The sequence below is a fragment of the Engystomops pustulosus genome, chromosome 6, assembly GCF_040894005.1.
Source record: "Engystomops pustulosus chromosome 6, aEngPut4.maternal, whole genome shotgun sequence".
In the NCBI taxonomy this organism is placed as follows: domain Eukaryota; kingdom Metazoa; phylum Chordata; class Amphibia; order Anura; family Leptodactylidae; genus Engystomops; species Engystomops pustulosus.
Genome location: NC_092416.1, coordinates 152,642,477 through 152,784,606, shown reverse-complemented (window position 1 = coordinate 152,784,606; position 142,130 = coordinate 152,642,477). Strand labels below are relative to the sequence as shown.

General features: G+C 43.8%; 4 protein-coding genes across 4 annotated transcripts; all 4 read left to right on the top strand.

Annotated features, from left to right (window-relative positions):
• The first annotated feature begins 41,392 nt into the window (after nucleotides 1-41,392).
• On the top strand, nucleotides 41,393-42,130 carry LOC140065983 (olfactory receptor 6C3-like). The gene has a single exon (XM_072113546.1). It carries the CDS (start codon nucleotides 41,393-41,395, stop codon nucleotides 42,128-42,130), a length of 738 nt encoding a protein of 245 aa, XP_071969647.1.
• A 24,571-nt stretch (nucleotides 42,131-66,701) lies between these two features.
• LOC140065982 (olfactory receptor 10A7-like) lies at nucleotides 66,702-78,467 on the top strand. Its single transcript, XM_072113545.1, has 2 exons — nucleotides 66,702-66,739; nucleotides 77,513-78,467. Exons 1-2 carry the CDS (start codon nucleotides 66,702-66,704, stop codon nucleotides 78,465-78,467), a joined length of 993 nt encoding a protein of 330 aa, XP_071969646.1.
• An 8,208-nt stretch (nucleotides 78,468-86,675) lies between these two features.
• LOC140065981 (olfactory receptor 6C3-like) lies at nucleotides 86,676-131,854 on the top strand. Its single transcript, XM_072113543.1, has 6 exons — nucleotides 86,676-86,715; nucleotides 86,925-87,217; nucleotides 104,191-104,315; nucleotides 105,046-105,165; nucleotides 130,063-130,117; nucleotides 130,898-131,854. The coding sequence occupies exons 1-6, from the start codon at nucleotides 86,676-86,678 to the stop codon at nucleotides 131,852-131,854; spliced, it is 1,590 nt and encodes a 529-aa protein (XP_071969644.1).
• Nucleotides 131,855-140,370: 8,516 nt separating this feature from the next.
• On the top strand, nucleotides 140,371-141,312 carry LOC140065980 (olfactory receptor 8I2-like; the record flags this gene model as incomplete). The annotated part of the gene is made up of 1 exon (XM_072113542.1): nucleotides 140,371-141,312. A coding segment is annotated over one exon (942 nt), but the record flags the coding sequence as incomplete, so codon positions are not given.
• Between the last annotated feature and the right edge of the window lie 818 nt (nucleotides 141,313-142,130).

The window sequence follows — 142,130 nt, the reverse complement described above, 5'->3', positions numbered from 1 at the left end:
CGGCGAATATATCTTAAACTCTATATTTTAAACAGGAAAGTAGGGGGGGTCGTCTTATATACCAGGTCGTCTTATACGCCGGAATATACGGTATATATATTTATATTACATACATATACATAATACACAATGTACAATAAAAACAATTAAAAAAGGTGAAAAAACTCAATATAATATTAAACCTAGGGACAGCACAACATGTGATAGTGAGTGCTTCCCTAGTACACCAGCTCTCCTTCCTGCCAATTGACCTCAATTGCATTGAAAGATCACAAAAAATATAATATATGATCTGAGGTTATAATAGTGATACAATAGCAGTTTAATAAATGCTCATAAAGAGAGCAAAGTACAAAAACATTAATACTAGAATAGCAGCAAGCCCCAAATTCAATACTTCAATATTCTAATTATATATTGTCTATATACTAACCATTCCGTGAATTTATATTATATATATACACATGTACTTGTTTACTATTTGGGCATATTTATGATTTAAGTATATTTGGGGTTTGCTGCTATTCTAGTATTAATGGAGACACAGGTGTAGAAAATAATAATGGAGACCTCGAAGCAGACACAACAAAAAAAAATTAAATGCTCACCTCTTCTGATACCTTCATTACACTGGACTCCTTTTATCCTTGTTCCACTCGTTAGCAGGAGAGGACCCGTGAGCCGTGAGTACAACTCTGGTCTGGTTCCTGACACTAGCACAAACTTCCGGCATCAGGATCTGATAGCAGTGAGTACTTATCAGTAGTGTTGAGCGGACCCAAACCACATCCAAGAGGACCCATTCAGTACCAGGAAATGTGTTGTCAGATACTCTTCCACCATGTGAGTCACATTCTGCCTCCTGGTACAATGTGCCATATCCCATGGTGGTGGATGTTGAGGTGAAATGAACATGATGTTCCACTCTGGGACCATGCAAACTCTTGCTCTTGCCCCTACTGTGTCGGCAACTTCTCATCCTTGTGCTGTCACTGAGCCCTTAATGTCATATAAAAACTTCACCAGTGTTGCCTCCACCAGTGCCCTTGTACTGACCCATTTTACTCTCATGTTCTAGAGGTGGAATGAAGGACACCAGCAGGCATTAATCGGCACTGCTGATGTTCTGGCCAACTTCCTTGTGCAGGCAATAGACCATATAATGGCTCTTGTGACTCAGGCTGCCCAGAGGCAGGGAAAAGCTGTCCTCTGTGGTAGGTGTCTCCTCTTCGACATCCCTCCAGCCATGAGCTTTGCTGGTTGTCATGCAGCTGTGAAGAGAAATCCTCTTCCTCCAAAACTGTCCCCTGTCAAGAGTCAAGAAAAGACCATGATCGAGCTTGAAAATCCGGTTTCTGTATAGAAATTAGAACATTTTACATAATGTACATGGCACATTTTGAATCATTATCACCCAATTTCAACAAAAAAAAATAATACAAACTTTTTAAACTAATATTTACCAGTAAAAAGAAAAAAAAAGTTAGAGCACAGTACAATACCAAAAACTACAAGAAAAGCCAAATACGGCCTTCTGAGAATAGCTAATACAGACCGCAAACCAAGTAGTAAAGAATAATGCAGACCCCTGACCAGCCAACAAATACTGTCCCCAAAGGGCTCAAAGACCCCAGAAAAGTCAACAATAATGGAGTCCCTTCTGGATCAGACAATAATAATGAAAACCACTTTGAATAATAATAATTTAGACCCCCAGAGCAGACAATAATAATGGAGACCCTAAAGCAGAGTACTTGTCAGATGTATTAACGATTCCCCGGCTCCTGCATCAAGTGCAGGGCCGGATTATAGGCGGGGCTCCCGGGGCTCGAGCCCCGGGGCCCCCACCATCTTGCCCCCCCTAGGGGCCCCCACCAGATCGCACCTCCCGTGCCCCCCCTCATGAGCCGAACGCCGCCCTCCGCCTCCGGGCATAGGTGAGCGCCTCCCCGGCGATCCAGCCCCTGCATAAACTGCCCGCCCACTCATCCTGCTGCATGGGGAGCCGCCCCCCGTCACTCCACCCCCCCCCTCCGGCACAGGTGACAAACAACCCCGCTCGCTCCCCGCTCCGCTCAATCCCGGCTTAATACCGACCCCGGCTCACCGCCCCCTGCTCCGCTCCGCTCAATCCCGGCTTAACGTCACCTCCGGCTCCCCGCCCCGCTCGCACCCCGCTCAACACCGCTTCCCCTTACCATCGCTCCTCTCGCTCACCCCCCCCGCTCCGCTCGCTCACCACCCCCCACTCCGCTCGCTCGCCACCCCTCCCGCTCCCCGCTCCTCTCGCTCACCACCCCCCGCTCCCTGCTCCACTCGCTCACCACCCCACCCCCCGTCCCCCGCACGAGACATGCGACCGCCAACCCCCCCTTCCCGGCCGAATAAGCGACCGACCGACTCCAAGCACTGGCAAGAACCCCCCGCCCGCCCGAACAAACAGGCACCCGGTCAACCCTAACAGGTAAGTATATACATATGTGTTTTTCTGTGTGTATATATGTATATACAGTGTATATGTGTATATACAGTGTATTTATGCATCTACTGTGTATTTATGCATCTACTGTGTATATATGTATATACTGTATATACATTCATCTACTGTGTAAATGTGTATATATGTATATGCTGTGCATATATGCATCTACTGTGTATATGTGTATATATATGTATATACTGTGTATATATGCATCTACTGTGTATATATGTATATACTGTGTATATATGCATCTAATATATATATATATATATATATATATATATTGTGGGGAATTGCTCTGGTAGTTGACAGGTAGCAGTGCAAGAAGCAGTGACACACGCAGGTTTAAAAGTCCAACTTAAGTGTTTATTCACACTTGCAAAACAGAACACAAATTCAGCCTTGGCTTAGGCACATGCAAAAACATTATAAAAGTAATTCCTGCCCGGCTAGGCGCTGTCTAATACATTTTGAGGACCCTAGCTATCCGGGTACCAGGCTGCCTGGCACACGCTCTTGGCCAGCAGCAAGACAGGAGACCCTCAGTTACCTTTGCTGTGAGAATGCAATCTCGCTTTCAGCTCTCCAGGTAGGGCCTCCCCTACTGCTTCTGGCCTGCAGACTAAATCAGACCCTAACGAGGCCTGTGACCTGCACCTGTGGGCTATACAAAAGCCCAGGACCAAAGCCCGGGTGGAGTAGGAGTCCCACTACCAGCCTACCCCTACTCCATAATAAGCAGGCCCAGTACGGACATTACAAATGTGTCTGTGTTAGCTAGGCCAACACAGACAAAACAGACTATTCCTGCTTATCATGTCTGCATTAACCCTTGGGTTACTGCAGACAAACCCAGGGCTTTTACCACCAGCATTTCATCTGCCTGTAAGACAGATAGCGGTTTTCCCACACAACACCTCTCACTTTCTCACATAATATATATATATATATATATATATATATATATATATATATATATATACTGTGTATATATGCATCTACTGTGTATATATGTATATACTGTGTATTTATGCATCTACTGTGTATATATGTATATACTGTGTATTTATGCATCTACTGTGTATATATGTATATATATATATATACTGTGTATATATGCATCTACTGTGTATATATGTATATACTGTGTATTTATGCATCTACTGTGTAAATTTGTATATACTGTGTATTTATGCATCTACTGTGTATATATGTATATACTGTGTATTTATGCATATACTGTGTATAGATGCATATACTGTGTTTATACACGCATATATTTATATAAGCATATATGTGTGTACATTTATATATATATGTGAATGATGTGGTTTTTGTATATACTGTGTATATGGAATGTATGTATATACTATATATATATATATATATATATATATATATATATATATATATATATATATATGTACATATATATATGTTTCGTGCTGTCGCCGCTGTATGTAGCTGTGTTACTGGGGATGAGGCGGCTGTATGTAGCTGTGTTACTGGGGGTGAGGCGGCTGTATGTAGCTGTGTTACTGGGGTGAGGCGGCTGTATGCAGCTGTGTTACTGGGGGCGAGCCGGCTGTATGTAGCTGTGTTACTGGGGATGAGACGGCTGTATGTAGCGGTGTTACTGGGGGCGAGGCGGCTGTATGTACAGGTGTTGCTGGGGGCGGGGCGGCTGTATGTAGCGGTGTTACTGGGGATGAAGCGGCTGTATGTAGCGGTGTTACTGGGGATGAGGCGGCTGTATGTAGCAGTGTTGCTGGGGGTGAGGCGGCTGTATGTAGCGGTGTTACTGGGGGTGAGGTGGCTGTATGTAGCGGTGTTACTGGGGATGAGGCGGCTGTATGTAGCTGTGTTACTGGGGGCGAGGCGGCTGTATGTAGCTGTGTTATTGGGGATGAGGCGGCTGTATGTAGCGGTGTTATTGGGGATGAGGCGGCTGTATGTAACTGTGTTACTGGGGATGAGGCGGCTGTATGTAGCTTAGTTACTCGGGGGCGAGGCGGCTGTATGTAGCGGTGTTACTGGGGGGGAGGCGGCTGTATGTAGCTGTGTTACTGGGGGGGAGGCGGCTGTATGTAGCTGTGTTACTGGTGATGAGGCGGCTGTGTGTAGCTGTGTTACTGGGGGGGAGGCGGCTGTATGTAGCTGTTTTACTGGGGGTGAGGCGGCTGTATGTAGCGGTGTTATTGGGGATGAGGCGGCTGTATGCAGCAGTGTTATTGGGGATGAGGCGGCTGTATGTAACTGTGTTACTGGGGATGAGGCGGCTGTATGTAGCTTAGTTACTGGGGGGGAGGCGGCTGTATGTAGCTGTGTTACTGGGGTGAGGGGGCTGTATGTAGCTGTGTTACTGGGGGGGAGGCGGCTGTATGTAGCTGTGTTACTGGTGATGAGGCGGCTGTGTGTAGCTGTGTTACTGGGGGGGAGGCGGCTGTATGTAGCTGTGTTACTGGGGGTGAGGCGGCTGTATGTAGCTGTGTTACTGGGGTGAGGGGGCTGTATGTAGCTGTGTTACTGGGGTGAGGCGGCTGTGTGTAGCTGTGTTACTGGGGGGGAGGCGGCTGTATGTAGCTGTGTTACTGGGGATGAAGCGGCTGTATGTAGCTTTGTTACTGGGGTGAGGCGGCTGTATGTAGCGGTGTTACTGGGGATGAGGCGGCTGTATGTAGCGGTGTTACTGGGGACGAGGCGGCTGTATGTAGCTGTGTTACTGGGGTGAGGCGGCTGTATGTAGCTGTGTTACTTTGGATGAGACGGCTGTATGTAGCTGTGTTACTGGGGACGAGGCGGCTGTATGTAGCTGTGTTACTGGGGTGAGGCAGCTGTATGTAGCTGTGTTACTGGGGTGAGGCGGCTGTATGTAGCTGTGTTACTACTGGGATAGTGGAAAGGAAGCAGGAGGACGTGTGTGTACGCTACAGTTAGTGGGGGCCTCCATCAGGTTTTGCGCCCAAGGGCCTCCACCAACCTTAATCCGGCCCTGATCAAGTGCTCAATTGCCCAGCAAGAGGGTAAGGTCTGCAACTTATGGCTTTGCGCGCTGCAGGTTGTGCACACCTGTTTTAAAGTCTTAATGCCTTTAAGACAATGCCTTTTAACAATAATGTAGTCACGGAAGTAGTAAGTCCAAGCCATCATTCACACAAATATTGTGCATTAGAACTCAGGTATAGTTTTTACCACCTTTCTGGGTTTTCAAGGTGTTTTTTGGAAGTAGCAAGAAAAGATACTGACACAACTTTAATGGGTATTCCAGGAATAAGCACTGAGTCCTTAACCCCTTAACGATTTGGCCTTTTTTAGTTTTTTCACTTCCATTTTTCACTCACCAACTTCAAAAATCTATAACTTTTTTATTTTTCCACATAAAGAGCTGTGTTATGGCTTATTTTCTGTGTAACAAATTGCACTTCATAGTGATGGCATTTAATATTCCATGGCGTGTACTGGGAAGCGGGAAAAAAATTCCAAATGCAGTGAAAATGGTGAAAAAACTTTTTCTTGTGGGTTTGGATTTTACAGCTTTCAATCTGCGTCCCAAATGACATGTCTACTTTATTCTTTGGGTCGGTACGATCACGTGGATACCATATTTGTATAGGTTTTATAATGTTTTCATACATTTAAAAAAATTAAAACCTCCTGTACAAAATATATTTTTTTTATTTTGCCATCTTCTGGCTCCAATAACTTTTTCGTACTTTGATGTACGGAATTGTGGGCAGTGTAATTTTTTGCGAATTTTGATGGTGTTTTCATTGCTATATCTTTTGGGACTGTGTGACCTTTTGATCACTTTTTATGAATTTTTTAATATTTCTCAAAATGACAAAAAAATGCCATTTTCGACTTTGGACGCTATTTTCTATTACGGGGTTAAACGCAGTGAATATTTTGATAGATCGGACATGCGGCGGTACCTAATGTGTTTATGATTTTTACTGTTTATTTATATTTATATCAGTTCTAGGGAAAGGGGGGGGGGATTTAGGTTTTTTTATTATAATTTTTTTTTTTAAACTTTTTTTTATTTTTACTTTTACTATTTTTCAGACTCCCTAGGGTACTCTAACCCTAGGTAGTCTGATTCATCCTATCATATACTGCCATACTACTGTATGTCAGTATATGTGGATTTTACTCCCCATTCACTACAATGTGCAATTAGCACATTGTAATGCATAGGTTAACACGAAGTAGCCTAGGGTATTCGGAACACCCGAGGGTACCATGGCGATGGATCTCCGCTCCCCGTGACGTCATCGGGGAGCGACAATCTGCGACAAGATGGCGGCGCCCATGCGCCGCAATCCTTTTGAAGCCGTCCGCAAAACACCCGCGATCGGTGCTAGCAATATGCAGCAAAGACTTACCGGCTATGGAGAGAGCTCGGCCCGCGAACCCTCTCCATGCACCGGAACCCGGCGCGCGTCGTACTAGTAAGATAATGTGCAATTAGTTGTTATTGAAAATGTTGCTCCCCTTAGCAGAAAAATACTGTTGACATACACTAATGAAAAATTATAATGCTACTGTCCCTTTAATCAGTCCGTTGATTTCCTCCACGTGAAGCAGACACAGGACAGAAGATGGCCGCTTTTCACATTCCACATTACATGTCCTGCACCTGCCACTTCGTTTGGTTGTAGTCGGTTGGTTGCAGTGTCTCTAGTGTTGTGTTGAGACCCATCTCAGTGGAGCAATGTTCAGTGATGGCAGTTACATACATCACTACTATGGTAACAGAGCAAGAAAGTCAGTTAAATCATCACTGGGAGAAGAGGATAAGAGGAAGGAGCTTTTACTGAGGACTAAAGGATCATGGGATTGGTAGTTTCCAGTGGCGGCCATCTTGGTGATAACTGCGCCTACTTTAGAAAGCCCATAACATTTTGTGAATCATGAAATCAAACGATTTAAGCTCTGTTTTGTAATTAATGACATTGAGTTTTGTTATATTCGTTTATTTATAGCATGATGGGTTTTTGTGTCAGACGTTCATATTCCCAGAATGCCCCCTTAAGCCATGTAGAGTGATATAATGGGGAGATCGCTGGTGTATTTTGGCGACTTGCACCCATATACAAGGAATCATTTAAAGGAGTGAACCTTCACAATATATATTATTCAATAGCAAAACTCCTGTGCTTACCCTTAAAGGCAACTATAGGAATTAGACATTCGGTTATCAAAAGGGTATTTCAGTTTAAAAATCTATATCACAAATGGACTTATAACAATAGTTAGGCAACAACCAATACATTGGGCCATAAGTCAATCAGAAATGGTATAATCACATAAACAGGGCTAGTTAAAACTTTCAAATAGCTTGGATATGTCGATCTGATCTACTAGGAAGCTATAACAGCTTTAATGTGTTGTGATTGTATTTGTGAATAAATACCTGGTAGCTTAGATAGTGTTATCATGTGTTGTATAACAAACTTCCTTCTTATAGTCTTTTAAGTTTTCTGGAAAGTAGGTATCCACTTAGAAGGTAGGTATCTTCATTCCCCAGTCAGCAGACCAGAATTGTAACAAAAAAGCTGATAGTAGAAGTCTTTACATGTGAAGCATGCCCGGCCGCCAGCAAGCGTTTCATGCACAATCCAAGGAACGGTTCCATATGGTGACATCACCACAATACAGTAATTGGTGAAAGACAAACACGTTTCAAAAACTTAGATGTGTTCTTCCTCTCTTCCTCAGGGAATCAGATCTCCCTGGTTGCGGTGTGATATGTAAATACTACCGGGATAGAGTTACCGTATACACACGAGTATAAGCCGACCCGAGTATAAGCCGAGACCCCTAATTTTACCACCAAAAACTGGGAAAACCTATTGACTTGAGTATAAGCTGAGGGTGTAGTATACAGCCAGCCCCCTGTAGTATACAGCCAGCCCCATATAGTATATAGCCAGCCAGCCCCCTGTATGCCAAGCACATAAAAAAAAAAAATAAACAATACTCACCCTCAGGCGATACTCACTCACCCCTGATGCTCTGCGCGGCTCCTGATCCTCGGCGCGGCTCATCTTCTTTCTTCTCTTTGCTGTAATAGCCGGCAGAGTCGCGTCCATGTGGTCATCAGTGACGACACTGCAGCATCATAGTGTGCTCCATCCGGCAGATCGCATGGACGCGACTCTGCCAGCTAGAGAAGAAATAGAGAAGAAAGAAGAGAGAAGAGGAGGCGCTGGGAGCCGCACCAAGGATCCGGGCGCCGGAGGGTGAGTATTAAGTTTATTTTTTTAATTGACTAGTGTATAAGCCGAGGTGAGGTTTTTCAGCACATTTTTTGTGCTGAAAAACTCGGCTTATACACAAGAATATATACGGTAAGTCCAAATGGGCCAGAGAATTGTGGTGGAATATCCACCTACTCTCTGCCCTTGACATTTGTGCAATATAACTTCCTCCTCTCCAGCTTCGCCGTATTTTCCCTATTGCAAACACTTTTGAGCCTTCAAAATTTCCTTGATGTTGTAATTTGTAATGTTTAGATAGCGGGTGATTACGTTTTCCCTATCCCCCACAACCGCTCAAGTGTGATCTGTTAGGAATCGTAGCGTGGAGGAGTAGAAGGAGTAGCGTGGAGGAGTAGTAGGAGTAGCGTGAAGGGGTAGGCGTAGCGTAAAGGGGTAGGCGTAGCATGAAGGGGTAGGCGTAGCGTGAAGGGGTAGGCGTAGCGTGAAGGGGCAGACGTTCTGTGGTGGAGCAGGCATTGTGTGAAGGTGCAGGCTTTGTGTGAAGGCGCAGCCGTTATGTGGAGGCGATGGTTGGAGGAGCGGGCATTTTATTTGTGCACTTCGCCCCCGAGAAGGCGTTTTTGTAGTAATGCTGAAGTGCCTGGGACTTCTGAAGTGCCTAGGTATAAGGACAAGAGAGAGGTTATATCCTGATTCTTGGGATGTTTGTCTCCCTTGGCAGGAGATGGGCACAAGATGACATAATGGATATTTTGTACTATGCACTATCCATTATGCATCATCCTTGGGGTCCACCTGTGGGGTTAAAATGCTCACTACACCCCTAGATTAATTCATGGAGGGATGTGTAGGGACCTCTAATTCTCAGAGGTTTCTACTGTACTGATCCCTAAGGGCATCTACAAATGTTTTATGGTGCCAAAAAAAAGGTAAATGTCGGTACTCCAAATGCCACTCTCTCCATCTTGTAGATTATTGCCACATACTCAGGAGAACCTGCTTGATGATTTTTGGGGTGTTTGTCTCCAGTAGCATGAATTGGGCAAAATACTTTTGACACTACAATGACAAATAAAGAGAAATTGCAAAGCATTCGACACCATTCAATTTGCGTTACATTTGAGCCAGAATCTTATGGGTTAAAATGCTCATACAACCCTAAATAAATTCTATGATGGTTGCCCTTTCCTAAAATGCGGTCACTACTCGGGGGTTTCTATTGTACTGGTACCTCAGGGGCACCCCAACACCTTCTCAAGCCTGCCACGTCCCCAGCATGTAGTCTGTTGCTACACATGGGGCATTGTATACCTGTAGTAACCCACAGAATGATTTTTGGGGTGTTGATCCACAGTGGCATGAGTTGGGCTGAATACATTTCTTCCTACTTTGGCACATTTGAGAAAACAATGCAATTTTTACACTGCCCACTTCATTTTGTATTACATTTGTCCCAGCATCTCAGGGGTTAAAATGTTCATACAACCCTAGATAAATTCGAGGGGTGCTCTTTCCTAAAATGGGGTCACTACTCGGGGGGGTTTCTATTGTACTGGTACCTCAGGGGCACCCCAACACCAGTCTAGTGACAAGGGTGCTCCAAAAGCAACATTTCGCTCCTTCCCTTCTCAGCCCTGCCGTGTCCCTAGCCTGTCAATTATTGGCGCATGTGTGATATTGCCGTACTCGGGACAACCCACAGAATACTTTTAGGGGTGTTTGTATAATTCTTCTTTGAGGGGTCTAGTTTCAGAAATGGTATAATTTCTCGGGGGTCCTCACGGGTCATGCAAACAGGACATGGCACTCCAAATCCAAATGTGTGAAAACTGTGCTTCAAAAGCGAAATTTTGCTCCTTCCCTTGTCAGCCCTGCCGTGTCCCCAGCCTGCCAATTATTGGCACATGTATGGTATTGCCGTACTCGGGACAACCCGCAGAATGATTTTTGGGGTGTTTGTCTAAAGTGACATGGGTGGAACTAAAATGGCACTAAAATGAAATTTCTGAGATAAAAACACATTTTTTTCTCTGCACCATTTACTTTGCATTAGATTTTGGTCAGCATGTTGGGGGTTAAATTTTTTGAGGGGTCTAGTTTCCCAAATGGTGACATCTTTGGGAGTTTTCTATTGTACTGTTACTTCAGGGGCTCTTCAAGTACACTGTGGCACCACAAAATATTTGCAGCCAAATTGGCCTTCCAAAAACCCAATGGTACAAACTCTGTTCTGGACATTACTGTGCGACTAAAGAGCAGTTGACATCCACAGGTCTGGTATTGCCGTACTCGTAAGAAGCAGGGCAGAAATTTTAGGATGTATATTTACCTAAAATTCCTTCTGAATGTGTCAATTTTAGGGCTAAATGAAAATAATCTTATTCAAAAATTGAAATTTCAAAATTTCCAATCCATCTTTGTTTGCTTCCAGAGAAAGATTTAAAGGGTTAACAGACTTCCCAAATGCTGAATTGAATAGTTTGAGATGTTGGGTTCATAAAATGGTGTTACTTATGGGGGTATATAGCACTTAAGCCTTTGTAGGGCACTTCCAAACTGAATTGGTCACTAAAAATGTAGGATTTTTCAAATCTCTTGAAAATCTGAGAAGTTGCTACTAAAACTTGAAACCTTCTCAGATCCTTAAAAAAAATGGAAACGTAAAACAAATTATAGAAATAAAAAGAAGACCAATGGCAAAAGGTTTCTACATAAAAAAAAAAATTGTGGTTTGACTGTGGTTTTAAAATTTTTCCTAAATTATTGAATTTTTACCCCCCAAAAAGAAACTGATCACCGAAATGATAATACTAACATAAACTACAATGCCTCACGAGAAAACAATCTGTTAGGAAAACTTACGTCTGGAATACTGTACACCAAACTACCACACAGTCTGAGTGCAGGCTGACAGAACAGAGCAAGAGGGCAAACTAACCCTGCGCTGATCTACCAACTAGACCATACCAAAGCAGAAACCCCCTTGAAGGTAGGGAGCCTCTGCCGCAGGAACCTCCTAACTACCCTGCAAGACCCTGGTAGGTGAGAGGACCGGGGGCGGAGCCAGCGCAGAGACGCACAGAAACTCGGGGAGGACCGCTAGCATTGTCAGCATGGAGGCTGGAAGGACCAGCACACGCGGTGTCCCTTCCAGCGGATCTGACACAATGGGGGTCATTTACTAAGGGCCCGATTCGCGTTTTCCCGCCGTGTTACCCGAATATTTCCGATATCCGCCGATTGTACCTGAATTGCCCCGGGATTTTGGCGCACGCGATCGGATTGTGGCGCATCGGCGCTGGCATGCACGCGACGGAAATCGGGGGGCGTGGCCGAACGAAAACCTGACGTATTCGGAAAAAACGCCGCATTTAATAACCGAAAATGTGTCGCTTGGGAAGAGCTTACCTTCACCTGGTCCGGCTCGGTGTATTCCGGCGCGATCAGATGTATTTCAGCGCAGCAGCGCCACCTGGTGGACGGCGGAGGAACTGCCATCATAAATCCCGTCCGGACCCGAATCCTGTTCAGAGAACGCGCCGCTGGATCGCGAATGGACCGGGTAAGTAAATCTGCCCCAATCAATCTCAAAATCACAAGGATATCTTAGGCCCCTTCCACACTAGCGTTGCATTTCACGTCAGGGTGCAATGCGTGAAAAACTGACGTTTTTGGCTGCGTTTTTGTTCCATTGTCCTTTGAGTCATTAGCGTTTTTGCGTTTTTCACGCGTGTTGTTCGCGGTTTTTGCGTTTTCGGTGCGTTTTTCACGCGCGTTTTTTAAGTCAATGGGACTTTTTCAAAGGGACCATGGTTCGGGAATAAAATGTTTTATTTAATTGAAAAAGAATGTCTTCTTCTAAGTTAGCAGATGTATGCAAACATCTGCAATCTATTCTTCACTGTTCCGCGTGCGTATATTATCTCCCGACAAGTTAGCAGATGTGAAGAACAGTGAAGAATAGAATAAAAATAGTGAACACAGTGAACACAGGATCATTTAAGAGAAAAACACAGTGCAGAACACAGTGCAGAATAGATTACAGATGTTCGGCACATCTGCTTACTTGTCGGGAGATACGCGCGGAACGGTGCGAACAAAATAGCATGTGAAGAACACTATATATGTGTGAAGAAGACATTGCAGATGTATGGAAACATCTGCAATGTGTTCTTCACACATATATATTGTTCTTCACATAGTATTTTGTTCGCACCGTTCCGCGCGTATCTCCCGACAAGTAAGCAGATGTGCCGAACATCTGTAATCTATTCTTCACTGTGTTCTTTACTGTGTTTTTCACTTAAATGATCCTGTGTTCACTGTGTTCACTATTTTTATTCTATTCTTCATGGTTCTTCACTGTGTTTTTTTAATTAAATGCTCGATCTCGAGCAGGGGAATTATTCATGTCACCTAGCAACCCATCCATTTAAAACGCATTGCACTCGCATTGCACTTGCAATGCTTGCGAGTGCAATGCATTTTTGATGCGTCTCCATAGACTTGAATGGGGCGGGAAAAACGCAAGCATGCGCGTGAAAAACAACGCAAATGAGGAAAGACCCATTGGAAACAATGGGACAGAGTGCAATGCAAGTTCTGCGCGGCAAAAGCACGCGCAGAACTCGCGCGTGAAAAACGCTAGTGTGGAAGGGGCCTAAAAGTGTTGAAAAGTTATTACCACAGGAAGAGACACTGGTCAAATTTAAAAAAAAAAGGTCTGAGCATTAACTTAAAAAAAGGCTGCATCATTAAGGAGTTAAGAAATACTTTTAAATCACCTTCCTTTTTCATACTGAAATAATTTTGGGGAAAAAAACACTTTTTCTCTCAACAACTATGGAAACCTATAGGAAAATACAGGATTAACAAAAATAGAGGTACCCATCGTTACTCAATACACACAAGAAAACGCATCATTCATCGTCATTGGAATATCCTGACTCAGGATAAAATAATTGGACCACATCTGTCAAAGAAACCTAAATTTATTTTTAAAAAAGTCCGAAATATCGGCATGTTGGTAGCTCCTACCATTAAAAATAATAAAACTATAACACCCCGCCGAAAAAACTTTCTACAAGTAGATGGTTTCTTTCCATGCACCCGTTGTGCTGCATGCAGAATTACACAGATGAAAAAAGCAGCGAGAACATTTGGACCCCAGTCATGTATGGATAAATGCAAAATTTATTTATTTTTTTTAAATCGCTTTATTGGCACAGAAATGAAACGGTGCAACATCACAAAACAAGGATCATTAGCTGAGGTACATCAGATATAACAACATATATCTTTACACAATCATTTGTCATGTGTGATAACATCTGTACAAAAACAGCGATCCAGTAAACCCCTCCCCAACCCATACATAGAACAGTAACCAACCTGGTCGAGAGGTGTCAAGAGATAAATGGAGTTAAAGAAAAGGTAGTAACAATGGTTAGGCAACAAGGTAACCCACCACCCTATTTCTGGAGAGCAAGGAATCCCTCCTGTTGACAGTGCACAAAGGAGTGCAGGAAGGGTGCCCAACTGTAATATGTAAAATTATAATAATATGACCTCCATCGAGTATTGCATTCACTGAAAAGGGACAAGAGACTCTCTCAGACTGCGAACATTAAAAAGAGTATCTGGGGAAGAGCACCAAGAGCCCCACACCTTTCGGAACTTATCCGGGCAGCCGCGGTGTTTGTACACTATATTCTCATAAGGCAGAGTCAGATTAACTAGTTTCTTCCACTGAGAGACAGTAGGAGAGCGATCAGCCATCCAGCGTATGGCAATGGCCTTACGGGCCAAAAACAGAGCTTCCTTCAAGAAAATAGCTTCATAATGGGACCAGTCATCCTCCCGGGTAATTCCCAACAGGCATAGGGCCGGCGAGGTAGGGACCGGTTTATTCAGGATAGCAGACAGCAGAGAAACTACTTCTGTCCAGAATACGGCTATGTAATCGCAAGTCCATATTAGGTGGATGAAATCTGCCCTGTCCACATGACATCTGTGACATCTAGAGTTCGGCAATCTATGCATATGAAACAGTCTGACTGGAGTGATATAGCATTGATGGATGATGAACAACTGAATTAGTTTATTATTGGCTGCCGGTGATACCGAGGTGTGAGGCTCCTGGGCCGCCCCCCAGTCTTCATCCGATAGTGAGGGAATGAGAGCCTCCCATCGGGCTCTGACTGGTAGTGGGGGACCCTCCAACAGCTCAGAAAGGAGGTGGGTATAGATAACAGATACCAGGCCTCTAGGACCCTGAGAGCGTAGAATTCCAATCAGTGGGAATGAGGAGAAAGCAGTCTCTGTCGGAGGGAACTGAGCCAGAAAAGCGTGCCTTAGCTGTAGGCAATGATAGACATCAAAAGCGGATCTAATTGCCTCCACAGAGAGAGCCTCCCCATCCTCCCCAAGAAGTTGAGCAATGTTCACTAGACCCCTGGCGGTCCAGTATGAACCATCTTGCAAATCTGAGAGATGGAGCAAACCTGGGTGGGACCAGAGGGGAACATGAACAAGGGTGCCCAGTGCAGCTGATAGTTTCTTGGCATGAGACAAAACCTGTCTGGCCAGCCTATGCAAAGGAAGAAGGTGGTTAGGCTTATAATCAACAGGCTCCAATACTGGCCACAGGGAGCGTAGGTGGAGGAACCGGGCAAGGTGACTTTCAGCGTCAGGCATCTGCCCAGGTGACACCCAACTACGGAGATAGCGAAGCTCACCCGCCAGGTAATACAAGAAGGGATCCGGCGACGCAAAGTGGACAGACGGAGTTTAGCACGCCCACTCCCCCAGATGAATGAGGTGAACAAAGAGTCCAGCTGCGCAAAAAAACGTCTGGGCACTGGGATATCCGCATGCTCTAGGGTGTACAACAATTTAGGCAATGCAATCATTTTAAGTAAATTTATGCGTCCAGCCACAGACACAGGCAGGAGCCTCCAAGTATTTACCTTATCTTTTAGATAAGTCACCAAAGGGGCTATATTTAGAGAGAAGGAACGGGAGATGTCCCGTACAATATGTACACCCAGGAAATGAAATCCCTCCACTATTTGAAGGCCGCAGAACTCAGGACCCCAACCATAACCCTCCCTACGTAGTGGCATAAGAAAGGACTTATCCCAGTTAATGAGGAGGCCTGAGAAGTCACCAAACCTATTTATAATTGAGATGGCCCTGGGAAGAGTGGCAGCAGGGTTAGCCATATACAACGCTACATCATCGGCATAAAGGCTAATTCTATTTTCCCGTGCCCCCACTCGTACCCCCCGAAGAGCGGCATCACGGCGAATCCGGATGGCTAGGGGCTCCATTGCAATTGCAAACAGGAGCGGTGAAAGGGGACAACCCTGCCTGGTACCTCTGTGGAGGCAAAAGGAGGAGGAAAGTAAACCATTCACCAGCACCTTGGCAGTAGGGGAGCTGTACAGTATAGACACCCACTTGAGAAACCTAGGCCCGAACCCGAATCTTTCCAGTACTGCCAACAGGTACGGCCATTCTACTGAATCGAATGCCTTGGCCGCGTCTAGCGAGGCCAAGGCCCAATCTTGTTGTTCCCACCACCCCATTTGGGAAATAACCTGGGCCAGACGAATATTATCGGACGTGCACCTGCCAGGAATAAAGCCTGCTTGATCCGGATGTATAATTTCCGTTATTACTCTTCTTAAGCGATTGGCCAGGATTTTAGTTAATATTTTATAGTCATTATTAAGGAGTGAGATTGGCCTATATGAGCCACACTCCTCTGGGTCCTTTCCCGGCTTCAATAACACCACAATAGTGGCATCGTTGAGGGTGGATGGGAGGCAACCCCTATCAAATGCTGCTCGGTACATGGCCGATAGGTGTGGAGTGAGAGATGTTGCGTATTGTAAGTAGACCTCTAAAGGGAGACCATCAGGGCCCGATGCCTTACCCTTTGCCATAGATTGGAGCGTTTTAGTGATCTCATCTTCGGATATAGGGGCCTCCAACAACTCAACGCTCTCGGGAGAAAGGCCGGGAAATGTAAGTTCATCTAAATATTCAGCTAGTTCAGTAGTTGTGTGTGAGTATTTGGATGTGTAAAGCTCCCTATAGAAAGTAGCAAATTCAGAAAGAATGTCATCTGAAGATGATACTGTTGGGCCTGCTGTGGATTTAATGCGTAATACTGGGGGGGAGGAAGATGCCCTCTTTGCCAACCAAGCTAACAGCTTACCTGATTGATTGCCTGCTTCAAAATACGACTGTCTATTGAAAAAGAGCCTTCTAGCTGCCTTTTCCTTTACCACCGTAAGATAATCCCTGCCCAATGATAGCCAGCGCTCCCTGTTTGCCTCGTCTGGGTTCCTACCAAAGGCCAACTCCGCCTCTCTACAGGCCCTGGCCAGTTCCTCCTCTTGCAGTGCCGAGGCCTTTTTAACAAAAGAGATAGATGAGCGCAGGCAACCTCGAAGATAGGACTTCAGGGTATCCCATGTTAGTAAGTCATCTAGATCAGCATTGTGCATCTCAAAGAACTGTGATAGTTGGTCTGGAATTCTATCTATAGACTTAATAAGAGTGAGCCAGAAGGGATGAATCCTATTACTCAGCATCCTCCCCTCCATTCCCCATGATAAGCTAAGAATAATAGGGCTGTGGTCTGACAGGCAGCGGGGCAGATGGGAAATGTCAGCCGTATTTGCATGGATACCAGGGGTGCCAAACATATAATCTATTCTAGACAAAGCATGAAATCTAGCTGTGTGGCAGGTGAACTCTTGTAATGACGGGTGAAAAGACCTCCACAGATCGATCCAGCCAAGTTCTGACATGAGCAGGGCAAGTTGTGAGGAACCTGGAGAATGGCAAGAGCCGGAGCCTGCAGAGAAGCGATCTATATGAGGGTGCATTACTAGGTTCAAATCCCCCATTAATAGAATTTCAGCCCCTGGGTACTGGGTTGCAAACGTAACTGCGTCCTGCAGGATTTGGAGGGAACCAGGGGGAGGGTTGTATATACCCATCAGGATTGTTGGCCTGGAGAATAGTAGAGCATAAACAAATACATATCGACCCTCAGGGTCTATTTGCACTCTTTGAGGGTCCCACCGCACGGAAGAGTGGATCAATAGGGAAACACCACGGGAATAAGAAGTATGGCATGAACTCTTGGCCCATTGTACCCAAGGCTTGTTTAGATAATGTGTTGTTTCAGGGATCATATGGGTCTCCTGAAGGCATAAAATATGAGGCTGATAGCGCCTAACATGAGAAAAGACTGCACCTCTCTTGCCAGGAGTCCCCAGGCCCCTCACATTCCACGATATAATGTTACACCCCGCCATTGAAATTGGACATTAATACAGGGTCCGCAGTATATATGCCCCACACTAATAAGAGAGACCATACAGATAAGGCAGTGTCAGAACATAGCAGAAGTAACCCTGTTGCCTCAAATTTACTCCCCTCCCTCCCCCTCGACCATTTACAAAAAACATTTCCAACAAGAAAAAAAACAAACCAGCTCAGTTGAGCCATGTGATAAAAGTGGCTAAAGAAATAATTATGGGGGAAAGACCCACAAAGCAGCTGGGATTTGCTGTGGGTCAATTCACAAACAAACCTGCCGATACATCAGCCACTCGCTCAAGTAAAGGAAAATCTGTCCCTCTGGATAAGCACCACAGGATAACTTTGTAAAGAATTCTACATCTCACCAAACCCGTAATGTCCCGAGTCAGCATAGAACCAAGTCCCTGAAAGAGAAAAGAGAAGATCACCGGATATTAACGCCTGGGCGAGCGGCGGTTACGAGCCAGCCACTCATCCGCCTCCGCAGGAGTAGAGAAGAAGATCGACCGGTCACCATCTATGACTCAAAGTCTAGCTGGATAGGCCATGGAGTAAACGATATTCCTTTCTCTCAGCTTCCGCTTGACTTGCACGAAGGACGCTCTCTGTCGCTGCAATTCTGGAGAGAAGTCAGGAAATATCGAGACTGAAGTATTCTCGAACCAAAGCTCTCCTGCTCGTCTAGCGTACTGCAAAGTAGTGTCCCGATCCTTACAATTCAGCATTCGGGCTAAAAGAGGCCGTGGTGGGGCACCAGGTGGTGGAGCTTTAGCAGGAACTCTATGAGCACGTTCCACTGCATATGCCGAGGAGTATGGGGCATCCGGGAGGAGCTCCCTGAGCCATCGCTCCACAAATTCACCTGGTCTTTGACCTTCAGCCCTCTCAGGGAGGCCCACAATGCGCAGATTATTACGTCGGGACCTGTTCTCCAGGTCATCGGCCTTTTGGCGCCAGAACTCAACCTTGCGCGACAGTTCTCTAAGATTATCAGGGACATCTGCGGTTCTGTCGTCCAGGTCAGAAATGCGGGTTTCAGCATGGGACACCCTCTCTCGAAGGCTTTGGAGATCCTGACGGAGCAGACCAACATCTACCCTCACTTCATCAATCTTAGTGGTCAGAGAGGTTTTGGTTTCCAGCATCGCTGTCAGGAGTTGTTGTGACACTTCCTTCAGAGTAGGGGCTTCATCTGAAGGGGTCTCAGAAGAGGAGGCTGATGCAGGAGATCGGTCGGAGTTGGACCCTGCACGAGCGCCATGCTGATTAGAGCCACGGGCAAATTCTTTCAGCTTATCCGCAGCAGACGATGCCTTAGAGGGACCCATACTGCGTTTGGGAGTGTTACCACCCTTTTTTCTCAAATGGTACGGAATTTTGTAAAAATCCAGGGGGACACAAGGTAGATTGCAGGATAATGGCGAGTAGCTGAGGAGGTGCTGTCGCTCACATTAATGAATAATCACACGCCCTCTGGTGCATGGAGGTAGTAAATTACAGACAAGCCGTTCGCCAGCACAACTGACCTGATGTTGGAGTATCAGAGTGTGGTATTCAGCTGCCAGCAGGGGAACCAGGCAAAGGGTGCACACAATGGGGAGGAACACCACAGCAATCCGTCCTGATGGATGCGTATCGGACGCCGGGAGGATGACCCTATGCCTGGAAGAGCAGTATACAGACTTATCCCCTTAACAGAAGATATAGTAGAGTCCAGGAACAATAACTCTTGGTCCAGGGGCCCTTGCTGACCGTGATCCTGGGTACCAAATAGTGGGATCCACAGTGTAGTCCCTGGGGAAGGCTCCTGATCACCTCCCCAGATGCAGAGCCCTAAGGTCGGGCAGCAGATTTACTGGGCTTCTGAGGCCCAGTAGGCCTCACTGAACTTGTGGGCTTCAGAGCCTGCAGGGTGCTGGGATCGGGCTGCAGAGGCTCCCACAGAGATCTGGAGGTCAGATGGGGCTGCAGGCAAAGCTGGGCTGTTGTAGGAGCCAGCAGTGAGTGTCCGACTTCCGGTCCGGGTGAGGGTGCACATGCGCCGGGTGCCGCCGCTAGGCGAGGCCGGGGCTTCTGAGGCCTAGTAGGCCTCACTGAACTTGTGGGCCTCAGAGCCTGCTGGGTGCTGGGAACGGGCTGCAGAGGCTCCCACAGGGATCCGGAGGCCAGATGGGGCTTCAGGCAGGGCTGGGCTAATGTAGGAGCCAGCGGTGAGCCTCCGACTTCCGGTCCGGGTGAGGGCGCACGTGAGCCGCTACCAGGCGAGGCCGGGGATTCGGGCCACAGGTAGGCCGCAAGTAGGCCGCAGCTAGTAAAGGCCCCCCCACAGTCACAGAAGCCCACCTTATGCTCCGGTGGGGCAGCGATGGGGAGCGGCAGCCACAGGCCTTGTTGTTATTAAGCCAGAAGGCCTCTGGCAGTGGATGAGGCCCGGGAGTCTGTGGGGGCCACTCGGCAGCAAAGTGCCCCGGACAAAGGCACTTGTATGGGACCCTATATGCCCCCTGGAGATAGAGGTCACTTTCTCTGGGGTGTCAGACCCCCTTTAAGGGCAGGATGGCTGGGGATACTTTACTGGGCAGAGGAGCTTGCACACAGTGCGTCCATCTCCTACGGCAGTTGGCCACGCCCCGGATAAATGCAAAATTACAAACCACGTAAATTGTTATACAAAAGGAGAAATATATTGTATTAAGTGTCGGATTAGCGAACATAGAAGAAACATCGGGAAAGATTTAGAGGAGCATCCTTTGTACAAAAATTATAAAAAATTCCACCAAGGACGTTTTTCTGGATCACAATTTTTTGCAATAGAAAAGATCCATCACAGTTGGAGAGGTGGTAACTACATTGCTCAGATGTCACGTGCAGAGAGCAAGTGGATATTTTTACTTGACACATTGGCCCCAATGGGCCTCAATCAAGAAATAGAACTGTTTGGTTTTATGTAATGGAAATAGAGATGAGCGAGCACTAAAATGTTCGGGTACTCGTTATTCGAGACGAACTTTTCCCGATGCTCGAGTGCTCGTCTCGAATAACGAGCCCCATTGAAGTCAATGGGAGACTCGAGCATTTTTCAAGGGGACCAAGGCTCTGCACAGGGAAGCTAGGCCAAACACCTGGGAACCTCAGAAAAGGATGGAAACACCATGCAAATGGACAGGAAACAACAGGGGCAGCATGCATGGATGCCTCTGAGGCTGCTTAATCGCACCATTATGCCAAAATTATGGGCAACAGCATGGCCATGACAGATTGACCGAATGAGGCTAGATAGCATCTAAAACATGCAATAATTGACCCTGACACTATAGGGGACGGCATGGAGAGGCAGCGGCAGCAGTGGCAGGCTAGAGAATGTCATGGCGACATGGACTCAGGCTTCACCAAAGGAGGTGAGCAAGAAGCGCTGAAATGATTTCCTATGTGAACAAAAGGTTGACGGTATATTTAGTCGATAACACAGCATGGTGGCGACATAGTGATCAAGTTCCATAACGTATCTGGTGAAACACCCGAAAAATTAGCCTGACACAGCTCTTTTGATAAGGGGACGACATGTGGAGGCAGCCATGGAGACGACTTCCATGATTAAAAGCGACAGTATGGGGCATTCATATTGCGCTGCTATGATTGCAACTTCAGGTCTCCAGCATGGCGGCGACAGATGGGCCGAGTTCCACTATGTATCACCTAAATATTCTGCCTGACACAGCTCGTTTGATAAGGGGATGATGTGCTGCATATCCTCTCGTGCTCCAGCGTCTGGGGTATAGAGAGTTGAAAGTTGCGCATGGAGACATTGGTGGACGCTGTGGAGGATCGTGGAGGCTAAATGGACAGGAAATAGCAGGGGCAGCATGCATGGGTGCCTCTGAGGCTGCCTAATCTTGGGATGGAGCTAGTGGTCCACTGCCAGGCGAGCTTTCGCCTGTCCAAGCCCCTGTCTCTCGGCTCCTCCCCACCCAAAATGGGCCTGGGGGCCAGAAGCGTTTACTTTGAAAACATTATAATTTTCAAAGCAGGCCGGGTCGTTTGAATATTTCACCTAGGAATAATGGAATAGCATAATGGTTCTATTTTTAATTGTTTTTTCGGAAATGGTTCAATGATTAAGAGCGACAGTATGGGGCATGCATATTGCGCTGCTATGATTGCAACTTCAGGTCTCCAGCATGGCGGCGACAGATGGGCCGAGTTCCACTATGTATCTGGTGAAACACCTGAAAATTCTGCCTGACACAGCTCGTTTGATAAGGGGACCATGTATGGAGGCAGTGAACTAGTAGTAGATTAAAGGTGCTGCAGTTAAAACTATGTTAGTTGGATCTTGAGATAGAGCTGGCGCTCCGCTGCCAGACGAGCTTTCGCCAATCCAAGCCCCTGTCTCTAGGCTACTCCCCAAACAGCACTTCTAAGAACCTTTTGTATAAGATCAAGTGTAGTAGCGTTCTTATAAGTTTGGGTTATGGCAGGTGAGGGGAATGTAAACAGATGCGCAAGAAGCGCTGAAATAATATCGGTAAATGATAAAAGTTTGCCAGTATATTTTGTGGATTACACAGCAGGGTGGCGACAAAGTTAACAAGTTTGATGTGGAATCCATGAAAACAACCCAAAATTCTGCCTGACACAGCTCATTTGATAAGGGGACGATGTATGGAGGCAGTGAACTAGTAGTAGATTAAAGGTACTGCAGTTAAAACTATGTTAGTTGGATCTTGAGATGGAGCTGGCGCTCCGCTGCCAGGCGAGCTTTCGCCAATCCAAGCCCCTGTCTCTAGGCTACTCCGCAAACAGCACTTCTAAGAACCTTTTGTATAAGATCAAGTGTAGTAGCGTTCTTATAAGTTTGGGATATGGCGGGTGAGGGGAATGTAAACAGATGCGCAAGAAGCGCTGAAATAATATCGGTAAATGATAAAAGTTTGCCAGTATATTTTGTGGATTACACAGCAGGGTGGCGACAAAGTTAACAAGTTTGATGTGGAATCCATGAAAACAACCCAAAATTCTGCCTGACACAGTTCGTTTGATAAGGAGACCATGTATGGAGGCAGCTATATGGACGACTTTTGGAGGCAGCTATGGTGATGACGTGTGGAGATAGCAATGGAGACAACGTGTGGAGCCAGCTAAAAAGACGACATGTGGAGGCTGCTATGGAGACAATTTAATTTGGATAGTGCCTGTATGTGGCAGTCCAAAAAAATTTTCAAACCAGAGGAGCAGGTAGGTAGTCCTCCAGAAAAATTTAATAAATTGAGTGCCTGTATGTGGCAGGCCAAAAAAGTTTTCAAACCAGAGGAGCAGGTAGGTGGTCCTCCAGAAAAATTAAATAGATTGAGTGCCTGTATGTGGCACTCCCAAAAATTGCTTAAAACAGAGGACCGGGTAGGTGGCCCTCCTGAAAAATTAAATACATAGAGTTTTATAGCTAGAGCCAGTTGGCCCTGGCAAAAAATAGCCAGTTTCCTCTGCTTTAGTGTACAAAGAGGAGGAGAAGGAGGACAATGAGGAGGAGGAGTGCATACATTATTCAGGTTGAGCTTCTTTCACCTGGTGGAGAATGAAAATTCGGAGAAATCCAGGCTTTATTCATCTTGATAAGCGTCAGCCTGTCAGCGCTGTCAGTCGACAGGCGTGTACGCTTATCGGTGATGATGGCACCAGCTGCACTGAAAACCCGCTCGGACAACACGCTAGCGGCAGGGCAGGCAAGAACCTCCAAGGCGTACAGCGCCAGTTCGTGCCACATGTCCAGCTTTGAAACCCAGTAGTTGTAGGGAGCTGTGTGATCATTTAGGACGATGGTATGGTCAGCTACGTACTCCCTCACCATCTTTCTGTAAAGATCAGCCCTACTCTGCCGAGACTGGGGACAGGTGACAGTGTCTTGCTGGGGTGACATAAAACTGGCAAAGGCCTTGTAAAGCGTACCCCTGCCAGTGCTGGAAAAGCTGCCTGCTCGCCTACTCTCCCTCGCTACTTGTCCCGCAGAAGTACGCCCTCTGCCACTAGCGCTGTCAGAAGGGAAATACTGTTTCAGCTTGTGCACCAGGGCCTGCTGGTATTCATGCATTCTCACACTCCTTTCCTCTCCAGGGATGAGAGTGGAAAGATTTAGCTTGTACCGTGGGTCCAGGAGAGTGAATACCCAGTAATCGGTGCTGGAATAAATTCTTTGAAGGCGAGGGTCACGGGATAGGCAGCCTAGCATGAAATCTGCCATATGCATCAGAGTCCCAACGCGCAAGAATTCATTCCCCTCAATGGCCTGACTGCCCATTTCCTCCTCCTCCAACTCCTCCAACTCCTCTTCTTCTGCCCATACACGCTGAACAGTGAAGGACTGAACAATGGTCCCCTCTTCTGTCTCGCCAACATTCTCCTCCTCTTCCTCCTCATCCTCCTCCACCTCCTCCGATATGCGCTGAGAAACAGACCTAAGGGTGCTTTGGCTATCAACAAGGGAATCTTCTTTCCCCTGACTCTTGTGACGAGCGCAAAGCTTCCGACTTCATGCTGACCAGAGAGTCAGGCCAAGCAGCGGGATGGTGAGGCTGATGATGGCGGCATCGCCACTGACCATCTGTGTTGACTCCTCAAAGTTACTCAGCACCTGACAGATATCAAACATCCACGTCCACTCCTCATTGTAGACTTGAGGAAACTGACTGACCTGACTACCAGTTCTGGTGGAAGTTGACATCTGGCAGTCTACAATTGCTCTGTGCTGCTGGTAAACTCCGGATAACATGGTTAATGTTGAATTCCACCTTGTGGGCACGTCGCACAACAGTCGGTGAGTGGGCAGTTGGAGGCGGCGCTGCGCTGCCCTGAGAGTGGCAGCATCTGTGCTGGACTTCCTGAAATGCACACAGATGTGGCGCACCTTCGTGAGCAAATCAGACAGATTGGGGTATGTCTTGAGGAAACGCTGAACTATGAGATTTAACACATGGGCCAGGCATGGCACATGTGTCAGTCTGCCGAGTTGCAGAGCCGCCACCAGGTTACGGCCGTTGTCACACACAACCATGCCTGGCTTCAGGTTCAGCGGTGCCAGCCACAGATCAGTCTGCGCCGTGATGCCCTGTAATAGCTCTTGGGCGGTGTGCCTTTTATCGCCTAGGCTCAGCAGTTTGAGCACCGCCTGCTGTCGCTTAGCGACTGCACTGCTGCTGTGCCTAGAGCTACCGACTGATGGCGCCATGCCCACGGATGGTAATTCGGAGGAGGAGGAGGTTTAGGAGGGGTGGGAGGAGGTGGAGGCATAGTAGGCCTTTGAGACCTGGACCGAGGTAGGCCCCGTAATCCTCGGCGTCGGCAGTATATGACCAGCCCCAGGGTCAGACTCGGTCCCAGCCTCCTCCAAGTTAACCCAATGTGCCGTCAGCGATATATAGTGGCCCTGCCCGGCAGCACTCGTCCACGTGTCCGTGGTCAGGTGGACCTTGTCAGAAACGGCGTTGGTCAGGGCACGGATGATGTTCTCTGACACGTGCTTGTGCAGGGCTGGGACGGCACATCGGGAAAAGTAGTGGCGGCTGGGGATCGAATACCGAGGGCCGCCATGAGGTTTCGAAAGGCCACGGTCTCTACCAGCCTATAGGGCAGCATCTCCAGGCTAAGCAACTTGGAGATGTGGACATTGAGGGCATGGACGTGTGGGTGGGTTGCGCTATACTTCCTTTTGCGCTCCAGCGTCTGGGGTATGGAGAGCTGAACGCTGGTGGATGCTGTGGAGGATCGTGGAGGCGAAGATGGGGTTTTCGCACGGGAGGTGTTTGGGCCGGGGTCCTGGCTTGGTGCCATTGAGTGGGGTGTTTAGCATTCATATGCCTGCGCATACTGGTGGTAGTTAAGCTAGTAGTTGTGGAACCCCTGCTGATCCTGGTTTGGCACAGGTTGCACACCACAGTCCATCGGTCATCCGGTGTTTCTTTGAAGAACCTCCAGACTTCTGAAAATCTTGCCCTCGCCACGGGAGCTTGACTACGGGAAACATTTGGCGCTGATGCACCAGCTCTGGCCCTGCCTCTCCGTCTGGCCCCACCACTGCCTCTTCCAACCTGTTCTGGTCGAGGACTCGCCTCCGTCTCAGAAGCACTGTGTTCACCCGGCCTATCAACCCAGCTTGGGTCTGTCACCTCATCATCCTCCGATCCCTCAGTCTGCTCCCCCCTCGGACTTCCTGCCCTGACAACAACTTCACCACTGTCTGACAACCGTGTCTCCTCATCGTCCGACACCTCTTTACACACTTCTTCCACTACGTCAATAATGTCATCATCACCCACAAACCTGGGCATCGGAAAATAGCTCAGCAGCAACCGGACAAGTGGTTTGTGACTGTGGGAAGGGTTCAGAAAACAGTTCCTCAGAGTATGCCGGTTCAAATGCCAAATTTTGCTGGGAGGGGGCAGACTGGGGGGAAGGAGGCTGAGGTGGAGGAGCTGGAGGAGTGCTGATTTCGGTGACATGGGTGGACTTCGTGGAAGACTGACTGGTGGACAAATGGCTAGAAGCATTGTCCGCAATCCACGACATCACCTCTTCGCACTGTTCTGGCCTCAACAGTGCTCTACCACGAGTCCCAGTAACTTGAGACATGATGAACCTAGGGAGTGTAGCTCTGCGGCGTTCCCCTGCTCCCTCATCAGCAGGTGGTGTCTCACCCCGCCCAGGACCACGGCTTCTGGCCCTAGCAGTAGTTGGACGCCCACTTCCACGCCCTCGTCCTTTACCCCTAGCCCTCGGGTTAAACATTTTCCAAATTAAAGTGTAAACTTTAAATTTTTTTTTGTGTTTATTTTTTTTTATGTATTTATTTTTTTTAAACAAAACGATGCTATCCTATTGCTATGGCTAGTTTCTAACCTGCACTGACAGCACACAACTGGATTTTGTGCTGTGCCTGATGACTTTGAATTATAAAAAGAAATAAAGGTAAAAAAAATAAATCAGCAGACTCTGCCTAATTCTAATCAAACCCCTAATAAATTGTCCCACTTCGGTGTTTAAGGTGGATATGTGTGTCACTAAGAGCTAAACACAACGGTAGCAAGTCTCCCTGCAAATTCCTCACAATATGGTACTAGCTGCACTACTAATGCCAGCAAGCCCAGCCACAAGCAAACAAAAAAAAGGAAAATATAACGCTATTGTAGGCCTAAATAAGCCATTGGGGTTCTCCTATGGCTATTTTCTAGCCTACACTGAAAGCACACTGCTTTGCAAGATGACTTTGAGCTATAAAAAGAAATAAAGGTAAAAAAAAATAAATCAGCAGACTCTGCCTAATTCTAATCAAACCCCTAATAAATTGTCCCACTTCGGTGTTTAAGGTGGATATGTGTGTCACTAAGAGCTAAACACAACGGTAGCAAGTCTCCCTGCAAATTACTCACAATATGGTACTAGCTGCACTACTAATGGCAGCAAGCCCAGCCACAGGCAAACCAAAAAAAAGTAAAATAAAACGTTATTGTAGCCCTAAGAAGGGCTGTTGGGTTCTTGTAGAATCTCTCCTGCCTAACACTATTCTAATAGAACACCCTAACGCTTTCCCTGACCAGCAGCAGCTCTCTCCCTAGTGGCATCCAGACAGAGAATGATACGAGCAGCGCGGGCAGGGACTAGTCTATTCCAGGGTCACCTGATCAGGCCAGCCAACCACTGCTATCGACGTGTAAGGGTACCACGTCATGCTGGGTGGAGTGCAGAGTCTCCTGGCTTGTGATTGGCTCTGTTTCTGGCCGCCAAAAATCACAACGGCGGGAGATGCCATTTTCTCGAGCGGGCAAAGTATTCGTCCGAGCAACGAGCAGTTTCGAGTACGCTTATGCTCAAACCAGCATTAAGCTCGGACAAGTATGTTCGCTCATCTCTAGTAGTAGTCACTGGAATTGACATAAGATAGCGGTAGGTCTCCACCAGCCTGAATAGGAGTATTTCAAAGGTCAGCAATTTTGAAATGCTTCCATTCAGGACCAGAGCTCATGGGTCAGAAGGGCCAAACTTCCACTTTGTCTCCATTGTTTGGGGGATAGAAAGCTAAGCACTTCCCTGGGATAGTGTGGACTGCTTTGGTGGTGTTGCTGCTGCTGGCATTGGTGGTGTCACATCCTCCCTTTTGCAGAGAGCAGGTGGCCTGGTCATACAGCAGGGTAACATGTCCAGCCTGGCCAATCACAGCCATGCCCAAACTATGTATGGCTGTGGATGTGACTCAGCATCAGCTTTTCTGGATTACTCTGAACTTCTGGGTGAATTTCTGGCTCAAGTCTGTAGATCTGAACCCGCCAAGATTGGCACAGACCAAAACTTTGGGATTCAGGTGCACTTAGCAGTACTTATCAGATGTACTCCTCACTACCTGGGCCCCTGTAGCAATGATTCCATCAATGATTTCTGCCTGGCAGAGTGTGAGAGTCATAACTTGAGGCTTTGTGGACGGCAACTGCTCTAAGTCTTAAGACCTCTAGTTGTATGCCTCTTAACAGTAGTCATGGAAATAGTTAGGCCTCATTGATTCGGCCTTATGGTCATCTGGACATGATCCGTAGCATACAGCCAGGTGGAGAAAGGAGGTAGAGTGAGCTCTCTTTACCCCTTCCCTCTCCATTGAAAGTCAAGCCGCCAAGTTCACTCACGGTAATGTAAGGCGCTGTGTGCTCAATGCACTGCGATCTGGTGCCATAGATCTCTATGGGGGATGTGATCTGGCTGCAAATTGTGCAGGTGGATCATGGACCCCTAACAGTCGTGTGCTTATGGCCTAAGTGTGAATCCTCACGGTCATGAACAGGGTCGCATGACTGCCCGAATCCTCAACAATGTATTTGGTGCCGGGCTCCCCGGGCCGCGGGCCAAATCCCGCCGATGTGTCTGCCTTAAGTCTATGACAGAGCGAGGGAACAATAAGTTATTATAGGGGGATTATATATAGTTATTATAGGGGGTTTGTATAGAGTTGTTATAGGGTACTGTATATAGGGGGATTGTATATAGTTATAGGGGTGTATAGATATTATAGGTGGACTGTGAATAGTTATTATAGGGGGACTGTATATAGTGATTGCTGGCAAAGCTGTATATAGTGATTGCTGGGGGAGCTGTATATAGTGATTGCTGGGGGAGCTGTATATAGTGATTGCTGGCAGAGCTGTATATAGTGATTGCTGGCAAAGCTGTATGTAGTGATTGCTGGTGAAGCTGTATATAGTGATTACTGGCGAAGCTGTATATAGTGATTGCTGGGGAGCTGTATATAGTGATTGCTGGGGGAGCTGTATGTAGTGATTGCTGGCGGAGCTGTATATAGTGATTGCTGGGGGAGCTGTACACAGTGATTGCTGGGGGAGCTGTATATAGTGATTGCTGGGGGAGCTGTATGTAGTGATTGCTGGCGGAGCTGTATATATTGATTGCTGGCTAAGCTGTATATAGTGATTGCTGGGGGAGCTGTATATAGTGATTGCTGGGGGAGCAGTATATAGTGATTGCTGGGGGAGCTGTATATAGTGATTGCTTGGGGAGCTGTATATAGTGATTGCTGGCTAAGCTGTATATAGTGATTGCTGGCTAAGCTGTATATAGTGATTGCTGGGGGAGCTGTATATAGTGATTGCTGGGGGAGCTGTATGTAGTGATTGCTGGCGGAGCTGTATATAGTGATTGCTGGCTAAGCTGTATATAGTGATTGCTGGGGGAGCTGTATATAGTGATTGCTGGCGGAGCTGTATATAGTGATTGCTGGCGAAGCTGTATATAGTGATTGCTTGGGGAGCTGTATATAGTGATTGCTGGGGGAGCTGTATATAGTGATTGCTGGGGGAGCTGTATGCAGTGATTGCTGGCGGAGCTGTATATAGTGATTGCTGGCTAAGCTGTATATAGTGATTGCTGGGGGAGCTGTATATAGTGATTGCTGTCAGTGCTGTATGTAATGATTGCTGGCGAAGCTGTATGTAGTGATTGCTGGCGAAGCTGTATGTAGTGATTGCTGGCGAAGCTGTATATAGTGATTGCTGGCGAAGCTGTATATAGTGATTGCTGGGGGAGCTGTATATAGTGATTGCTGGGGGAGCTGTATATAGTGATTGCTGGGGGAGCTGTATATAGTGATTGCTGGGGGAGCTGCATACAGTGATTGCTGGGGGAGCTGCATACAGTGATTGCTGGGGGAGCTGCATACAGTGATTGCTGGGGGAGCTGCATACAGTGATTGCTTGGTAAGCTGCATACAGTGATTGCTGGGGGAGCTGCATACAGTGATTGCTGGGGGAGCTGCATACAGTGATTGCTTGGTAAGCTGCATACAGTGATTGCTGGGGGAGCTGCATACAGTGATTTCTGGGTAAGTTGTATACAGTGATTGCTGGGTAAGCTGCATGCAGTGATTGCTGGGTAAGCTGTATACAGTGATTATTGGGAGCTGTATATAGTGATTGCTGCGGGAGCTGTATATAGTGGTTGCTGGGGGAGGTAATATGTCATAAAATACATACACAGATGTAGAATGTACCGTATAAGGGACCCAAACATATGATGAACAGTGATGAACGACAATGGGTGTAAAGTAATAATGAGGTAGAGCCCTTATGTAGCTGACAGGTATACTGTAATAATAACAGGGGTCACGGACGCCAATTGATACACATGGATAAACACATACAAATAGTGCAAAATGAGTGGAAGCTAGTGTGACCAAGAGGAGGACATGGTATTACCTGGCGTGTGCCCCGACGCGCGTTTCAATCGCAGCAGGTCTTTGTCAAGGGATCCCTTGCTGCGATTGAAACGCGCGTCGGGGCGCACGCCAGGTAATACCATGTCCTCCTCTTGGTCACACTAGCTTCCACTCATTTTGCACTATTTGTATGTGTTTATCCATGTGTATCAATTGGCGTCCGTGACCCCTGTTATTATTACAGTATACCTGTCAGCTACATAAGGGCTCTACCTCATTATTACTTTACACCCATTGTCGTTCATCACTGTTCATCATATGTTTGGGTCCCTTATACGGTACATTCTACATCTGTGTATGTATTTTATGACATATTACCTGGCGTGCTTTTTTGCTTTTTTGTATCTGTTCTGAGATGCTTCTCAGTCTATTTTATGCATTCCTATTGTTGTTTATCAAATAAAGATTTTCCCTTTTATGTTGTTACATTGAAGCCTTGTCCTTTCCTCTTGTTTTCATTTATTTGGTATTTTGGAGCTGTATATAGTGGTTACTGGGGGAGCTGTATACAGTGATTGCTGGGTTAGCTGCATACAGTGATTGCTGGGTTAGCAGTATACAGTGATTGCTGGGTTAGCTGTATACAGTGATTACTGGGAGCTGTATATATTGATTGTTGGGGGAGCTGTATATAGTGATTGTTTGGGGATCTGTATATAGTGATTGCTGGGGGAGCTGTATATAGTGATTACTTGGGAGGCTGTATATAGTGATTGCTGTTCCCTCTCTGGACTACATTCAATGGGGCCTCCACCATATTTTGCGCCCAGGGGCCCCCACCAACCTTAATCCGGCCCTGGTCATGAACATTGTTTTCACCCAAGTGCCAATTGTTGATGTAACAACAGTTGTGCATGAAATATTGTAGAGTTTTTACCACCTTCCTGAATTTTCAAGGTGCTCTATACTGACTTTTGTTGTTATAGCCCAATCCTCTTATCCTAATACTATTCTTTCCTGGTATATTGGTTGAGGATACTATGCAGTGCTTGAACATCCCAATAGTGGGTCTAGCACTCTAAAAGGCACAATATACATCACTATGCCCACATGTACATCCAGTTGGGCAACAAATTCACAGGCAAAGACACACATGACAAAATACTATTTAAATTGTGGTAAATGTGACATTTTCCGTGTCATTGGATGTTTAAAATCCATAAATATTTATTAAAGTTTCCTGCATTGTGTTATTTAAATGAAAATTTTAACTTTTGAAGTTTGATTAAAGTTTCCAGGAAAGTTATAGTGTGATGAGAATAGAAATTCTCCTGAGATATTCAGCCTTATACTGAGGATATAAAAGGTGATATCATTTATAATGTGCTGCTGCTGCCTGCAGTCTCATGGTAAGTACTGGAGATCAGTGATTTCTTACGTATATTTATTCATTTCATGTTTTACTAGCAGACCTGCCATTGTTTTCTTTTTTTTTTTTTTTTAAAGGATAAGAACACTTTTGCAGCATTTTTAGTGACTATATTCCAGGACAACATCATAGTTGCCATTTTTTAACTGACAGCAAAGACTTACCGACTATAGAGAGGACTCACCTCGTGAGCCCTCTCCATGCAGCGGGACCCGGCCACCGCCATGAATAGACGGCGGGCGGTTGTGAACCAGTTAAAATCAATTTGTTGCTCTTTTGTCATCTTCAGTCTGTTATATGTTATAGTATGTATAGAATGACCAAATAGTAATATCTTTAAAGGAAATCTACCATTGATTTTTATGCATTGTGAACCAAACATACTTTGAGAATGCTTTAGCTACACTGATGCAGACACATATCTTGTTTAATCCCTGAATTGAGTGGTTTTGCTGAAAAAACAATAATAAAATTTTGATAATGAGGCTCTTATACTCCTCTGGCTTCCCACGCGCTTTTTCTCTTACCCTAATTATGCACTGCTTCAGCTTTGTCCCACCTAGCATAAGCCGAGAATACGTTATCACTTTGTTGTCCCTGACAGGCAGAAGTAATCAATTGCTGCCCCATTCCCCAGGTGCTGTACATGAGTCATCCAGCTCAGGTTGATTAGTCCTGTCTGGACAGTTCAGGAAGCTCTGTGTAATGTGTTTATGAACGGAAGCCAGCATGCAACCCAGCTTTCCCAAGGTCCTGAATTTTATAATTGTTTGTTGAGCAAAACCACTCAGCTCTGGAATTAAACAAGATAGGTGCCTACATCAGTGTAGCTACAGCATTCTCAAGGTAATTTTGGTTCACAATGCAGGTAAACAAATTGTAGATTTTCTTTAACTATTTAAGTGCACAGTTATGAGAAAATAAGAAAACATGCTTGCTACTCCAGAGTCTTTTAAATGTCAATGCCATGCTTTATTGGCCAATAGAACCGAAAGGTCTGAAATGCGTCGGATTTATCTGTACTAATTTTCTATTGCTGCTTGTGTCATTTGTCCAATAAAACAAGAAGCTGACATTTTAAGGAATCAGGAGTGCCGACTGTTTTCCCTTGCTTTGAGGACTATCTTTGCATATGGGCCGTGCACCTGAAACGTGAATATTTTTCTACCTATCATTAACCCCTTATCGACCTGGCCTTTTTTGTTTTTTCACTTCCCAACTTCAAAACTTTATAACTTTTTTTATTTTTACACCTAAACAGCTCTGTGACAGCTTGTTTTCTGTGTAACAAATTAGACTTCATAGTGATCATATTTAATATTCCATGCTTCGTATGGGAAGCAGTAAAAAAAATTCCAAATGCAGTGAAAATGGTGAAAAAACCCATTTGCGCCATTTTCTTGTGGTTTTGGATTTTACAGCTTTCACTGTGTGCCCCAAATGACGTCTACTTTATTCTTTGGGTCGGTGCGATCATGGAGATAATAAATTTGTATAGATTTCATAATGTTTTCATACATTTACAAAAATTAAAACCTACAATTTTTTTTTTATTTTGCCATCTTCTGGCGCTAATAACTTTTGATGACTTTTTCAATGTTACCATTTTCAGGACTGTACAACCTTTTGCTCACTTTTCATAGAATGTTTTATATTTTTCAAAATGGCAAAAAAAGTACCATTTTTGACTTTGGGCGCTATTTTCCGATACGGGGCTAAACACAGTAAAAGCATTTTATCATATTTTGATAGATCGGGCATTTTCAGACATGGTGATACCTAATGTGTTTATGATTTTAACTGTTTATTTATATTTAGAAGACTTCTAGGGAAAGGGGGGTGATTTGAATTTTAAGGTTTTTTTACCATAATTTTATTTTAACTTGTTTTATTTTTACTTTTACTATTTTTCATACCCCCTAGGGTACTTTAACCCTAGGTTGTCTGATTGATCCTACCATATACTTCCATACTACGGTATGGCAGTATATGGGGATTTTCCTCCTCATATACAATGTGCAAATCGAAGGAGCTACGATCTTCACCAAGATAGCGGCGCCCATGCGTCAACATCTTTTTGAAGCTGCCGGCAGCTTTGCCGGCGGCGATCCATGTGATAACACCCGCGATCGGTGCTAGCACAGATTGTGGATGTTACCAGTAAGTGTTTGCTGCAATATGCAGCAAAGACTTACCGGCTTTGGAGAGTGCTCAGCCCCTGAGCCCTCTCCATGTACCATCAACTTACGCGCCCTGTACTTATGGCACATGTCGGGAAGGGATTAAAGGACATCTACCACCAGGATGAAGGTTTGTAAACCAAGCACACTTGCATACTGGTATGTGCCCCTTCTGGCAAGATCCAATCTTCTTTTAGAGTGGACCTTGTTTTTACAAAAAAAAGTTTTTAAAAGTGATGCAAATGAGCCTGAGCCCACTTAGGTTAATTTGCATAATGTATAAAACCTTTTTTTTTCGTAAAAATAGGTTTTCCTTATTTTCTAATTTAAGAATGATTTGTGTGTTTCTTTTTATGGCTTTTTCTTACTCTTTAGCATCGTATTTGATTTTGTAGAGTATTATGCCAGGTCCTACCTAGGGGTCATTGTTAGACCTCTGAGTTACATGGCAATTCAGTAATCATGCTGCGGGGGGGAAAGGTTGGGGACACTATTGGGGAACAGAGGTAGCCTTCACTGCTGTCATACCACTTAAAGCTAAAGTGATTTTACCAAATTATTATATGTGATTCCCTCTTTAAAAACAAACAGAATGATGCCCATATTGTGCTGCTCATCCTTTTCTTTCCAAAGTTATGGCATTTTCTGTTCTGAAAGTCTTTGACAAAAATCTTTCTCACTAGAAGTGAAGTGGGCAGAGACTAATATCTGTCAGTCTATGCTTTCAGGTTGAGGCCAGTTAGCTTGCCCACAGATCCCATGATGCCTTGTGTTCTCTCTCAAAGTAATTTAGCAGTAGATCCATTTAGTTTGACACATGTAAATCCAGTGAACACTGCACAGGGTACATACAGGATGTATATGGAGACAGCCTGGCAGCTTCCATCACATGGAGGAGCAGGGAACATGTAAGAAGTGATAGAAATCATAAATACACCACTTACATGCAGTCTAAAGCCTGTGCTGTGTGAGCACTAAGGGTTAATGGCTTATCTGCACAGAGCTGATACTGCTGATGACAAGGTGGGGGAAGGGAGCAGCATGAGGTACAGAGAGAGATAGAGACAGAGAAAGTTCTTTAGAACCACAGACTGGGATGTAGGGACTGATAGGGAGCGGGGAGATCTTGTACCACAATATTCTGTGCAGGAGACATCTGCATTCACTGTCTTGTACATATCCAGCTCTGCTACATACACAGAGAGCTCTGTCACATGACCTTCTCCTCTGTGAGCAGGAAGCAGCAGCTCCTCCCCTCCCAGAAACAAAGTGTAAACAAAGTACGGATTCACAGCACTGAGGAAATATGAGGGAGATTGCAAGGAAACTGCTGCATATAGGTAACAAAAATGTTTTACATCCCAAGAGTAATTGATTTCTGGAAAAAAAACCTTTACAGTTACTCTTTAAACACTGGGAAAGCATTTTATGTGGCATCAAAGAGGTTCAATGGAAAGGATCAAGTTTAGCTTTGATGTGTAGTGTTCTAGCAGATGCCCAGCTGCATAGAACTTCAGTGTCTTACTGCATATACAAGCTGCATTCATATGAAGTTATTAAGCTTTATTTCTCTATTTGACTCATATGTTTTCCTAGTTGTTTTTCTGGTGAAAATTTAACTATTGGCAGGCCCGTAGAGTCTGATCCTACAAAAACTTTTAGCTTCAGTTTTGACTAATTTTTGTGTCCATTTTTTGTGACACAGACAAAATAGTGTAATTTACCTTATTTCTGCATCCCCCAAATAAAATGGGTCAAATGATAATGTAGGGATGATACATCCACTTCTGTCTATTTTTCACAGTAAAAATATTATTGGTTGGGAGAGAAAAAGTGATTCAAATTCAAGTCATTTTTGCCTGTTATACCCCAAGTACTACTCAGTGAGACACAGTAAACCAATTAGCTCTTTCCAGGTCAATGTGTGGTCTGAGGAAGTGGAGTGTGAATTACAGTCATGCTTTTTAACAACGGACTGGGACTTGTTCTTTAGTGAGTCTGGAGGGGACATTAACATGTGTGTGGACATGGTGACTGATTACATTAACTTTTGTGTAGGTTCTATAGTGCCAGTCAAGACTATTAGGAAATACCCTAATTCTAAACCATGGGTTACTAAAGAGCTTCAAGTTCTTCTGATGCAGAAACATAAAGCATTCCGGGTAAAGGATGGGGACCTGTATAGGGACTCACTGAAGCAGGTTAAAACTATGATTCGTGAATGTAAAAATAGATATAAAGAGAAACTGGAAGGCAAATTGGCTGCCAACCAGGTCAGTGAGGTCTGGAAGGGTATGAAATTAATAACAGGGATGCAAGCAAAGATGGGTGGCTTTTCAGGGGATAGAGATAATGCGAATGCCTTGAACTCCTTTTTTAATCGGTTTAGTACAGGGGAAGGGAACCCATGTACCGATTGTGATGGGGACACTGACGAGGAGGATGCTAGATTGGGAAGTATGGCCAATAAAGATGTTGGTTTCTCAATTTTGGCAGAGGATGTAATATGTGAACTAAATAAACTAAAGGTTAGAAAGTCGTCAGGTCCGGACTGCGTAAGCGCGAAGATCCTTCGAATGTGCTCTGGGGAACTTGGCCCTGTTTTCTGTGAACTGTTTAATCGTAGTATTTCAGCTGCTGTGGTTCCTACGTTATGGAAGACGTCGTGTATTATTCCGGTACAAAAGGTCAGGGCTCCGAGAGAACCAAATGACTACCGCCCGATAGCGTTAACACCGATAATTATGAAGGTTTTTGAGCGTTTTATTTTGAGACGTCTTGCTGAAGTAGTTGGACCGTATCTTGACCCTCTACAATTCGCATACCAACCACGTCTGGGTGTGGAGGATGCGATTCTTTATTTGCTCCACAGGGTATACATGCATCTGGACGGACGAGCTGGGGTCTGAGATCAGGATAATGTTCTTCGATTTTGGGAGTGCTTTTAATAGGATTATCCCGAAACGTCTATGTCAGAAATTGGGTAAAATGGGGGTTGGTTCTGGCCTAATTCAGTGGATCTTTAATTATCTGATATTAAGACTGCAGAAGGTGAAAATTGGAAACACGGTGTCGGATGTGGTTGTGAGTAACATTGGAGCCCCACAGGGGACTGTTCTTGCCCGTTTTTATTCACCATCTACACTGCAGACTTTCAAAAAAATAAAAGTCAGTGTTTCTTGCAGAAGTATTCGGATGACACTGCGATAATAGGGTACATAAAAGAGGGAGACCTGTCTGAATATTGGTCGACCATTGACTTGTTCTTGGAGTGGTGCAACACAAATGGCTTGGAATTTAATCTATCTAAGACCAAGGAAATGGTAATCAGTTTCCGAAAAGAACGTGATACTGATGGTGAGCCTACGAAGATTAGGGGTGTCGCAGTAGAACGCGTCACCAACTACAAGTATCTGGGCGTCTATCTGGATGATAAGTTATTGTGGCATATAAATTCAGAGAAATTGTATAAAAAGGCGTCGGGGAGACTGTACTTTTTAAGATCACTTAGGTCTTTTGATGTGGACCGTAGGATGTTGTTGTCCTTTTACCAGTCTGTAATTGGAAGTGTTCTATTTTATGCGGTGGTATGTTGGGGAAACAATGCTCGCACGACTGACTTAAACAAATTTAAGAAATTGGTTAGGAAGGTGAACTCAATTGTTGGCACTAAGACAGAGGATTGGGAGTCAATCTTGTGTGCACGTATGCTCTCCAAATTTAAGTCCATTGTATGTAATGAGAAAAACCCATTACATAACACACTGATGGGTCAACGTAGTACATTTAGTGATCGGTTTCTGCATATGAAATGTAGAACGAATCGTTTTAAAAACTCCTTTATACCTAGGGCAATTGCATTAGTTAACATGGGCAAGTAATTAATATTTGTAACCATGGTGTTTTTTCTTTTTTTTACTTTTTACTGTTTTTTAAAATAACTTTTATTATCTATATTATATGTATGTTGTATTTTACTTGTTTGTATATGTATAATTGTGATCATGAATGGAGGTGTTGTTGTTGTCGTTGTGACAAAGTCAATTTCCCCTATGGGGACAATAAAGCATTCTATTCTATTCTATTCTATGTTGGTTGGAGGGAGTAGACAAAACAGAATAGAAGCAGGTCTGGAGTTGTTTTTTGTGTCGTATTATATATTTTTAACACAACTGTATAAAAGAGTTGTATAACATACAATTACAATTGTTTGTGCCGGGCTGTTTTACTGCTGTATAGTATATCACCATTCACACAAGACAGGCAATCAACACTATAATCTGAACCATCCAAAATGAAGCCTATGTGGTGCAAGCTCCTACTGTAACCATAAACTGTGTATGCAACACAACCATCAGTAAACTGTTAAAGGCAAGGTAGTCCTTGTTTATAAACACCACTGCAATGTTTTAGCAGTGTCAGAGAGACAGACAGAGAGAGACAGAGAAAGAGACAAAAACATAGATAGATATAAACTTCTTTTTTAAACCCATTTTATCTTTGTTACAGCTGAGAGCAGTCATAATGCATCATAATCCCTGCAAGTATCTATGTACCGTATTTCGTATTTTCATTGGTGATATATATACTCGAGTATAAGCCTAGTTTTTCAGCACAAAAAATGTGCTGAAAACCCAAGCTCGGCTTACACTTGAGTAAAAAAATATAGGTTTTACCAGGTTTTTGTGTAAAATTAGGGGCCTTGGCTTATACTTGGGTCGGCTTATGCTCGAGTATATACGATATGTGTTTGCTACAGACAGACAAAGAGTAACAGACAGAGAGACAGAGAGGGACAGACACAGAGAGACAAACAGACAGAGAGACAGATACAGAGAAATAGATAGACAGACAGACAGACAGACAGAGAGACAGACATAGAGAGAGACAGAGAAACAGATAGAGACAGACTGAGACAGACAGAGAGAAACAGACTGAAAGACAGACAGAAAGACACAGAAAAAAGAGGCAGAGAGAGATAGAAAGAGACAGACAGAGAGAGAAACATAGATGTATATAAAATACTTTTTTGTTAACCCATTCTATTTTCATTATAGCTCACAGCAGTTTACTATCCTGGGCAATGCCAGGGGTTACAGCTAGTAATTTGTATATGTATCATATTCAGATATCCATGTATTTTGTATATATTCATTCAGGGCTGGCGCCAGCATCCGGTAAACCTGGACAAGTGCTGGGGACCACAGCTGCTGGGAGGGTCCACTCAGGGTCACATCTCCGTCCCCAGCAGCCTGGTCGTGCCGGGTGTTGGCTGCATATAATGAAGGGGCCCCATATAATAAATGGGAGTGAGGAGGGGGGGGGGCACATATAATTAACATGGATTAGAAAGGGGCTGCATATAATGAATAGGGGTGAGGAGGGGGCCCCATATAATAAACGGGAGCGAGGAGGGGGGGAAGCATATAATGAATAGGGGTGAGGAACGGGCTGCATATAATAAAAAGGGCTAGGGGGGGGGTGCATATAATGAATAGGGGTGAGGAGGGGGCCACATATAATGAATAGGGGTGAGGGGGCTGCATATAATCCATGGGGGGAGGGGGGCTGCATATATTGGGCAGTAAGGGGGATGCATATAATCCATGTGAGGGAGGGGGGCTGCATATAATTAATCTATGGGTGGTGAAGGGGGCTCGGGCTGTATATTATTAATCCATGGGGGAATGGAGGCTGCTTATAATCCATGGGGGGGGGGGGTGAGGAGGCTGTATATATAAAGAATCCATGCCACTAAGTGAGTTTACTGCAAAAGGGCCCACTGAAACCTGGAGCCGGCCCTGTATTCATTGGTGGGATATATTGATGTGTTTGCTACATTCATTGCAGGTACCTATTTATTTGAGTGGTATATGCATATCAGTTATATATTTATATGGGGTATACAAGTATTTCAGGTATACTGTATATTTATGTGCAGTATTATGGAGGTACATACATACTGCTGGTACTCCTTATTGTAAATTATACCAAAGCAGTTGGCCTATTAGCCCTGATAATGACTGTCTTTTATAGCTATAGTTCAATGACATGAGAATAACAGAAACATGATACAAAGTGATTAATTCTAGGTCTTGTAGAGTGGCAAACCTTCAGTTTTATTATGACAATAAGTACTGGGCCATGTCACGGGTGTCCCTGCGATCCATGTCTCGGATCGCAAGCACACCCGTGCCCCTCTCCGTGGCGCTGCCCGTTCCGGCCCTCACTTACCTCTCCACGCTCCTGCTCCTGTCCCAGCTAGGCTCTCATAGATTTAAAGGGCCAGCGCACCTCTGATTGGCGCTGGTACTTCCGGGTTTCCTATTTAAGCCTGCTGCTCCTAGCATTCCCTGCTGGATCTTTGAGCTCACCGTCTTAGAGAAAGCTTCCATTGCATTCCCTATTCCTGTTCCTGTCTCCATTCCCGTTCCCACTTCTGAGTTGATCTCCTGTTGTGACCCCAGACCTGACCCAGACGTTGCTCCTGTTCTGCCAGCCTTGACCTCCTGCTCCGTCTCCTGACTCTGCACCTCGACCTCCTGCCCGGACCATCTGCCTAATACCGACCACGACACTGCCTGCTGTACCACTACGCAGCAAGACCATCCCGCTTTGCGGTGGGCTCTGATGAAGAGCGGGTGCCACTTAGATTCCAGTCCCAGGTGTCAGCTAGTGTCATCTCCCTCGGTGGTCCAGGGGGTTCACTACCCCGAGCCCTGCAGGTCAATTTATTTTAGATGTCACAGTGTTTTAGGATGTATATGTACCACAAAAAAATTACTCCAGGTAGAAGCGGAGGAATATTTGATGGGTTACCTAGGACAGTTTTGTGGTATAATTAATGTTAAATATGTTTGGATATGAAGGCCATGATCCTTAGCATGCCCCTCACCCACCAATTTATTGACTTTTTTGCAAGCCTTAGAGTTCCCAAAAAACTAAATAAGCTGTTTTGCTGCAGAATTTTTTTTAATAAATGGATTTCACTTTTTTTTTGTTTCTGACTATAGGTTTGATAATTTAGAGTCTACAATGAACCAAACAAGATTGAGAGAATTCATTCTATTGGGTTTCGGAAACCTCCACAGCTTCAGTATTTTACTTTTCATTATTTTATTGATCATCTTTCTTTTTACAGTTATAGGAAACCTTCTGATCATCATCCTAGTCTCCACCAATGTCCGGCTACAGACTCCCATGTATTACTTCCTTTGTCATCTTTCCTTCTGTGATCTTGTACTTTCTACAAACATTGTCCCAAACATGCTCAGTGCCATTCTTCTAGGAGGGAAAATGTATTTTTTTTTTGAATGCATCACCCAATTATACTTCTATAGTGGTACAATCATTACTGAATGTTTTCTTCTGTCGGTGATGTCCTATGATCGATACTTGGCCATCTGTTATCCTCTAAGATACTCTAGTATCATGGATATGAAGCACCAGATATATCTTTCCCTAGGGCCATGGTTGGTGGGTTTTACAGCCAATTTTCTAGGAGTTTTACCTATAGCAAACTTTGATTTCTGTCATGACAATATCATTGACCATTACTACTGTGATTTCTTTCCTCTCCAGAAGCTTTCCTGCTCAGACACTTCTGTTTTAGAACTGGAAGCAATTTTCCTAGGTTTGCCAATATTTATTTTTCCCAGTGGTTTTATCATTGTAACCTATGTGTATATATTCCGCACTATAATGAAGATTCCATCTACAACCGGCAAACACAAAGCCTTTTCTACCTGCAGTTCTCACTGTTGCTACTTGTAGTGCTACCTTTGTATTTTGTACTCTGCTTATATATATATATATATATTGTGTGTACTGTTTGTCTAGTGTGCCCTTAAGGCACTGAAATATAATATTTAACCTGTGTTGCTCTTTTATCGTGATCCACAAACCCCACGACCATGTCTCGTTTATATACATGCTCCCGGGCTGGTTCCTCACCCTATATAATCCCGTTATGTACCAGGCTTATATTAAACGAGAACTGGTGGCAGCTTAATTGGGTTGATAAGGTTCTGTTTCACTGGGGAAAGTGAAAGGGGTCTTTTAGCCATTCAGAGTTGTGATTTATTGTTGTGCCATATCCCAAAGTTGTGTGGACAACTTTAAATCACTTCCTGCGCCTCTCATAGCCCGTGCGTTCTGGGAGTGTCTAAAAAGGATAAGTAAGTGACCTTGCACACTCTTCAGGGTCCAAAACATCACGGTTTCCTTTACACCATCCACCAATACCCTTAAGTATTTTTCAGCTCCAGTTTTACCAAGTAATTGACGGTATAGAACATAATTGCACCTTTTGTTTCCATTGCCCAAGTGCATAACTTTACATTTATCTACATTAAACCTCATCAACCATTTCTTCGCCCACTGCTCAAGCTTATACAAATCCCTCTGTAATGCTATACTATTGGCCTCAGTATTTATTACTTTACACAGCTTAGTATCATCTACAAATATTGAAACTTGACTGTGTAAACCAATGGTCATTAATAAAACTATTAAAAAGAAGTGGCCCCAATACTGACCCCTGTGGCACTCCACTAGTAATTACACACCAAAAAAGAAGAAAAAGGGGTGGGAATTGGGACCATTTTTTCTTTCAGGTAGAGGGAGCTCCTATGGGGGCTAAATTTTCTCCCTCATTTGCTAACATCTACATGATTCAATGGGAGGAGAGATTCGTGTTCTCGGTCGACAACCCGCACCGGGCATCTATTAGGTGGTTGGGGAGGTATATAGATGACCTGGTGTGGGTGTGGACCGAGAGCGAGTCTCTCTTCCAGGAGTTTGCCCTCTACCTGAATGTAAATGACATGAATTTGGTTTTCACTTATCATTTTGGGGGGGAATGTGTCCCCTTTTTGGATGTAGTTTTGAGGGGGGTCCAAGAACGAGTATGTGTGGCCCCATATCACAAGGAAATTGCTGGAAACTCAATTTTACTAGCCTCCTCATGTCATCCCTTGCATGTTAAGAATAACATTCCATATGGGGAGCTAATTAGAACTAAGAGAAACTGTTCGGAGGATGAGTGTCTTAAACAGGAAACATTTTCCCTCTCTAACAGGTTACAGGAGAGAGGTTACCAACCTGATATCATTAAACAGGCAGAATATCGGGTAGGGGCGGTCAGTAGACACGAATTACTGTATGGTGACAATAGAAAGAAGAATCAGAGGGGGATACAGGCTAATAACACCCTTACGTTTAGCACCCCATTCAGCAGACAATTTAATGCCATTAAGGGCATCGTCAAGAAAAACCTCCCTATTCTGGAACCAAATCCGGAATTGTATAATATAATCAAAGATGGCATCAAATTCATTCCGAAAAGGGCCCCCACTCTAGGAAACCAACTATCTCCAAGCTTATACCAAAATAGAACAGGTGTAACCCCGACGTGGCTTGCATACCCAGGCAACCATAAATGTGGGCACCGGGTGTGTAAAATGTGTTCTTACATCACACAGGGTAATCAAGTCTCCTCCTACTCCACGGGTAAACGGTATACAGTGAAATCTTATGTTAACTGCAACACCACACATGTCGTTTATGTTATTTCGTGCACTTTGTGCAGGATTCAATATGTGGGTTGTACCACCGGTCCGTTAAAAATTAGACTACGCCGACATATGTCCGATGTTACTGACAATTCACTTAATATATCTGCTGTTTCACGGCATTTTAGGAATACACATAACAAGGATTGCACAGGTTTCACGTGGCAGGCAATTGAAAGGGTTAACCGCCCCGAGAGAGGTGGAGACCATCAGAGGAAGCTATTGAACAGGGAGTCTTTTTGGATTTTTTCGCTAGAGACCAGGACACCCAAAGGCCTTAATGCCAGACAGGATATTATTCTATGCTATTGAATATCGATTCCACAGAGGCCCTACAATTGATTTAAATGAGTATTAATAAATATATAGTCCACACTTACCCACTAGTTCATTCCAGGTTTTGTCCATCCCTGCCGTTTTGCATAGCTCTTCAGTCTTCCTGACTTATATGATATATCTAGTGCCCTGCTCCAGACGAGTTAAGATACATGCTTATTGAGTAATATTGTGCTATGTTGCATAAAACATCTGTATCCTTCTCCATTTTGTTATCTCGCCAAACATGCTATAAGTTTTTTAATATAATATGATGTTTTATTATACTTATGTAGACTCCGGCCCAATTAGCTCCGATCACGTGACAAGCTTCATAGCGGCGTGGGGCGGAGCTTCTTGGACGCGGTTTCTTCAAATAGTAAGTCCATATGTGTTTGTGTTAGACCTTAATAAAGACACTGTTGTGTCGAAACGCGTCGGTCTGTGACGCCATCTGTGATGTCCTTTATGGAAGATTTTAATCATTGAAAAATAAAAGGAAGTTATTTTACCTCTTCACAATCTCGTGCTGGACTCATATGCTTCTGTTTGCGGAATTGGGACCATACACCACCCCCTTAAATCAGAATAAAAAAACCCATAAGAAAAAATTGAGAGTAATATACAATGGAGTATAAAATGGTAGAAACTTTATTAAATACAAGTTATAATAACAATCATAAAAAATAGACAAGCAAGTGAAGTAACAAACAGACAAGAGAATAAAGGGACCGGGTGTAACCATAGTAAAAAACATGTAGAAACACTCCTGTAAACAACTAAAATGCTTAATAGATAAGACCAAGATCGGTCAGCATTAAACAGGTTAAACAGGGAAAATTAGTATAAATATACATACAGACCACGGACCCAAAATAAAGACACAGCCCCGACACGTGTTTTGCCACAAAATGGCACGTGTTTGTTACTTCACTTGCTTGTCTATTTTTTATGATTGTTATTATAACTTGTATTTAATAAAGTTTCTACCATTTTATACTCCATTGTATATTACTCTCAATTTTTTCTTATGGGTTTTTTTACTCCACTAGTAATGTCAACCCAATCTGAGAATGTGCCATTAATGACGACCCTCTGATTTCTATAACTAAGTCAATTACTTACCCAAACACACAGATTATCCCCTAGTCCCAGCAGTCTCATTTTATGTACCAACCTTTTAAGCGGCACTGTGTCAAATACCAGATATATAACATCTAATGCCTCCCCCAGATCCAGTCTGGAACTTACTTCCTCATAGAAGCCATTCAGATTAGTCTGACAGTACCGATCTCTCATAAACCCATGCTGATGCTGAGTTATAAGGTTGTGCACAGTGAGATTCTCCAGGATAGCATCTCTAACAAACCCCTGAAATATTTTCCCCACAACAGACATTAGATTCACCAGTCTGTAGTTTCCAGGATCGCTTTTTGATACTTCTTTGTATATTGGTACCACATTTGCTATGTGCCAGTCCTGAGGAACATAACCAGTCCTCAGAGAATCTTTAAATATTAAAAATAATGGTCTGTCTATCACGGTATGCCATCTTGTCCCGGTGATTTGTCTATCTTAGTGGTTGTGAGGCGGCATTATTTCTCATCATGTCTTCCCCCAGGGGATTTGCCTGGGTAAAGACAGTCGAGAAGGCAACATTCAGGCCCTATCCTCATCACCTTCCACCATGACCCTTGGTTTATTCCTCAGAGGGACCACACTCACCGTTTTTTTTTTTTTTTTATTGAATTTTACAAAATGTACAAATAACATACTTGATAGTATTACATTATTCATATTTTTCATCACACCACACTAAATCCAATTATCATACCATTTTCATCCCGAAGCCCCCCCCATTATACATTTATATATTATTATTTATAAAAATCACAACACCCTCCCCTTAAGACCCTGCTGGAGCTGAAAGAAGAGAGGGGAAAAAAAAAAAAAAACCCTAGAAAATTTTATTGGCTTTTTTTCAAACTCCAATTGATCCCACAACTGCTTAAGTTTTCTACTGCCTCTATATCTTCTTTCGTATGCACATTCATATGACTTAGTACGCTCCACTATACTTTGCCATTCTCCCATCCCCGGAGCGATACTGTCTTTCCAGTGTTTAATCAACACCCATCTTGCTAAACACAGAACCTTCAAGATCAGATCACACTTGGATCTTGAGCCTATGGTAGGAGGAATTAAGCCTAAAAGGCCAAGGGTAGCATTTCGCGCCAGGGAGCAACCTACCCGTCCTTCAATGGTCTTAAATATCTCCAACCAATACTTCTCGATCGTGGGACAATCCCATAGAATATGGAGGATGTCAGCATTGGGTCTATTACACCTCGTGCAATTAGAGTTATCCTTTAAACCAACCCTATACAGTAGCTGTGGAGAAAAATAAATCCTATACAATATATTTAATTGTGTACATCTGTGATTTAAATTTATTGAGCTTCTAACCACGTTTTTATATATCTCCCCCCATTGTGCTTCAGTCATAACCCCAACTTGATTGCTCCACTTAACTTGACTGGAGTGACTCAGATCCTGGTCTAAGTCTTTATGTAAAAACCGATACAACTTATAATTTAGATAATTTATAAAAAGATAATTTAATAAAGGTCACTCCTGCTTCTAATAATTTTGTGAATTCCCCACTCCTTTCAGTCTTAAAACCAACCTTATTTTTTTTCGTGTCTATAAGCATGTGATAATTTTCTATACCTGAATAAATCTACATTTTTAAGAAAACCCGTATAAACCCAGTGTTGAAATGACGGTAATTCCCCATTTACCCCCAATTGCTCTAGTGAAATAATTCCCCTTTTCTTCCAAAATTCGACGTCCTCCATTTTAAGAAATTCTGGCATGTTACAGTTATCCCACAGGGGTGTAAATATAAATCCACCCTCGATCCTTAATAACTTCTTCACTTCTCTCCAAGTATTTGACAAAAGACTGACCAAAGGGATGTTTTTAATATCCCGTGACCTCAGATGTCCCGACTCTAATAAAACGAACATAGAATCAAATCGTCTTCCGACCATGCTAGATAATGCCAAGAAGAGGGTACTTTCCTTATTTTCTATAAGAAGTTGGATTTGGGCCACTAGAAAATAATGAAAAAAGGAAGGGAGAGAAAGACCCCCCCTCTTCTTATCTCTCATTAGAATTTCCTGCTTAATGCGTACTTTTTTCCTCCCCCATAGAAGTTTATTAATAATGGAACGAATAAGTCCAAACCATTTTTTATCAATCCAGCATGGGCAATTTCACAATACGTAGAGAATTTGGGGCAGTAATATGGTCTTAACCAGAACAACCCTCTCCGCTCGATTTAACGGGAGAGAGCTCCAAGTGTTCACCTTATGTTTTAGTTTCGCCAGTAGGGGAACCAAATTCAAAATGATGTAATCGCTAACCCTGGAGCTGACCGTTAGGCCCAAATACTCCAGAGATTGGGAAACCCTTAGCTCTAAAAGTTCTAAATTAACCAGCGAATCCTCCTCTAAGGGTACCAAAACAGATTTCTTTACATTAATCTCAAATCCTGAATACCTTCCGAATTCATTAATCTTGCTAAGCACTGTCGGAACTGACGTTCCTGAATCTTTAAGGCAGAGAAGATCTGATCTCTTCTCAAGCCCTAATCTTTATTGCCAGAGGCTCGATAAACAAAGCAAAGAGCAGGGGAGATAAGGGACAGCCCTGTCTCGTGCCTCGTGTCAGGGAAAAAAAGGAAGAAAAATCACCATTTACCTTGATCCGTGCTTTAGGATCGATATAAAACAATCGAACCATTTGCACAAACCTCTTGCCCAGTCCAAATCTGTCCAGTACCTCTCATAGGAAGTCCCACTCCACCCTGTCGAAGGCCTTAGAGGCATCCAACGACAGGATGGAGCGAGACCCCCCTCCACCCAACTGTATAATTGAATACAACCGCCGGATATTCGTGCCAAAGTGACGGCCTCCCACAAAGCCACATTGATCTTTATGAACCAAGGCAGAGACCATTAACTTTAATCTATTAGTCAGCAATTTGGCCATCAGCTTGGCATCAGCATTCAGAAGAGAAATAGGTCGATATGATTCCCCCTCCGCTGGATCTTTGTTTTTTTTCCTAATTAAAGCTATACCTGCCTCATACCATGAGTCAGGAAGTCTACCCACTACCTGCGATTCATTCCATACCTCAATCATAAGAGGAAGGAGCAGGGAGCCGAATCTATCATAAATCTCCAAGGGCAGCCAGTCCAATCCAGGGGACACATTACGTCTGGAGGAGGACAACGTCTCTTCTAACTCCTTGACCGTGATTGAGTGGGAAAGCTGCATTCTCTCTTCTTCAGAGAGTTTAGGAATGCTGATGCCATCTAAGTATTGTTTAATATTCTCTTCGGTGGCATCAAGATCTGAAGAATAAATGCCTTGAAAAAGCTGTAAAAATACCTCTTTAATCTCATTCTGGCTATGTACAATTTCCACAAAATTATTTTTGATTGCCTGAATTCTATTCAGCTCCTGTTGTTTCTTTACTTTTTGTAGAAGCTTAATAGAGGACAGACCACTTTCACAATGCGCTGACTGATCAAGAAAAAATAATTTTTGTGTTGCTTTATGAGCCATATATTTATTATACATCTCTTGAGATTGAATATATCTCTCCAAAGTGATTTGTGATCTGTTCTCCTGCAGCTCCTTTTCTCTATGTTTCACTGCCTCTCTTAACTGTTTTTCCCATTTGTTAAATTGCATTCGTAGGTATATCACTTCAGAATTCAATGCTCCTCGTAGGAAGGATTTTACTGAATCCCATAGCAACCCGTGATTATCAATAGATCTATTAGTGGAAATAAAATAGAAGAGCTCTTTCTTAATCTTATCTTCACTCGTTATCAAGGAGAGCCAGTGAGAGTTTAGTTTCCAAAATCTACATACCGGAGCGACAGCATCGAAAAGCTCCAGGACCAGCGGAGAATGGTCTGAGATTGACCTATTGTCATATCTCATTTTTTTGATCCATCTTATCGCTGGGGCATTAGCCAGTGCGAGGTCTATCCTTGATAAGGAATTATGAGAGCGATTAAAGCATGAGTATACCGGCTTATCTCCATATCTCACCGTTTTTAGCTTCTTATCTTTTATATACCGTATATACTCGAGTATAAGCCGACCCGTGTATAAGCCGAGGCCACTAATTTTACCACAAAATACTGGGAAAACCTATTGACTTGAGTATAAGCCGAGGGTGGGAAATACATTGGTCATAGCCTCCCCAGTATATAGCCAGCCAGGCTCTGCCCCAGTGTATATAGCCAGCCAGCCCCTGCCCCAGTGTATATAGCCAGCCAGCCCCTGCCCCAGTGTATATAGCCTGCCAGACCCTGCCCCAGAGTATATAGCCTGCCAGACCCTGCCCCAGTGTATATAGCCTGCCACACCCTGCCCCAGTGTATATAGCCTGCCAGACACTGCCCCAGTGTATATAGCCTGCCAGACCCTGCCCCAGTGTATATAGCCTGCCACCACTGCCGGACAGATCGCACAGAAGATATACAGGGGTCACCGGAAAGGTGAGTTTAGATATATTTATTTTTTTGACTCAAGTATAAGCCGAGTTTGGGTTTTTCAGCACAATTTTTGTGCTGAAAAACTAGGCTTATACTCTAGTATATAAGGTAATTGAAAACTTATTTGGTATTATTTTTGCTCTACTTGGCAATATTTCACTCCCTCTCTATTTTTGCGGCCTTTATCTGCTTTTTACAGGATTTATTTTTCTGCTTCATTGCTACCTTTGTGTTTTAGCACCTTAAACACCTTATCTTTCATGCTTATTGTCTTTTGTTGTTGACAAAAACCTGCTACCTTTGAAGGATCTGCAGGTTTCTGCCCCCCAGTCAATATTAGGGTAATTAAAGTCCCCCCATGATCAGTGCTTCACCATGCTTTAAAGCCTCATCCATTTGCCTTATCAGCAGTTCTCCTGTTTCCTTCATTATATTTGGAGCCTTATAACAAACCTCTAGTAATATTTTATTATTCTTTTCCCTCCCCTTCCCTCCACCCTTAGGGACTCCACATTTTCATTTGCGTCTCCGATGTCATCCTGCAGGATGGGCTTGAGGCAAGAATTCATATATAAACAAACCCCTCCCCCTTTTTTATTTATACGATCATTTCTAAAAAGACTGTAACCATCTATAGTAACAGCCCAGTCATAGCTATTGGCCAGCCATGTCTCACTGATACCCACTATATCATATTTGCCCTCCAACATTAAAAGTTCCAGTTCCTACATTTTGTTTTTGAAAAGTTTCATTAACTTAAATATTTTTGTGTATTAGAAATATATTTGTTTTTCTTTGTTGATATTGTTTAATTAAACTTGTGTGTTGTGTGCACTACATCCTCTGTTCCCCATGTGGAGCATTTATTAAGCTATATTATATATTGTATTGTATTCTGCTTATTAGATGATATTATTTGTTATGGTAAGAACTCAATGAATAAACAATGATCTCATGAATAGCTTTGTACATCGTCAAAGATATTTTTTCTTAACTAATTATTAAGTCTATGAAGAAAACATCCCATGAGCTGACATATTATAAAACGGTATAAAATGGGCTTTAGATGTTTACTGTTTTCATAACACCAAGGTCCTGGGCTATAGGAAAATAGGCAGGAATCAACACCATCGCATTTACAATCATGAAATTTCGCTTCCTGCTCCCTGAGACCTGGGAAACATCATAGACTTTGTTTTGGATGGAAATTTTTACCCCACCCTTTCAAATTATTTTCCAAAAACTATGCTTTGAGAGAGACATGGCTGTGTGTGACTCACGTTAAAAAACTCCTGAGGGAGGGGGAAATGAGGAAGCTGAGAGACATTGCCTGTGTGTGACTCGCTGAAGAGAAATTGATTCCCCCCTCACTTATACTGTAGGAGTGGCTGTGGAAGAGACTTAATAAGCTGCACTGAGGAGGACGCTGACTCACACAGGGTGATTTGCATACATGTCCATATAACTTTGTGGGCAGAATATCAAAATCTATAAACATGAGATGGGATAATTTGAAACGCTATTCCAACAAAGACAAGATTCTAAAATATACTCAGGATAACGAAATAACACATTCTGTAAGTAAATGTTATTAACAAAAATTCAGCATTTCACAGATATAATTCCAACCTGTCTATTTGGTTATCCCTGGATACAACCGTAAATATTCTAACTATGGTCAGGCAGGGCAGATTCTTCTTATGAATAGCTTCTCCTGTCTGCAGGATGCAGTACTCTCTGCAACGCCCCTCCCCACACATAGGCATTTCCTGCCAGCAAGGCAAGAATTATACAGAGTTTACTCTACAAGCTACAGTTAAAGAGGACCTGTCACCTATAAAAAAAAAGCTCTAGGAGCTGCTAAGCAGCTCCTAGTGCTATCTCAGATGCAGCAGTGTTACACTGCTAGCTTTATTTGGAACCCCCCGATAATGCTAGCAGACACTGCTGTGAAGTACAATAGGAATGCGGGACCATGCTCAAAGTGGTCCGGCATATTCATGAGGGGGCGGGGCTTGGAGGCAGGCCTATGGAGTGGACAGGGTGGTCCGGGAAGGAGGCAGGGCCCCCCCCTTCCCGTGTATACTAATTCTGTGGGGCTTTATTGTTATATATATATCAAAAACAATAAAGTCCAATTCTATTTTGTTATAATTAAGAGCAGGTATTTATTATCCTGGGCAATGCCAGGTACTACAGTACGGCTGGTATATATACAAATGCCAAATGGTGAAAATGACAAGAAACCATTTTCTAGCTAGCTTTGCTTTTGCTACTTTAAAGGTGTTGAAGATCTTTATCTAGGGGTCAAACAGCCCTATTACAATTGTAAAGCGATTGCCAAATTTCTGGATCTTTGTCCCCATCGCTGGGATAACGGGCACAGAATAGACACAGACACTTGGTCATAAGCTGCACTTCATTTACATCAAAGCATGCAGAAAAAACCTTGCAGGGGATGTGAAAAGGTGATAAAATGCTATGAATTCTATAGGTCAGCTTCAATCTACCAAAACCTCCCCTTTAACACATTTTTCCTTGCTCTCATATAGACAGAATGTTTATATTATCCCAGCTACAAAATGTACTGACAATGGCTTCGAAGGCTCTTTGGTAACCAAAATAAGATAAGGAGAAGAAAACAGGCTGAAGGACAACAAGAGTCAAGGAGAAGCAGGCAGACAAGCAAACCGATTACACAAAATGACGTTTGAATCATGACATGGCTGAAGAGTGGACATCATGAGCCCCAGCTAAGACAAGATGGTGGCTGGGTGAACAAATATGGTGTCTGGAGAGAAATTTGATGTCTCTCACAAAGGGGTTGTCCAATTTTGATAAAAACTCTAGAGGCGGGCTGGGGGTCGGGGATGTTAAAAAATAAAGCTGTACTTAGCTGTCCCAGTCTCCCAAGAAACCCTCTCGAGCTGCCGTGCACCTGTTTGTTTAGAGGGGCATGACACTTCTGCTTCCAGCCGCCCAGTATACCCACTCGTCCCCTGTCCCACTGCCTGATTGCCTGATACAACGCTGTGACAGGGGACAGACGAGTGGAAGCTGTCATAGGGGACGTGTCGTGCCCCTGTAAACAAACAGATGCAAGTCACCAAGGGGCCGTGGGTGCAGGAGACTGGAAGAACCAGAGGAGTTAAGTGCAGCTTTATTTTTTTTAACAGCCGCACCATCCCCCTGGTTCAGCTCCACGTTTATCTATCTATCATCTATTGTAGTATGTCTTAATACATTTTATTTTTTCATTAAGTATTTTTATTTATACCAAACACAAATTTTACCTTACATATTACATAGACCACTTGTCCAAACATAGGATAATCGTTTTACAGAAATTACAAGAACAGTCAACTTCACCCTTTAAAGTTACCTTGAAATTTTTTTTAAAACTTAACAAAAAAAATATTTTCCTCCCCATATAGATTACTTTTTCATACATTGGCACACAGAGTTATGGATGGCATAATTTTTTGTGGGACAAGCTGATATATTAATTGATACTATTTAAGATCTGCATAACCTTTTGATTTTTTTTAAACATTCCTTTATTAAAAATATAAATGACTATACATTGACAATAGAATAAGATATCTTCTTCTGTTTGCACGCAGACGGAGAGATAGTTTCATGACAGTGGAGAGCAACAAATGGTATAAGGAGAACAAGCTCGGTTTTGGAGCATATCTTCAACTAACAGCAGTACTACAACAAGAACTGTTGTAGACTGAAAGATATCAAACCGCTTTGCCAATTCAGCCAAATAAACATATGCCACTAAATGGCAGCACAACTCGAAGGGTATTTGCTGGGGTATGAGCCCAGCAAAAAAAAATAGAATACACAATAAACTGGGCAGGGATGAGCTAGGGAAGGGTGGACAGGAGGACAGAGTAAGGAACTGGGTAGAGATGTGGGAGAGAAAGGGTCTTGTAGGCAGAAAGGGGGACAACGCAACATGACAATCAGTGGAAGGAAGAATACTCAGGGGAATTCTTAATATCTACTCAGAGCCCCCCAGTGAAGATATGTTGTTCGCTAGTACGGTTTAAGTTGGCAGTAAGTTTCTCCATTTTTTGGAGCATTTGGATCTCTGAAAACCCTGGGGCATCCATATTGCGCTGCTATGATTGCAACTTCAGGTCTCCAGCATGGCGGCGACAGATGGGCCGAGTTCCACTATGTATCTGGTGAAACACCTGAAAATTCTGCCTGACACAGCTTGTTTGATAAGGGGACGATGTATGGAGGCAGTGAACTAGTAGTAGATTAAAGGTGCTGCAGTTAAAACTATGTTAGTTGGATCTTGGGATGGAGCTGGCGCTCCGCTGCCAGGCGAGCTTTCGCCTATCCAAGCCCCTGTCTCTCGGCTACTCCCCAAACAGCACTTCTAAGAACCTTTTGTATAAGATCAAGTGTAGTAGCGTTCTTATAAGTTTGGTTTATGGCGGGTGAGGGGAATGTAAACAGATGCGCAAGAAGCGCTGAAATAATATCGGTAAATGATAAAAGTTTGCCAGAATATTTTGTGGATTACACAGCAGGGTGGCGACAAAGTTAACAAGTTTGATGTGGAAGCCATGAAAATAACCCAAATTTTGCCTGACACAGCTCGTTTGATAAGGGGACCATGTATGGAGGCAGTGAACTAGTAGTAGATTAAAGGTGCTGCAGTTAAAACTATGTTAGTTGGATCTTGGGATGGAGCTGGCGCTCCGCTGCCAGGCGAGCTTTCGACAATCCAAGCCCCTGTCTCTAGGCTACTCCCCAAACAGCACTTCTAAGAACCTTTTGTATAAGATCAAGTGTAGTAGCGTTCTTATAAGTTTGGTTTATAGCGGGTGAGGGGAATGTAAACAGATGCGCAAGAAGCGCTGAAATAATATCGGTAAATGATAAAAGTTTGCCAGTATATTTTGTGGATTACACAGCAGGGTGGCGACAAAGTTAACAAGTTTGATGTGGAAGCCATGAAAACAACCCAAAATTCTGCCTGACACAGCTCGTTTGATAAGGAGACCATGTATGGAGGTAGCTATATGGATGACTTTTGGAGGCAGCTATGGCGATGACGTGTGGAGGTAGCAATGGAGACAACGTGTGGAGGCAGCTAAAAAGACGACATGTGGAGGCTGCTATGGAGACAATTTAATTTGGATAGTGCCTGTATGTGGCAGTCCAAAAAAGTTTTCAAACCAGAGGAGCAGGTAGGTGGTCCTCCAGAAAAATTAAATAGATTGAGTGCCTGTATGTGGCACTCCCAAAAATTGTTTAAAACAGAGGACCGGGTAGGTGGCCCTCCAGAAAAATTAAATACATAGAGTACTGAAGCTAGAGCCAGTTAGCCCTGGCAAAAATAGCTAGTTTCCTCTGCTTTAGTGTACAAAGAGGAGGAGAAGGAGGACAATGAGGAGGAGGAGTGCATACATTATTCAGGTTGAGCCTGGTGGAGAATGAAAATCCTGGTGGAGAATGAAAATCCGGAGATTCCTCTTGATAAGCGTCAGCCTGTCAGTGCTGTCAGTTGACAGGTGTGTACGCTTATCGGTGATGATGCCACCAGCTGCACTGAAAACCCGCTCGGACAACACGCTAGCGGCAGGGCAGGCAAGAACCTCCAAGGCGTACAGCGCCAGTTCGTGCCACATGTCCAGCTTTGAAACCCAGTAGTTGTAGGGAGCTGTGTGATCATTTAAGACGATGGTATGGTCAGCTACGTACTCCTTTACCATCTTTCTGTAAAGATCAGCCCTACTCTGCCGAGACTGGGGACAGGTGACAGTGTCTTGCTGGGGTGACATAAAAGTGGCAAAGGCCTTGTAAAGCGTACCCCTGCCAGTGTTGGACAAGCTGCCTGCTCGTCTACTCTCCCTCGCTACTTGTCCCGCAGAAGTACGCCCTCTGCCGCTAGCGCTGTCAGAAGGGAAATACTGTTTCAGCTTGTGCACCAGGACCTGCTGGTATTCATGCATTCTCACACTCCTTTCCTCTCCAGGGATGAGAGTGGAAAGATTTTTCTTGTACCGTGGGTCCAGGAGAGTGAATACCCAGTAATCGGTGCTGGAATAAATTCTTTGAATGCGAGGGTCACAGGATAGGCAGCCTAGCATGAAATCTGCCATATGCGCCAGAGTACCAACGCGCAAGAATTCACTCCCCTCACTGGCCTGACTCTCCATTTCCTCCTCCTCCAACTCCTCCAACTCCTCTTCTTCTGCCCATACACGCTGAACAGTGAAGGACTGAACAATGGTCCCCTCTTCTGTCTTGCCAACATTCTCCTCCTCTTCCTCCTCATCCTCCTCCACCTCCTCCGATATGCACTGAGAAACAGAGCTAAGGGTGCTTTGGCTATCAACAAGGGAATCTTCTTCCAGCGTCTCTTGTGACGAGCGCAAAGCTTCCGACTTCATGCTGACCAGAGAGTTTTTCAACAGGCCAAGCAGCGGGATGGTGAGGCTGATGATGGCGGCATCGCCACTGACCATCTGTGTTGACTCCTCAAAGTTACTCAGCACCTGACAGATATCAGACATCCACATCCACTCCTCATTGTAGACTTGAGGAAGCTGACTGACCTGACTACCAGTTGTGGTGGAAGTTGACATCTGGCAGTCTACAATCGCTCTGCGCTGCTGGTAAACTCTGGATAACATGATTAATGTTGAATTCCACCTCGTGGGCACGTCGCACAACAGTCGGTTAGCGGGCAGTTGGAGGCGGCGCTGTGCTGCCCTGAGAGTGGCAGCATCTGTGCTGGACTTCCTGAAATGCGCACACAGATGCGGCGCACCTTCGTGAGCAAATCAGACAGATTGGGGTATGTCTTGAGGAAACGCTGAACTATGAGATTTAACACATGGGCCAGGCATGGCACATGTGTCCGTCTGCCGAGTTGCAGAGCCGCCACCAGGTTACGGCCGTTGTCATACACAACCATGCCTGGCTTCAGGTTCAGTGGTGCCGACCACAGATCAGTCTGCGCCGTGATGCCCTGTAATAGCTCTTGTACGGTGTGCCTTTTATCGCCTAGGCTCAGCAGTTTGAGCACCGCCTGCTGTCGCTTAGCGACGGCACTGCTGCTGTGCCTAGAGCTACCGACTCAACAGTGCTCTAACACGAGTCCCAGTAACTTGAGACATGATGAACCTAGGGAGTGTAGCTCTGCGGCGTTCCCCTGCTCCCTCATCAGCAGGTGGTGTCTCACCCCGCCCAGGACCACGGCCTCTGACCCCTGCAGTAGTTGGACGCCCACGCCCTCGTCCTCTACCCCTAGCCCTCGGGTTAAACATTTTCAAAATGAAAGTGTAAATTAAAAATTTTTTTTTTTTTTGTGTTTTTTTTTTAAACAAAACGATGCTATCCTATTGCTATGGCTAGTTTCTAACCTACACTGACAGCACACAACTGGATTTTGTGCTGTGCCAGATGACTTTGAGTTATAAAAAGAAATAATCGTAAAAAAAAAAATCAGCAGACTGTGCCTAATTCAAATCAAACCCCTAATAAATTGTCCCACTTCGGTGTTTGAGGTGGATATGTGTGTCACTAAGAGCTAAACACAACGGTCGCAAGTCCCCCTGCAAATTACTCACAATATGGTACTAGCTGCACTACTAATGCCAGCAAGCCCAGCCACAAGCAAACAAAAAAAAAGTAAAATATAACGCTATTGTAGGCCTAAGTAAGCCGTTGGGGTTCTCCTATGGCTATTTTCTAGCCTACACTGAAAGCACACTGCTTTGCCAGATTACTTTGAGTTATAAAAAGAAATAAACGTAAAAAAAAATAAATCAGCAGACTGCCTAATTCAAATCAAACCCCTAATAAATTGTCCCACTTCGGTGTTTGACGTGGATATGTGTGTCACTAAGAGCTAAACACAATGGTCGCAAGTCTCCCAGCAAATTCCTTACAATATGGTACTAGCTGCACTACTAATGCCAGCAAGCCCAGCCACAAGCAAACAAAAAAAAGTAAAATATAACGCTATTGTAGGCCTAAGTAAGCCGTTGGGGTTCTCCTATGGCTATTTTCTAGCCTACACTGAAAGCACACTGCTTTGCCAGATTACTTTGAGTTATAAAAAGAAATAAACATAAAAAAAAATAAATCAGCAGACTCTGAATAAATTGTCCCACTTCGGTGTTTAAGGTGGATATGTGTGTCACTAAGAGCTAAACACAACGGTAGCAAGTCTCCCTGCAAATTACTCACAATATGGTACTAGCTGCACTATTAATGGTAGCAAGCCCAGCCATAGGCAAACCAAAAAAAGGTAAAATAAAACGTTATTGTAGCCCTAAGAAGGGCTGTTGGGTTCTTGTAGAATCACTCCTGCCTAACACTATTCTAATAGAACACCCTAACGCTTTCCCTGACCAGCAGCAGCTCTCTCCCTAGCGGCATCTAGACAGAGAATGATGCGAGCAGCGCGGGCAGGGGCTAGTCTATTCCAGGGTCACCTGATCTGGCCAGCCAACCACTGCTATCGACGTGTAAGGGTACCACGTCATGCTGGGTGGAGTGCAGAGTCTCCTGGCTTGTGATTGGCTCTGTTTCTGGCCGCCAAAAATCACAACGGCGGGAGATGCCATTTTCTCGAGCGGGCGAAGTATTCGTCCGAGCAACGAGCAGTTTCGAGTACTCTAATGCTCGAACGAGCATCAAGCTCGGACGAGTATGTTCGCTCATCTCTAATGCTTAACGTTACAGTTTCATAGATACACTATGAGAGGCACATTCTTACATGTTGCTTACAAATATACAGCACAATACAGATTAACATGACCACATTACATTAGAGAGACGATTACAGTGCTGCGCTAATGGTGAAAGTATCAAGGTATCAAGGGTAAGAGTATCAAGTTATCACAGGAGAGGGGATGGGTAGAGGTTAAAGTTGGAGCCGATGCACAGGCAGCCACCTATAGTGTACCATCTTGACCATGACTGTGCATCTTTCTAAATGCAAGTCCACTAGATTAAGAGGCGATAGTGGACAGAGATAATGGTGTGACTTTGCTTTTCAGATAACATTTTAAAAGTGTAAGATTGGTGATTAGCAATTTAAGTACATACAGGAAGAGTCCTTTTGTTCAATTTTGGTTCAAATCTGGTATCATTCATTTTGTGCACTTATGTGGGTTCTTTTAGGGTTGTATTAGGCCCCTTCTACAGTCATGGCCAAATGTTTACTGCATCAGGTTTTATAATGGCAATTTACATATACTCCAGAATGTTAGAAAGAGTGAGTGATCAGCTTAACAGCAATTAATTGCAAAGTCAATATTTGCCTAGAAAATGAACTTTTCCCCCCAAACACATTTCAACTTCATTGCAGGCATGCCTTTAAAAGGAGCAGCTAACACAGGTGTGGGTGTTGATGAGGACAGGGCTGGAGATCAATTTGTCATGATTAAGTAAGACTCACACCACTGGACACTTTAAAAGGAGGCTGGTGTTTGGCATCATTGTTTCTCTTCTGTTAACCATGGTTATCTCTAAAGAAACATGTGCAATCATCATTGCACTGCACAAAACTTGCCTAACAAGGAAGAGTATCGCAGCTAGAAAGATTGCACCTCAGTCAACAATCTATCGCATCATCACCAAAAAGGCTCCATGGCGCCCAAGAAGGACCAGCAAGCACCAGGACCGTCTCTTAAAAGTGTTTCAGCTTCGGGATCGCGCTACCAGCAGTGCAGAGCTTGCTCAGGAATGGCAGCAGGCAGGTGTGAGTGCATCTGCACGAACTGTGAGGCGGAGACTCTTGGAGCAAGGCCTGATGTCAAGGAGGGCACCAAAGAAGCCGCTTCTCTCCAGAAAAAACATTAGGGACAGACTGATATTCTGCAAAAGGTACAGGGAGTGGACTGCTGAGGACTGGGGTGAAGTCATTTTCTCTGATGAATCCCCTTTCCGATTGTTTGGAACATCTGGTAAACAGCTTGTTCAGAGAAGACAAGGTGAGCAATACCACCAGTCTTGTCTCATGCCAACTGTAAAGCATCCTGCAACCATTCCTGTGTGGGGTTACTTCTCAGCCAAGGGAATCGGCTCTCTCACAGTCTTGCCTAAAAACACATCCATGAATAAAGAATGGCACCAGAATGTCCTCCAAGAGAAACTTCTCCAACCGTCCAGGAGCAGTTTGGTGATAACACTGCCTTTTCCAGCATGATGAAGCACCTTGCCATGAAGCAAAGGTGATAACTAAATGGATATGGGAACAAAACATAGAGATTTTGGGTCCATGGCCTGGAAACTCCCCAGATCTTAATCCCGTTGTGAACTTTTGGTCAATCATTAAGAGACGGGTGGACAAACAAAAACCAACAAATTGGGACAAAATGCAAGCATTGATTGTGCAAGAATGGACGGCTATCAGTCAGGATTTGGTCCAGAAGTTGATTGAGAGCTGCCAGGGAGAATTACAGAGGTCCTGAAGATGAAGGGTCAACACTGCAAATATTGACTTGCTGCAGTAACTCATTCTAACTGTCAATTAAAGCTTTTGTTACTCATAATATGATTGCACTTGTATTTCTGTATGTGATAAAAAACATCTGACAAACACCAATAAAAACCAGAGGGCAACAGACATTTGAAAATATTACATTTGTGCCATTCTCAAAACTTATGGCCATGACTGTACACATCTGCACTAAAGTCTCATGGCCTTTAGTACAGTGGCTCATAACACTAATGTAGTCATGGAATTAAGTCTAGGCCCTCATGCAAACAAAGTTCTTTTTGTCTATGTGCTTTCTGTCATTTCAATGGATTACAGCTTAAGAACAGAGCTCAGGGCTCGGCCTCAAAGGTAGTTTTCTCTGAAATACTACCTGTACCACAAGAGAGAGCCAGCGGGAGATTGAGGAGGGGTTTGGGTTCATGGAGAACTTGGCTGACTTTGATGTCGGCTATAAACTCTACAGCATCTAAATGTGGAGGGTGCAGCTGTTTTTTTTGGGGGGGGGGGAATGACTGGAAGGTTGGAGGAGTGTTTAAACTAGAGACATAGGGAGAGGGCAACTACACTTAGAAGACAGTGTAAATGGTGAACTGTGAAGAGTCAAAGTACATGGGAAGAGGAAGTGGGGCTGGGATAAAATAAAAAAATAAGAACAAAAGGGATAGGGAAAACCATATAAAGTGTATGTACAGTAATGCTGTAAAGCCTCACAAACAAAATATTGGATGCACTGCAACAAACCAACTAGAGCCAAACATAGTGATGATCACATGCAGGTGCAGGACATGTGATGTGGACATGTGAGCAGCAGCCATCTTCTGTCCAGTGTCTGCTCCGCCCTGAGAAAATCAGTTTATAGGGCCAGTAGCATTTTAATCGGTCGTTTACAGTGTATGTTTACAGCATTTTTCCGCTAAGGGGAACACCAGGGTGCCACCAGGTCATTCCACAGGAGCGACTAGCCCGCGGTGGCAGCCAAGGTCGCGGTACAGAGTCAGAGTCCAGGCTTGTGGTCAGGCACAGGCAGACAGTCAGGGAAGGCGACAGAGATGCAGAGGTCAAAGGTCAAGTCCAAGGTCATAACTGGAGATCAACAAAGGAACGGGAACAGGAACAAGGGACAACACACAAGGAAGCTTTCACAATGGCTAATGAGCGCAAAGATCCGGCAGGGAGTGAGGGAAGCCTCCAGTCTTTATGGGAAACTCGGAAGTGCCAGGGTCAATCAGCGGTGCACTGGCCCCTTAAATCTATGAGTGTTGGTGTGCGAGTGCCTTAAGGATCGCAGGGACACCCATGACGGTACCCCCCCCCCTTCGGCCTCCCTCTCTTCTTGACCTGAAGACATTTTTGTAGATGTCCAGAATATTCTCCTCAGGCTCCCAGGATCTCTCCTCAGGCCCAAACCTCTTCCAATCAAATAGAAAGAACTGCTTACCCCTCACGGTCTTCATGTCCAACACCTCCTTGACCTCGTAGATGTCAGTTGAGTCAGCCTCAAGAGCAGGAGGAGGAGATTGCTGAGAGAAGCAGTTCAAGATGACTGGCTTCTGGAGGGAGATATGGAAGGAGTTCGGGATGTGCATAGATGGAGGCCACTGGATTGATGCGTTGAATCACCTCAAAGTGACCAAGTAAGCGGGGACCAAGTTTGTAGCTAGGTATCTTCAGCCGGACGTATCTGGAAGATAGCCACACTTTGTCACCTGGAGAGAAGACAGGAGGAGGTCCTGCACTTGATCCTCTACCGTAGGGAAATCAGAGGGAGTGGACAGTAGGCGAGGAGTCCAGGGAATTATAGGAGAACTCAGCCCATGGTAGCAGATCAGTAGAGATGAAGTAGAGCAGATCAGTTCATTTATCTTGACAGGCTGAGACGAGGCGTGGCGAAGGTAACAGGCCAAAGTCTGATTCACCCTTTCTACTTGACCATTCAACTGAGGGTGATAGGCAGAAGAAAAGTCCAGATTTACAGGCAGCTGGTTTACACAAGGAACGCCAGAACTTGGATACAAACTGGACCCCTCTGTCGGACACAATATATTGTGGAGGTCCATGCAGCTGGAGGATATGTTAGAAGAACAAACTGGCAAGCCATGGAGAAGACAGAAGACCTAGGAGAGGAACAAAATGGGACATTTTGGAAAACCGGTCCGTAACAACCCAGATGACAGTATTGCCAGAGGAGAGAGGAAGATCAGTGATAAAGTCCATAGCTGAGCGACTGGGTATCGGCAACGGAAGTAACAGTCCAGCCGATTTGAGACGAGCGGCTGTGTTACAGGCACAGGAGGAGCAGGATCCCACAACATCCCGGACGTCTTTAACCAAGTCTGGCCACCAGTAGTAGAGGGAAATGAGGGCCAAGGAACATCGCACCCCTGGGTGCCCAGCCAATTGCGAAGAATGTCCCCAAAAGAGAATCCTCTTCCGGAGAGCAGGTCTGACATACTTCCTGCCGGGAGATAGCTGCAGAAGATTCACCGGAGCAGCAACAACAAGTTTTTCAGGAGAGATGATATGCCAACATCTGAGGCATGGGACAGAGCTTCAGTCTTGACATTCTTCTCCACAAGACGGAAGTGGATTAACAGGTTGAATCGTGAGAAGAACAAAGACCAACGGGCTTGCCTGGAATTCAGGCACTGGGCAGTCTGGAGGTACAGTGAGTTCTTGTGGTCTGTGTACGCACATGGTGAGCTCCTTCCAGTAGATACCACCACTCCTCCAAAGCAAGTTTGATGGGTAACAGTTCTCTGTCACCAATAGAGTAATTTTTCTCTTTGGAGGAAAATGTCCTGGAAAAGAAACTGCATGTGAGAGTTTGGCCCTTAGGCCCTTTCTGGGTGAGCACTACTCCAGCTCCCACGGAGGATGCATCCACCTCAAGATGAAAGGGTTTCTTAGAATCTGGCCTAGTGAGAACAGGAGCCGAGGCAAAGGCGGACTTCAAGCTGGAGAAGGCTTCTTCAGCTGCAAAGGGCTAGGCATGGGGATGGGAACCTTTCTTGGTAAGTGCCATGATGGGGGACACCAGAGTGAAAAATTCACAATAAACTGCCGATAATAGTTCGCAAAACCCGGAACCTCTGTATGGCTCGTAGGCCTTCTGGGGTAGGCCACTGAAGAACTGCAGACAGTTTACCAGGATCCATCTGGAGGCCTCTGTCGGAGATTATGTAGCCGAGGAATAGTAGGCTGCATTGGTGAAACCACCGTAGCTGGTGAAGAACTTGACGTACGTGTGATTGATGGGTCTCGAGCTCTGGAGAATACACCAAGATGTCGTCCAGGTAGACCATGACACACATATACAGAAGGTCCCTGAAAATGTCATTCACAAACTCCTGAAAGACAGCAGGAACATTACAGAGTCCAAATGGCATCATTAAATATTCAAATTGTCCACCACAGGTGTTAAACACTGTTTTCCATTTGTCTCCCTTGCGAATCCGGACGAGGTTGCAGGCCCCATGGGGGTCCAGCTTGGAGAACACTTTGGAACCGCGCAGCTGGTCGAAGAGCTTTGTAGTCAATGGCAGGGAGTAGTTGTTTTTAACCGTCACCTTGTTTAGCCCGTGATAGTCTATGCAGGGACGCAGAGAGCCGTCCTTCTTGGTGACAAAAAAAAACTCTGCACCAGCCGGAGAGGAGGACTTGCATATGAACCCTCTTTGCAGGTTCTTTTGGATATACGTCTCTAAGAGGCGAGGTTCCAGGCAGGAGGTCCTCTGGGCAATCATAGGGACGATGTGGTGGCAAAGTCTGGCAGACCCTCCAGAGACTTGGAAGACACAGAAGAAGTTAGGACAGGTAGAGGTGTCACCATGCAACGTGAGTGGCATTCTGATCCCCAACGCAGGACATCCCCAGTTTTCCAGTTGAGGACCGGGGGGGCTTGAAGTTGTAGCCATGGAAGACCCAGAAGAAGAGATGAAGTAGAGCATGGCAGGACATAGAAGAACAGTCTTTCTTTGTGAAGAGCTCCAATTTGAAGAGAGAAAGGCCAGATCAGATCGGACAAGACTTGTGATACCAGGAGACCGGAGCTGCATCCACAAAGTTCCCCGCAGAGCCAGAGTCCAAGAAAGCTGGAACTTGCACTGGAGTGTGGGTACCGATACTGAGAAGCACAGGAACTGTCAGGCGTTGAAAAGCTGTATTCACACCGAGGAGTGTTTGGTGACAAACTGGGAAGGCATCAGCTCTATGTGCAATGAGCACTGGGTAATAAAGCCTTTGCAGAGCTTGGGGTCTCCATCATGCTTATCAGGCATGGAGAGTCTGAGCCTTGGTTCAGCCACCAGTAGACAAACCAGTGGCAAAGACGCAGAAATGGTCGCAGGAGTAGTCGTTGGAGTCTGACGCAGGTTCTGAGTACCAAGCAACTGCTGCCGCATGCCGGTGACTTGGTCAAGCAGCTCTCTTTGAGAATCAATCTGTTGAGACTGCTGGGCGACAATGCTGGTAAGATCAGCCAGAATCTGAAGTGGCAACTTGGCGGGGTCGATGGCCGGATCTTACTGTCAGGGTTCAGGATCAGTGAACCCCCTGGACCACCACGGGAGATGGTACTAGCACCTAGTCTTCACCAGAGCCCGCTGCAAAGTGGGATGGTCTTGCTGCAGCAGGGAGCCACCAGGTCGTACCACACGTGCAACTAGCCTGCAGTGGCAGCCAAGGTCGAGGTACAGAATCAGCGTTCAGGCTCGAGGTCAGGTACAGGCACGTAGTCAGGGCTTGCGGCAGAGATACAAGATCACAGGTCAGGTGCAAGGTCAACAACAGGAATTCAAGTGAAGGAGAAATGGGAACAGCAGCAAGGAACGCAAGGAAGCTTTCTCATCAGCAATGAGCGCAAAAACATAGCGGGGAGTGAAGGGAGCCGCCGGTCTTTATGGGAAACACAGAAGTACCAGCACCAATCAGCAGTGTGCTGTCCCTTTAAATATTCAAGTACCGGCACATGTGTGGCCCAGCCGGAATGGAGGCAGGAGCATGGGGAGATGAGTGCCGGCCGGGGGGGCAGGGCAGCACCACCACGGAGAGAGGCACGGGTGTGTCTGCAATTCAAGGCATGGATCACGGGGACACCTGTGACACTGGGTGAGCACCGCCCCAGCTCCTACTGAGGAGGCATCTACTTCCAAGTGGAAAGGATTCTCTGTATCAGGCCGTGTGAGAACTGGGGCTGAGGCAAAGGCAGACTTTAATTTACAGAAGGCTTCTTCAGCCACCGGAGGCCAGGGATTGGCGCCCTTTTTGGTGAGCACCACATTAGGAGACACAAGAGAGGAGAAATGTGGGATGAACTGACGGTAATAGTTCACAAAGCCTAGAAACCTATGTATAGTATGTAGACTGTGGCCGTTGAAGAACCGCAGACAACTTGGCTGGATCCATCTTTAGACCCATATCAGAGATGATGTAGCCAAAGAAGGGAAGATGCTTCTGATGGAACTGGCACTTTTCAAGTTTGGAGTAGAGTTGATTGGCTCTTAGACGACTAGGAACTTGATGTACGTTGGACCAAAGGGATTCAAGGTCCGCACAGAACACCAGTATATCGTCAAGTTAAACCACAAAACAGGTATAAAGCCAATCCCTGAAGATGTCGTTGACAAACTTCTGAAAGATGACTGGTGCATTACAAAGTCCGAATGGCATAACCAAGTACTCAAAGTGCCCATTGCGGGAGTTAAAGGCAGTCTTCCACTCTTGATCCTTGCAGATACAAATGAGGTTGTGGGCCCCACGAGGGTCCAGTTTGGAGAAGACCTTTGCTCTGCGTAGGCGATCAAAAAACTTGGTAATCAAAGGCAAAGGATAGCAGGTCTTAACCGTAACCTCCTCTGTAGGTTCTCTATAATGTAGTCCGACATGGCTGCTGTCTTCGGCACAGAAAGCGGAACCATGCAGTGAGACTGGCGGTCAGGTCCCCAACGAAGAACCTCCCCTGTATTCAGGGGCGGACTGGCCATTAGACCCACCGGGAAAAATCCCGGTGGGCCGACTCGTTTGGGGCCGGTCCGGGGCCGGTCTGACACTGGTGGGGCCGGTGAAGAAAAAAAAAAAAAACATGAACTCACCCTGAAGACTGTAGGAACTGGAGGCCGGGCGCAGCGCTGCAGGGACTTCCCCCTGCTGTGCCTGTGTTCTCTGATGCCTGTGTCACGTGACACGCATCGTGACTTCCCCCGCGCGGGCCGGCATCTCTTCCAGCTAGATACAGTCAGCTCACAGAGACCACACAGACCCCCCCGCGATCGCCCCCCCCCCGCGATCGCCCCCCCCCCCGCGATCACACCCCCCCCCCTCGTGATCACCCCCCCTCCCCCTGATAGCCCCCCCTCTTCCCTGGATCACAAGAAGAAGCCTTCTCTAAGTGCAGGATGAAGACCAGCTTTGACAATGAGAAAAGAGCTTACAGGTAAGTGCCTGTATACATGGGACCGTGTGGCTGGTGGGGATGTTACATGGGACCGTGTGGCTGGTGGGTATGTTACATGGGACCGTGTGGCTGGTGGGTATGTTACATGGGACCGTGTGGCTGGTGGGTATGTTACATGGGACCGTGTGGCTGGTGGGTATGTTACATGGGACCGTGTGGCTGGTGGGTATATTACATGGGACCGTGTGGCTGCTGGGTATGTTACATGGGACCGTGTGGCTGGTGGGTATGTTACATGGGACCGTGTGGCTGGTGGGTTTGTTACATGGGACCGTGTGGCTGGTGGGTATGTTACATGGGACCGTGTGGCTGGTGGGTATGTTACATGGGACCGTGTGGCTGGTGGGTATGTTACATGGGACCGTGTGGCTGGTGGGTATGTTACATGGGACCGTGTGGCTGGTGGGTATGTTACATGGGACCGTGTGGCTGGTGGGTATGTTACATGGGACCGTGTGGCTGGTGGGTATGTTACATGGGACCGTGTGGCTGGTGGGTATGTTACATGGGACCGTGTGGCTGGTGGGTATGTTACATGGGACCGTGTGGCTGGTGCAGGCTGAGGTGTATGTTACATGGGTTACTGGGGGCAAGGCAGCTGTATGTAGCGGTGTTGTATAGTAGTTTATAGTTTAGACAGTTATATTCCTGTACATAGGGGGCAGTATTATAGTAGTTATATTCCTGTACATAGGGAGCAGTATTATAGTAGTTATATTCCTGTACATAGGGGGCAGTATTATAGTAGTTATATTCTTGTACATAGGGGCAGTATTATAGTAGTTATATTCTTGTACATAGGGGCCAGTATTATAGTAGTTATATTCTTGTACATAGGGGGCAGTATTATAGTAGTTATATTCTTGTACATAGGGGGCAGTATTATAGTAGTTATATTCTTGTACATAGAGGGCAGTATTATAGTAGTTATATTCTTGTACATAGGGGGCAGTATTATAGTAGTTATATTCTTGTACATAGGGGGCAGTATTATAGTAGTTATATCCCTGTACATAGGGGGCAGTATTATAGTAGTTATATTCTTGTACATAGGGGGCAGTATTATAGTAGTTATATTCTTGTACATAGGGGGCAGTATTATAGTAGTTATATTCTTGTACATAGGGGGCAGTATTATAGTAGTTATATTCTTGTACATAGGGGGCAGTATTATAGTAGTTATATTCTTGTACATAGGGGGCAGTATTATAGTAGTTATATTCTTGTACATAGGGGGCAGTATTATAGTAGTTATATTCTTGTACATAGGGGGCAGTATTATAGTAGTTATATTCTTGTACATAGGGGGCAGTATTATAGTAGTTATATTCTTGTACATATGGGGCAGTATTATAGTAGTTATATTCTTGTACATAGGGGGCAGTATTATAGTAGTTATATTCATGTACATAGGGGGCAGTATTATAGTAGTTATATTCTTGTACATAAGGGGCAGTATTATAGTAGTTATATTCTTGTACATAGGGGGCAGTATTATAGTAGTTATATTCTTGTACATAGGGGCAGTATTATAGTAGTTATATTCTTATACATAGGGGCAGTATTATAGTAGTTATATTCCTGTACATAGGGGGCAGTATTATAGTAGTTATATTCCTGTACATAGGGAGCAGTATTATAGTAGTTATATTCTTGTACATAGTGGGCAGTATTATAGTAGTTATATTCTTGTACATAGTGGGCAGTATTATAGTAGTTATATTCCTGTACATAGGGAGCAGTATTATAGTAGTTATATTCTTGTACATAGTGGGCAGTTTTATAGTAGTTATATTCTTGTACATAGTGGGCAGTATTATAGTAGTTATATTCTTGTACATAGGGGGCAGTATTATAGTAGTTATATTCCTGTACATAGGGGGCAGTATTATAGTAGTTATATTCTTGTACATGGGAACAGTATTATAGTAGTTATATTCCTGTACATAGGGGGCAGTATTATAGTAGTTATATTCTTGTACATAGGGGGCAGTATTATAGTAGTTATATTCTTGTACATAGTGGGCAGTATTATAGTAGTTATATTCTTGTACATAGGGGGCAGTATTATAGTAGTTATATTCCTGTACATAGGGGGCAGTATTATAGTAGTTATATTCCTGTACATAGGGGGCAGTATTATAGTAGTTATATTCTTGTACATAGGGGCAGTATTATAGTAGTTATATCCCTGTACATAGGGGGCAGTATTATAGAAGTTATATTCTTGTACATAGGGGCAGTATTATAGTAGTTATATTCTTGTACATAGGAGGCAGTATTATAGTAGTTATATTCTTGTACATAGGGGGCAGTATTATAGTAGTTATATTCTTGGTTATCGGAGAAGGTATTTTAGTATTAAGTTGTGTTCTCTTAAAAAAAGAAGCGTTATTCCTGTATAAGGGAGGCATATATATGAGTTTCTTTCTCTGTGCTGTACAAGTTGATTTAGACCTTCTATAAACAGTTTGTATGCAGTTTAGTAACTCCACCCACATCACATGGCCACGCCTACTTGTTTTGACCCCACCCACAGAATGGGGCCACTTTAACAGTTTTTTCCAGGGCCACTTTAAATTCCCAGTCCGCCCCTGCCTGTATTCCAATTAAGGACGGGTGCATGGAGCTGCAATCACGGAAGACCTAGCAGGAAAGAAGACGTGGACCGAGGAAGCACATAGAAGGACAATCTCTCTTTATGTAGTGACCCGACTTGCAGTAACAAAGGCTCAGTGCGGTATTAGACCGAATCGGAGATAATTTGGCCACTGATAGAGGAGATGACCAGAGGCTTCTCAAGGCGGACCACAGGAAAGTAATGCCGGAAGAGCCATAGAGGCATCCACAAAGTTTGGAACTGAGCACCTTTTCCTGTGCTGAGCAAAACTGGAAGGTACAGACGCAAATAAGCTTTATTCACATCTAAGGATGCTTCTTTCAAGGACCCTAGGAGGACAAAGTGGACAGGGCTGAAAGAAATGTTCTGGGCTCGCAAAGTAGAAGCAGAGGTTCTCCAAACGTCGCGTGGAATGTTCCTGAGAAGACAGCCTTGCTCTGTCCACCTAAATAGGTTACTCTGGAGCAGTAATGGCAGGGGAGATAATCAGCCTTTGGAAGGCAGGAGCCAAGCGAGGCAAACGTCGGATCCGAAGTTGTGAGTGATCAAGATGTTGTTCCTCAGAGCACTCCATTAAGCAGATATCTATCCGCGTAGCCAGAGAGATGAGACCACTCAGACTAGACGGCAAGTCTCGCGCTGACAGCACATCCTTAACTTGTCCCTTTTTAAAGGTTGCAACCAGGGCTGCTTCGTTCCAGGCTAGCTCCGAGGCCAGTGTATGGAACTGAACCACATAGTCACAGCCAAGTACAGAGATATCCTGGATGAAAACCTCAGACTGGGCCGAAGGTTCACCTTCCAACAAGACAATGACCCTAAGCACAGAGCTAAAATAACAAAGCAGAGGCTCCAGAACATCTCTGTGACCATTCCCAACTGACCCAGCCAGAGCCCTGACCTAAACCCAATTAATTGTAATGAGCAAAAAATAAATTTTTGGATCTTTCCATTTGGCTGCAATGAAACAAAGAGTGAAAAATTTAAAGGGGTCTGAATACTTTCCGAACCCATTGTACATTACTGTACTACATTTTCCATGTTAACAGGCAAAGACTTAACAGGACAAAGTACACTTTTTATTGTTTTATAATTGATATTTTCCATGTCATATAAAGTTTTAAATGTCCATAAAAGTTTCCTGTATTGTGTTCTTCAATGTAATAAACTTAAACTTCTGAAGTCAACTTAAACTTCTGAAGTTTGTTAAAAATTTCCAGGATAGTTACAGTGTGATAACTCCCTAGATATATGAAATTCTCCTTAGGTATTCAGCCCAGCACAAAGCAAAAAAGAAAATATATAAAAGGTGATAGCAATTATAATGTGCTTTTGCTGCCTGCAGTCACATGGTAAGTACTGGAGTTTACTCTTTATAGTATAATGATTTTATGTATATTTATTCATGTCATGTTTAAGCAGCAGACCTGCCATTATTATACAATATTATCTTCTTTAAAGTAACATTTTGCAACGTTTTAAAATTTTCTATGTAGGATAAAATCCTACCTGCATTATTATTTTACATAGATTTGTTGCCTTCTTGCATTTAAGTGTGAGTTGCTGTTATGGCATGCCATCCAACAAGAGGCAGTATTGGGCATTAATCTAGAGTACATTTTGGTATAGAATAGAACTTTATTTATCTCAATGGGAAATAATTTTGTACAAGTCAATACAATAATAAATTCATAAATGAATGGGAATGCAGATTAACCCTTTTAAGACTAAGCCATTTTAAGGCTTTAGGACCAAGCCTGATTTTGTAAAAATCTGCCCTGTGTCATTATAAGAGGTTTTAAGTTTTTAGCATTTAAAATATCCAGGGTGTTTTGAGACTGTTTTCTGTCACACAATGTACTTCAAATTAGTTGAAAAATTTGGATGATATCTTTTGTGCTTAGTTATGAAAAAAAAACGGAAATTTTGCACAAATTTCTAAAACTTCAGTTACTTCAGGGTGCAGGCAGGGGTTGATACTTTGTTTTGGCCAATATAGAGTAGAGTTTAATTGCTTTTGGAATTAATGAGTAATGTATTAATGTATTCTGGCAGCAAATGGGGCTATGGTGGTTACTTATGGTTCTCTGCTCTTATAAAATTGTGGTGTGTAGCGGGTGGATGAATTTATCCATTCATCTGTTCTGCCAAACCTCCACAAATGAAGGCAGAGTTTCCCCTATTGTGCCCTGAGCTTGTCGAATTATGTTTTTCAGCTTATTTTTTCCTTGTACTTTCATGCCTCCTCCCCGAACAGATGGCAGCAAAAATAATATACTCTCAATTGTTGTTTCATAGAACACCTTTAGTATTTTGGTGCATATGTGAAATGATTTGCGCTTCATTAGAAGGTAAAGCCCTGACATTACTTTATTATACACTTTATCATTGTTGGTCTTCCAGTCCAGCTTGCAGACTTCTATGTACACACCTAGATACTGGTATGTGCTGACCTGATATATTGCTTGTCCTGTGATCTCTGTCGGTTTTGAGGGCATTTTTTTCCATTTCATTTCTATCACCATCTTCTTGGTCTTTTCAACATTAGTAACATTAATAACCAAGTTATTTCTTTCTCTCCAGTCCACAAAGCTGCTGATAACTTGGATGCAGCCAAAAATCACTGTATCAACGGAATTTTTTTTGTAGATGGCAATAGTTTGTGTTTGTTTTGAGATTAATAGAGGGTGAATAAAATGGAGACAGTAAAGTGTCCTATGGTGGCCTCTGTTGCTTACAAATGTATTTGAGTGCATCTTCTTTATTTGGTCAAACTGTGGTCTGTGCTTAAGGTAGGCAAAAATCCATTTAACCCCTTCAGGTCTAAGCCATTTTAGACCTTAAGGACCAGGACTGATTTTAAAAATTTGCCCTGTGTCATTATAGGAGGTTATAACTTTGTAACGCTTTAACATATCCAGGGGGTTTTGAGATTGTTTTTTCGTCACACATCGTACTTCAAAGTAATAGAAACATTTTGATGATATCTTTTGTGTTTAGTTATGAAAAAAATGGAAATTTGGCAAAAATTTCTTAAAATTATTCATTTTCAAAGCTCTAAATGTTCTGCTTTTCAGGCAGATAGTCATAGCACCAAAGTAACTTTATAACTAACATTTCCCAAATGTCTGCTTTATATCAGCATAGGGTTTTATGTATCCTCTTTCTTTTTTAGGTTGTTAGGAGGTTCTGAATTTTGGGTGCAATTTTTCTCATTTTTATGAAAATCTCCAAAACTCTTATTTAGAGGCACATGCTCAGCTTTAACTGACTTTTAAAAGCAGTAAAACCCCACAAATCATGCCATTTTAGAAACTATAAACCTCAATTTGTGAAAAATCAACTTTAAGAAGTGTGTTAACCCTTTAGATGCTTCACAGGGGTTAAAACAAAATGGAGGTGTAATTTACAAGCTGTAATTTTTTTTAGACAATATATAAATTTTGGCCAAAAATTAAACCGTCACAAATTATTAAATGACGAAAAAATCCCAGTGTGATACCCAATTTCTCCAATTTCTATGTGTTGGTAAACTGCTGTACGCAGCCGGCATAGAACAGAAGCAGCGCTATTCAGAGCAGATCTGCATTGTCAAATTGTACAGGCAACAAAATGTTTATTTTTGTATAATTTGGACATTTTGGGGATTATTTTTTTTGTGGATGAGATCCACTTTTCCGGTACATCATTAACGCGGGTTCAATAGATAATATACAGATTTTATTAACTCTTTCCTGGTGGTGGTTAAAAAATTCATTAATTCTTGTTTATGGTTTTTAGCATTTTTTCCCCGGACGTTCACCGTACCATAAAATTAATGTGTTATCTTTATTCTATGGGTCATCATGATTATGGCGATACCCCATTTATATAACTTTTTTATGGTTAACTTGTTTTGCAGGGATTGTGTCGCACGCGATCGTTTTATGTCCCAATCGGGCTGGCTTTCACGTGACACAAATTGGGGGGCGGCCGTCGGGCGATCCGACGGATTCAGACTACGCGCGGGATTTGTGTCACATGACATGCACTCACATACACCGGGAAGAAGAAGGTGAACTCCGGCGGACCTGAGCGGGGAAGCGACAGATGCAGGATCGCGGCAGACGTCATCCTCGACAGACAACGCACCTCGGGGATCGCACGGGGACCAGGTAAGTAAATTTGCCCCATTTTTGTGAGAGATTTGGTTTGGAGCTTATCTTTTGCGGGACAAGCTGTACTTTGTCTTGGTATCAGGCTGGGGTAAATTTTACTTTTGTTCACTCTACGGGTTTAGTAACAATTTTATTTTATTGTACTGGTTATTACGGACATTGTGATACCCAATATGTTGTGTTTTTTTTGGTGATTTTCACTTTTTTTATGTTTTATTAGATTATTGCATGGGGTGGGAATCAGTGGACTTTTATTCTTTTTTAATAATTTTTTTTAATTACACTTTAAAAAAAAAACTTTTTTTACTGTTTTATTTTGTCCCAGGGTGGGACATGAACAAGTGATCATTTAATCACTTGTTCATTGTAATATGCTGCAAAACTAATGTATTCTGCATAGGCTGATAGCTGCACTGTTAAATCGTGCACAGTGCGGGATCCTGTGGCGATCGCACAGGCTCATCCTACCTGCATCTGATGATGTAGAATCACGTCAAGGTGTGGAAAGGGGTTAATAAGTGTTGTGTCCACTTGTAGGCCTCTCTTTTTTTTTCTCTCTTTCGGATTGGCTTTATTGTAATGAAAGCACTATAGAAATCAAAGTACATGATTCTTACTAAGGTTCCCTGTGCTACAGGTGTGAGTATTTTTTGTGCAGCCGCAACAGGACTCCAAGTCCACATCTATTTTGTCATTGTAGGGAAAGTGGAGTGGTCAGCCTTCTCATCAATGTCATCCACCCTAAACACATTCCAGTTGGTTAGATTGAAGCATGCCCTTAGGGCTTCGGTCCAGTCCATTTGCACACTGCTCTAGTTACATGTGACATTTACTTGATTGGTTTATAGATAGATTGCCCAATAACAATATTTAGTGACTCTTGGGTTTGCAGTACTGAACAATTTTAATATCAATTAATGTTACTTCTAGAGATGGGCGAATTTGTTAAAATTCGGTTCATCCCGATTCGGCGAATTTTTCGAGAAAATTTAATTCGACCCGAATCGAATCATGACAAATCGCGTTAAAAAACATTATATTATTTATGAAAGGAAGGACTTCATATTAATGTGCAGATAGTGTAGGATTTGGTGCACCCACTGCTGGCCCAGGGCTACCTCCTCTGCTTGGGCAAAAAATTAGGTACAAGGACAAGAGAGAGGTCCTTGTATTAAAAACAATACATGGGCACACCACCACCACTATCCCACTACGTGGTACCACTTGTCGTACAAGGTGCTTCAAGAGGTGGTTATTAAGTGTTTTCTTTTTGGAGACCAGAAAGGGGGGAGTGGCAGAACTTCTGGAAGCGATGCCTCAACACATATTGTACCAGGACAGCACTTTCCAGGAGAAATTCCCCAAACTGCCAAGAAGGGAAGGACAGGGTCTACTCCAAAAAAGGCATTTGGAAGGATGCCATTTACCATTGTGAAACATGCTCAGAAATACCAGGACTATGTATGAAAGATTACTTCCATATTTATCACACATCCCTGGACCTTTAGATGTAGATTTTAAATTGAGGTACTGTGCACAGCACATGCAGCACCTTCCCTTTGAGGGTGTTTGTCTCTCGTGGCAGGAGCTGGGCACAATATGACACAATGGATATTTTTTTACTATAAACTATCCATTATGCATTTTGTTTGGGGTTCACCTGTAGGGTTAAAATGCTAACTATACCCCTGGATTAATTCATGGATGGGTGTATTCCCTTTTGAACCCTGTAGTGTCTCCATCCTGCAGATTATTGCCACAGAAAATTTTTTGGGGTGTTTGTCCCCAGTGGCATGAGTTGATTTCATGCCAGTTGATTTCATTTGACACTTCTATGGCACTTTTCAGAAAACAATGCAATTTTTACTCTGCACCATTCACTTTGTATTACACTTGAACCAGCATCTTAGGGGTTAAAATGCTCATACAACCCTAGATACATTCTTTGAGGGGTGTTAGTTTGCACAATGGTGTCACTTCCTGGGGGCTTCTATTGTACTGGTACCTCTAGGGATTGGCGAACACGAAATGCTACTCCAAATCCAAACTTAAGAAAACAGAGCTCAAAATGCTAAATTTTGCTTGTCCTTTCTCAGCCGTACTCGAGACAACCCACAGAATGATATTTGGGGTGTTTGTAGCAAATTTAATAGCAGTTAATGTTACTTCCCTTTTTCGTTATTGCTAATTTAATTTAATTTATTTGTATCTTTCTTTTATTCCTTTTACTTTCTTTGCTTTGCAGTGTATTACGTGTAGCAGTGTTTTATGCATGAAAGGTCATACCTACAGAGTCACTGTTGAGCCCTGACTACCACGAGAACACGAGAACAACAAGAACTCGGCAATTATGTATGACAGGTGTTGCTAAGTTGCAAGAGGTAGTCAGTCCTTGCTTTATCCCTTTAACACCAGGCTCAACATTTAATGTGGAATCAAAGAGTTTACATGGTTATTGGCATTGCAGCACAGGGTCTTTCTGTAGATAATGGCTGCATCCATATGAGGTTATTGAGCTTAATCAGACTGATACAAGCCTAAATGATTTTTAATAGTTTTTATGTCTGGTCTTTTCTTTCTCCACTTTTTTTTCTGGTTTTATGCAACAACATTGTAAAATTCAGAGATTCCATTCTGTTCTTTTTCTGGTGTGCACAAGGAATTGCAATCTCTCTTGTCTAGAAAAATAAACCTTTGTTGTACCCCACCTTTGATTGAACTCCCTCTCCTTGGTTGGCACCTATCTGCGTGTTATTTCCATACCAAGGGATTATTAGGGAGTGGTCAGGCTAAAAGAAGTGTTAAAAGACACAGCACAGAATCCCAAAGCACTGGGATCTTTATTAGTTGAATTAGTCTGAATACAGTTTTTTTTTTAATTTCTAGGTTGGTTGTTAATGTACTGTGGTCTATACAATTTCAGGGGTGGTATTCTGTGCTGCAGTGTTGTAGTTGAGGCTTCTGGGGGCATTGTAACTAGTTGGCCCCTTGACGTTGAGTTGTGTGCTAATGGGTCCTGAGACCAATGAAGGTTATAAAACTCCACTCTAGGATCGCTCTCAGCCAACAGTACATGGATACTACCAGTGGCTCCTATAGAGTCCTAAGCAGGCCAACAGAACAGAGGTCAATATGCAAAGGATAGTGGATAACGACTCAATAGGATCTCAGGATTAACTGTTCTGGACTGTTTTACTGCTGTATATTACATCACCATTCACACAAAAGAAACAAAGCAACGCAATAATCTAACCCATCCAATATGGAACCAGAGACAGCCAGAGTTTCTAGGGAGAAGGTAGACATGGTTTATTATTGGTTCAGCCTTCGCCTTTTGCACACTGGCAAAGTAGCAATATGCAGTGAATACAGGAGCCGCCACAGACTCTAAAGACCCGGTGGTCATGTGATTGCGGGTCTAAAGGAGGAAATCAGAGTTGTTGGGTATAGTACAGTTCTGATAAGACATCTGTTCTCACAGGGAGTCGTTTCCCCATGTAACTGTGGGGTTTTAGAGATATGCTTCAGTTACACATTAATATTTCACATTAAAATAAAACAAAAATCCCCATCTACACTATTAAAAAGGTGCCTTCAAGTATCACATATCAAAAAATAGAATTATTTAGAATTAATGTTAATTTTCAGGTCATTTGAAAAGTAAAAACATGCCTTATGTTTTAAGTAAATATATGCTGCAAAAATGACCCTTAAGCCACTAGATATAAAAATGTAATAATAATATCCGGTCATTACAGTCTTTTCCGGCCTTGTCATAAAGGGTTTAGGGTTATCTAGGCCAGTTTTGTGGTGTAATCAATGTTAAATGTGTTGGGTTTTTAAGACTGTGATCTTCATTATGCTCCTCACCCACTCTCTGCTCACAATTTGCAAATCAGGGGGGTGTTGAAAAAATGGTTCCTTTTGACTTTATTCTTACTAAATTGTACCTCACTTTCATGTTTTTGATCAAAGGTCTGGTATTTCTACAATGAACCAAACAAGATTGAGAGAATTCATTCTACTGGGTTTTGGATACATCAACGGCTTCAGCATTCTATTCTTCATTTTTATCTTGATCATCTTTCTTTTCACGGTTATTGGAAACCTTCTGATCATCATCCTAGTTTCCACCAATGTCCGGCTCCAGACCCCCATGTATTACTTCCTCTGTCATCTTTCCTCCTGTGATATTGTAATTTCTACAAACATTGTCCCCAACATGCTTGGTGTCATTGTTCTGGGAGGAAAAAAAATCACTTTTTTTGAATGCATGACTCAAATTTACTTCTATAGTGGTACAATCGTTACTGAATGTTTTCTTCTGTCAGTGATGTCTTATGATCGATACTTGGCCATCTGCAACCCTCTAAGATATTCTGGTATTATGGATATGAAGTACCAGATATATCTTTCAGTATGGCCATGGTTGGCGGGTTTTATTATAAACATATCAGCAGTTGCACTGATGGCAAACTTTGATTTTTGTCATGACAATATCATTGACCATTATTACTGTGATGTTCTTCCTCTCCAGAAGCTTTCCTGCTCAGACACTTCTGCTATACAAATGGAAGCAATTCTCTTAAGTTTGCCAATATTTATTTTTCCCAGTGGTTTTATCATTGTAACCTATGTGTATATCTTTCGCAATATAATCAAGATTCCATCTACAACCGGCAAACACAAAGCCTTTTCTACCTGCAGTTCTCATCTTATTGTTGTGGGGACATTTTATGGAGCACTAACAGTTAAATACATGATCCCATCTAAAGGAGCGTCAATGCTCATGAATAAGATTGTTTCCTTAGTGCACACTGTATTTACTCCTCTGTTCAACCCTATAATATATAGTTTCAGAAACCAGGATATAAAGACAACACTTAAAAAGTTTGGGCCAATTATTGGCCAAAATTTTTTTGTGTATTAAAAATATTTGTGCTTTGCTTTGTTAATATCGTTCAATTTAACTTGTGTGTTTTGTGGGCGCAACATTTTTCGATTTTTATGATAGTGGGTATATTTTAATTCCTTGCTGTCAGGTACCTTTTTCCACTTACTATTCCCATTTTTTGCTCCCCTGCTTCAAAAATTAAAAACTTTTTTTGCTAGGGGCTGTGGGGACATTATATACTGGGTGTTGTAGGAAACATTACTTATTGGTGAGACTTATTTAGTCTGGGAGAATTCTTGGGGGTCTTTTTTAAGGGTGGGTATTAATAGGTACTGCAACTCTGCACATGATTAGAAAGGGGCCACACTTGTGGGCACATTAAGTCAAGAGTCATTGAGGGGCATAATTCAGTGTAGGGTCATGCTGGAAGTAAGATGGCTGCACGCTAGCTCGTGCCAGAGGACTGAAAGACTAGGCGCCAAGTGATTTAACGACTAGGCGACTTTAGCCTGGCTTAGCCATCAAATATAGGATTTGGAAATAATAATCAAATTTAAAGGGGAAGTGGCAAATCTTTAATACACATGGATGGACTGACATGTTTTGCGTTATTATATCTGGAATCCCCGAAGCAAGCAGGTCAAAAGTTTTGGAAAGTATACATCATAATGAATTGATGATTATAATTTATGGATTAAATAAGCGTGGGTAACTAGATATCCAGTTAAAGATACAACAACTGAGAGTAAAACATCACAAGCGAAAAAGCAGTCCTTACTGAATGTAAAGGGCTTTTCAGCACACAGACGAGTGCTCCTCCAAAACAAAGTAATTAAATAAGTTCCTAACACAGGAGAAAAAGAAAAAGTTAGAATTGAGGCAAATAAAGTGAGCAATACAGAAAGTGTGGGTACCCCAGAAAGGGAGTCTTTGGGGGCCATAGGGGATTCAAGAAGTAACTCTGTAATATATCTAATGTATATAAAAAAAGTAATAACACCATACAAAGGAATAGGCATACAAACTGAGGATACAATCACAAAAAATATGAAGGAAATGTTTGAAACATGTCACAAAGCATTGGTGGGTGAATTTAGAGCCTCATTTGGAGTAATTCGGAAAGAGGTAGACGAAATGGAGGGATAGAACCAACCAACTAGAGAAGAAATCAGAGGAATATGTTACTTCATATAATAAACTAGTTGAGAAACACCAAAGATTTGAAGAAGAGGTCATCTTATTCAAAAACAAGTGGGGGGACCTAGAAGATAGATCCCGGAAAAATAATCTCAGAGTAAGAGGTATTCCGGAAACAGTAGGGATAAAGGAATTGGAACAATACTAACAGAAAATGAAGGACACATAAAGAGGCATGAGATAAGACAATGGGGCAGATTTACTTACCCGGTCCATTCGCGTTCCAGCGGCTCGTTCTCTGCGGAGGATTTGGGTCCGGCCGGGATTCACTAAGGCAGTTCCTCCGACATACACCAGGTGTCGGTGCTGCGCTGCAGTTCATCGGAATGCACTGAAGTCCACCGTCCTACCCTGGGTGCAGGTAAGCGCGTGTCAAGCAACACTTTTTTTTTAAAATGCGGCGGTATTTCCGAATCCGTCAGGTTTTTTTTACGGCCACGCCCCCCGATTTCCGTCGCGTGCATGCCGGCGCTGATGCGCCACAATCCGATCGCAATTAATGACAAAATCTAGAAATCTCAACACATTACCATCTCCCTATGAGGATATAAAACTATTCGTGGATCTATCAGCAGCCACCTTGCAGGCACGCAGAGAATTGACTCTAATAACAGCTGCACTAAGGAAAAGCAACATACAAAATAGATAGGGGTTCCCTACAAAAATCTTAGTGAAGCATCAAAATTGCCTAGTACCCATCAAAAGCCTGATGGAAGGCTTCAGCATCCTCAAAAAATGGGGAATACCATACGAAGAAAAACTTCCCCCCCAGAAGAGAAGGGACTTAACAAGAATACATCCGGAATGGAACACAGTTGGCTGACCTGTCATCTAACAGTAACAGAAATTTTTTTTTCTTCTTCTCGCATAAGATGCAGCGGGACCATCCCAACTTCCCTTGCTGCGTATCCATGAGGAAAGACCCCATTGAGGAGACACTGAGGAGACACATTGAGGAGACACTGCTAGTACACTTTTTTGTTCATAAATTTCCTTTTGTTTAGCACTTCATTGCAATATCTACACTTGTAGTGAAATGTTGTTATTATGTTTAAGGTTTGTAATGGATAGCTTATGTCAAAATAAGTGCGAGTCCAGGTCCAGGCTCCGAATCACAAACAAATCTATCAATAGCTCACAAACTGATACTGGGTATTAAATTATTATCTTTAAATGCAAAAGGTCTAAACCGTCTCTTTTATGGAAGGAGTCGCTTCAACAAAAAGCGGATATAATTTTTATTCAAGAAACACGTATAAAGGAAAATAACCCACCTAAAATATCACACCCTACCTTCCCAACCATAGTGCACTCAACATTCCCCAAGAAAAAAAGAGGGGTACTGATAGGCTTCCGCTCAACCCTTGCGGTATCTATTGAACACCAAGAAATAGATCCCCAAAGCAGGTATTTAATGTATGTAACATCAATAACCTACGGTATACACTTATAAACATATATGCTCCACACAAACACCAACAAGCCTTCATGGCAAAATATTAAAAAAAAATCGCACAACACAAAAAAGGGGAAGTTATTATAGGAGGAGATTTTAATAGCCAAATCTCCCAATCGAGCGTTTACACTTAGTACATGGTTATGGCAGAATAACCTTGATGACACATGGAGAATTCAGCATACGACGAAAAAGACTTTACCTTTTATTCAGCAAGTCACCACACATATTCAAGAATAGACATGTTTATCGCAGAACAATCATTACTAGACAGAGTAGAAGAAAACTCAATGGGGGTCATTTACTAAGGGCCCGATTCGCGTTTTCCCGACGTGTTAGCCGAATATTTCCGATTTGCGCCGATTTTCCCTGAATTGCCCCGTGATTTGGCGCACGCAATCGGATTGTGGTGCATCGGCGCTGGCATGCACGCAACGGAAATCGGGGGCTTGTGGCCGAACGAAAACCCGACGGATTCGGAAAAACTGCCGCATTTAAAAAAAAAAAGTGTTGCGGGACTCGCGCTTACCTTCACTCGGTCCAGCTTGGTGAAGATCAGTTCATTCCGGGGAACTTCAGCGCAGCAGCGCCACCTGGTGGACGTCGGAGGAACTGCCTTAGTGAATCACGGCCGGACCCGAATCCACCGCAGAGAACGCGCCGCTGGATCGTGAATGGACCGGGTAAGTAAATCTGCCCCAATAGGTTCAATCCACTGGTCAGATCGCGCACCCATAACACTGACAATCTCAGACCAACTCTGCAATATCAATGACTTTGTGTGGAAAGCAAACACATCTATCTTCTCCAACAAAAACATGTAGAGTTCCTAGAATCTGCATCAAAAGAATTCAAGAAATTTAACACTAAAGAAAAAACTGACTTTTTCTCAATCTGGATAACCCACAAAGGATATATAAGAGGGGAACTAATAAAGATAGGTATAAGATTGAATAAAATAAGAAACAAAGACATCAGAAACATGACAAACAAAATAGTAGCACTAGAATCAATACACAAAACAACTCCAACCTATGCAGTTTATGAAGAACTATCCAAAGCTAGGGAACACCTAAGAAACTTATACCTTCATAACTGCGCATATTCCCTAGAAAAACTAAAAACTAAACAATACTCACAACATCAAAAAGCAGGGAAGTTATTAGCCAAAAAACTGAAACAAAGAATGAAAAATTAAAAAATTCCCTTTATCAACCACCCGCAAACCAAAGAAAAAGGAGAAATTGGCAACTTTAAAAAAAAATATCCTTACCTAACATAACTTGCTCCTTTCACTGAAGAGGAGATACTTAAAACAATAAAATCCCTTCGCCCCCAAATTAATCCCACACCTTATGAAACTTATGCGGCAGAAAAGAGAGAATTTCCTAGCAAAATGCTCTCTGCACTAATAGTAACTCTGCCAAAACAAGGGAAAACACCTGACTCCCCATCAAATTTTAGGCCGATTTCCCTTCTGAACCATGACATAAAAATCTACGCAAAAATAATTGCGAACAGATTCAAAAACATCATACCACACCAGATAAAACCAGATCAAGCAGGATGCATTCAAGGAAGACAAGTCCCAGACAATTCAAGGAAGATCATCAACATACTACAACACTGCAAAACATCCAACAAACAATCACTGCTCTTAACTGTCGACGCCGAAAAGGCGTTCAACAGAATAAACTGGAAATATGCATTCGCTGTTCTGGAAAAATTCGGGATAAGAGGGTGGATCCACACAGCCATCTCAGCTCTTTATTCAAATCCCATAGCCCAAATCTTCGTAAACGGTATTTTATCACCCTCTTTTACACTAACAAACGGTACGCCACAGGGATGCCCCTTTTCCCCATTACTTTTTATTTTTTCCATTGAGCCATTGGCGGAATTAATTAGGGAAAAACAAAACATTAATGGGATCCCCATAGGACATAAAGAATATAAAATAACATTGTTCGCAGATGACATCATATTAAGCCTAAGCGACCCAGTAGAATCCATTAACTGCGCTCTAAAGACAATTGAAGAGTTCAGCAAAATATCGTTTTACAAAATAAACAACACAAAATCCCAAATTCTCCCAATTAACATCCCAACAAAAACCCTGAGACTAATGAAGGGGAGTTTTGATCTGGACTGGCAAGAAAAACAAATAACCTATCTACAGTAGGAGTAAAAATAACTAACCCTTCTTCTAACCCATAACAATTTCACTCCATTGCTAAATACGGTTGATAAGGAACTAGATAAATACTCATAAGATGATGATTCTCCCAAGACATCTATTCCTTTTCAGGACCCTAAACATTCCTATCCCAGACTCCTTGTTTCAGAAAGCAAACAGACAAATGACCAAATTCATTTGAGCAAGCAAAAACCAAGAGTAGCTTGTGGAACCTTGACAAAAAGTAGGGTATCGGGCGGCCAGAGTTGAAAACTACTACTATTCAGCAATTCTAGACCAGATGAGTCACTGGTGGAGGGAATCCACAGAGAAACAATGGGTTACCCAAGAATGTATACTCAACAACAACTCTCCCTGGAAAAAGGGGCTGCTTTGCGACATGTGGGGGAAAAAAACCACTCCACTCGGAAGCGATGACAATAAAACCAACAGATAAAGCGTGGCATATGTTCCTCCAAAAGCGCATTAGAGAAGCAATCCCACTCCCTCTAAGCACCATACTATTATCTTTCCTCAAATACTGTACCGAAAACTTGGATCTATCTCCATGAACAAACAATGGCATCAAAACAATAAAGGATATATGGGGCCACAACAGCATTTTACCTTTCCAGTCTATCGGATCTAAATTCAAACTTCCAAGCAACGATATCTTCACATATATAAGGATCAGAAACATTCTACAAGATAAAGGCCTCTCAAGACACTCTTTGGATCCAAAAAAACTTCACCCAAAACCAGAGGGATCTCTTTTTTCTACAATCCCCTTCAAGAATCTCCAGCGGAGGAAAAGCTCCCATACATGTACAAGTGGGAAAGAGACTTACAAATCTCCTTCCTCCAAAAACAATGGAGAGAAGCACTTAGTCTGATACAATCTACATTTAAATGCGTATCTCATTGTCATAGGTTCACCCGCGATCCCTGTCTCGGATCGCGGGCGCACCCGTGCCCCCCAGCGTCCCTCCGGAGCTCCGCTCATCTTACCTCCCTTGGCTCCAGCGATGTCCTATCCTGGTCCCACGGCCCTGGTCTCCTAAGGGGCGCGCGCCAGCTCACTCAAATTTAAAGGGCCAGCGCGCCAGTAATTGGAGCAGGCCTGCTATAAGTTTCTGCCTCTTCCTGTGACCCTTGCCCTCTCCTGTGATTCCTGCGTTCCTGTGATTCCTGCGTTCCTGTGTGCCAGTCCGTTTCTGTGTGCCAGTCTGTTCCTGTGGTCCTGCGTTGGAATCCCGCCGCAGCAAGCCCATCCCGCCTTGCGGCGGGCTCTGGTGGAAACCGGGTGCCTCTTAGACTCCGGTCCCTGGTCGCCTAGTACCATATCCCGCGGTGGTCTAGAGGGTCCACAGACTCCCAGTCCTGACAGTAAGATCCGGCCATAGACCCCGCCAAGGAGCCACGTCAGATTCTGGCTGAACTTTGTTGTCGCTCAGCAGTCGCAGCAGATTTCTGCCCAAGGAGAACTTTTAGGCTAAGTCGCTTCCACTCTCCAACAGCTGCTTGACTCTCGACCTCAGCATCAGGTCCCCAAGGCCACTCCTGCAGCACTTCCAGCGACTACCTCTGCGGTTTCTTCTGTCATCCTGGCTAGTTCATCGGCACCAGAGCTTAGGCGGAAACTGTCTATGCCTAATAAATACAATGGCGATCCCAAACAGTGCAGAGGATTCATCACTCTGTCCTCGCTGCATATGGAGTAAATGTCTTCTCAGTTGGTCAGCGAGCGCTCCAAGGTGGCGTTCATCATCAGCCTCCTCACCAGGAAGGCCCTAGCCTGGGCTACTCCTCTGTGGGACAGAAATGATCCAGTTACAGCTACCCATACCAACTACCTGGCAGAGTTCCGGTCAGTGTTTGAGGAACCAGCACGAGCCTCCTCTGCGGAAACAGCGCTACTGAACCTATGCCAAGGAGACTCAACTGTGGGTGAATACACTGTTCAGTTCCGCACCTTGGCATCTGAACTCAGTTGGAACGAGGCAGCCCTATGTGCGACTTTTAAGTAAGGACTGTCCTCTCGGGTAAAAGATGCCTTGGCTGCTCGTGACTTGCCGGTCTTATCACCTTGGCCACCCGGATAGACGTGTGGCTTTTGGAACGAGCTGAAGAGTTGCGGTATGAGTGATCTCTTGTCCAGCTTCCCCATCTGCCTTGGTTGGCTCTGGTCTTCCAGAATCCAAACTGGAGAAATGCCAGTTTCACCAGCACAGTCTTCCATTCCTCGGGTACATAATTTCCGACAGAGGTCTTGAGATGGATCCCGCAAAACTGTCTGCTGTTTTTCAGTGGCCACGCCCAGAAGGTCTCCGAGCCATACAGAGGTTCCTGGGGTTTGCGAATTACTATAGACAGCTTATTCCCCATTTCTCCACTGTCGTGGCTCCCATCGTGGCACTCACTAAGAAGGGTGCCAATCCACATGCTTGGTCTCCCACAGCTGTAGAGGCCTTCTCCAAGTTAAAGTCTGCTTTTTCCTCGGCAACAGTTCTCTCTAGGCCTGATACCAACAAACCTTTTCATCTTGAGATGGATGCATCCTCCGTTGGAGCTGGAGCGGTGCTCTCCCAGAGAGGGGCTAAGGGTCAAACTTCCACATGTGGTTTCTTTTCCAAGACCTTTTCCCCAGCTGAGAGAAATTATTTTATTGGAGACAGAGAGCTGTTGGCCATCAAGCTTGCGCTAGAAGAATGGCGGTATCTTCTGGAAGGTGCTTTCCATCCCGTGAGTGTGTATACTGACCACAAAAACTTGTTATACCTCCAGACAGCCCAACGCCTGAACCCCAGGCAAGCCTGGTGGTCATTGTTCTTCTCCCGATTCGATCTGCTTATCCATTTTCGTCCGGCTGACAAGAATGTCAAGGCTGATGCCCTGTCCCGGGCTTTGGATGTGGTTAGAGAAGAACCAGTTCCTAGGCACATCATTTCTCCGGACCAGCTCATTGTTGCAGCTCCAGTTGATTTTTGGCAGCTACCTCCTGGCAAGACATATGTTAGACCTGCTCTCCGGAAGAGGATATTATCTTGGGGACATCCTTCTCGTATGGCTGGGCATCCTGGGGTGCACCACACTGTGACCCTCATCTCCCGTTACTACTGGTGGCCAGACCTGGTCAAAGATGTTCGGGAGTATTTGGGATCCTGCTCTTCCTGTGCCCGCAACAATGCCTCTTGCATCAAACCAGCTGGACTGTTACTGCCATTGCCGATACACAATAGCCCATGGTCCCACGTGGCAATGGACTTTGTCACCGATCTGCCTGTCTCCTCGGGCAGTACTGTCATCTTGGTGGTGACGGACCGGTTTTCAAAGATGTCCCATTTTGTTTCCCTTCCAGGTCTTCCATCTTCCCCACAGCTTGCCAGTCTATTCTTCAGACACATCTTCCGGCTGCATGATCTTCCGCTTCACATCGTGTCCGATCGAGGAGTCCAGTTTGTATCAAGATTCTGCCGTTCTTTATGTAACCACCTGCGGGTCAACCTTGACTTTTCTTCTGCCTACCACCCACAGTCTAATGGTCAAGTGGAGAGGGTGAACCAGACTTTGGGCTGCTACCTTCGTCACTTCGTCTCAGCCCGTCAGGACAACTGGGCTGACCTACTACCTTGGGCTGAGTTCTCCTACAATTTCCTGGACTCAGGGTCTACTTGCTCGGCTCCGTTCTTTGTGGTCTATGGACGTATTCCTCGCCCGCCTCTTCTCCTGTCTACTTCCTCTGATGTCCCTACAGTAGAGGATTGGATGCAGGACCTCAAGTCTATTTGGGACCAGACCCGCCAGTCTCTTCTACGAGCTACCAAAACTCAGGCTGATGGGAAACCTCAAGCTCCCCCTGTCTTCTCTACCGGTGACAAAGTATGGTTGTCCTATAAATACATTCGGCTTAAGATACCCAGTTACAAACTTGGTCTCCGGTTTCTCAGTCCCTTTGAGGTAATCAAGCACATCAATCAAGTGGCCTACAAGTTCCGCCTTCCACCATCTATGCGTATCCCGAACTCATTCCATGTCTCCCTCCTGAAGCCAGTCATCTTGAACCGCTTCTCCCAGCAATCCCCTCCTCCTGCTCCTAAGGTGGATTCCCCAGATGTCTAAGAAGTTAAGGAGGTTCTCGACATGAAGATCATGACGGGTAAGCTGTTCTTTCTTGTAGATTGGAAGGGGTTCAGGCCTGAGGAGAGATCCTGGGAGCCTGAAGAGAACATCTTGGATTGGACTCTCCTCCAGAGGTTTCTTGGGACCAAGAAGAAGAGGGGGAGGCCGAGGGTACTGTCACGGGTTCTTCCGCAATCCCTGTCTCGGATTGGGCGCACCCATGGCCCCCAGCGTCCCTCCGGAGCTCCGCTCATCTTACCTCCCCTGGCTCCAGCGATGTCCTCTCCTGCTCCCACGGCTCGGCAGAGAAAGCTCTCCAGTGTTCCTGTGATTCTAGTGTTCCTGTGATTCCTGCGTTCCTGTGATTCCTGCGTTCCTGTGTTTCCTGTGTGTCAGTCCATTCCTGTGTGCCAGTCCGTTCCCGTGGTCCTGCGTTCCTGTGTGCCAGTCCGTTGATGTGGTCCTCCGTTGCTGTGTGCCAGTCCGTTCCTGTGATTCTGCGTTCCTGTGTCCCAGTCCATTCCTTTATGCCAGCTCCTGTGATTACTGAGTCCTAGTGTGCCTTCCACTGCTGTTCTCCTGCACTCCAGGTACAGACTGTCTCCCGTGTTACTGCCTTGGCAGCCACTGCGGGCTAGTTGCACCTGTGGAACAACCTGGTGGTATCATGCCGCAGCAAGTCCATCCCGCCTTGCGGCGGGCTCTGGTGAAGACCGGGTGCCACTTAGACTCCGGTCCCAGGTCGGCTAGTACCATCTCCCGCGGTGGTCCAGAGGGTCCACAGACTCCCAGTCCTGACACTCATCACGAAGCTATAATCAAGACCATGCACAGATGGTACTTCACTTTATCTAAGCTTCACACTATCTACCCCACCTCATCACCATTCTGCTGGAGAGGCTGCAGCAAAAGAGGAACCTTGTTACACACGTTGTGGGACTGCCCCAAAATTGCCCCCCTATGGGAATCAATAAACCACCTGATATCATCTCTAAACAACCAGCATAAAAACTTCAGCAACATCAAGCTTTACTACTTCTGAACCTGAAGGAACTCACCAACCAGAAAAACCGTATAGTAATAGCCCACCTAGTTATGTCAACCAAGTTAATAGTGACCCGCCACTGGAATGATCCTATATGCCCCAATATAAACGAGGTTATCCAACAAATAAACACCACTTACGCCTACGAAAAAGCTATCGCGATACAAAACAACAAACTATCACAATTTGAAGCTCAATGGGAGAGCTGGACCAAAAGCCCACACTTGAAGGATTAACCAACAACATTATAGCTTTATCCCCAACTGGATCTATTGGAGTACAGCAATACTATTACAAACCTAAGTTAGATGTTCCATTTTTATATTTTCGTTTTTAGTTGTTTTATTCACCATCCCCTAGTAGTTTTGGGACTTGTCAAACGAATGGGTGAATGGTTTCGAGTTATACTAATAGACAAGCGTACAGTAACGGACTCCGGCAAGATATCTTGCTAATGCTCTATGACATTAACCAACAACTTTCCAACAACTAACTCACAATACATTAACAATGTAAAAGCCATGAGTTTACTAACATCAGATTTAGCAGAACCAGATTGGTTATGAAGTGAGTTTGTAAACACTTTTCTCGTGACTGTATGTACTGCAATAGCTATTTTGTGAATAAAAGTTTTAAAATTAAAAAAAAAATGTTTACAATCATTAAAATATCTAAAATATCTAAAATATCCGAACCTTATGAATACATTGACATTTTTACTGATCTTTTCCCGAATACATTAAGAATAAGAAGGGAATACAGAGAAGTTATAAAGATATTAAGGGAGAAGGTCAAAGGATATAAATGGGGTTCTCCAGTAAAACTCATAATATGGTATAAAGGGTAAATCCGCAACTGCAACTCGTCAAAAGAAGTAGAGAGGCTGCTAGGCCAATGGAAATTAAAAGAAGATACAGCCACACAGGAAGATGAAAATATCAGTCTGATATGAGAAAAAAAAACTCTAATCATCTGCAGGGTTTTATGTTTGAATGCAAGTTTTTCATGCATACAATGTCAAAAAGTAAGCACAGTTATTTGCAGAAAATAAAGTTCTCAAAAATTTATGAATTATGACACTTGAAGTATTTCACACAAAAAGATTTCACACAAACGCTAACAATAAAAAAGCAAGGATTAGTATTCTGCTCAAATCTAATGTTAAGGTTCAATTGTCAAGGATGTATGAAGGATGAAGAAGGCCGATATACACTCACCGGCCACTTTATTAGGTACAGTATAGGGAAGAAAGGTGATTTGAGTGCCTTTGAACGTGGCATGGTTGTTGGTGCCAGAAGGGCTGATCTGAGTATTTCAGAAACTGCTGATCTACTGGGATTTCCATGCACAACCATCTCTAGGGTTTACAGAGAATGGTCCGAAAAAGAAAAACCATCCAGTGAGCGGCAGTTCTGTGGGCGGAAATGCCTTGTTGATGCCAGAGGTCAGAGGAGAATGGGCAGACTGGTTCGAGCTGATAGAAAGGCAACAGTGACTCAAATCGCCACCCGTTACAACCAAGGTAGGCAGAAGAGCATCTCTGAATGCACAGTACATCAAACTTTGAGGCAGATGGGCTACAGCAGCAGAAGACCACACCGGGTGCCACTCCTTTCAGCTAAGAACAGGAAACTGAGGCTACAATTTGCACAAGCTCATCGAAATTGGACAGTAGAAGATTGGAAAAACGTTGCTTGGTCTGATGAGTCTCGATTTCTGCTGCGACATTCGGATGGTAGGGTCAGCATTTGGCGTCAACAACATGAAAGCATAGATCCATCCTGCCTTGTATCAACGGTTCAGGCTGGTGGTGGTGGTGTCATGGTGTGGGGAATATTTTCTTGGCACTCTTTGGGCCCCTTGGTACCAATTGAGCATTGTTGCCATGCCACAGCCTACCTGAGTATTGTTGCTGACCATGTCCATCCCTTTATGACCACAATGTACCCAACATCTGATGGCTACTTTCAGCAGGATAATGCGTCATGTCATAAAGCTGGAATCATCTCAGACTGGTTTCTTGAACATGACAATGAGTTCACTGTACTCAAATGGCCTCCACAGTCACCAGATCTCAATCCAATAGAGCATCTTTGGGATGTGGTGGAACGGGAGATTCGCATCATGGATGTGCAGCCGTCAAATCTGCGGCAACTGTGGGATGCCATCATGTCAATATGGACCAAAATCTCTGAGGAATGCTTCCAGCACCTTGTTGAATCTATGCCACGAAGAATTGAGGCAGTTCTGAAGGCAAAAGGGGGTCCAACCCGTTACTAGCATGGTGTACCTAATAAAGTGGCCGGTGAGTGTATAATTGTAGTGGGTTGGACTAATGATGTCTTATATATGTTAGCTTCCATATATGCCCTGAACACTGGTCAATGCAAGTTTTTAAAACTTGTGTAAAAAAAAGATATACAATTATAAAAGGAAGAGTGGTGATATGGGGAAACTTCAATGCCCCTGTGAAGGGTCTCTGGACTCCTCTTCCAGAATTAGTAGAACAGAGACTAGTAAAATAGCTTTGAGTGGGAACTACACAATATTTGGAGATACCAACATGTAGATGAGCTAGACTATACATATTTTCCCACAAGACATAGCTCCTATTCTAGAAAATAATTTTTTTTGGTAGATAAGGAGAGTCTTCCCCGATGCATGTAGGCAAAGATTATATATATTATATGGTATGATCATGTACCAATTTACCCCTACCCAACATTTGACATAGTATTACTGCATAACTGGATGTGCATTCCCGCAATATTCATTAATACTACGTCATGCTTCTGGCGCCGGCTCCTAAACGGAGCCGGCACCAGAAGCTGCGGGTGTCGGCTATATATTATAGCCGACACCCGCCTCTAACACCCACAATCGGAAATTTCTCCAATCGCAGGTGTTAACCCCTAACACGCCTCGGTCTCGCTGACCGTGGCATGTCAGGGGCATTTAACTGGAATCGGACCCCCCCCCCCAGCAGGGCTTACCGGGGGGGGGGTCCGTGGCTCCCATCGCAGCCCCGGGACTGCCAATGTCCCGGGGCTGCGCAATCCTCTTCTGGTGAGCTGGGTCCCTGCCTTCTGGCAGGACCAGGCTGTGACACACTGAGCATGCGCAGCATATGGGATATTGTTATACGCAGGAGAGATTGGGTATCAAACTTTGTGGAGCGTTTTGGTATTTTATCCACTGAGAATTTGTACACTTTATGAAAAACACATTCATTTAGCCAAAAAAAAAGTAATTTCGAAATTGCATCCGATATTGCTTTAACCCCTATAAAACATTTAAAGGGTTAACAAACTTCATAAAAGTTGTTTTATGTACATTGAGGGGTGTCGTTTCTATAATGGGGTAATTTATGGGGTTTTACTTTTATTTAGGCCTCTCAAAGTGACTTCAAACCTAGCAGGTCCCTCAATAGGAGGATTTTGCATTTTTTATGAAAATGTGAAAAATTGCACCTGACTTTGAAAGCCCCATAACATCTTACAAAAATCAGAGTATGTATAAAAAACACGGAGGCATAAAGTAGACATTTGGTGAATGTTAGTTATTACGTTTTTTGCTGTTGACTATGTGTGGAAAAAGTAGAACATTTTGAATTTCGAAAATTCAGAATTTTTCTAAATTTTCACCAAATATCTGATTTTCTCATAAATAAATGCAAAACATACCACCAAAATTTTTTTAACTAACATGAAGTACAATGTGTCACGAGAAAACAATTTCAAAATCACTTGGATATGTTGAAGCGTTCCAAAGTTATAACCACTTATAGTGACACAGAGCAGATTTGAAAAAATGGGCCGTGTCAGGAAGGTGAAAAGTGGCTTTGGCTTTAAAGGGTTAAGTTAAGTTTATATGATGGCCCCCAACAAAACTCCATACCTCGTTGGAGACTACAACTGTCCCTTTTAAAAACACTAGAATGTCAGGTAAACATATTAAAAGAAACAAAGGAATTCTTTTAAATATTTGATAATAAAGAAATAAATGAAGAGTCCCTTTGGAAAACTTATAAGTTATATATTACTAAAACTTATAAAAGGCTGGGAATAGAGACAAAAGTTTAAAAAGTGGCTAATGTGGAGCAATTGATAGCTGATATAAATAGGGTGGAAGAACAAAATAAGATAAAATGGTGAGACTACAGTTGCGATAAGATGTTAAAATTACCAACAAAAAGAGAAATTAAAGGTTTTTGGCAACTATTAATCTTCCTAAACTGTCTAAAAAGCAGATAGAAAATACTGGATACTGGAAAATTTTAGACCAATATCCCTCTTGAACTGCGATGTGAAATTGTATGCCAAATGTTGGCCACAAGACTAAATGAGGTTCTGCCATCTATCATTTCAACAGATCAAGTGGGATTTGTAGAAGGCAGACAAACTAAACATGGGACTAGAAGAATAATAGATCTCTTGCAATGGGCTCAGGCCTTCGGAGCCCCCAGTGTGTTCCTGTCATTGGATGCAGAGAAAGCTTTCGACAGGGTACACTGGTCGCTCAGAGGAATTTGGTTTGGAATACCCAATTTAGCACTATACTCTAACCCAAAGGGACAGGTGTCAGGATTTTATTCTTCAGGATTTGAAATCACCAATGGTACCTGGCAAGGATGCCCATTATCCCCGGGAACTTTCGCAATAATGATGGAACTCCCAGCCCAAAATATTAGACAAGATATGGAAATTAATGGGATTCAGGTAGGTAGAGAATCACATAGTATAGATTTATATGCAGAAAAAAACATAATTGTTATGTGTACGGACTCTGAAAAATCAATAGAAGTTTTAATGATTATAATTAGAGATGAGCGAACATACTCGTCCGAGCTTGATGCTCGATCGAGCATTAGCGTACTCGTAACTGCTCGTTGCTCGGACGAGTATTTCGCCCGCTCGAGAAAATGGCAGCTCCCGCCGTTTTGCTTTTTGGCGGCCAGAAACAGAGCCAATCACAAGCCAGGAGACTCTGCACTCCACCCAGCATGACGTGGTACCCTTACACGTAGATAGCAGTGGTTGGCTGGCCAGATCAGGTGACCCTGGGATAGACTAGCCGCTGCCCGCGCTGCTCGGATCATTCTCTGTCTGGATGCCGCTAGGGAGAGAGCTGCTGCTGGTCAGGGAAAGCGTTAGGGTGTTCTATTAGCTTACTGTTAGGCAGGAGTGATTCTACAAGAACCCAACAGCCCTTCTTAGGGCTACAATAACGTTATAATTTTTTTTTTTTTTTATTTGCAGCTAGTACCATATTGTGAGGAATTTGCAGGGGGACTTGCTACCGTTGTGTTTAGCTCTTAGTGACACACATATCCACCTCAAACACCAAAGTGGGAAAATTTATTAGGGGTTTGAGTAGAATTAGGCACAGTCTGCCAGTTTCTTTTTATTTTACGTTTATTGTTTTAATAACTCAGTGTCATCTCATCTGGCATAGTAGTGTGCTGTAATACTTGGCTAGAAAATAGCCATAGGAGAATACAAACGGCTTAATTACGCCTACAGTAGCGTTATATATATTTGATTTCTGGTTGATCTGCTGGTGGCTGTAGTTGTTGCAGTGCATCTACTAGCAAATTGTGAGCAATTTGGAGTCAGACTTGCGACCACTGTGTTTTAGTGACGCACATATCCATCGCAAAGACCGAAGTGGGAAAATTTATTAGGGCCCGGGGTTGTATTTCAATTAGGCACAGTCTGCCATTTCCTTTTTTATTTTACGTTTATTTTTTTCATAACTCAGCGTCATCTCATCTGGCATAGTAGTGTGCTGTAATACTTGGCTAGAAAATAGCCATAGGAGAATACAAACGGCTTAATTACGCCTACAGTAGCGTTATATATATTTGATTTCTGGTTGATCTGCTGGTGGCTGTAGTTGTTGCAGTGCATCTACTAGCAAATTGTGAGGAATTTGGAGTCAGACTTGCGACCACTGTGTTTTAGTGACGCACATATCCATCGCAAAGACCGAAGTGGGAAAATTTATTAGGGCCCGGGGTTGTATTTCAATTAGGCACAGTCTGCCATTTCCTTTTTTATTTTACGTTTATTTTTTTCATAACTCAGCGTCATCTCATCTGGCATAGTAGTGTGCTGTAATACTTGGCTAGAAAATAGCAATAGGAGAATACAAACGGCTTAATTACGCCTACAGTAGCGTTATATATATTTGATTTCTGGTTGATCTGCTGGTGGCTGTAGTTGTTGCAGTGCATCTACTAGCAAATTGTGAGCAATTTGGAGTCAGACTTGCGACCACTGTGTTTTAGTGACGCACATATCCATCGCAAAGACCGAAGTGGGAAAATTTATTAGGGCCCGGGGTTGTATTTCAATTAGGCACAGTCTGCCATTTCCTTTTTTATTTTACGTTTATTTTTTTCATAACTCAGCGTCATCTCATCTGGCATAGCAGTGTGCTTTCATACTTGGCTATAAAATAGCCATAGCAATAGGATAGCATCGTTTGGTTTTAAAAACTAAAAAACACAAAAAAAAAACAAAAACAAAAAAAAAAAGTTAAAAAAAAAATTCAAGTTATAACTCTCATTTTCAAAATGTTTAACCCGAGGGCTAGGGGTAGAGGACGAGGGCGGGGACGTGGGCGTCCAACTACTGCAGGGGTCAGAGGCCGTGGTCCTGGGCGGGGTGAGACACCACCTGCTTATGAGGGAGCAGGGGAACGCCGCAGAGCTACACTCCCTAGGTTCATGTCTGAAGTTACTGGGACTCGTGGTAGAGCACTGTTGAGGCCAGAACAGTGCGAACAGGTGATGTCGTGGATTGCCGACAATGCTTCGAGCAATTTGTCCACCAGTCAGTCTTCCACGCAGTCCACCCATGTCACCGAAATCGGCACTCCTCCAGCTCCTGCACCTCAGCCTCCTCCCCCCCAGTCTGCCCCCTCCCAGCAAAATTTGCCATTTGAACCGGCATACTCTGAGGAACTGTTTTCAGGACCCTTCCCACAGTCACAAACCACTTGTCCGGTTGCTGATGAGCAATTTTCCGATGCCCAGGTTTTCCACCAGTCGCAGTCTGTGGGTGATGATGACCTTGTTGACGTACTGGAAGAAGTGTGTAAAGAGGTGTCCGACGATGAGGAGACACGGTTGTCAGACAGTGGGGAAGTTGTTGTCAGGGCAGGAAGTCCGAGGGGGGAGCAGACTGAGGGATCGGAGGATGATGAGGTGACAGACCCAAGCTGGGTTGAGAGGCCGGGTGAACACAGTGCTTCTGAGACGGAGGAGAGTCCTCGACCAGAACAGGTTGGAAGAGGCAGCGGTGGTGCCAGACGGAGAGGCAGGGCCAGAGCTGGTGCATCAGCGCCAAATGTGTCAACTAGTGAAGCTCCCGTGGCGAGGGCTCCTGCGGCGAGGGCTAGATTTTCAGAAGTCTGGAGGTTCTTTAAGGAAACACCGGATGACCGACGGACTGTGGTGTGCCACATTTGCCAAACCAGGATCAGCAGGGGTTCCACCACTACTAGCTTAACTACCACCAGTATGCGCAGGCATATGAATGCTAAACACCCCACTCAGTGGCAACAAGCGCGTTCACCTCCGGCCGTGCACACCACTGCTCCTTCCCCTGTGTCAGCTGATAGTCAGCCCCCTGCCCAGGACCCTGCCACAAAAACCCCATCGTCGCCTCCACGATCCTCCACAGCATCCACCAGCGTTCAGCTCTCCATACCCCAGACGCTGGAGCGGAAACGCAAATATAGTGCAACCCACCCGCACGCCCAAGCCCTTAATGTGCACATCTCCAGATTGCTAAGCCTGGAGATGCTGCCCTATAGGCTAGTAGAGACCGAGGCCTTTCGCAGCCTCATGGCGGCGGCCGCCCCTCGGTATTCGGTCCCCAGCCGCCACTACTTTTCCCGATGTGCCGTCCCAGCCCTGCACCAGCACGTGTCAGACAACATAATCCGTGCCTTGACCAACGCCGTTTCTGACAAGGTCCACCTGACTACGGACACGTGGACGAGTGCTGCCGGGCAGGGCCACTATATATCTCTGACGGCACATTGGGTTAACTTGGTGGAGGCTGGGACCGAGTGTGACCCTGCGGCTGGTCATATACTGCCGACGCCGAGGATTGCGGGGCCTACCTCGGTCCAGGTGTTTGAGGCCTACTATGCCTCCTCCTCCTCCCACCCCTCCTCCACCTCCTCCTCCGAACGACCATCCGTGGGCATGGCGCCATCAGTCGGTAGCTCTAGGCACAGCAGCAGTGCCGTCGCTAAGCGACAGCAGGCGGTGCTCAAACTGCTGAGCCTAGCCGATAAAAGGCACACCGCCCAAGAGCTATTACAGGGCATTCCACATCAAACTTGTTAACTTTCTCGCCACCCTGCTGTGTAATCCAGAAAAGATACTGGCAAACTTTTATCATTTACCGATATTATTTCAGCGCTTCTTGCGCATCTGTTTACATTCCCCTCTCTCGCCATATCCCAAACTTATAAGAACGCTACTACACTTGATCTTATACAAAAGGTTCTTAGAAGTGCTGTTTGGGGATTAGCCTAGAGACAGGGGCTTGGATTGGCGAAAGCTCGCCTGGAAGCGGAGCGCCAGCTCCATCCCAAGATACAACTAACATAGTTTTAAGTGCAGCACCTTTAATCTACTACTAGTTCACTGCCTCCATAATAATAATAATAATAATCTTTATTTATATAGCGCCATCATATTCCGTAGCGCTTTACAAATCATAGGAAACAAATACAAATGTAATGTAACAGAGCACAACATTTGTATGGAACAACAGGAGTGAGGTCCCTGCTCGCCAGAGCTTACGGTTTATGAAGATGATGGGGTAACACGAGGTAAAAGAATTTTTAATGGTCAAGCCATTCTTCTTAGGGAATAGAACAAAATATAATAAATGGAATTGCTGTCGCTTGAACCACTCAGCCGTCACCAGGTCCAGGGTGAATGGGACTGCATAGAAGTCTGGTGCCTGTTGGTTGATGGATAACAGATGGGAGGACGACACAGGACGGGTTAGTAGAAGAGTTAAAACTTCATGCAGTTAATGAGTGTTATAGGCTTGCCTAAAGAAATGGGTTTTAAGAGCACGTTTGAAACTTTGGAGGTTAGGTATTAGTCTGATAGTCCGGGGCAGAGCATTCCATAGAATTGGTGCAGCTCTAGAGAAGTCTTGGAGACGCGAGTGGGAGGTCCGCACTAGGGTAGAGGTTGATCTAAGATCACTGGCGGATCTAAGAGCACGGGTTGGGCGATAGACTGAGATAAGAGAGGAGAGGTAGGGGGGTGCAGCATTATACAGAGCTTTATGGATGAGGGTTATTATTTTAAACTGTATTCGAAAGGAGACTGGCAGCCAGAGCAGCGTCTGGCATGAACTGTAGGCATACATGGTCCCCTTATCAAACGAGCTGTGTCAGGCAGAATTTTGGGTTGTTTTCATGGCTTCCACAACAAACTTGTTAACTTTGTCGCCACCCTGCTGTGTAATCCACAAAATATACTGGCAAACTTTTATCATTTACCAATATTATTTCAGCGCTTCTTGCGCATCTGTTTCCATTCCCCTCACCCGCCATATCCTAAACTTATAAGAACTCTATTACACTTGATCTTATACAAAAGGTTCTTAGAAGTGCTGTTTGGGGAGTAGCCTAGAGACAGGGGCTTGGATTGGCGAAAGCTCGCCTGGCAGCGGAGCGCCAGCTCCATGCCAAGATCCAACTAACATAGTTTTAACTGCAGCACCTTTAATCTACTACTAGTTCACTGCCTCCATACATGGTCCCCTTATCAAACGAGCTGTGTCAGGCAGAATTTTGGGTTGTTTTCATGGCTTCCATGTTAACTTTGTCGCCACCCTGCTGTGTAATCCACAAAATATACTGGCAAACTTTTATCATGTACCGATATTATTTGAGCGCTTCTTGCTCACCTCCTTTGGTTCCTCTCTGCCACCCATTGGTTTGAAGCCTGAGTCCATTTAGGGTATGTCGCCATGCCACTCTCTTGCCTGCCGCTGCTGCCGCTGCCTCTGCATGCCGTCCCCTATAGTGTCAGGGTCAATTATTGGATGTTTTACATGCTATCTAGCTTCATTCTGTCACTCTGTCATGGCCATGCTGTTGCCCATAATTTTGGCATAATGGTGCGATTAAGCAGCCTCAGAGGCATCCATGCATGCTGCCCCTGCTGTTTCCTGTCCATTTCCGTGGTGTTTCCATCCTTTTCTGAGGTTCCCAGGTGTTTGGCCAAGCTTCCCTGTGCAGAGCCTTGGTCCCCTTGAAAAATGCTCGAGTCTCCCATTGACTTCAATGGGGCTCGTTATTCGAGACGAGCACTCGAGCATCGGGAAAAGTTTGTCTCGAATAACGAGTACCCGAGCATTTTAGTGCTCGCTCATCTCTAATTATAATATATAAATTTGCTGAGGTCTCATTCTACAAATTGAATATTGGCAAGTCAGTACTATTTCCCATAAACCTATCGAATGTTACTAAGGAGAAATTAATCGGTAAGTATAATTTTCTAATTGGCTCGGGTGGATTTAAATATTTAGGAATTCAAATGTGTTTGCCTCCAGAGAGGACCACTCTATGGACCACACTATGGAAGATTTGCAGATTACTATTTTAATGGGACATTTTAAGACACAGAAGGAAAGGAAAGAATGGGAGTATAAATTAGTGAGGACAACTCTGTTTCCCCTAAATCTCTTCCGTTCCTTGGTTGAACTTGATGGACAAGTGTCTTTTTTCAACTGTATAAACTATGATACTATGAGGAGATTCAACACCTTACAAAGTGGTCTTAACATTCATGCCAGCTTCATGACCTCCTATCTCTGACCTGGAGGCCACAAGCAGCTAAGAGCCAGGGCTCTCTTGTCTCACCAGACAGGTTTTTAGTGTGTTTATTGCTGTCCTGTTATAAATCAGATGTCCCTGTATTTATCAATCTGTTGTTTTAATGTTTTTTTTAATATCCTTTGATGATCACTGTCTAGTGTGTATAAAATGCTGTAAATTTTCAGTTTCATGCATAACATCATGTCTGATGAAGAGAACTAGTATTCTCGAAAGCTCACCATCAAATATACTCAGTTAGCCTCAAAAAGGTATCAGCTACTTTAGCCTAAAAAGTATCTACATAACTATGAAAGCCACATACAATTTAAAAAAAAGCATGAAGGACTCCCAGACTTCCAGTTAGAAATAAGATTCTATGGTCTGATGATACACAAATTCCGATTGAGTATAAGCCGACCCGAGTCGGCTGGGAAAACCTATTGACTCGAGTATAAGCCGAGGGTGGGAAATGCATTGGTCACAGACCCCCCCAGTATGTAGCCAACCAGCCCCCTATAGTATACAGCCTGCCCCCAGTAGTATACAGCCTGCCCCCAGTAGTATACAGCTTGCCCCCAGTAGTATACAGCCTGCCCCCAGTAGTATACAGCCTGCCCCCAGTAGTTTACAGCCTGCCCCCAGTAGTATACAGCCTGCCCCCAGTAGTATACAGCTTGCCCCCAGTAGTATACAGCTTGCCCCCAGTAGTATACAGCCTGCCCCCAGTAGTATACAGCCTGCCCCCAGTAGTATACAGCTTGCCCCCAGTAGTATACAGCCTGCCCCCAGTAGTTTACAGCTTGCCCACAGTAATATACAGCATGCCCCCCAGTAGTATACAGCCCAGCCCAGCATTAAAAAAAAAAAAAAACTTATATACTCACCCTCCGGTGGCCCCGATGTGCAGCGCTGCTCCCCCGATGTCCGCACAGGTCCTCTTATGGCTTCCGCGCCCGTCTTCTTTCTTCTCTAACTTCGTGCTGGGCGCCGCCATCGTTTCCCCCGGACGGCAGGCGCATAGTATGACGCGCCGCTGCTGACGTCATACTAGGCGCCGCCTGGTAGAAAAGCATGGCGGCGCCCAGCACGACGTTAGAGAAGATAGAAGAGGACCCGCGCGGACATCGGGGGAGCAGCGCTGTACGTCGGGGCCACCAGAGGGTGAGTATATAACTTTATTATATTTTAAAATATTTTTTAAGTATACATATGTGTGTATTGACTCGTGTATAAGCCGAGGGGACGTTTTTCAGCACATTTTTTGTGCTGAAAAACTCGGCTTATACACAAGTATATACGGTAATTCTAATCTGCATTTTTGGAAAAAAACAGGCAATGCTCATCACCTGCCAAATACAATCCCAGCAGTGACATATGGTGCTGGCAGCATCATGCTATGGGGGCAGGGACAGGAAGACTGGTTGCAACTGAAAGAAAGATGAATACGGCCAAGTACAGAGATATCCTAGATGAAAACCTCTTCCAGATGCTCTTGACCTCAGACTGGACCAAAGGTTCCTCTTCCAACAAGACAATGACCCTAAGCACACAGCTACAATAATAAAGCAGAGGCTTCAGGATAACTCTGTGACCATTCCTGACTGCCCAAGCACGAACCCTGACCTAAACCCAATTAATTGTAATGAGCAAAAAGGAACTTTTTTCCTTTCCTTTTGGCTGCAATAAAACAAAGAGTGAAAAGTTAAAGGGGTCTGAATACTTTCCGAACCCATTGTACATTACTATACCGAATATTCCATGTTAACAGGCAAACACTTAACAGGACAAAGTACATTTTATATTGTTTTATAATTGACATTTTCCATGTCATCTAAAGTTTTAAATATCCATAAAAGTTTCCTGCTTTGTGTTCTTTAATGTCAACTTAAACTTCTGAAGTTTGTAAAAGTTTCCAGGAAAGTTACAGTGTGATAACTCCCTAGATATATGAAATTCTCCTTAGATATTTAGCCCAGCACAAGGCAAAAAAGAAAATGTATAAAAGGTGATAGCAATTATAATGTGCTTTCGCTGCCTGCAGTCACATGGTAAGTTCTGGAGTTTACTCTTTACAGTATAATGATTTTGTGTATATTTATTTAGTTTTATTATATATTTTTATTACCGTATGTTTTATCAGCAGACCTGCCATTATCTTACAATATTCTTTTTTTTTAAGTAACATTTTGCAACTTTTTTAAAATTTTATGTAGGATAAAATCCTACCTGCATTATTATTTTACTTAGATTTCTTTCCTTTTTGCCTTCTACAGTCTGTATGTTTTCTCATACATTATTGTATATATATATATATATATATATATATATATATATATATATATACATATATATATATATATATATATATTTATATATATATATATATATATATATATATATATATATAATAACACTTTATTTGCTAAACTAGTAATACAGCTTTAGCTATTTAAGTGTGAGTTGCTGTCATGGCACGCCACTTATCCAACAAGAGGCAGTATTGGGCATTAATCTAGAGTACATTTTAGATTAGAATAGAACTTTATTTATCCCAATGGGAAATTATTTTGTACAATAGTCAAAATAAGTCAATACAATAATAAATTCATAAATGGATGGGAAGGCAGATTTATGACTAAGCCATTTTAGGGCTTTAGGACCAAGCCCGGTTTTTAAAAATCTGCCCTGTGTCATTATAAGAGGTTTTAACTTTGTAACATTTTAAAATATCCATGGTGTTTTGAGACTGTTTTCTGTCACACACTGTACTTCAAATTAGTTGAAAAATTTGGATGATATCTTTTGTGTTTAGTTATGAAAAAAACGGAGATTTGGCACAAATTTCTAAAAATTCTTCATTTTCAAAGTTCCAAATTCTCTGTTTTTCAGGCAGATGGTTATGAAGTTATTTGGGTTCTATGACTTACATTACCCAAATGTCTTCTTTATATTGGCATGGGCTTTGTATGCATCCTGTCTTTTATCTAGGTTGTTAGGAGGTTCAGAATTTTTTGGTGCTATTTTTCTGAAAATTGCTAGAAGCTATATTTATAGTCACCTGCTCAGCTTTAAGTGACTTTGAGAGGCCTAAATAACAGTAAAACCCAATAAATTATATACACGAGTATATACGGTACTATAAAAATAATATATTCCTTATTCTATTGGTTATCATTGTAACAGCGATAACCCATTTATGTAGCTTTCTTATGGTTCACTTGTTTTGCAGAATATAGAACTGATTTTGTGAGAACTTTGTTAGCTTTTGCTAGTATTAACGAGCATAAATTTTTGCGTTTTTTTTTTGTTTACATGGCATTTTGGGCTTGTACTATACTTTTTATTAGTATCATGTCGTGGTAAATGTTACTCCTTGATCACTTTTTATCATGTTGTTATGAGGTCAGATGTGAAAATATGATTCTTTTTATTCACTGTACGGTTCCATACAATATAACAATTTTATTTTATTGTATGGGTTGTCATGGAAATGGAGATACCCATTATGTAGTGTTTTTTGGTTATTTTTACTTTTTTATGTTGTATTTGATTTTTATATGGGATGGGGCATCAGGGTGGGACATCAACAAGTGAGCATTTGATACTAATGTGTTGCATCATATTACATAGTCAGCCTATGCATTTTCAATAGTCTGACAGAAACACTGTTAGATCGACTTATACTGAAGGCAGCCCTGGGGTCCTTCATCGGACCTCAGGGCTGCCTTAGCAATAATCAGCACTTCCGTGCCCTGCTGCCTCCGTGAATATCGTCCCAGTAATGCCTCATAGACGCCACAGTCACCATGACCGCAGCATCTAGAAGGTTGAACAGCCAAGATTGTGATAGTCTTGATGCCGGCTGTTACTGCAGGAACCAGGTTTTGCATACTGCCGGGATCCCACGGTGACTGTCCGGGCTTAGTTTCTGCACCCGGAAGATCACTATGATGTAACTCTATGTCATGGCGCTGTAACTGCCCGCAGCTTATGGCCTACAGTTAGTTACTTCAGGGTGCAGGCAGGGGTTGATACTTTGTTTTGGCCAATATCGTGTTGTAGAATTTAATTGCTTTTGGAATTAATGAGTAATGTATTAATGTATTCTGTCAGCAAATTGGGCTATGGTGGTTACTTATGGTTCTCTGATGTTATAAAATTGTGGTGTGTACCTTATATAGACATAGGTATATTAACTCATGGCGTCTGTTGCATCCGAACGAGAAAGATTATACTTACTATTCGACTCCACATGATATATACACCAGACTGGACATGCTGTTTGTGAAACACCACGACCTCAGATTGCTCCAACAGGCAACAATTGATAATATATCTTGCGTTAGTGGACATGACTTTCACTCTTGGGGTTTTTAGGAGGACATACAAATTGTGTCAGAAATAAACCAGGCATTACTGGAACATTTTACTACAAATCAAGCAAATATCCCTAACCCATACATGAGATGGGAAGCCTATAAAATAGTCATCAGGGGAATTTTAATAAAACATGCGGCTAGACGGAAAAAGGAAAGAGATAGGCGACTGAATAGCCTCCTGGAACATATAAAAAATCTAGAGACACAACACAAATGGCACTTGGATAATGACCTTAAAACGCAATTGATCCAAGCCAGAGAAGAATTAAGGTCTCTCTTGATGTATAAAGCAAAAAATACACTCCTAAAATGTCGCTGTTTCCATTATGAATACGGAAATAAATGAAGTCGGGGCTTAGCAAGAGCCTTACGTGTCCAATAGGCTATAACATTTGTCCCTGTCGTAACAAACACACGGGGAAACAAAGTCTCTATGCCAGATGAAGTTGCAGAGACCTTTAGAGAATACTATCCTTATATTCAGTTGATAGACTGAATCATAACACCCTGTGCCAATACTTTAGGCTAAGGATTCAAAAGTACATACAAGATTCAGTTATACCGGTTCTATCACATCTAGACCTAGAGGATCTAGAAAGACCAATTTCAGAAGAGGAAGTAAGGAGTACAATCAAGAACACATCAGCTGGTAAGGCACCAGGCCCAGATGGGTTCTCCATAAACTATTACAAATTGTTATATGGGGAGTTGGGCCCACACTTAACGGAGGCCTTTAATTCTTTGATGGAGGATCGGGTACCACCATTAGACTCATTGAGGGCTTATATCACAGTTATACCAAAAACAGGCAAGGACCAAACGCAGTGTCTCAGCTACAGACCAATTTCCCTGCTCAACATAGATACAAAACTGCTAGCAAAAATACTGGCAGTCAGATAAATGCCAATGGCGAGTAAACTTATACATTTGGATCAAACTGTTTTTTTATTAGGCCGAGAGGCAAGGGATAAAACCACAAAGACAATTAACCTGATGCATTTTTCTCGGTTACAAAAAAAGACAGTAGTTCTGCTCTTAACTGATGCAGAGAAAGCTTTCGACAGGGTAAATTGGGTGTACATGGCTGAGACACTGCGTGGAATAAGCTTGCGGCACAATATGATGCAGTGGATCCTAGCCTTCTATACACGTTCCACAGCAAAGGTCAGGGTAAACGGAATCCTGTCTAAAGATCTGCACATAAATAATGGAGTAAGACAGGGTTGTCCATTATCGCCATTAATTTTTGTATTGGCCCTGGAACCCTTCCTAAGACACATTAGATCAGACCAGAATATTTCAGGAATAGTAGTATAGAAAGAGGAAGTAAAAGTGACTGCTTATGCAGATGACTTATTGTTTTTTGTTTCCAATCCCAGGGTTTCCATCCCTAATCTTATGAGACATTTTAAGGAGTATTTTTCCCTGTCAAACTTCAAAATGAATTTCTCAAAATCTGAAGCCTTTGCACTATCTATGCTCCTTGAAGAGACTAACAGGTTAGAAGATCTCTTTCCATTTAGGTGGCCCAAAGAGGGATTATCCTACTTGGGAATAAAATTGACTAGGGACTTAAAAGACCTGTATAGAGCAAATTACCTCACACTTGCAAATGAGATCAAAGCAGACTGTGAGAAATGGAAGTGCGATCTTTAAAATGAATATATTGCCAAGAATCTTATACTTGTACCAAGCCCGTCCTATTTTTCTCTCAGGGAAATTTTTCAAGCTAATAACTATGATACAGCAAAAATTTATACGGGCTGGCAGAAAACCACATTTAAGAGCAGAAGTATTATATAGACCAAGAAACAGAGGGGGGCTGGCTTGTCCAGATCTTAGACTGTATTATAAAGCATCTCATCTGGTTAGGGTAGTAGACTGGTGTAAGAACGGTAAGAATAAAGAATGGGTAATAACAGAACAGCAAGAATCACAGGCCCCACCTTCTAATGTCCCTTGGCTGGAGAAAGAAAATTTAATTCAGTTATTTAAGCATCCTACTATAGGTGCAACACTACGAGTCTGTCATTCCCCTCAGATCAATGGTACACTTATTCCTGTACTTTCCGCAGTATCCCATACTGGGTAATCCTAGATTTTCCATGGGGATGGAAGACACAGTCTTTAGGGACTGGGATATGGCAGGGATAAATGAAGTCTCCCACTAAAGAGTTGGGACCAGATGGTGTACTGTTCACCTTTAGAAGCATCTGAAAGCTGGGGGGTACCAGTGTTGACCCCACAGAGAGGTTTTTTCCTATGCTCATTTTTGAGGTCACTCCAGCGACCAGAGGATTTCGAAGATGATACCACTGAAAACTATGCATGGGGTCAGATCAAGTGCGACACTCCCTTTCCAGGATCTATGGCATGCTTATAAAAGGTAATAATTTCTCATTGTCATCATTTACATAAAAGTGGGAACAGGACCTCCAAATAAACATCGCCTGAACAATGGAAAAGTATATATGAATTTTCATATACGTCTTTAATTAATTCCAGACATCAAGAAAGTAATTATAAAAAAATCTCAAGGTGGTACCAAGTACTTACTAAAATCAATAAAATGTACCCAGAAGTCAGCCCAATGCGTTGGAGGTGTAAACAAGCTGAGGGTTAACTTATACATATATTTTGGTCTTGCCCCTTGATAATACCCTTTTGGGAAGAAATTCACAATATAACCCAACAGAAGTTAGATATCATCTTCCCTCTTGATCCAGCTATTGTCCTTCTTCAATACTGTGAACTTTCAAGATGTGAATATAAGAGATCTTTATTGAGATATATTTTACTAGCAGCACGATTATGCATTTTTGCTTACTGGAAACAACCAAGAACTCCACCAGTATCCCTTTGGCTTTCTAAAGTAGATGATGTCAGGTGTATGGAGGAACTGAAATCATTAGTAAGAGAAACAATAGATAGATTTAATGAGAGGTGGCAAGATAGGGTTCAGAAATTTGGAAATATTTAGAACCTACAAAATGGAAGAGGATTAGTAGCAGATAATACTGTCCTGGAAAATATGGTAGATAGACTGGGTATATGATGACACAGTGCCTGGGGGCAGTACAGCGGGATATATGTTGCTAGAGTAAATTGCATGTTATTTATGTAATACTTGGTTTGTTATGTTTTGTTTCTTTCTTTGTAGATATATTTGTATTTAAAAAGCATAAATAAAGAACAAATTTTAAAAAAAAGCCAGAATAGGTATAACTAAAAAGAATGCCAATGGATGGAGCACAAGACCAGAAATGTCTACTTTACCTTTTTGTGGCTTACCATCACCTTTATTTTCACCCAATGTTATACCATTGTGTTGTTATAACTTGTTTAATGCTCATTGTCTTTTATGCACATTAATGGTCAATACTGAAAAAGCAATAAAGAGAAATTATCACCACGAAGGAAACCTTTTAATGAAGGAGGGAAGGCAGGGAAATAATGTTTTTACGTGCACATGTTTTGCATAGTTTTCCTTAGTTTAGTTTTAGAAAAGTGGTTGACACATTTTCAGTGTCTTTTGTGCTAGTGAAAAGATATTGCCTCTCATAAGCATTGATGTACCGTATTTTCTGCCCTATAGGGCGCACCGGACTGTAAGGCGCATTAGTCCGATGCGCCTTATATATGTAATAATTACATATATAAGGCGCATCGGACTATAAGGCGCGGGTTCCGGCGGCCGGGGGCGTGGCAGAGGTCCGGGGGCGTGGCGGAGACCCGACGTGACGCGGCGACGGGACGCGGCGACGAGACGCGACGCGACGGGGAACGCGGGGAAGGTGAGCGGGGAAGGTGAGGGGGAGGTGGAGGAGTGCAGCGGACCATACTTACATAGGTCCCCGCTACCGGAGACAGCAGATCTCCCGCTGGAGATCTCCGGTAGCGGGGACCTATGTAAGTATGGTCCGCTGCCCTGTGCCCAGCGCCATACATAGGGCGCACCGGACTATAAGGCGCACTTTGGATTTCCACAGAAATCCAATGCTTTTAAGTGCGCCTTATAGTCCGGAAAATACGGTAGTCTCCTGAGATGTAGGACCTTGTATACTAATGTGATGACCTTGTTCTCCAGGTCAGTCTCTTGGCATTAATGAAATTGAAAAAAAAAAAAAAATTGTGGTGTGTAGTGTGTGGATGAATTTATCCATTCATCTGTTCTGACAAAACTCTACAAATGAAGGCAGTTTCCCCTATTGTGCCCTGAGCTTGCCGAATTACGTTTTTCAGCCTATTCTTTCCCTGTACTTTAATGCCTCCCAACAGATGGCAGCAAAAAATAATATACTCTCAATTGTTGTTTCGTAGAACACCTTCAGTATTTTGGTATATAATTTTCCACCTGACGAAGGCTCCAGCCCGGGGGGACGAAACACGTAGTGTTTTACCCTTTACTTTTTATTAAAATTGCTTTTATGGATATACCATCCCGGTCTATTCTCTGAGTGTGACAGTGCCTTCCAGAACGGTATGACTCCTCGTGGATCTTCACCTTCAGTATTTTGGTGTATATGTGAAATGATTTGCGCTTCCTTAGAAGTTACAGCCTTGATATCACTTTATTGTCCACTTTATCATTGTTGGCCTTTCAGTCCAGCTTGCGGACTTCTATGTACACACCTAGATACTTGTAGGTGCTGACCTGATATATTGCTTGTCCTTTGATCTCTGTCGGTTTTGAGGCCCTTTTTTCCATTTCATTTCTTTTACCATCTTCTTGGTCTTTTCAACATTAATAACATTAATAACCAAGTTGTTTCTTACTCTCCAGTCCACAAAGCTGCTGATAACTTCCCTATATTCCTTATCATTGCTATCATGGATGCAGCCAAAAATCACTGTATCAAAGGAAAATTTTTGTAGGTGGCAATAGTTTGTGTTTGTTTTGAGATAAAACTCTGGTGTATAGAGGGTGAATAAAATGGAGACAGTATAGTGTCTTATGGTGGCCTTCTGTTGCTAACAACTGTATTTGAGTGCATCTTCATTAAACATGCGTAAAACAACTTCTATAAGTTTGTTAACCCTTTAATTGTTTTACCAGGGTTAAAACAAAATCGGATGCAATTTTGAAATTAACATTTTTTGGGCTAAATGTAAATAATAAAATGTACAAATTCTCAGTGGGTAAAATACCAAAACGCGCCATTCAGAGCAGATTATGCATTGTCACTTTTTATTGGCTATACAATCTTTATTTTTTGTCAATTTGGACATATAAGGGCTTATTTTCTGCGACATGAAGTGCACTTTACAAATACTTCATTTTAGTAGGTCTTTAGCTTTTAGATTTTATTAATTCTTGAATGTATGGAGGAAAAGAAAATCGTCAATTTCGGTTTCCCTTCGTTTTGTATTTTTTGGGCGGTCATTCATTGTACACTAAAAATACTATATAATCTTTTTTTATATAGATCACTATGATTATGGTGATACCTCATTTATATAGTTTTTTATATATTTTTACAATTTTACTGCAAAAAAAACTAATATGGAGAAAATCTCATTTGTTTTTGTATCTCCATTAGAGATGAGCGAACATACTCGTTCTGAGCTTGATGCTCGTTCGAGCATTAGCGTACTCGAAACTGCTCGTTGCTCGGACGAGTATTTCGCCAGCTCGAGAAAATGGCATCTCCCGCCGTTATGATTTTTGGCGGCCAGAAACAGAGCCAATCACAAGCCAGGAGACTCTGCACTCCACCCAGCATGACGTGGTACCCTTACACGTCGATAGCAGTGGTTGGCTGGCCTGATCAGGTGATGCTGGAATAGACTAGCCCCTGCCCGCGCTGCTCGGATCATTCTCTGTCTGGATGCCGCTAGGGAGAGAGCTGCTGCTGGTCAGGGAAAGCGTTAGGGTGTTCTATTAGAATAGTGTTAGGCAGGAGTGATTCTACAAGAACCCAACAGCCCTTCTTAGGGCTACAATAACGTTTTATTTTACTTTTTTTTGTTTGCTTGTGGCTGGGCTTGCTGGCATTAGTAGCGCAGCTAGCACCATATTGTGAGTAATTTGCAGGGAGACTTGCGACCGTTGTGTTTAGCTCTTAGTGACACACATATCCACCTCAAACACCAAAGTGGGACAATTTATTAGGGGTTTGATTTGAATTAGGCACAGTCTGCTGATTTATTTTTTTTTACGTTTATTTCTTTTTATAACTCAAAGTCATCTGGCAAAGCAGTGTGCTTTCAGTGTAGGCTAGAAAATAGCCATAGGAGAACCCCAACGGCTTATTTAGGCCTACAATAGCGTTATATTTTCCTTTATTTTGGTTTGCTTGTGGCTGGGCTTGCTGGCATTAGTAGTGCAGCTAGTACCATATTGTGAGTAATTTGCAGGGAGACTTGCGACCGTTGTGTTTAGCTCTTAGTGACACACATATCCACCTCAAACACCGAAGTGGGACAATTTATTAGAGGTTTGATTTGAATTAGGCACAGTCTGCTGCTTTTTTTTTTTTTACGTTTATTTCTTTTTATAACTCAAAGTAATCTGGCAAAGCAGTGTGCTTTCAGTGTAGGCTAGAAAATAGCCATAGGAGAGCCCCAACGGCTTATTTAGGCCTACAATAGCGTTATATTTTCCTTTTTTTTGGTTTGCTTGTGGCTGGGCTTGCTGCCATTAGTAGTGCAGCTAGTACCATATTGTGAGTAATTTGCAGGGAGACTTGCGACCGTTGTGTTTAGCTCTTAGTGACACACATATCCACCTCAAACACCAAAGTGGGACAATTTATTAGGGGTTTGATTTGAATTAGGCAGAGTCTGCTGATTTATTTTTTTTTACGTTTATTTCTTTTTATAACTCAAAGTAATCTGGCAAAGCAGTGTGCTTTCAGTGTAGGCTAGAAAATAGCCATAGGAGAACCCCAACGGCTTATTTAGGCCTACAATAGCGTTATATTTTCCATTTTTTTGGTGTGCTTGTGGCTGGGCTTGCTGCCATTAGTAGTGCAGCTAGTACCATATTGTGAGTAATTTGCAGGGAGACTTGCAACCGTTGTGGTTAGCTCTTAGTGACACACATATCCACCTCAAACACCGAAGTGGGACAATTTATTAGGGGTTTGATTTGAACTAGGCACAGTCTGCTGATTTATTTTTTTTAACGTTTATTTCTTTTTATAACTCAAAGTCATCTGGCAAAGCAGTGTGCTTTCAGTGTAGGCTAGAAAATAGCCATAGGAGAACCCCAACGGCTTATTTAGGCCTACAATAGCGTTATATTTTCCTTTTTTTTGGTTTGCTTGTGGCTGGGCTTGCTGCCATTAGTAGTGCAGCCAGTACCATATTGTGAGTAATTTGCAGGGAGACTTGCGACCGTTGTGTTTAGCTCTTAGTGACACACATATCCACCTCAAACACCGAAGTGGGACAATTTATTAGGGGTTTGATTTGAATTAGGCACAGTCTGCTGATTTTTTTTTTTTTTACGTTTATTTCTTTTTATAACTCAAAGTCATCAGGCACAGCACAAAATCCAGTTGTGTGCTGTCAGTGTAGGTTAGAAACTAGCCATAGCAATAGGATATCATCGTTTTGTATAAAAAAAAAACAAAAATTTTTTTTTAAAGTTTACACTTTAATTTGGAACATGTTTAACCCGAGGGCTAGGGGTAGAGGACGAGGGCGTGGACGTTGGTGTCCAACTACTGCAGGGGTCAGAGGCCGTGGTCCTGGGCGGGGTGAGACACCACCTGCTGATGAGGGAGCAGGGGAACGCCGCTGAGCTACACTCCCTAGGTTCATCATGTCTCAAGTTACTGGGACTCGTGGTAGAGCACTGTTGAGGCCAGAACAGTGCGAAGTGGTGATGTTGTAGATTGCGGACAATGCTTCTAGCCATTTGTCCACCAGTCAGTCTTCCACGCAGTCCACCCATGACACCGAAATCAGCACTCCTCCACCTCAGCCTCCTTCCCCCCAGTCTGCCCCCTCCCAGGAAAATTTGGCATTTGAACCGGCATACTCTGAGGAACTGTTTTCTGGACCCTTCCCACAGTCACAAACCACTTGTCCGGTTGCTGCTGAGCTATATTCCGATGCCGAGGTTTTCCACCGGTCGCAGTCTGTGGGTGATGATGACATTATTGACGTAGTGGAAGAAGTTTGTAAAGAGGTGTCGGACGATGAGGAGACACGGTTGTCAGACAGTGGTGAAGTTGTTGTCAGGGCAGTAAGTCCGAGGGGGGAGCAGACTTGTCTCCATAGCAGCCTCCACACGTCGTCTTTTTAGCTGCCTCCACACGTTGTCTCCATTGCTACCTCCACACGCCATCGCCATAGCCTCCAAAAGTCGTCCATATAGCTGCCTCCATACATGGTCCCCTTATCAAACGAGCTGTGTCAGGCAGAATTTTGGGTTGTTTTCATGGCTTCCACATCAAACTTGTTAACTTTGTCGCCACCCTGCGGTGTAATCCACAAAATATACTGGCAAACTTTTATCATTTACCAATATTATTTCAGCGCTTCTTGCGCATCTGTTTACATTCCCCTCACCCGCCATAACCCAAACTTATAAGAACACTACTACACTTGATCTTATACAAAAGGTTCTTAGAGGTGCTGTTTGGGGAGGAGCCGAGAGACAGGGGCTTGGATTGGCGAAAGCTCGCCTGGCAGCGGAGCGCCAGCTCCATCCCAAGATCCAACTAACATAGTTTTAACTGCAGCACCTTTAATCTACTACTAGTTCACTGCCTCCATACATGGTCCCCTTATCAAACAAGCTGTGTCAGGCAGAATTTTGGGTTGTTTTCATGGCTTCCATATCAAACTTGTTAACTTTGTCGCCACCCTGCTGTGTAATCCACAAAATATACTGGCAAACTTTTATCATTTACCAATATTATTTCAGCGCTTCTTGCGCATCTGTTTACATTCCCCTCACCCGCCATAACCCAAACTTATAAGAACACTACTACACTTGATCTTATACAAAAGGTTCTTAGAGGTGCTGTTTGGGGAGGAGCCGAGAGACAGGGGCTTGGATTGGCGAAAGCTCGTCTGGCAGCGGAGCGCCAGATCCATCCCAAGATCCAACTAACATAGTTTTAACTGCAGCACCTTTAATCTACTACTAGTCCACTGCCTCCATACATGGTCCCCTTATCAAACGAGCTGTGTCAGGCAGAATTTTCAGGTGTTTCACCAGATACATAGTGGAACTCGGCCCATCTGTCGCCGCCATGCTGGAGACCTGAAGTTGCAATCATAGCAGCACAATATGGATGCCCCATACTGTCGCTCTTAATCATGGAACCATTTCCGAAAAAACAATTAAAAATAGAACCACTATGCTATTCCATTATTCCTAGGTGAAATATTCAAACGACCCGGCCTGCTTTGAAAATGATAATATTTTCAAAGTAAACGCTTCTGGCCCCCAGGCCCATTTTGGGTGGGGAGGAGCCGAGTGACAGGGGCTTGGACAGGCGAAAGCTCGCTTGGCAGCGGACCGCCAGCTCCATCCCAAGATTAGGCAGCCTCAGAGGCATCCATGCATGCTGCCCCTGCTGTTTCCTGTCCATTTTGCCTCCACAATCCTCCACAGCGTCCACCAATGTCTCCATGCGCAACTTTAAACTCTCAGACCCCAGACGCTGGAGCACGAGAGGATATGCAGCACATCATCCCCTTATCAAACGAGCTGTGTCAGGCAGAATTTTCAGGTGTTTCACCAGATACATAGTGGAACTCGGCCCATCTGTCACCATGCTGGAGACCTGAAGTTTCAATCATAGAAGCAATATGGATGCCCCAGTAGTCACTCTTAATCATGGAAATCGTCTCCATGGCTGCCTCCACATGTCGTCCCTTTATCAAACGAGCTGTGTCAGGCTCATTTTTCGGGTGTTTCACCAGATACGTTATAGAACTTGGTCACTATGTCGCCACCATGCTGTGTTATCGACTAAATATAGCGTCAACCTTTTGTTCACATAGGAAATCATTTCAGCGCTTCTTGCTCACCTCCTTTGGTGAAACCTGAGTCCATTTAGGGTATGTTGCCATGACACTCTCTAGTCTGCCACTGCTGCCGCTGCCTCTGCATGCCGTCCCCTATAGTGTCAGGGTCAATTATTGTATGTTTTAGATGCTATCTAGCCTCATTCGGTCACGCTGTCATGGCCATGCTGTTGCCCATAATTTTGGCATAATGGTGCGATTAAGCAGCCTCAGAGGCATCCATGCATGCTGCCCCTGCTGTTTCCTGTCCATTTCTGTGGTGTTTCCATCCTTTTCTGAAGTCCCCAGGTGTTTGGCCAAGCTTCCCTGTGCAGAGCCTTGGTCCCCTTGAAAAATGCTCGAGTCTCCCATTGACTTCAATGGGGCTCGTTATTCGAGACGAGCACTCGAGCATCGGGAAAAGTTCGTCTCGAATAACGAGTACCCGAGCATTTTAGTGCTCGCTCATCTCTAATCTCCATCTTTTCAGAGACATAACTAACAGAGCTGATTTAGGGCTTTTTACGTGTTAAGTTGTCCTTTTCAGTGGTACTATTTTGGCACATATAAATTGTTGTGAAGTTTTTGTGAGTTTTTGGGGTTTTGTTTTTACGACATTGACCGAGTGGGTCCAATAATAATACAGATTTATTGTAAAGATTGTTATTAGAGATGAGCGAACATGCTCGTCCGAGCTTGATGCTCGGTCGAGCATTAGGGTACTCGAAACTGCTCGTTACTCGGACGAATACTTCGCCCGCTCGAGAAAATGGCAGCTCCCGCCGTTTTGCTTTTTGGCGGCCAGAAACAGAGCCAATCACAAGCCAGGAGACTCTGCACTCCACCCAGCATGACGTGGTACCCTTACACGTCGATAGCAGTGGTTGGCTGGCCAGATCAGGTGACCCTGGGATAGACTAGCCGCTGGCCGCGCTGCTCGGATCATTCTGTCTCTGGATGCCGCTAGGGAGAGAGCTGCTGCTGCTCAGGGAAAGCGTTAGGGTGTTCTATTAGCTTACTGTTAGGCAGGAGTGATTCTCAAAGAACCCAACAGCCCTTCTTAGGGCTACAATAACGTTCTACTTTTTTTATTTTAATTTGCATCTTTTACCATTTTGTGAGGAATTAGCAGGGGGACTTGCTACCGTTGTGTTTAGCTCTTAGTGGCACACATATCCATAGCAAAGACCGAAGTGGGAAAATTCAGTAGGGGTTGGATTTCTATTAGGCAATAACTCAGTGTCATCTCATCTGGCATAGTAGTGTGCTTCCTTTGATACTTGGCTAGAAAATAGCCATAGGAGAATACAAACAGCTTCTTGAAGCCTACAGTAGCGTTCTATATATTTGATTTCTGGTTGATCTGCTGGTGGCTGTAGTTTCTGCAGTGCATGTACTTGCCAATTCTGAGCAATTTGTAGTGAGACTTGCGACCGCTGTGTTCTGCGCTTAGTGGCGCACATATCCATAGCAAAGGCTGAAGTGGCAAAATTCAGTAGGGGTTGGATTTCTATTAGGCAATAACTCAGTGTCATCTCATCTGGCATAGTACTGTGCTTCCTTTGATACTTGGCTAGAAAATAGCCATAGGAGAATACAAACAGCTTCTTGAAGCCTACAGTAGCGTTCTATATATTTGATTTCTGGTTGATCTGCTGGTGGCTGTAGTTTCTGCAGTGCATGTACTTGCCAATTCTGAGCAATTTGTAGTGAGACTTGCGACCGCTGTGTTCTGCGCTTAGTGGCGCACATATCCATAGCAAAGGCTGAAGTGGCAAAATTAAGTAGGGGTTGGATTTCTATTAGGCAATAACTCAGTGTCATCTCATCCGGCATAGTACTGTGCTTCCTTTGATACTTGGCTAGAAAATAGCCATAGGAGAATACAAACAGCTTCTTGAAGCCTACAGTAGCGTTCTATATATTTGATTTCTGGTTGATCTGCTGGTGGCTGTAGTTTCTGCAGTGCATGTACTTGCCAATTCTGAGCAATTTGTAGTGAGACTTGCGACCGCTGTGTTCTGCGCTTAGTGGCGCACATTTCCATAGCAAAGGCCGAAGTGGCAAAATTCAGTAGGGGTTGGATTTCTATTAGGCAATAACTCAGTGTCATCTCATCTGGCATAGTACTGTGCTTCCTTTGATACTTGGCTAGAAAATAGCCATAGGAGAATACAAACAGCTTCTTGAAGCCTACAGTAGCGTTCTATATATTTGATTTCTGGTTGATCTGCTGGTGGCTGTAGTTTCTGCAGTGCATGTACTTGCCAATTCTGAGCAATTTGTAGTGGGACTTGCGACCGCTGTGTTCTGCGCTTAGTGGCGCACATATCCATAGCAAAGGCCGAAGTGGCAAAATTCAGTAGGGGTTGGATTTCTATTAGGCAATAACTCAGTGTCATCTCATCCGGCATAGTACTGTGCTTCCTTTGATACTTGGCTAGAAAATAGCCATAGGAGAATACAAACAGCTTCTTGATCTTGAAGCCTACAGTAGCGTTCTATATATTTGATTTCTGGTTGATCTGCTGGTGGCTGTAGTTTCTGCAGTGCATGTACTTGCCAATTCTGAGCAATTTGTAGTGAGACTTGCGACCGCTGTGTTCTGCGCTTAGTGGCGCACATATCCATAGCAAAGGCCGAAGTGGCAAAATTCAGTAGGGGTTGGATTTCTATTAGGCAATAACTCAGTGTCATCTCATCCGGCATAGTACTGTGCTTCCTTTGATACTTGGCTAGAAAATAGCCATAGGAGAATACAAACAGCTTCTTGATCTTGAAGCCTACAGTAGCGTTCTATATATTTGATTTCTGGTTGATCTGCTGGTGGCTGTAGTTTCTGCAGTGCATGTACTTGCCAATTCTGAGCAATTTGTAGTGGGACTTGCGACCGCTGTGTTCTGCGCTTAGTGGCGCACATATCCATAGCAAAGGCCGAAGTGGCAAAATTCAGTAGGGGTTGGATTTCTATTAGGCAATAACTCAGTGTCATCTCATCCGGCATAGTACTGTGCTTCCTTTGATACTTGGCTAGAAAATAGCCATAGGAGAATACAAACAGCTTCTTGATCTTGAAGCCTACAGTAGCGTTCTATATATTTGATTTCTGGTTGATCTGCTGGTGGCTGTAGTTTCTGCAGTGCATGTACTTGCCAATTCTGAGCAATTTGTAGTGAGACTTGCGACCGCTGTGTTCTGCGCTTAGTGGCGCACATATCCATAGCAAAGGCCGAAGTGGCAAAATTCAGTAGGGGTTGGATTTCTATTAGGCAATAACTCAGTGTCATCTCATCCGGCATAGTACTGTGCTTCCTTTGATACTTGGCTAGAAAATAGCCATAGGAGAATACAAACAGCTTCTTGATCTTGAAGCCTACAGTAGCGTTCTATATATTTGATTTCTGGTTGATCTGCTGGTGGCTGTAGTTTCTGCAGTGCATGTACTTGCCAATTCTGAGCAATTTGTAGTGGGACTTGCGACCGCTGTGTTCTGCGCTTAGTGGCGCACATATCCATAGCAAAGGCCGAAGTGGCAAAATTCAGTAGGGGTTGGATTTCTATTAGGCAATAACTCAGTGTCATCTCATCTGGCATGGTACTGTGCTTCCTTTGATACTTGGCTAGAAAATAGCCATAGCAATAGGATAGCATTGTTTGGTTTTAAAAACTCAAAAAAAAACAAAAAACACAAAAAAAAAAAAAAAACACAAAAAAAAACAAAAAAAAGTAAAAAAAAAAATAAAGTTATAACTCTCATTTTAAAAATGTTTAACCCGAGGGCTAGGGGTAGAGGACGAGGGCGGGGACGTGGGCGTCCAACTACTGCAGGGGTCAGAGGCCGTGGTCCTGGGCGGGGTGAGACACCACCTGCTGATGAGGGAGCAGGGGAACGCCGCAGAGCTACACTCCCTAGGTTCATGTCTGAAGTTACTGGGACTCGTGGTAGAGCACTGTTGAGGCCAGAACAGTGCGAACAGGTGATGTCGTGGATTGCTGACAATGCTTCGAGCAATTTGTCCACCACCAGTCAGTCTTCCACGCAGTCCACCCATGTCACCGAAATCGCCACTCCTCCAGCTCCTGCACCTCAGCCTCCTCCCCCCCAGTCTGCCCCCTCCCAGGAAAATTTGGCATTTGAACCGGCATACTCTGAGGAACTGTTTTCTGGACCCTTCCCACAGTCACAAACCACTTGTCCGGTTGCTGCTGATCAATTTTCCGATGCCCAGGTTTTCCACCAGTCACAGTCTGTGGGTGATGATGACCTTCTTGACGTAGTGGAAGTGTGTAAAGAGGTGTCCGACGATGAGGAGACACGGTTGTCAGACAGTGGGGAAGTTGTTGTCAGGGCAGGAAGTCCGAGGGGGGAGCAGACTGAGGGATCGGAGGATGATGAGGTGACAGACCCAAGCTGGGTTGAGAGGCCGGGTGAACACAGTGCTTCTGAGACGGAGGAGAGTCCTCGACCTGAACAGGTTGGAAGAGGCAGTGGTGGGGCCAGACGGAGAGGCAGGGCCAGAGCTGGTGCATCAGCGCCACTGTCAACTAGTGAAGCTCCCGTGGTGAGGGCTCTTGCGGCGAGGGCTAGATCTTCAGAAGTGTGGAGGTTCTTTAAGGAAACACCGGATGACCGACGGACTGTGGTGTGCAACATTTGCCAAACCAGGCTCAGCAGGGGTTCCACCACTACTAGCTTAACTACCACCAGTATGCGCAGGCATATGAATGCTAAGCACCCCACTCAGTGGCAACAAGCCCGTTCACCTCCGGCCGTGCACACCACTGCTCCTTCCCCTGTGTCAGCTGCTAGTCAGCCCCCTGCCCAGGACCCTGCCACAAAAACCCCATCGTCGCCTCCACGATCCTCCACAGCATCCACCAGCGTTCAGCTCTCCATACCCCAGACGCTGGAGCGGAAACGCAAATATAGTGCAACCCACCCGCACGCCCAAGCCCTTAATGTGCACATCTCCAGATTGCTTAGCCTGGAGATGCTGCCCTATAGGCTAGTAGAGACCGAGGCCTTTCGCAACCTCATGGCGGCGGCCGCCCCTCGGTATTCGGTCCCCAGCCGCCACTACTTTTCCCGATGTGCCGTCCCAGCCCTGCACCAGCACGTGTCAGACAACATCATCCGTGCCCTGACCAACGCTGTTTCTGACAAGGTCCACCTGACCACGGACACGTGGACGAGTGCTGCCGGGCAGGGCCACTATATATCGCTGACGGCACATTGGGTTAACTTGGTGGAGGCTGGGACCGAGTCTGACCCTGGGGCTGCTCATATACTGCCGACGCCGAGGATTGCGGGGCCTACCTCGGTCCAGGTGTTTCAGGCCTACTATGCCTCCTCCTCCTCCCACCCCTCCTCCACCTCCTCCTCCGAACTACCATCCGTGGGCACGGCGCCATCAGTCGGTAGCTCTAGGCACAGCAGCAGTGCCGTCGCTAAGCGACAGCAGGCGGTGCTCAAACTGCTGAGCCTAGGCGACAAAAGGCACACCGCCCAAGAGCTATTACAGGGCATCACGGCGCAGACTGATCTGTGGCTGGCACCGCTGAACCTCAAGCCGGGAATGGTTGTGTGTGACAACGGCCGTAACCTGGTGGCGGCTCTGCAACTCGGCAGACTGACACATGTGCCATGCCTGGCCCATGTGTTAAATCTGATAGTGCAGCGTTTCCTCAAGACATACCCCAATCTGTCTGATTTGCTCACGAAGGTGCGCCGCATCTGTGCGCATTTCAGGAAGTCCAGCCCAGATGCTGCCACTCTCAGGGCAGCGCAGCGCCGCCTCCAACTGCCCGCTCACCGACTGTTGTGCGACGTGCCCACGAGGTGGAATTCAACACTGACCATGTTATCCAGAGTTTACCAGCAGCGCAGAGCGATTGTAGACTGCCAGATGTCAACTTCCACCAGAACTGGTAGTCAGGTCAGTCAGCTTCCTCAAGTCTACAATGAGGAGTGGACGTGGATGTCTGATATCTGTCAGGTGCTGAGTAACTTTGAGGAGTCAACACAGATGGTCAGTGGCGATGCCGCCATCATCAGCCTCACTATCCCGCTGCTTGGCCTGTTGAAAAACTCTCTGGTCAGCATGAAGTCGGAAGCTTTGCGCTCGTCACAAGAGACGGGGGAAGAATATTCCCTTGTTGATAGCCAAAGCACCCTGAGGTCTGTTTCTCAGCGCATATCGGAGGAGGTGGAGGTGGAGGAGGATGAGGAGGAAGAGGAGGAGAATGTTGGCGAGACACAAGAGGGGACCATTGTTGAGTCCTTCACTGTTCAGCGTGTATGGGCAGAAGAAGAGGAGTTGGAGGAGTTGGAGGAGGAGGAAATGGACAGTCAGGCCAGTGAGGGGAGTGAATTCTTACGCGTTGGTACTCTGGCGCATATGGCAGATTTCATGCTAGGCTGCCTATCCCGTGACCCTCGCGTTCAAAGAATTTATTCCAGCACCGATTACTGGGTGTTCACTCTCCTGGACCCACGGTACAAGCAAAATCTTCCCACTCTCATCCCTGGAGAGGAAAGGAGTGTGAGAATGCATGAATACCAGCAGGCCCTGGTGCACAAGCTGAAACAGTATTTCCCTTCTGACAGCGCTAGCGGCAGAGTGCGTAGTTCTGCGGGACAAGTAGCGAGGGAGAGTAGGCGAGCAGGCAGCTTGTCCAGCACTGGCAAGGGTACGCTTTACAAGGCTTTTGCCAGCTTTATGTCACCCCAGCAAGACACTGTCACCTGTCCCCAGTCTCGGCAGAGTAGGGCTGATCTTTACAGAAAGATGGTGAGGGAGTACGTAGCTGACCATACCATCGTCCTAAATGATCACACAGCTCCCTACAACTACTGGGTTTCAAAGCTGGACATGTGGCACGAACTGGCGCTGTACGCCTTGGAGGTTCTTGCCTGCCCTGCCGCTAGCGTCTTGTCCGAGCGGGTTTTCAGTGCAGCTGGTGGCATCATCACCGATAAGCGTACACGCCTGTCGACTGACAGCGCTGACAGGCTGACGCTTATTAAAATGAATAAAGGCTGGATTTCTCAGAATTTCCAATCTCCACCAGGTGAAGGAAGCTCAACCTGAATAATTGATCCACTCCTCCTCCTCCTCCTCCTCATTTTCCTCCTTCTCCTCCTCTTTGTACAGTAAAGCAGAGGAAACTGGCTATTTTTTGACAGGGCCCACTGGCTCTTGCTATAGTACTTCATGCATTTAATTTTTCTGGAGGGCCACCTACCCGGTCCTCTGTTTGAAACAATTTTTGTGAGTGCCACATACAGGCACTCAATCTATTCCATTTTTCTGGAGGGCCACCTACCCGGTCCTCTGTTTTAAAAAATTTTTGGGACTGCCACATACAGGCACTCAATCTATTCCATTTTACTGCAGGGCCACCTACCTGCTCCTCTGGTTTGAACAATTTTTGGGACTGCCACATACAGGCACTCAATCTATTCCATTTTACTGCAGGGCCACCTACCTGCTCCTCTGGTTTGAAACATTTTTGGGACTGCCACATACAGGCACTCAATCTATTCCATTTTACTGCAGGGCCACCTACCTGCTCCTCTGGTTTGAAACATTTTTGGGACTGCCACATACAGGCACTCAATCTATTCCATTTTACTGCAGGGCCACCTACCTGCTCCTCTGGTTTGAACAATTTTTGGGACTGCCACATACAGGCACTCAATCTATTCCATTTTACTGGAGGGCCACCTACCTGCTCCTCTGGTTTGAAACATTTTTGGGACTGCCACATACAGGCACTCAATCTATCCCATTTTACTGGAGGGCCACCTACCTGCTCCTCTGGTTTGAAACATTTTTGGGACTGCCACATACAGGCACTCAATCTATTCCATTTTACTGCAGGGCCACCTACCTGCTCCTCTGGTTTGAACAATTTTTGGGACTGCCACATACAGGCACTCAATCTATTCCATTTTACTGGAGGGCCACCTACCTGCTCCTCTGGTTTGAAACATTTTTGGGACTGCCACATACAGGCACTCAATCTATCCCATTTTACTGGAGGGCCACCTACCTGCTCCTCTGGTTTGAAACATTTTTGGGACTGCCACATACAGGCACTCAATCTATTCCATTTTACTGCAGGGCCACCTACCTGCTCCTCTGGTTTGAACAATTTTTGGGACTGCCACATACAGGCACTCAATCTATTCCATTTTACTGCAGGGCCACCTACCTGCTCCTCTGGTTTGAACAATTTTTGGGACTGCCACATACAGGCACTCAATCTATTCCATTTTACTGGAGGGCCACCTACCTGCTCCTCTGGTTTGAAACATTTTTGGGACTGCCACATACAGGCACTCAATCTATCCCATTTTACTGGAGGGCCACCTACCTGCTCCTCTGGTTTGAAACATTTTTGGGACTGCCACATACAGGCACTCAATCTATTCCATTTTACTGCAGGGCCACCTACCTGCACCTCTGGTTTGAACAATTTTTGGGACTGCCACATACAGGCACTCAATCTATTCCATTTTACTGCAGGGCCACCTACCTGCTCCTCTGGTTTGAACAATTTTTGGGACTGCCACATACAGGCACTCAATCTATTCCATTTTACTGGAGGGCCACCTACCTGCTCCTCTGGTTTGAAACATTTTTGGGACTGCCACATACAGGCACTCAATCTATCCCATTTTACTGGAGGGCCACCTACCTGCTCCTCTGGTTTGAAACATTTTTGGGACTGCCACATACAGGCACTCAATCTATTCCATTTTACTGCAGGGCCACCTACCTGCTCCTCTGGTTTGAACAATTTTTGGGACTGCCACATACAGGCACTCAATCTATTCCATTTTACTGCAGGGCCACCTACCTGCTCCTCTGGTTTGAACAATTTTTGGGACTGCCACATACAGGCACTCAATCTATTCCATTTTACTGGAGGGCCACCTACCTGCTCCTCTGGTTTGAAACATTTTTGGGACTGCCACATACAGGCACTCAATCTATCCCATTTTACTGGAGGGCCACCTACCTGCTCCTCTGGTTTGAAACATTTTTGGGACTGCCACATACAGGCACTCAATCTATTCCATTTTACTGCAGGGCCACCTACCTGCACCTCTGGTTTGAACAATTTTTGGGACTGCCACATACAGGCACTCAATCTATTCCATTTTACTGCAGGGCCACCTACCTGCTCCTCTGGTTTGAACAATTTTTGGGACTGCCACATACAGGCACTCAATCTATTCCATTTTACTGGAGGGCCACCTACCTGCTCCTCTGGTTTGAAACATTTTTGGGACTGCCACATACAGGCACTCAATCTATCCCATTTTACTGGAGGGCCACCTACCTGCTCCTCTGGTTTGAAAAATGTTTGGGACTGCCACATACAGGCACTATCCAAATTAAATTGTCTCCATAGCAGCCTCCACACGTTGTCTCCATTGCTACCTCCAAAAGTCGTCCATATAGCTGCCTCCATACATCGTCCCTTTATCAAACGAGGTGTGTCAGGCAGAAATTTGGGTTGTTTTCATGGATTCCACATCAAAGTTGTTAACTTTGTCGCCACCCTGCTGTGTTATCCACAAAATATACTGGCAAACTTTTACCATTTAGGGATATTATTTCAGCGCTTCTTGCGCATCTGTTTACATTCCCCTCACCCGGCATATCCTAAACTTATAAGAACGCTACTACACTTGATCTTATACAAAAGGTTCTTAGAAGTGCTGTTTGGGGAGTAGCCTAGAGACAGGGGCTTGGATTGGCGAAAGCTCGCCTGGCAGCGGAACGCCAGCTCCATGCGCATCATGCGCTTCTTGCGCATCTGTTTACATTCCCCTCACCCGCCATATCCCAAACTTATGAGAACGCTACTACACTTAACTTGGTGCAGGCTGGGACCGAGTCTGACCCTGGGGCTGGTCATATACTGCCGACGCAGAGAATTGCGGGGCCTACCTCGGTCCAGGTCTCAAAGGCCTACTATACCTCCTCCCACCCCTCCTCCACCTCCTCCTCCTCCGAATTACCATCCGTGGGCATGGCGCCATCAGTCGGTAGCTCTAGGCACAGCAGCAGTGCTGTCGCTAAGCGACAGCAGGCGGTGCTGAAACTGCTGAGCCTAGGCGATAAAAGGCACACCGCCCAAGAGCTATTACAGGGCATTCCACATCAAAGTTGTTAACTTTGTCGCCACCCTGCTGTGTAATCCCCAAAATATACTTGCAAACTTTTACCATTTAGGGATATTATTTCAGCGCTTCTTGCGCATCTGTTTACATTCCCCTCACCCGGCATATCCTAAACTTATAAGAACGCTACTACACTTGATCTTATACAAAAGGTTCTTAGAAGTGCTGTTTGGGGAGTAGCCTAGAGACAGGGGCTTGGATTGGCGAAAGCTCGCCTGGCAGCGGAACGCCAGCTCCATGCGCATCATGCGCTTCTTGCGCATCTGTTTACATTCCCCTCACCCGCCATATCCCAAACTTATAAGAACGCTACTACACTTAACTTGGTGCAGGCTGGGACCGAGTCTGACCCTGGGGCTGGTCATATACTGCCGACGCAGAGAATTGCGGGGCCTACCTCGGTCCAGGTCTCAAAGGCCTACTATACCTCCTCCCACCCCTCCTCCACCTCCTCCTCCTCCGAATTACCATCCGTGGGCATGGCGCCATCAGTCGGTAGCTCTAGGCACAGCAGCAGTGCCGTCGCTAAGCGACAGCAGGCGGTGCTGAAACTGCTGAGCCTAGGCGATAAAAGGCACACCGCCCAAGAGCTATTACAGGGCATTCCACATCAAAGTTGTTAACTTTGTCGCCACCCTGCTGTGTAATCCCCAAAATATACTTGCAAACTTTTACCATTTAGGGATATTATTTCAGCGCTTCTTGCGCATCTGTTTACATTCCCCTCACCCGGCATATCCTAAACTTATAAGAACGCTACTACACTTGATCTTATACAAAAGGTTCTTAGAAGTGCTGTTTGGGGAGTAGCCTAGAGACAGGGGCTTGGATTGGCGAAAGCTCGCCTGGCAGCGGAGCGCCAGCTCCATGCCAAGATCCAACTAACATAGTTTTAACTGCAGCACCTTTAATCTACTACTAGTTCACTGCCTCCATACATCGTCCCCTTATCAAACGAGCTGTGTCAGGCAGAATTTTGGGTTGTTTTCATGGCTTCCATGTTAACTTTGTCGCCACCCTGCTGTGTAATCCACAAAATATACTGGCAAACTTTTATCATGTACCGATATTATTTGAGCGCTTCTTGCTCACCTCCTTTGGTTCCTCTCTGCCACCCATTGGTTTGAAGCCTGAGTCCATTTAGGGTATGTCGCCATGACACTCTCTAGCCTGCTGCCGCTGCCTCTGCATGCCGTCCCCTATAGTGTCAGGGTCAATTATTGGATGTTTTAGATGCTATCTAGCTTCATTCTGTCACTCTGTCATGGCCATGCTGTTGCCCATAATTTTGGCATAATGGTGCGATTATGCAGCCTCAGAGGCATCCATGCATGCTGCCCCTGCTGTTTCCTGTCCATTTCCGTGGTGTTTCCATCCTTTTCTGAGGTTCCCAGGTGTTTGGCCAAGCTTCCCTGTGCAGAGCCTTGGTCCCCTTGAAAAATGCTCGAGTCTCCCATTGACTTCAATGGGGTTCGTTATTCGAGACGAGCACTCGAGCATCGGGAAAAGTTCGTCTCGAATAACGAGTACCCGAGCATTTTAGTGTTCGCTCATCTCTAATTGTTATGGATGTGGCCATACCAAATACAGGCAGTCCCCGAGTTACATACAAGATAGGTTCTGTAGGTTTGTTCTTAAGTCGAATTTGTATGCAAGTTGGAACTGTATACTTTATAATTGACTTTTGGATTTTAAAAAACATTGGGGCAGATTTACTTACCCGGTCCGTTCGCGATCCAGCGGCGCGTTCTCTGCACAGGATTCGGGTCCGGACGGGATTTATGAAGGTAGTTCCTCTGCCGTCCACCAGGTGGCACTGCTGCGCTGAAAATCATCTGAACGCGCCGGAATGCACCGAGCTGGACCAGGTGAAGGTAAGCGCTTCCCAAGCGACACATTTTCCGTTCTTAAATGCGGCGGTTTTTCCGAATACGTCGGGTTTTCGTTCGGCCACGCCCCCCGATTTCCGTTGCGCGCATGCCGGCGCCGATGCGCCACAATCCGATCGCGTGCGCCAAAATCCCGGGGCAATTCAGGTACAATCGGCGCAAATCGGAAATATTCGGGTAACACGTCGGGAAAACGCGAATCGGGCCCTTAGTAAATGACCCCCATTGGGTTGTCATTAGAGATGAGTAAGCACGAACCCCATTGAAGTCAATGGGAGACTCGAGCATTTTTCAAGGCGACCAATAAAATGTATCATTTTATTGAGAAATAAGGAAGTCAGTCCTGTTTCTTCATTTTTTTTATTCAATGGAATATTCGTGGAACTTCAAAAAGGAGAATGACCCGTGTTAAACATCTGCAACGTGTTCTTCACACATATTGGGGCAGATTTACTTACCCGGTCCATTCGCGATCCAGCGGCGTGTTCTCTGCGCTGGATTCGGGTCCGGCCGGGATTTATTAAGGCAGTTCCTCCGAAGTCCACCAGGTGGCGCTGCTGCGCTGAAGAGCATCGGAACGCACTGGAATACACAGAGCCGGGCTGCGTGAAGGGTAGTGCAAGCTCCGCGACAGATGTTTTTTTTTAAATGTGGCGATTTTTCCGAATCCGTAGAGTTTTCGTTCGGCCACGCCCGATTTCCGTCGCGTGCATGCCAGCGCCGATGCGCCACAATCCGATCGCGTGCGCCAAAGTCACAGGGCAATTCAGGGGAAATCGGCGCAAATGGGAAATATTCGGGTAACACATCAGGAAAACGCGAATCGGGCCCTTAGTAAATGACCCCCATTGTTCGGACGAGTATGCTCGCTCATCTCTAGTTGTCATAAGAACCAGGATTAACAATAAATCTTAATTGCAGACACCATTGATACCTATTAAAGCTGTTTATTGTAGCCTAAGGCTAAAGTACAGTAAATTACCAACATCCATAGGTCCATTTGTAACTAGGGGTCGTCTGTAAGTCGGGTGTTCTTAAGAAGGGGACCGCCTGTATGTGGGTTTTTTTCATGAGTTTGTGTATTTTGTACTTTATTTGGGGAATGTTGGTGTTTAGGGGACTTTCACTTTATTTACTTAATTATTTTTATTACTAAGTGTTTTAAAAAAATCTTTTTACTTTTACAAGTTGACTTGAACAAGCGTTGCTCTTGGGGCAGGGGGGTGTCCGAATCACAGGAAATGCCCCTTGTAAGGGGTTAACACCCCCAATTGGAGAAATCTCTGATCGCGGTTGTTAGAGTCGAGTGTCGGCTATAATATACAGCTGACACCTGCAGCTTCTGGTGCCAGATCCGTTCAGGAGCTGGTGCCAGAAGCTTGACGTAGTAATAATAATAATAAAAATGCGGGCAAGCACCTCCTGCCATGCAGTACTATTAAGTCAAATGTCGGGAAGGGATTAATAGGTTAAACAAAATGTCCCACAAATAACAAGCTCTCATTCAGCTATAAAGAAAAAAGAAAAAACATTAAAAGAGTTATGCTACTTGGAAAATGGTGATGTGAAAATTAAAGATCTTTTCCCCCCATTTGGTTTTATTGTACAAAATTAGTAAAATGTAAGCAATAATATAGAAATGTTATATTGCGGTAATCATACTGACTCGTTGAATACATTTAACATATTACTTAGGCTATATGGTGAACACCAAAAATAATCTGTTACAGCGTTAATATTTTTTCTAAAACCCCAAAATAGTACCACTGAAAAATGCATCTGATCCTGAAAATAATAAGCCCCTGCATGGCAACATTAATGGAAAAACAACAAACAAGTGCGGAAACAACCCGGAAAGGACAGGAATGCATATCATAATACAAAAAATGGGTCTGAACCTTAACCCCTTAAGGACGGAGGGTTTTTCCGCTCATTTCTCGCTCTCCAACTTCAAAAATCCATAACTTTTTCATTTTTACGTGTACAGACCTGTGAGAGGGCTTATTTTGTGCATAACAAATTTTACTTTCCCGTAATGTTATTTATTTTAACATGCCGTGTACTGCGAAGCTGAAAAAAAATTCCAAATGTGGAAAAATTGAAAAAAAAAACGCACGTTCTTGTGGGCTCAGTTTTTACGACTTTCACTCTTCGCTCCAAATAACATGCCTACTTTATTCTTTGGTTCGGTGCGATCGCGTTGATACCAAATTTATATAGGTGTTTAAATACGTTTGTTATTGTGTTTTAATACATTTTCAAAAATTAAACGAATGTGTACAAAAAAGAGAAAAAATTTTTTGCCATCTTCTGACGCTAATAACTTTTTCATACTTTGGTGCACGGAAATGTGTGAGGGGTCATTTTTTGCGAAATGAGGTGACGTTTTCATTGCTACCATTTTGAGGTCTGTGCGACATTTCAATAATTTTTTATTTCATTTTTTATGTTATGTAAAAAGGTGTAAAAGTCGAATTTCGGACATTTGGGCGCCATTTCCCGCCTCGGAGGTCACCGCCGGCCATAACCGTTTTTATATTTTGATAGATCAGGCATTTTGGGATGCGACGATACCTAATATGTTTGTGATTTTTACTGTTTCTTATGTTTTATATCCGTTCTAGGGAAAGGGGGGTGATTAGAATTTTTAATATTTTATTAATTTTTTTCTTTTTTAAACTTTTTTTTTTCTTTTTTTTTCACTATTTTTTAGACCATCTAGGGTACATTAACCCTAGATGGTCAGATCGCTCCTACCATATACTGCAATACTTCTGTATTGCAATATATGGCGTTTTTGCAGCACATTCATTACAATGAGCCACTGGCTCATTGTAACGAATCTGCAGAAGCCATGTAGCCTCGTGTCAAAAGAAGACCCGAGGCTACCATGGCAACCGATCGCCGCCCTCCGATGACGTTCGGGGGCGCGACAATCGCATTAAAGATGGCGGCGCCCGCGCCGCTGTTTTTTAAACGCCGCCGGCGACTTTGCCGGCGGCAATCACATGGTTAATAGCCGTTATCGGTGCAAGCACCGAGCGCGGTTATTAGCGGTGGGGGTTTTCTGCAAAATGCAAAAACCCCCACCTTTGTATGAAGAGGACTCAGCCCGTGAGCCCTCTTCATACATCCCTTATACCTCTGCGCCGTAGAGCTACGGCGCAGAGCGTTATGGGGTTAAGCTATAAACTGACTATGTCCTGAAGGGGTTAAAACCCAGGCTCAACATCAAATTCAGCTCTGGTTACTGGCAGTGTAGCAGACGCCCAGCTGCATAGTACTACAGTGTTTTAATGCAGATAAAGGCTGTTTTCATATGAGGACATTGAACTTCATCTAACAGATATATGCCTATGTGATTTTTAATAGTTTTAATGTCTAGTCTTTTCTATTTCTACTTTTTGCTGGTTTTATACAACAACATTGTGATATTTAGACATTTCATTTTGTTCGTTTGTTCTGGTGTGCACAAGGAATTTGAGCACCATCAAATTCTGTAGCGCTTTACAGATTTTGAGGAACCTTTGTTTGAACTTCCTCTTCCCAGTTGGCACCCATCTGTGAGATATTTCCATACCAACAGATTATTAGGGACTGGTCAGACAAAAACAAGTGTTAAAACACTGGGATTTTTTTAGTTAGTGTCTGCATACAGTTTTCAATGTCTAGGTTGGTAGTTAATGCTGTACTGAGGTCTATACAATTTCAGGGGGGGGGGGGGGGATTCTGTGCTGTACTGTTGTAGTTGGTGCTTCTGGGGGATTTTTAACTGGTCCATTCAAGTTGAGCGGTATGATAATGCTTCCTGGGTCCAATGAAGGCTGTGAAACCCCACTCTTTCTCAGCCAACAGTACATAGATACTACCAGCGGTGTCAGGATTTGAACTGGATTTGGTTGGTGTTTCTGCATTACCTACTGGTGTTTTTAATGTTAATTTGAATTACTGTATCCTATCAAGAGTGGCCGGGCTCTATCTAAGGCTCGTTTTGTCATTCAGTATTTGGTAGGTATTATTTTGTCTGCAGATTATCCCTGACTCTGGTCAATGCTTTCTAGTAGCTTGTTTCTTGTCGGTGGTGAGATTCCTGTAAAGTTTGTCTGTTCTCTTGCACTCTCTCGCCACTTTCCTGTCTGTTCCCCTTTATCCGTGTTTATTTTATTGTGAGTGTTTGAGGATCTGCTCTGTCTGTATTTGGCCTTGGTTGCGTATTTGTGTGTATGCTGAAATTGCTAGTTTGCCAAGTATTCTTGCAGCAATTGTTTCATTAGGGGGGCCCCAAATTAAGTACACCAGATCCTAGTATCCTTTAGTCCTTTTCCCTACTTTCTGGATAGGTCTCCGTGTTCAGAGAGAGAGAAGTTATCCTTGTCTTGTCTGGAACTAGCCAGGGTAAGCTGACCATAACTCACAGGCAGAGACTAGCTTATCCATAGAGTAAGCGAAAGTTTTACCTTCCTTGTTTCCCAAGTTCTTGCTGATCTCTTAATTCAATTTTATGCTTCCTTGTAAACCGTAACAAGCGGCTCCTATCGAGTCCAAAGCAGGGAAACAGACCAGAAGTCAAGATACAAAGGGTAGTGGATAACTACTCTGTAGGATCTCAGGATTAACTGTTCTGGACTGTTTTGCTGTTATATAGAATGTCACCATTCACACAAGACCGTCAAAGCAACACAATAATCTTACCCATCCAATATGGAACCAGAGACAGCCAGAGATCCTAGGGAGAAGGTAGACATGGTTCATTACTAGTCCAGCCTTCTCCTTTCCTCACTGCATACAGGAACCAGATCTGCCTGACTCGAAAGACCCTGCGGTCATGTGATCACTCGGTCTAAAGGAGGTAATCAGAGCCGCTGAATACAGTACAGTTCTGATCTGACGTCTGCCCCCACAGATGAAAATTTGTAAGAAAATAAACATTAATATTTATTATCATTATCATCATTAAAATAAAAATCCCTTCTACACTATAGAAAAACATTGCCATAGGTGCCTCTGTACATGTTACATATCAAATTATGGAATAATATAGAATCATTGTTCCGTTTTTATGGCTGTGATCATCATTATGCTCCTCATCCACTCTGTGAATCACGGAGGTGTTGAAAAAAAATGTTCCCCTTTGTCTTTATTCTTACTAAACTTGACTTCACTTTAATGTTTCAGATTAAAGAACAATTGATAATGAACCAAACAAGATTGAGAGAATTCATTCTATTGGGTTTTGGAAACCTCCACAGCTTCAGCATTCTACTCTTCATTTATATCTTGATTATCTTTCTATTCACAGTTATAGGAAACCTTCTGATCATCATCCTAGTTTCCATAAATGTCCATCTCCAGACCCCGATGTATTACTTCCTCTGTCATCTTTCCTCCTGTGATATTGTAATTTGTACAAACATTGTCCCCAGTTTGCTCGGTGCCATTGTTCGAGTAGGGAAAAAAATTACTTTTTTTGAGTGCATGACTCAATTTTACTTCTATAGTGGTACAATCGTTACTGAATGTTATCTTCTGTCAGTGATGTCCTATGATCGATACTTGGCCATCTGCAACCCCCTAAGGTATTCTGGTATCATGGATATGAAGTACCAGATCTATCTTTCAGTATGGCCATGGTTGGTGGGTTTTACTGTCAATATATCAGCAGTTGTAATTATAGCAAACTTTGATTTTTGTCATGACAATATCATTGACCATTTCTACTGTGATGTTCTTCCTCTTCAGAAGCTTTCCTGCTCAGACACTACTGTTATAGAACTGGAAGCAATTCTCTTAGGTTTGCCAATATTTATTTTTCCCAGTAGTTTCATCATTGTAACCTATGTGTATATCTTCCGAAATATAATGAAAATTCCATCTACCACCGGCAAAAACAAAGCCTTTTCTACCTGCAGTTCTCATCTTATGGTTGTGGGAACATTTTACGGGGCTCTAACAGTTAAATACATGATCCTATCCAATGGAGCTTCAATGCTTATGAATAAGATTGTTTCATTGCTACACACTATATTTACTCCTCTGTTTAACCCTATAATATATAGTCTCAGAAACCAGGACATAAAGGCAACACTAAAAAAATTTTGGCCAATAATTGGCCAAAAATTTTTTGTGTATTAAAAATATACAGCCGGTTACGTACAAGATAGGTTCTTTAGGTTTGTTCTTAAGTTGAATTTGTATGTAAGTTGAAACTATATGTTGTTTTGTAATGGATTTTCATTTTTTTTGCTTTGGATGGGACCAAGAATTAGCAATGAAACTTCATTACTTACAGCTGATCATTGCAGCCTGGGATTAAAGAGAGCTTCACCAGAGGTCACATTGGAGAGAGAGGTCCATCTGTAACTAGGGGTCGTATGTAATTTGGGTGTCCTTAAGTAGGGGACAGAGGCTTGTTTTCAGCATAACAAATTGTACTTCTAGTTTCAAAATTCAATGAAATCTGAAATTGTTTTCGTTTTTATGGCTTTTATGCCCTTTATTTATTGGGTCAGAACGATCAAGGGTCAGAACGATACCATGTTTATATAGGTTTCATTATGTTTCAATAAAGATCTAAAAATTAAACCTTTTGTACAGAAAAAATTCTTTGTTTCACTATTTTCGGTCCTAATAACTTTTTCTTACTTCACTTTACTGGCCTGTTTAAGGTGTCATTTTTGCATGATAAGCTGTTGTTTTCATTGGTCCAGGTTTGTGTACTTTACAATCGTTTGATCATTTTCTCTTCAATATTTTATGTCTTAAAAATTATCAAAATGTGACAAGGTGCACCGCTGATGACAAATAGTTTTTATTGTTAAATTGGGACGGGGGGAGTAATCGTTGTATTAACAGCCTCTGGTCTTGGTGACCTTGGTACCTGATCTATTTTTTTCAGATCCTGATAAAGGAATCAAGAACAGAAGAAGAATCAGTGGAACGAAATTTATTGGATATTATAAACTTTTGTAAAAACAATTGTAAAAACTGAAAAGTGGGGTGTGTAAAATTATTCGCCCCCCTTAAGCTAACACTTTATAGCGCCACCTTTTGCTGCTATTACAGATGCAAGTTGCTTGGGGTATCAGGTTTCTATCAGTTTTGGACATCGAGAGACTGAAATTTTTGGCCATTTTTCCTTGGAAAAAAGCTCTAGTCTTCTCCTTGTTTGAGATGCAAGTTTAGAGGGACATCCTGGTATTTTTAAAATCTTTTTGTATCCAAATCCAGCTTCAAACTTCGCCATAACAGTATCAAGGTCTTCATGATGCAGAACCCTGAGACTTTCACAGAGCAGGTGTATTTATACGGAGACTTGATTACACACAGGGGGATTATATTTATCATCATCAGTCGTTTAATAATGTAAAGGTGATGAATAATATTGTACACCCCACTTTTCAGGTTATTATTAGAGATGAGCGAACATACTCGTCTGAGCTTGATGCTCGTTCGAGCATTAGCATACTCGCAACTGCTCGGTGCTCGGACGAGTATTTCGCCTGCTCGAGAAAATGTCATCTCGCGGCGTTTAGATTTTTGGCGGCCAGAAACAGAGCCAATCACAAGCCAGGAGACTCTGCAGTACACCCAGCATCACATGGTACACTTATATGTCGATAGCAGTGGTTGGCTGGCCTGATCAGGTGACCCTGGAATAGACTAGCCCCTGACCGCGCTGCTCGGATAATTCTCTGTCTGGATGCAGTTAGGGAGAGAGCTGCTGCTGGTCAGGGATAGCGTTAGGGTGCTAGTAGATTACTGTTAGGCAGGAGTAATTCTCCAAGAACCTTACTGTTAGGCAGGAGTGATTCTCCAAGAACCTTACTGTTAGGCAGGAGTGATTCTCCAAGAACCCAAAAGCCCTTGTTAGGGCTACATTAGCGTTTTTTCAAAATCCTTTTGTGTGCTGTCAGTGTAGGTTAGAAACAAGCCATAGCAATCATCTTCTGTTGTTGCTGTCTGAATTCTTCTGCACGTTTTGTTCTATTAAAAATCATACACAAAAAAAATAAAAAATAAAAAAAAACAAAAAAACAAAAAAATAAATAAATAAAAATAAATAATAAACCAAACAAAAAAAAATTACAGTTTATTTTTCTGTTTTGTCAATATAATAGACTTTAATTTTGAAAATGTTGAACCCGAGGGTTAGGGGTAGAGGACGAGGGTGTTGGCGTGGGTGTCCAATTACTGCAGGTGTCAGAGGCCGTGGTCCTGGGCGGTGTGAGACACCACCTGCTGATGAAGAAGCAGGGGAACGCAGCAGAGCTACACTCCTTAGCTTCATGTCTCAAGTTACTGGGACTCGTGGTAGAGCACTGTTGAGGCCAGAACAGTGTGAACAGGTGATGTCGTGGATTGCGGACAATCCTTCTAGCCATTTGTCCACCAGTCAGTCTTCCACGCAGTTACCCAAGTGAGCACTCCTCCAGCTCCTCAGCCTCCTTCCCCCCAGTCTGCCCCCTCCCAGGAAAATTTGGCATTTGAGCCGGCATACTCTGAGGAACTGTTTTTTGGACCCTTCCCAGAGTCTACTACTACTTTACTGCATCCATACATCATCCCCTTATCAAACGAGCTGTGTCAGGCAGAATTTTCGGGTGTTTCACCAGATACATAATGGAACTTGGCCCATCTGTCGCCGCCATGCAGGAGACCTGAAGGTTCAATCGTAGCAGCACAATATGGATGCCCCATACTGTCGCTCTTCATCATGGAGCCATTTCCGAAAAAAATTAAAAATAGAACCGCTATGCTATTCCATTATTCCTAGATGAAATATTCAAACGACCCCGTCTGCTTTGAAAATTATAATTTTTTCAAAGTCAACGCTTCTGGCCCCCACGCCCATTTTGGGTGGGGAGGAGCCGAGAGGCAGGGGCTTGGACAGACGAAAGCTCGCCTGGCAGCGGACCGCCAGCTCCATCCCAAGATTAGGCAGCTTCAGAGGCATCCATGCATGCTGCCCTTGCTGTTTCCTGTCTACTTTGCCTCCACGATCCTCCACAGTGTCCACCAATGTCTCCATGCGCAACTTTCAATTGTCTATACCCCAGACGCTGGAGCGCGAGAGGAAATACAGCACATCATCCTCTTATCAAACGAGCTGTGTCAGGCAGAATTTTCGGGTGTTTCACCAGATACATAATGGAACTCGGCCCATCTGTCGCCGCCATGCTGGAGACCTGAAGTTTCAATCATAGCAGCGCAATTTGGATGCCCCTTACTGTCGCTCTTAATCATGGAAGTCGTCTCCATGGCTGCCTCCACATGTCGTCCCCTTAGCAAACGAGCTGTGTCAGGCTCATTTTTCAGGGGTTTCACCAGATACGTTATGGAACTTGGTCACTATGTCGCCACCATGCTGTGTTATCGACTAAATATACAGTCAACCTTTTGTTCACATAGGAAATCATTTCAGCGCTTCTTGCTCACCTCCTTTGGTTCCTTTCTGCCGCCTTAACCAGGCAAAATACTGATACATACAGTGCTACACGTTATTCTCGCCAAAAGGAATTTTTTAAATTGGTTTGAAGCCTGAATCCATTTGGGGTATGTCGCCATGCCACTCTCTAGCCTGCCGCTGCCTCTGCATGCCGTCCCCTATAGTGTCAGGGTTAATTACTGCATGTTTTAGATGCTATCTAGCCTCATTCGGTCATTCTGTCATCGCCATGCTGTTTCTCATAATTTTGGCATAATGGTGCGATTGAGCAGCCTCAGAGGCATCCATACATGCTGCCCCTGCGGTTTCCTGTCCATTTCCGTGGCGTATCCATCATTTTCTGAGGTTTCCAGGTGTTTGGCCAAGCTTCCCTGTGCAGAGCCTTGGTCCCCTTGAAAAATGTCCCCTTGACTTCAATGGGGTTCATTATTCGAAATGAGCACTCGAGCATCGGAAAAAGTTCGACTCGGGTAACGAGCACTCGAGCATTTTAGTGCTCGCTCATCTCTAGTTAGTAACCATTTAAAGTTACATCGCTAAGTCTGAAGTTGCAAGGAAACTTTCCTTGTGTAGTGAGAATAAGATCTCCCGAGATATTAGCGCAGCAATGAGGAAAGCTTATAAAAGGGGATGATACTGATGTATTATGATGCTGCTGCCTGCAGTCACAGAGTAAGTACTGATGATCATTTGTTATTCATGTAATGTTTAATCTGCAATTAAAACTATTCTGAATATTATTTTATCAATAGTTTTTGTTAATACTGTTACTGCAGCTACTCATATTATGGTTACATAGATATATACTGAAACATCTGTAGCAATATTACAAGCATTGATAATAGGGTGTAAAGGCTGTAAATATTTGGGGTTCAGTAGCAAAAAGTATTGATAGATTTGGGTGATGTCTTGCCCAAACACAATGTATACAGTAAGGGATTTACGATTTATCAAAAGGTGGTAATTGTTTTTCCATGCTATAAGGAAATAGTCAAGTTACATCCACCAACCTTCATCTATATTTAGGACTCGTCGGGAATCTTATTATATTTTATATGATGCATAGAAATCAAACCAGTATAACATGTACATTACCCATTAAAAGATCTAAAGTTACATAATTCATTGCCATGTACTGCATTTATATGTCAATGAATCCTGTCACTACACTGACTTTTTGCATCCAAACGGAATAAAAAAAAATAGTGAATATTTCCCTCTGGTGTTCCCAGTCCTGGACACCCCCCATCTGACTACACTACACTCTACTGTTGCTGGGTAGTCAGAGCTGTGATTACTGCTGTTAACCTCTAAGATTAGCCTGATCATTAGATCAGATCAGAGCAGTTTTCTTGCACCAGTTTTTTTACCATCTTAGGAGCTTTTTGTATGTAATGTCAGGCGTAACCCTAAACTCTCCGCAGCTTCTGGAAAGCTATAAAACGGTGCGTTCTCAGCTCCGTCCAATAGTAATGAAGCAGGTTATTTGTTTAAGTAAGTAGGTTCTCCATGAAGTCTCATACCCAGGGCCGGCACCTGGTTTCAGTAGGCCACTGGCAATAGACCCTCAGTGGGCTCCTTTGCAGGGAACTTATGTGATGGCATTAAAAATTCTGAAACTTAAACAGTTGCTTAATATATTCCCTAGTTTATCATGCCAAACACCCCTCATGGTAATTTTTATATAAGGCCCTTATAGATTAATTACGGTATATATGTGTTTAATGGATTTGAGACTTTTTCCTGAAATGTCACAAAAAATTGCAAATCTGCAGTTCAGACAATTGTGAGACATTTGAAAGCCAGAAAACTGTTGTAACTACAGTGATAAATTTCCCGCAAAGTCAATATACAAAGCTGTGATACATTATAGATTTGTACAGAGAAAATGACTTCTAGGCTACACAGCTATGTGAAGTGCATGGGGGTTATAGTATTTAACAATAAGTAACCTTGCCGTACATCATGATGTTGTGTACCATCTAAGAGTACATTCAGAGGGCCGTCTATGGGGACGCATATGAGGCCCAAATTTGCAGCCACTTGCGGCCCATATATGTCCCCATAGATGGCAATGACGGCCCGGCGGCACCCCATGTGTGCGGCCGTGCGCCGCTATTCCTCCTCTCCAGCTTACAGCGGTATGCCCGCCCGGCTGCAGCAGGTCGAGCATACGGCTGTGCAAATGTACCCTGAGGATCGCAATACGTCTTGTAGTTTTATTTCAAGGAAAACCACAAGACTGGGAGGAGGTTTTATACCCAATGGTAAATCTGAACTTGTAACACATAAGACATTAGGCTACTGTGGGAGATTCAACACAACATGTGAATAAGCCAAGTGGAAGTAACCATTTATTTTACAGAGCATAGAAACACTACAGAAAATTAAATGTCATTGCTCCCCCCCCCCCCCAACTAGTGAGTCCCGGGGGAAGGAAGGGTAGGGGGCAGCTGCAGCCTCTGTGCCTGTGTGCCTCTATGCAGCCTCCTGTTCTCCACACTCATGTACCTCCCTCCCTCCCCACTTCCTGTCAATTGCATTGAGCAGGTAGGAAAGGGAGGAGGATGGTGTTGAGGAGAGGAAGAATGTATGAGGAGACTTAGGCACACACAAGCTGAAGCTGGTTCTCCCCAGGACTCACCACACGCTGCTGACAAGGAGCCAGGTAATGGAAATCAAACAATAAACTGCGGAAATGATTTATAATGCTGACAAAAGCATAACATCAGCATGACATAGGGTATTGGAACCTGTCACCAGCTAAAAATGGTATTCCTGGTGATAGTTCCACTTCAAGCAGTTAATGTCAATAGTTTACCTATCTTCTAATATCAGTTATAGGATGCATTTCATGACACGAAGGTGAGTGTGAGCTTGTATTTTTATTACTGAATTAAAAGCCATAGAGTCGCTACTGGTCATAGGTCAGCACTAGGTGACTTTGAATAAAGTTGTATATAGTAAGTAATGATTGTGATAACAATTTAGTCTTGAGTTTTTAATGGGAACCAGGCTTCTTTTTTCTACTCCCAGGACATTGTAAGCAGTGTGTGACTATGGTTTCTTTTATGACCTAGTATTTGGGGACTTTTGTTTTTACAGGTGTTTGAAATAATTTTAATTTCTTGTGTTTTCTACTTTTCTACAAAGAAAAACTGTTTTTGAGAAGAACTGATTTGTTTTATTGGTGTATTGTTTTCAGGTCTTGATTTTTTTAAGGGATAAATCTTTTTTTAAATGGTACCATTTTGGATTACATCCAACTTTCTGCATTTTATTTCATTTTTGGAAGGCAGGAGGTACAACAATGGCAATTTTTGTATAGTTTTTAATGTAATTTTTTTTCCTTTCACAGAAAAGTTATTTCAGGTTAACCTATGAGTCAAGGTTGCTGTTAATGTTTTTTTTTTTTTCAATTTGACATTTTTACACAAATAATAGTGGGTAAAATTACGGTTTTCATGGTGATTTTTATGTATTTTTTTAAATTTTTTTTATTATTCTATAAAACTTTAACATTTTTATTGTGTCCCATTAGGACACATTCTCAATTAATGGCTCTAATAATAAATTACAATATTTCTATATTGCAGTGTATTACAAATGACTAATAGGATTGTTGCAAGTATGTGGGAGGTAAGGTACATGGAAAACAAAACCTTTTGCTACCTTGAAAGGCAGCCCCCTTAACATCAAGTATGACCTACAAGAAGTCTAAAAACATGATGTGGGATTAAGCCAAACCAGTATATCTATTCCATAAGGAACAGACTCCCAACTGTAGACAGCACTGTTTCGACCTGATTGGGTCTCCTCAGTACAGCGTAGGGAACTGATTTGGCTATATGAGAGGCTATTGACTAGGGTCAGACAGTAGGTGTTCTCCTTAAGGAGACAATGCCAATTAAGGCCACCTTAAAGGCGTGTGGAGACTTAAAGCCATAGATGCTCCACTAGGGAATTCTGGGAAGAATGCAAATAAGTTTTCCAAGGTGTTAAATGGAAAACAATACCTCCCTAGTGGAGCATCTATGGCTTTAAGTCTCCACACGCCTTTAAGGTGGCCTTAATTGGCATTGTCTCCTTAAGGAGAACACCTACTGTCTGACCCGGAGGTAAGGTACAGACAGAGGGAAATTTCTTTCCTCTGATAGATTCCTGACATGCCACAGTCACAAAAGGGTTAAACTGAATATATTTTTTTTGCTTTATGCAGCGGCTAATCAGGACAAACACACTCTTCCTACACTTTTAAAGTGAACTTGTCACCAGGAATGTCATTTTTAACTAGTGACAGGTTCCAATAGTCTATGCTATGCTGATTTTTAAAGTGTCCTCGTCTGTATTCTGAATAATTTCAGTTTATCATAGTTTTTGTTCACATTACCTGGCTCCCTGACAGCAGCGTCTAGTGAGTCCCGGGGGAAGGAAGGGAAGGGGGCAGCTGCAGCCTCTGTGCCTGTGTGCCTCTATGCAGCCTCCTGTTCTCCACACTCATGTACCTCCCTCCCTCCCTCCCCACTTCCTGTCAATTGCATTGAGCAGGTAGGAAAGGGAGGAGGATGGTGTTGAGGAGAGGAAGAATGTATGAGGAGACTTAGGCACACACAAGCTGAAGCTGGTTCTCCCCAGGACTCACCACACGCTGCTGACAAGGAGCCAGGTAATGGAAATCAAACAATAAACTACGGAAATGATTTATAATGCTGACAAAAGCATAACATCAGCATGACATAGGGTATTGGAACCTGTCACCAGCTAAAAATGATATTCCTGGTGACAATTCCACTTCAAGCAGTTAATGTCAATAGTCTACCTATCTTCTAATATCAGTTATAGGATGCATTCCATGACACGAAGCGCACATTTCTTTATTAGTTCCTCAAACAAGACACAGGTAGTGTACTACAAAGTCCAACAAAGTATCATATGTCCTAAAAATCTGTACCTTAAAATGTGGGCACTATATGTAAGATTATTTACGATTTATTTAGAATGCCCAAATTATGTTAGCTGTTATGGGTCTTGAAGGCAAAACTTTACTCCACCAATGTCCTGCTAACATTTTTACAAACTTGACTGAATGGTTTGTAATAACTTTTTTGTGCAAAACACTTTTTGATAAATATACTTATTTCTCTACTCTATGCAGCCTTGGAGTTTCCATTCCAGATAAAAGATCTGATGATTCATTTTGTTTTCAATGAATGAAACAAGAGTGACAGAATTCATTCTATTGGGTTTTGGAAACCTCCACAGCTTCAGTATTCTAATCTTTATTATGTTCTTGATCATCTTTCTATTCACAGTTCTAGGAAACCTTCTGATCATCATCCTAGTCTCCACCAATGTCCGGCTCCGCTCCCCCATGTATTACTTCCTCTGTCATCTTTCCACTTGTGATATTGTAATTTCTACAAACATTGTTCCCAACATGCTCAGTGCCATTCTCCTGGGAGGAAAAAAAATAACTTTTTATGAATGCTTCACTCAGATTTACTTCTATAGTGGTACAATCGCTGCTGAATGTTTTCTTCTGTCGGTGATGTCCTATGATCGATACTTGGCCATCTGCAATCCCCTAAGATACTCTAGTATCATGAATATGAAGTACCAGATATATCTTTCACTAGGACCTTGGTTTATGGGACTTACTGTAAATCTTTCAGGAGTCTTACCTGTAGCAAACTTTGATTACTGTCATGACAATATCATTGACCATTTCTACTGTGGCGTTCTTCCTCTGCAGAAGCTTTCCTGCTCAGACACTTCTGCTGTACAACTGGAAGCCTTTCTATTAAGTTTACCAGTATTTATTCTGCCCTGTGGTTTTATCATTGTAACCTATGTGTATATCTTCAGCACTATAATGAAGATTCCATCTACCACTGGCAAACACAAAGCCTTTTCTACCTGCAGTTCTCATCTTATTGTCGTGGGGACATTTTATGGGACACTAATAGTTAAATACATGATTCCATCTAAAGGAGCTTCAATACTCATGAATAAGATTGCCTCCTTACTACACACTGTATTTACTCCTCTGTTCAACCCTATAATATATAGTCTCAGAAACCAGGACATAAAGACATCAATGAAAAAGTTTTGCCCAATAATTGGCCTTAATTTGTTTGTGTATTAAAAATATATTTGCTTTGTTAATATTTTTCAGTTAAACTTGTGTGTTTCGTGTGTGCAACATTTATTGATTTCTATAATGGTGGATATTTGACAAAAAAAAAGGTTTTCATTCTTTGGGGCGTTCTGTTTTATGGCTTTTTCCTGTGCTCTTTCCAGTTGACACCTCCCCTTTATACATTGGGTCAGTACGATCACAGGGATAACATATCTATATAGGGTTTATTATGGTTTAATAGATTTTTAAAAATTAAACTTTTTGTTCCACCATATTCTGATGTTTCATATAACTTTTTCATACTTCTCTTTATGGACCTGTGTAAGTTGTCATATATGGAGCTTACTTTTTCTTTGCTCCAATTTTGGGTACTGTACAAAGTTTGGATTATTTTCTATTCAATTTTTTATGTCCTGCAAAATGTTGAAAATGTGATGGTTGAACAAGGTTTATCATTGCAGAGAATTGTTTTCATATTTAAATCGATTGTAACTAATAGGATACAGCGATACATAACATATTTATGATTTTCTATTTTTTAACTGTTTATTAGGCCCTTAATGGTACATGAACCCCATAGGGTCTGATCACTCATAATAGATAATGCAATACAACTGTACTCTACTCTGCTGTCAGCATTCAAATGTTTTCATATTACCAATGAGTGTTTCCCTGTGAGCAATCTTTATTTAGCTTTAACAGACTTGTGACACATTTGTTTGTCACATGTTGTTAAGGTGTTAAGTTACATAAAATAGACATAAGGAGGCATATGCCTCGTGTGCCAGCATATGATAGCCCCGCCGCTGCATACTCGCAGGGAA

What these genes read in the sequence shown, in the direction of transcription:
- LOC140065983 (XM_072113546.1), top strand. Translation starts at nt 41,393, where the DNA reads ATGAACCAAACAAGATTGAGAGAATTCATTCTATTGGGTTTCGGAAAC.
- LOC140065982 (XM_072113545.1), top strand. Translation starts at nt 66,702, where the DNA reads ATGAAGACCAGCTTTGACAATGAGAAAAGAGCTTACAG. An exon ending in AATGAGAAAAGAGCTTACAG is followed by an intron (nt 66,740 to 77,512) that starts GTAAGTGCCTGT and finishes TTTTGATCAAAG; the next exon opens with GTCTGGTATTTCTACAATGA.
- LOC140065981 (XM_072113543.1), top strand. Translation starts at nt 86,676, where the DNA reads ATGATCTTCCGCTTCACATCGTGTCCGATCGAGGAGTCCA. An exon ending in AATCAAGAACACATCAGCTG is followed by an intron (nt 104,316 to 105,045) that starts GTAAGGCACCAG and finishes TTCCAATCCCAG; the next exon opens with GGTTTCCATCCCTAATCTTA. An exon ending in CTTGTCTGGAACTAGCCAGG is followed by an intron (nt 130,118 to 130,897) that starts GTAAGCTGACCA and finishes TTAATGTTTCAG; the next exon opens with ATTAAAGAACAATTGATAAT.